At 39.9% G+C, this 143,445-nt stretch overlaps 3 protein-coding genes across 4 annotated transcripts; all 3 read right to left on the bottom strand.

Moving 5' to 3' along the window:
• Positions 1-9,808: 9,808 nt before the first annotated feature.
• camsap1b (calmodulin regulated spectrin-associated protein 1b) lies at positions 9,809-42,969 on the bottom strand. Its single transcript, XM_062418365.1, has 18 exons — positions 42,604-42,969; positions 40,495-40,661; positions 29,949-30,211; positions 23,668-23,829; positions 21,904-21,984; positions 18,748-18,889; positions 18,324-18,463; positions 18,076-18,172; positions 16,653-16,809; positions 16,016-16,101; positions 15,816-15,900; positions 12,721-14,986; positions 12,175-12,311; positions 11,857-12,083; positions 11,478-11,580; positions 11,238-11,347; positions 10,909-11,027; positions 9,809-10,342 (listed from the first exon to the last, which is right to left on the bottom strand). The coding sequence occupies exons 2-18, from the start codon at positions 40,658-40,660 to the stop codon at positions 10,046-10,048; spliced, it is 4,638 nt and encodes a 1,545-aa protein (XP_062274349.1). The 5' UTR covers position 40,661; positions 42,604-42,969; the 3' UTR covers positions 9,809-10,045.
• Positions 42,970-46,742: 3,773 nt separating this feature from the next.
• ubac1 (UBA domain containing 1) lies at positions 46,743-54,332 on the bottom strand. Its single transcript, XM_062418242.1, has 10 exons — positions 53,871-54,332; positions 52,115-52,235; positions 51,959-52,032; positions 51,725-51,832; positions 51,494-51,596; positions 50,671-50,779; positions 50,165-50,459; positions 49,222-49,308; positions 48,845-48,983; positions 46,743-47,830 (listed from the first exon to the last, which is right to left on the bottom strand). Exons 1-10 carry the CDS (start codon positions 54,006-54,008, stop codon positions 47,715-47,717), a joined length of 1,290 nt encoding a protein of 429 aa, XP_062274226.1. The 5' UTR covers positions 54,009-54,332; the 3' UTR covers positions 46,743-47,714.
• Positions 54,333-55,866: 1,534 nt separating this feature from the next.
• Positions 55,867-104,200, bottom strand: LOC133979760 (neurogenic locus notch homolog protein 1-like). Of its 2 annotated transcripts, none has more exons than XM_062418364.1 (34): positions 103,987-104,200; positions 103,093-103,174; positions 89,169-89,431; positions 88,092-88,430; positions 85,373-85,495; positions 85,000-85,233; positions 83,793-83,948; positions 83,153-83,338; positions 82,303-82,416; positions 78,825-78,938; positions 78,367-78,600; positions 78,171-78,281; positions 76,468-76,660; positions 75,545-75,690; positions 75,282-75,395; positions 74,411-74,530; positions 73,583-73,735; positions 73,236-73,464; positions 72,270-72,471; positions 71,676-71,829; positions 71,337-71,521; positions 70,575-70,707; positions 69,308-69,565; positions 68,518-68,630; positions 67,189-67,760; positions 66,236-66,670; positions 65,951-66,099; positions 62,270-62,483; positions 61,851-61,941; positions 61,417-61,579; positions 59,586-59,884; positions 59,130-59,277; positions 58,912-59,009; positions 55,867-58,782 (listed from the first exon to the last, which is right to left on the bottom strand). In XM_062418364.1, the coding sequence occupies exons 1-34, from the start codon at positions 104,042-104,044 to the stop codon at positions 57,403-57,405; spliced, it is 7,563 nt and encodes a 2,520-aa protein (XP_062274348.1). In that variant the 5' UTR covers positions 104,045-104,200; the 3' UTR covers positions 55,867-57,402. The 2 variants fall into 2 exon arrangements, with proteins under 2 accessions (XP_062274348.1, XP_062274347.1); XM_062418363.1 differs by having other exon boundaries at positions 61,417-61,582.
• Positions 104,201-143,445: the final 39,245 nt, after the last annotated feature.

Raw genomic sequence — 143,445 nt, forward strand, 5'->3', positions numbered from 1 at the left:
AGTCCTGGATCCTCTCCTCTTTCAGCTGCTCCTCTTGTCTTGCATCACTCGGGTTATGAGCATCACTCAAATGGGAGCAGCAGTCAGTTACATGATCTGTCGTGGATTCTGAAGTCTTGTCGTTTAATTTTGAGATCTTGGAGACTTTTGAGAGACCTGGATCTTGCGTGAGAGTAGCTACTTCTTCTTTGACTCCTTTGTCAAAAAATGAGAGATCTTCCACTTCATTTTGCACTTTCGGAAACTTCACACCTTCATTAGATCCTTCCTCTTCTTGTTCCTTCGCCTTACATCTTTCCTGCCACTGAGCTGCGGTCGGAGGCCAGGTGGAGATCCTCACCATGACTTTGCCTCTCTGTGAACTTTGACCCTGACTATCAGCAGACTGCTTGTTGAGATCATCGGGGCTCTGTTTCTTCTGGTTGGTACCGATGCTCAGATAAGGCACAGTGTCAGTGTTGACTGAAATTGAAACAGAGCGGGCGTCTTCATCTAGAGCTTCTTTCTTGTTCTTATTCATCACATCAGTCATATTTTCTGCCTCGATGCTTCCTGCTGCTTCACTTTCATTCCCCGGTGTCTCCTTTCTTTCAGATGGGTTTTCTGTGTCTGATGACGAAGCCTCTTTCTCAGTTTGTAAAGTAGTCTGATCTTTCCCAGACACACAAAAAGGAGACGTGAAGAGCAAAGCGTTTGCCGACTTAGCTCTGACTCCAGTGGCGGGTCTCCTCCATCCTATCTCTGAGTCCCAGTGTGTGTTTCTCCTCTCAGAGAGTCCTGGAGATCCATGACTCAACCTGTCGTCTTCTTTCACCTCCATCTTTTCCTCTTTTTGAGATCCGGGCGTCACCGCTTTGCCTCTGCGTTTCCTCCTGTAGAGCACGGCCAGGACACAGACCACAGACAGCAGCACACAGAGGAACACTGCAGAGGGGCAGAGAGGTTATATTGATGATGTATTTTAGGACAAACAGAAACCTGCAAGAGAAAAATGAAACAAACCTATCACAGCGATGAGTGTGCACACAATATTTGGATCGGACAGAGGTCGTAGTGCAAATGTCACAGATGTTTCTGGAAGGAAAAGATGAAACAAATTATAAATGCAAGAGGCAAAATTCAGATTTAGATATTTTCAGTTTTTTTAATGAAACGTACCAGTGATTCCAGCAGGTGTGGAGTCTGTTATGGGCCGGTCAGAGGATTGAGGGTGGACGGAGGTTTCTGTGTCTGATGGTGGAGGAGATGAAGGTGAAGTCAGGGATGTTACTAAAGGAAATAACACAATAACATTTTTATTTTTTTATTTTTTTACAGTCCCTCAATTCTATATTAAGTTGCAGGTGTGTAACTGTTTTTGCAACAACAACAAAAACTTTGAATCTGAATTAATTTGTTGTTTTTGCTTTTTATTAGTAAATTCGAATCTTAACAATTATTTAACAGATTGAAGAAAAAAAAAAACTTGACCAGTGTGTAATTTTGTGTGTCAAACAACATGTTGGCATATTAGGGTTATAATGAGTCAGCATCTATGAACAATTTATTTTACAGATCTTTCACTTTCCTGCTCATTTCCATTAAATATTTTCTTAAAAGTAGCGTCTGTGTCACTGCTCACTGTTAATTTTTAGGCAATTTTACTGTTTGTTTTTTTTTTATTTTATTTTATTTTTTTACAATTCGTTACAAATTATAAGAAAAGCGTTGAATTGGTTTATATATAAATGACAGTGTTTCTGAAAGGAAAAGATGAAGCAAAAATACTGATATTTTAGTTTTTCAAATATCAAAAGAGACACAAAAATTAAACGTACTAGTGATTCCAGCAGGTGTGGAGTCTGTTATGGGCCAGTCAGAGGATTTAAGGTGGACGGAGGTTTCTGTGTCTGATGGTGGTAGAGACTGAGGTGAAGTCATGGATGTTACTAAAGGAAATAACATATGAATTTATTTTACAGTCCCCTTCATTTATTATTAGCTTTATGTTAATAAGTTGCAGGTGTGTAGTTTCACTGCTCAAAGTTTATTTAATTTGGTTTAATTAGGAGAAATGTGCTCATTACAGTTTTAAACAGATAATCTAATATGCTAAACATCTAGTTTGATACAAAACTACTCAATGGAAACTGGATTTCTGGATAAATAATTCACATTTGTCTCATTTATTAAGACAATTACTGTACATATGAATCTAGATATAAACCAATTTAACTATTTTCTTATCATTTGTAACAAATTGCAAACCCCTCTCTGTAAAATTGCCTGAAAATGAACAGTTGTCACTCATAGAGCTCAAACCCAAACAGTCTTCTGAAGGTTTTATTTTAATGACAAACACTGAATTGTTGTGTCCTTTTTGCCATTTACTAAAATAACTAACTAACTAAAATAAAAATATAAGTAATGTATCAATATTCTGATTTAATTGATGAAGAAATTGAACGCAGCAGTAATTCATTCTGTCCACTTGAGGGCAGCATAACAAGCTGTAAACAAAACACTGAGGGTTTATTTAAATAATTAGCAACATTAGCATTCATTCATTTGGAGTTGTGTTTCTGCCCTCCTGGTGAATTAAAGTTTAACATATTAACTGGTTCAGCTTTAAATATAAAATAAAACTGGGATGAGAAGAACTAAATGTACCGGTCATTGAGGAGGGTGCAGGGATGTCAGTGGGTGAGGTTTGTGTTCCTGAAGGTTGTGATGGAGGTTTCGTCACAGCTGTTGATGGAGGAGAAAACAGAGACACTGATCACACACTGCAGACAGTTTGACTCTAAGTCATAGCTTGAAAATAAGCTCATATATCTCAGTAAACTGTGACAGCGGCTGAATCCAAATGTCTGCCCTTCAGTTTTCAGTGAAACTCCTGAACCTGTAACTACACAATAGCTACAATAAATCTGACCAGAATATTTTGAAAAATCTTCCCTTTCCAAGTAAACTATTAATCACTGATATTATTATTATATTCATATTAAATCCTCAACTCAGGACTTTCACATTGTAAGTGGTTTGCTCGTCAACTTTAGCAGATTATAATAAATCTGTTATTAAGCCTATAAGCCTGTAGGTATTATGAATGACCCTCAATACATCAATACAAATAAAAAATAATCTTCAGAAATGTGGTTCATATCATCGCGATGTTCATGATTGTTTTTTAAATTATTGATAAAACATCATGACTTCCATATTGCTTATTGCTGAGGATTATGGGAAGTCTGCTGGAGCCCCCTTGTGGATTGGATGAATAGTGGATTTGGAAAACCCTCGGCACTCGCAGGCTTCCCGGGATTTGTCTGATGGTTCAGTGAGCTGACCGACACAATACCAGGACACTGAAACCACAGCAGCTAAACTATTATCAATTATTTAAACATGCTTTTCCTGCTGTGACACGTCAAACACATCACCATTTATGTCCAGTTTATATAACAACTGGAATGAATATTAAATATGATTCTTATAATACTAAAAAATAGAAAATTGATACAAGAACTAAATGTACCGGTGGATGCTGGATGAGTTCTGGGTGCATCAGTGATTTTAGGGTGGACAGTTTGTGTCGGTGACGATGGTCCTGATGGAGGCGACGTCACACACACTGAGACGTTCCACACAGGTTGACCTCTCAGGGACGGAGGACTCGCACAGGTCACCTTCATCTCCTCCTGCAGCAGAGATCTGTTCTGTAGATCTGAGAAGAGAAGCAACTTTATCAGTAAGGAGTCCAACTGAGAACTGTCAAAGGTTTTGTTGCTTTAATCATTCCTCCTGTTCATACTGACCATTAGAAGATCCCTTCATAATGTATTTATGATGTAAGTGATGGAGGACAAAATCCACAGTCCTCTTCTGTGCTAAAATGTATTTAAAAGTTTATTTGAATCTAATATGAAGTTTCAGCCATCCAAATGAGTCAAATCAAGTTGATATTTTCAACATTAGTCTTTTTTGGTGTCAAAGTTCCTCTTTTTGTTACTATACTTCCACCGCAGCTCAACAGGGAAACACAAAGACATAATTTGATGCTAAAAAGACTGTAAATGTGGCAGATATCCACTTGATATGACTAACTCAGACTGCTGAAACCCCATGTAAACTTCACATCAACTTTTAAATATAGTTTTGAACAAAATGACTGTGTGGACAAACTGGATTTTGGCCTCCATCACTTATATTGAAAGCACATTTAACAGCCAGTATGAACAGGAGGAATGATTACAGCGAGGAAAACCTCTCTTACTGTTCATGTGGACACCTGACTGCTGTTTAATATGCTGCTGAAACATTGTTCTGGTTTCATGATATATTTATAGATTACAGACAAAAACAAAAATCCAAAAGTATAACAGTTTAAAGTGAAAATACTTACTTCCAACAATCAATATGTTAAAGGATAAAGAAACATTATGGAGACATTCAGCATTAAAAAAAAAAAAAAATCCTGAAATCCCAAATAAAAGTTTTTAATTGTGCTTTAAAAACACTTAAATCATCATCTGTCGAACATTTCACAAACCTTTCAGGAAGTCAACAAAGTGTTCAGCTCCACATGAACAGTCCCAGGGGTTCCCATCCAGTCTGATCCGGGTGGCATTAAGAGACCTGAAGACTTGAAGTGAGACCCGCGTCATCTTGTTATCAGACAAGTCCAACTCAGCCAAGTTGGTCAGGGAGCTGAAACTGTTTGAATCAATAGTCCTGATCCTGTTCTTTCTCAGATTGAGGTTTGAGAGGTTATTGAACCCACTTAGCATGGACTCATTCAGGACTTCAATCTGGTTTCCTGAGAGGTTGAGGTCAGTGAGGACGGTGGGCCGACTGAACCAGCTCGGGCTGATCTCTGTCAGGAGGTTCTGCTCTACATTGAGGTCGACAAGGTTTTGAAAGGAGCTGAGGGCTCCTTCGGCGACTCCTGTGACTCCGGCGTTGGTGATCCTGAGCCTGGTGACAGAGACGAGGTTGTCGCTGTGTAACACGGTGGAGTTGATTTCTCCGACGTCGCTCAGAATCATCACCAGAGTCGAAAAACCAGGACTGAAAGCTAAAAGCAGAGTGTCACGATTCAAAGTTTCTGCAGGGTCCAACAAACTAAACTCATGACCTTTAAACACATTGAGAGCAAATTTAATAACTTTTTAACAATCGTAACGCTCAAAATATGACAGAAAACCAGGCGAGACAAAAAGCCAGATAAATATTTACAGGGTACATGAATTTATTGAATACATGAATATGATTTAAATCAGATTTTCTTGTAAGTACTTCCCAGCTATCATTCAGAGCTGTAACCATTAGTTGATTAACAGCTCTACAGAAAATTAATCAGCAACAGTTTTGATAACCAAGCAATTTTTATTTATTTATTTAAAAGCAAAAATTCACTGGTTCCAACTTCCCAAATGTGAATAATTTCGGTTTTCATGCTTGTCTGGGACCATAAAATCGATTCTCTTAGGGTTTTGGTTTGTGGTCGCACAAAACAAGACTGAGTTGTCTGAAGAGCAAACATGAGCTCTGGAAACTTGTTATGAAGATTTTCAGAGTTTTTAAGACATTTTAAAGATGACACAAATAATTGTAATCTGTTCAACGGCAGCTAGATTAAACCTATTATTTAGTAATCTATTAATGTGACCTCGACCCAGATAAGTGGCAGAAAGTTGATGAGTGGATTAACCAGTTACATATTAATACTGACAGTAGTGAGTGTTTGTTACAGATCTGATGCTGCTGACTGGAACTACACAACAAAGGATTTAACAGCTTCCTGTAGCACATTTATATTATTAACAAAAACATTTTATATCTAACATTACTGCCTACAGCAAAAAGGAAGAAATGTTTCAGTTTTGTAAATGAAATTTAAAACTTCTGACACCTTTTAATGTCTTTTTAAGGAAACTCTCAGACTTTAAGAGCAAACAAATTGACAAATTATCTCTTTTAAAATTCAGCTTTTATTGTGTTTAAAACTTGAAACTGAAGAATTAAAATATCTTTTCTTTTTTCCATTGCACATAATTTATTATATTGTATTATAAAAATAAAGCTTGGAGGAATGAAGATTAAGATGAGTGAATTAAAGGGAACCTCAGTGACTTACTGTAACTTTAGTGACCTATATTAAAGAGATAAATTAAATAGTAAAGAAATAAAAAGAACTTCTGACAATTTCTAATGTAACTAACACACTGAAGATGATGTCTTTGACTACCCACTGATGTTTTTTTTTCCTTTTTATTGTTTTTTAATTTTGTGCCAACATTGCAAACAGATTCCCTTCTGTGATAATTAAGTTAATCAAACTATACGAACAGGTTTCTGAAAGCAAACATATTCTAAAGTCCTGCTTCTGATGCCATCTAGTGGTAATGTTGTGCAAATAACCTCATCGACTGAACTCTTTCTGACCACATTCAAGACCTTTGACTCCATGCACATGAATGTGACGAAGTTTCTCTGAAACAACAGATTTTGTATCCGATTGCCCTTTAACAGAAGTTTTATTTGATCATCAGCTGACCGTTAAACTCTCCACTCATTAATCAAATGGGTGAAAATGTTCTTGAAGGAGCACAACAAAAGATGTTATTTCATCACCTGGTTTAAGTTAATGACGTAAAACATGGATTTTATAATAGAAAAAAATACTAAAATACATCAAGATATTTATAATTAATTCCAGTAAGAGAGATTTTGTTGATATTATGTAAGATCTAAGAATATAAATCAGAAGAAAACACTTACTGTACTGATGAATATCTAACATTTGATTAAAGACTTATATCTTATATCTCTCTATACATGAAGTCGACTTAAAAGTTAATAAATTAACATTTTGGAGTCGTCACCTTGTGGTATCTGCAGGCAGAATAAAACCGGAACCTCTCCAGTACAAGAACTCGAAGGACTTAAATGCACATTTACCACCAACAAAGCGAGAACAGCAACAACTGCGGAGATAACAGAGGAATCACGTTATAGATTTGACTTCATTTCTTTAAACATATAAAATAAAATGAAATAAAATACCAGTATCAGCAGGGAATAACTGCACTCACCCTTCATGATGGACTTCTGGTCTACAATCTGAACCCAAGTCTTGTGATCACCTGAACCATCAGGTGTGAAGAAGAGACACGGTTGCCATGACAGTGCAGAGTTTGTCGTGGTTATGAGCGCTGGCGTTCAGGCATTGAAGCCGCTGTTCCAGCTGATCGGTGGACTGTGAGGCACCACGGGAGACCTGAAGATGTTTTGACTACTTGGATTGCTTAAATTAGAAACCCTGTGTGTCATGCTGGATGATACATTGTTTATTTTTTGCTATGAGAAGATAAAAACCTTGTGAGGTTAGTTTTAATTTAATAAATGGTGAAAAAAAGTGAGTGTTGGAGTGAAAAGATGCAACAGAAATCCTACATTTGTGGTGTTAGTGAGCTTAAGATTAACAATCAGTGAGGTGTCTAAAGCTAGAAACAGAAAAAGAATGAGTCTCACAAAATGGACAAAATCAAGTCATGAGAAAATAATTTTAAAAAATGAAAAAGTGACTTTTTTTGTTTTTTATTCAATTGAAAATTTATTCCGTTTGTTTCAGTGCTTCCATTTTAAAATAAATAGATGGCATGGGATCAAAGATAAAATCAACAAGGATGAAAAGTACACTAGTGTAACAAAAATGGTGACAAATGCCAATACAATCTTTTTTAGTTGACATAAAAAAAATACACACACACACATTTATATAATTAATGATCTACCACCCCACCGCCCCCCAACCCAAAGCCCCCCCACCAAAAAAAAAAATGCAGCAAATGAGAAATCAAGTATTCTGTTGTGTTTCTTTCTTTTTGGAGACAGCAGTAGTATCATTATCAGTGGAGGCCATCAGCTTTTACTTCTCAGTAATAAATCTTAGTGTTTGGTTTTAGTTTTCACTGTTAGGAGGCGAAAAACAGCAGAATTATCCATTAGTCCTCATTTAGAGTTTTTCTTTTTCTTTTATGCCCATTCAAAAAAAAAAAAAACAACCCCCCCCCCCCCCCCCCCCCAAAACGAACAGAAAGTAAAGTGCTCGTGCAACACTTCTGGTTGTTCTTGAGGCCAACAAACGGTTTCTTTAAAAAAAGCAAAAAAGCACTTTGATGTTTGAAAAGACAGAAGAGAGAGACGAAGTGGCAGTGTTTGTCAACACCTTTGGAGGAATGTTCTTTAATGATGGTACATAACTTAACCACAGCCCCCCCCCCCAGCCCATACCCACCCACCTGCACACACACACACACACACACAGACTCACACACACAGACACACACATAAACCCCCCCCCCTTACCCATGTGAATATATCAAATACTGTCATTCGAAAGCGGTTATGGAGCAGCACGAGAACACTCTTTCATAATAAGAGCATGTGTATGTATGTGTGTGTGTGTGTGTGTGCTGCTCTCGTGGGGTTTAAAGATGACAGACAAAAACACTCAGAGAAGGAGTTGTAGGGAGGGGGGCAGGCTGGGTGAGGGGGTGAGGGTTTACATTGCATGAAAGAAGCCGTCGACAAGTGTTCATGAGTGCACCTTTATACGGGACAATTCAAGAGTGCCCAGTGGAGAGAAAACACAACCTAAGCTCTAAACATCAGAGAATCCCCGTTATGATGAAAACACATAACATCATCAGCTCAAACTCTATACCACATTGCTTTAATTATAATAATTATAATTTAATAAAAGCTAAAATAAAACAAAAAAAAAGCATCATTTCTGTACCAAAGCCTATCATTCCCCCTCTTTTGACACCCTTTATTTAAAAAAAGGATGTTTCGACAAATTAAAAGTATTTAAAATGACCGTTTTTTTGCTTTTTTTGTGTTTGTTTCTTCTTTTCTTGCTATACACATATCCAGTGCTACACACGATCAGCGTCTAAAGTTTTAAAAAGCGGTTGAATAAACAGACGATAGTACCCACGATGCGTGAAAGGCCAAACGGATGTCCGAGGGAGGCGGAGGAGAGCTTCCCGCGGGACGAAAAAGAAGACAAGTTCAGAGCAGCAGGTTTGTATTTTTTTGGGTTTTTTAGTGTTTTTTTAAACGGAGATTCCTGGTGAGGCAAAAATCGGCAATGCCAGCCTGATTGGACAGTCCACGCGGGAAGAAGAGATTGTTGTGTTTGTTTGTTGGACAGCAGAAAAGTCCCCGACAGTCCTAAAGGGTTGTACAAAGGTCCCGTGCTTCAGAAATCCCTCTCCGATAATCCCTGCCACTCTCCTTTCTTTTTTTTGTCCAAACGTGTCCAAAAGGAGAGAGGAGAGGTGAGGGGTTGTTTTTCTTCCCCCCCACGGAGAGAGAAGGAAGGATTTTTAGTGCTGCGGCTGAGCTCTCGACCATGACAGTGCTGAACTAATAAATACTTGATGTAAAAATGAACATCCACCACATATGAAAGAGACAGGAAGAAAGGAAGGAGGGAAAAAAAAAAGAAGGAACCACATACTTGAGTTGTGGTCATTGTAGAAAAAAAACAAGAAAAGAACCTGAACAGATCGCAGAGGAGAAGAAGCAAATTCAGCCAGCTTTTCAGTTTTTTCTTTATATTGCAAGCACTGATCCCTTTAGGCCACCTGGGACACACACACACACACACACACACACACACACACACACACACACACACACACACACACACACACACACACACACACACACACACACACACACACACACACACACACACACACACACACACACACACACACACACACACACACACACACACACACACACACACACATTCTCTCTCTCACACACACACACACACCTTTTCCCTTGTTCCTGCCTTGGTCAACCTACAGACGACCACATGTCCGTGTAAATGTGGCCTCTCCTGAGTAGGTTACCAAACCCGAGCGTGGCGGCGAGCTTTGAGCTGTGGGCGTCAATGCAGTCTATTCAGGAAAGAAGCGAGATGGGGGGAAAAGAGATGATTTTTCGGGTGACGGAGGGTTTTTGAAAAAAATCCAGCCTGGCACTATTTCCCGCTCTTCTTTGGCACAGTACCTCTCTTGGCCTGCCACAGTTGGTTGTGGATGGTCAGGGCGTCCACGCTGACTGACACAGTCTTGGCGGGGATGACGGTGAACTGCTTTCGGTCCGAGCTGTACTTGTAGAGCTTGTCGATCATCTTCTTGCTGATGCTCTTGGGTCCCGTGCCCGTCAGCTTCGTGATCTCTTCGGTGTCGGGGAAGTATGTGTAGATCGCCCGGAACTGGCAGCCGCCGTCACGAAACAGGATCATCATGTGGTTGGACTCGCACTTCTCCAGCTCCTGGTGAGAAAAGAGGGTGAAAGAAAAATGTTGCATTAACATGACATTAGATACAATATGGTCACATTAACCAGCATGGATGATAGTTTATTCCTAAAGAAGCAAAAATGAATCTTTGTGGACAATAAGAATGATAAATACCTGTTTTTGACTAAAATACAAGACTTTTAAAAATATATATATTATTACATTTGAAAGATTAGAGGTCATATTAATGTACTAACAAAGCATATGTGTTTCTAGTAGCACATCCTGTGTTTTTTGGACCTTTAAATGATGCTAGGCTGGCTAGTTTCTCCCTGCAGTGTCTACAGTGTGTTTGCCATTTATACCACCTGGTTCAACGGAGGAAATACATTCTCAATAAGAGGAAAAGTGTTTCCACCTCATTACCAAAGAAATGGAGAATAAAGGGTAATCTGTCAGAGGATGACTCATAGCCCGCCAAAAAGGAAAATTAACATAGATTCTTGACCACAGAGATTTTACATAAACAATTAAACCAAACATCTTGATTAACTTTATAAAACAGACATTATTTGGTCCGCGTGAAGCAGAAAACTGACCTCTAGGATCTGGTTCTTCTGGGGCTCATTGACTTTGCCAGCCAGGCAGCAGTGGGCAATTGCATTGTGGATGATTGGCTTGTTGGATTTGGCACTTGGCTCCTTGAAGAGTTTGGGGCCTGGAGAAGGAAAGCCATGTATTATGTGACATGTAAAGGGAGACAAAAAAAACTAACAACAAGCAATAAAGTGAGTCATTAAAAATGATTATGATATTAAAATGATTGCTAAAAAGTACAGAAGGAAAGAAAAACAAAAGGTCCTATTTGCTATACTTGTTTTGATGTTTACATATTTAATTAAAGCTGAAATTAAATGTGTACACTCACCAGTATATTCAGCCATGGAAGTGATGGAGGAAGCAGTTGAGCCGTTGTCCCAGTCTCTTTCTGTAGTTCGACTGTTACGACTTCCAGGAAACGACTCCACCGAGTCGCAGCTGAAACACACAACGAGAGAGAGGAACACGTTCAACAAAAAGGGGCGGAGAAAAAAAAAAAAAAAACACAGAACTTATTGCAACTCATGAACATGAACAGATGCACAAATTCTCTTGGTGAGTAACTTACCGCTGGGAGCCGGCCCCTCCAGAGTTAACACTGTCGGCCTCGTTGGTGGCAGCGGAGCCCAGAGACAGACTGGATCCTGACTGGGCGTTGCTCAGGTTGTCAGCTATGAGAGGTAGATAAGACACAAAGTATTTTATAATGTCACTAATGAAGTAACTGCTAAATAAGAAAAAGCACCAATCTTTGTCTCAGTACTGTTAGAGTTAGTGGGTTTAACAACTGCAGGACATGATTTTTGTAGTGAAACAAAAAATATCTGGCAGTCATTCGATGTGCCTCGCAGCCCAGTTGGAAAACTAAATGAAGCGCATCATGTTGAGACACGTTGTAAAATGTGAGGCTTTATCTACATGCTCAACTAGTGATGTAATCATCTTACGTGTGGAAGAAGAGAACTTATCGCTGGAGGACTCATCTCTTAAGACAGATTTGGGTCTGTGTTTCTGCTTGGGTTTGGGGGTTTTGGGGGTTTTGGGCATTTTGGGCTTCACAAGGCCTTGCTCCTCTAACATCTCCTGCTGTTTCCTCCGCAGATACTCCTGCTTTATCAGCTCCCGTCGCGTCTTCTCGTCTTCTTTACGCAAGCGATCCTCCTCAGCCTTCCGTCTAGTATTAAAATCAAACACGTAAATATCAGCATTGACTGATACGTTTGTGGAAACAAATTACACAAATCAAGATGAGTAAAGTTAGTGACCTGGCTTCATCTCGTTTCAGCTCAGATTCTGCTTCTAGCTGCTGTTTGCGAACCCGAGCTTCTTCCGCTTTCTTCTGCTGCTTCAGTAAGAACGCTGCTCTCTTCTTAGCAAGCTCATCCTCTGCCTTCTGCTCATCCTACAACAGAGTGATCATGTAAGTATTCAGTCAATCTTTAATTTAATAATAAAGGAATAATAAATTAAAGCCACAGAAAATGAAACTGATGAAAGTTGTGTCACACAACTTAATTAATTTAATGATTAATCAATTATTTCTTCTGTTTTCAAAAAAGCCATTTTAATTAGCTTAAATTTAGGATACTGATTAAAGGAATTTGTAACCAAGTTTGACAATTGAATTTTATCAAAACAAAAATAAATAACTATCACAAAAATAATCATTAGCTGCATCCATACAAGTTAAACACAAAATAAAATATCCATCAAAACATAAACATTGGTCATTTATTTTAGTTAGTTTTATTAACTTATTTATTTCAATTACATTTAATGAAGGACTTTATTTCTCCTTTCATCCAGATTACCTTGAAGAAGAAGCCCATGACTGACTTCTCTCCTTCACCTCCCTCAGCAGCCTCGTCGTCAGGACCCCTCAGGTCTGACAGATCCACCTCGATCAGGTGAGATTTGCAGCGCTGGATCTCCTCTGAGGGTATATTCTCTTTTCCTGAACTGTCTGATGAATTGAGCTCAGACTCTTTCAGGGAGCTGGACAGGAACTCATCAAAGGACACTTCTGGGGCAACCGCCGCCGCCAGGTCCACTCGGGTCGGTAGACGCATGTTCGCCTCATCGTGGAGCCTGAAAGTGGCATTCCGAATGTGGCCAGAGCCTGGCTTATCGATTGTCTCTCCGGCAGTAGTGTTTCTGGGGCTGCTGGGCTGCTCGGACCTGGGGGACCTGCCCCCAGCTAATTGCCTCGGGGATGGTAATGTCTCTGACCCACTCTGGGTCGGGGTGAGGGTCCTGGAGACCTGCCGGCTCTGCTCCTTGGCTATCTTTAGCTCTGATGGTTTGGATCTGGAGCTGCGGCCTGAGCTCAGTTTGGGGGGCTTCCTGGTGGGGGCGGTGGCGGTGCTGGAGAGGTGCTCCGCATAGTGAAAGGTTGCTCCAGCCTTAGAGTTTTTGTCGCTGGTGGGAGGAGGAGCTGCTGCACCAGGGGGGGACTGTACATTCTGTTTCATCAACTTCTCCTGCTGGAGCGACAGCTGCATCATCTGTTGCTGGATGCTGCCGATGGCATCATTCAGCAGCTCGATGGAGCGGTTGCACTCATTAAGGTCCAACTCTTCTTCAAGATAGAAGCTTCCGCTGCTCCCTTTCTTGTCTGCTTCTAAGGCACCTGTCAGGGTGGTTCCCTCCACCTCGCTGTCCCCTCTCAGGGCATCAACAAACATATCATCTTTACTTGATGTTCCTTTCTCCCCATTGAGCTCATCTTTGGACAGGTCAGCTTTAAGTGGGTTGGGTAATGTGTCACTCTTGCCTCCACCTTTCTTCACGATGTGCAGGAAGGCCGCCTTACCGAGCTTCTGCCTCTGCCGGGCCGACAGCAATTCCATCTTCTTCTTTTGGTGCTCGATGGCACGCCTCTTTTCCTCCAGCTGCATACGGAGCTGGATGATTTCAGAAGCTAAAACATTAGCACCACCACTACCGTCGCCTGTACGAGTGCATCCTCCCATTGGGGAGGTGGGGCTCTGTTCTCTTTTAAGCCTCCAGGACGAGGGCAGGGGCCCACTGCTCTCCGATCCATCTGGAGTGGTTCTTTGCGAGCTGGAGGCACTGGAGCGTAGGTCATGGTTGCTGCCGAAGCGTTGCTGCTGAGCTTTGCGCTCAGCGAAGGAGGTCATGCGCACACTTCCGCTGGCCATGCTGCTGGCCTGGGAGTGAGCGCTGAGACACGGACTGGAGCGACCGCTGCAGCCGTTCATGTCTTTGTCCTCGTGCTCTTTCACATTCATGTCCTCTTGGAGTTTGGCTGATTCTTCTTCTTCGTCCTCATTAAAGGCTTTCCTGGGCCAGGTGGGGTCTTTAGTTGTAACAGCTTCATCCAAATCTTCTTCCTCCTCATCCAGGTCCTCCAGATCAGCTTCCAGGCCAGGCTTTGGTTCTTCAGAATCTGAATGCAGGTAGAAACCCCCAGCTGGCTCTCTGGATGAGGGGTCCACACTGCTAGTGACGCTGGGTCTGAATCCTTCCGGACCCTGAGGAGGCTCCTCTGATATATCTGCCTCCTCACCTGGAGGACTAAAGGTTTGCTGCAAGGTGCAGGGAGCTTTCCTGCGAACGGCTGCTGTAGATCCATCTCCTCGGCGTAGGGAGCCCCTTCCTGAAGACCGGGGCACCTCGCCACTCTCCTCCTCTTTGTTTATGCATACAGACTTTTCTTTAGCCGTTTTGAGCACGGCAGGCATCAGTGGTTCTAAGTAAAAGCTATCTGGTTCAGGTTTGGACTCAGTGGAGGGTTTGGGTCCCACCCTGGCAGTCGCTTGCATCCCCTCAACTTGTTTTGAGATGGCGGGAGCGTCAGTCCAGGCGACTGCCACCGGAGTTTCTTCGTCCTCAATGTTGACATTTCCCAGCAGACTGTGTCCGTTGACTCTGCGCAATCCAGCCTGTGTGGGTTGGTGGACAGAAGTCTGATGTTTGGGCGTGATATTGATGACGTTGGACGCCAGGCTGTCCTTACTTATAGAGCGGGCAAGACTCACACTGTCACCAGAGGCCATGTCAGCGTCACTGTCTGTGGCTGAATGAAACATGTAGGGGCTCAGTGTGGACATCGGCCTGCAGAGAGAGAACAAAAATTAATTTATTAATTAACTGGAAACTCATATGAAGAGTTTATTTTACAGCTTACAATATACAAAGTTTGAATGCATTTCCCATTTAGGCCCTATTTACTTTTTAACTTCTGATTGTATTAAATCACAACACACGTTTTCTTCATGTTTTTTGGTCTTGTGCAAAGTCAGCATACTTCCAGTGTAAAAAGGGTAACGAGAGGTAACCCACTCAATAAACTCAATGAACTCTAGATTCACATAAATATCTGCAGCTAAGTTACGAAGGTTCAACATCTGTTTTTCACCCAAATAGTTTTCTTTAAAGTAATAATAACTTTATTTCAGCCTTCAAGATATCCTAAGATATCACTGTGAAGGTAAAAAAAACAAGCGAATTAAAAAAATTACAGCTCCACCTACAACTAGAGCTTTTTTAAGTATGTATATATATATATGACCTGTTTTTTTGTAGACTAAAAACATTATTTTTGGGAGCTTACAATATTCAATATTAGGATTATTTACCATAACAATGCAGTTTATAGGAACAGCCCGACTTGTAAGCAAACAATAATTCAATATTTGCATCTGCTGTGAAAGCAAATTGTATTCCAAAAATCAAGATATGAACAAACAATAATTTCTTTTAGATTAGAGCAGGAACTTAGTGTAGTTATTGTACAATGTTCAGGTACCTAACATTCCTTTTCAGTGATCTTTCCATCATCTTATGGTGATTTATTTAGTTTCTTTTGCGTTTTATATATATCATGTTTTTATTTTAAGGCACTTTGTAACTGTGTTTTGAAAAGTGCAAAGTTCATTATTACCTCTGCCTCTTGTCAGGCCATGCAACGACAGAGCCTCGAAGTTGTCCGTCCATCTGAGACAGCGAGTTGGAGCGGTTTCTCAGACCTTACCACAAACAAGCACACACACATGGTTAATTAGGAAGTATGGAAACGGCAGCATAATTTGAACATGGACCCAAATCTTTTCTTCATATGCATAAAATAGAATAAAGACTCACCTGCGCCATCCTCTCCTTGCTGCTTCTGCTGCCTCTGTCGGAGGGGCAAGAGTGGGTGGGAGGGACTGAAGGTGGGACCCCCTTTACTAGAAGCCAAAAAATAAAAAGAAATCAGTACCACTTTTTACCTCATCAAAGTGATATTCCACTGCGTTTCAGGATTTCATAGCAGCAATGCAAAGCAGACGTCATCAAATCAGAGTCAGTTAAAACAGAGCGAGTCAGTACACACAGGTGGTTACACTCAAGAGACATTTGCCAACCAAATGCATTCCTTTATCTTTCAACACAGACAGTAAAACACAAATATTCAAACAGACATCAGACAAGCAAGTAGCGGCATGAAAAAATTCCAACAGTTTCATGTAATCCTTTATAAGAGCAAAGCTAAACCTTCAGTCTCCTTTACAAGTATCAACACCGCACACGCAGAACAACAAAAGGCAATGCAGGAATCTTCTTGGCTGTTTGCATATCATTAATATATTTGTTGAGATTTGGGAGAAGCCGGTGTGAGAATAAAAAACAGGCACTGCTCGATATATACCCCATCCTTTGAGTCTGAGGGCTACTGTAACTACTTAGGAAACAGGAGCATGAAGAGGTGGAATGAGGAGGAAAGTGAGGGAAGACTTACAGGGGGTCAGAGTCTTCGGGGTGCAGGAAGTACCTGTTACAGACTTCAGGGCTGCTCTGGTTATCGGCCATGCCAGGGCTGGCCAGGAAGCTGCGTTTGGTGGCATTGGAGATGGGCACTGATGGGCGGGCACTCTTGGGCTGAGCGATGGCTCGAGCTAACAAAGAGATATTAATCATTGAAGTGCAGGTAAAGACTGAGGTCTTACATAAAGACTTATAGGTCTTATTATCAGCTAATATATCTGTTTCACATATCTACTGTGCATATTGGATACCCGTTATGGTCAGTGGATCATGTTCTGGTGTCGGACTTTCTAAGCTTACTGGAGAATGACGACACATTGGGTAAAAATACTTGGCAGGGCATCAGATGCCTGGATCATGTTCTGTTTAGGTTACCTATTGGGAAATACTTGACATGCCAGCACTACTATATAGGCCGGTCTCTCGGCCACTCTGTATCATCATCAACTGTATTCTTGAATGCTGTTTGCTGTAGCTGATGATCCGGGTATTACAAACGTGCAATAACGAATAACTCCTGATTTACCTTATCTTGCATCTTCAAGATTATCACAGAAACATACACTCTCAGTTATTATTCCTTATAGAAATTAAAATACATGAATTTGGTCTACCTAAATTGCCCAACAACACATTTCCTTACACATCAGTTGTCATCACAGGTATTATATTATCCTCACCCACCCAAATATATACACACACGCTTATTCATACCCCTAAACCCTCAGATACAGACAAATAGCCACACACATCTGGGACATACACACTCACACACAAATAGAAAACTGTAAAAATGTAAAACTAGACAAAAATCATAACAAAACTTTCTTGCTTATTAAGAAAATGAATAAATAGATGGTAAAAACCTACCAGTTTCTAGATCAACAAGATACTAAATAAGTACAGTAAGTCATCAATTCATGCTACTTAAAGGACTGGTCCAGATGGGCACAAAATAATTATACTTCATTATCTGCTACTCTTCCATTATGTAAAAAATAAAAAAAAGAAGTTAAATCTAAAAATGTAATGTTAGAATTAAAATGGCGACTCAATGTTTTGAGCAACTTACACCAAACTAGAGCCGCAGATGTGGTTTAATTATGTCATGGCTGACCGCACACTGGCTTGTATTTACTTGTTGTGTCTGAACTGCTGTTTGTGTTGTATTTTCATCTGATTTTCTGACTTATTTGTGACTGTGCTTTTGTCTTTGATCCTGTGGTTTTGTTTGACTGTAACCCTCAATCAAATTTAAATCTGTCTGTAAAACACTTTGGTCACCGTCTGCTGTTTTTAAATGTGCTGCATATATAAACTGACTTGTCTTAACTTCATTATATTACACAAATTGGTCATTTTCATGCGCTATGTGTTTGTATGAGGAGGATAATTACCATCTTTAAACTCCTGTAGATCTCTGGGCTGAACAAACTCTGGCTTGACAGTCTCAAACCACCAGAAGAGTTCAGCGATGAACACCATCACATTGTGCTGGCGAGAGGGAACACATTAGAAACACTTGAATGCTGATGAATAATGGCATTTAAGAGCACTGATGCATAATGAACCATCAGATATCTTTGCTGCATGGGTCATTTTGGAATAATTATTCAAGAAAACAAAAGGGTGTCAGTCTTTCTACCTTGAGCACAAGAGGCGAGTAGAGCATGTCCTCCGTTGTAAGATAGAAACTCTTATTCAGATACTCGTTAGCAAACTCTCTGAGCAGCTGGATGTTGTACAGGCTATCAGCGATGGAGGGCACTTCCTTCAGGCAAATATCTGATTAGACGGGCACAGCAAAGGGTAAGATCAGGACACAACTCGATGACCTGATGGCTATAAATGTCACACTGCCTGCACTATGACAGGAAGCCATGTGCAACAGACAAAAATAGCATCACACATGGATATTGAATTCAATGTGTTAGCAAAGAAAGCTTGATGATCGTTAGAGGAAACATTCTTTGAGGGGAACTGATCATTATCGTGAGGCAGCCAACTCCCTGAGCAAGGGTGTGTCCGTGTGAGTGTGTGAAAACTGTATGCAAATAAGCACAGCATACCCTCCAGCTTCATGAGGTCGGAGCAGTAGTAGTGCACCACGGTGAGCAGCGCCGCGCCGTCACAAATATCCCTCATCAGGTCTTCCAGCAGTGGAAAGAAGGGCAGCTGGCGGCCTGACGTGTGCTCCCGACGATACCGCACCTATCCACCAGAGGGAGAGGATGAGGGTCTAATGAGAAAAAAAGCTACAACTACAACAACAACACACACACACACACCACTGCCACAGTACCACCACCAATAAGTGACACATTTTAAAACATCCTAAATGCAGTGACTAGCGCCACAAGTACAAATCTCTTTAGTTTTGAGATTCACATCTGAACTAGTCAAAGCATATATATTGATCAGGGATGTTTCGACCTCGGCTGTCAATTTAATAATCCGAACAAGGTTCTCCCCGAGAGTTTCAAAGCAAGAAGTGTTTGATTTTATTAATAAAAGCAGAAACTCCTCTTCAACTGATCAACAGCAACAGGTTTGGTGTAATTTTGCAACTGTTTAAAAAAAGATTCTGTTGATCACCCAGTTTAGGGAGAACCCTGAAGACCTGGTTTTATGGTGAGGAGGTGGAGGTGGAGGTGGAGGTGTTAGAGCAGTGATATGAACAACTGAGTGGATGGTCAACCTTCCTCAGGCCTAAAGGAGGAAGGCAGCCAGCAGCTGAACCCAGTTAAACCAGGCAACAAGAACCAGCTGACCAAGAGAGAAACTGGGGTAATCACTGGCCTACTTCTGAGAAATGACTGTGTGGTAAAAGGAGAAACTCACTCACTCTCTCACTGTAACTTATATAACTAGCTAGGATGAATATTTTCAGTATTTATTTCAGATTGGTTTAAAGATTGACCAAACACAAATTAATCAAATACAATAAACGATATCAGCTAATCATTGTTACACACACACATTATGGAAACTAAAAAGGGAGATCACTCACAGCGCTAAGATTAGAAGCAACATAAATGTACACAGCACATGGTGCCAAATCAAAACTGCACCGACTGGTACTGCAGCATGTTAATGCTTCTGCATGTATGCCTTTATTCTGGGAACGCCTCTCGTTATGTAAACACTAATCAACACGACATTATTTGTGGCAAAAGCAAAACATGAAGAATAATCAAAGCTATTCAGAAATGCAGATCGAATTAGCCTTGAACCGGTATATATCTGCATCACATGACGCAGAAAAAGAAGTGACTGCAACAAGCAAACTTAACAGGAGTCCAAAGCTTGATTTTAAACACCTACTTTGAGTCCTCAAAAGACTAATTAAGCATGCCAACATTTAACACAGGTGACTAGAGCTGCAACTAATTATTATCTTTAATTATGGATTATTCTGTCAAATTATTTTCTTGCTTAGTTGTGGGGGGGGAAGTCTACCACTGTTTCCTAAAGCCCAAGGCAATGTCTTTGAATTTCTAGTTTTGTCCACAACCCAAAAGATTTTGTTTACTATCATAGAAGCACTTAAAAAAACCATAAAATATTCACATTTGAGAAGCTGGAATCACAGACTCTGGACTTTCTAAAAATCTTAAACCCTCCTGTTGTCCTCGGGTAAATTTTGACTCAAAAATGAGGTGTAGTTCCATTTAAATGAGGCCTGTTGACCATAATTTCCAAAAACTATGTGTAAAACCTTTAGAGGCCAAAAGTCCTATCATCAACAGGATGACAACAGTGGGTTTAAAAAAAAAAATCACAATAGCAAATTAATAAAAAAATCAACTAATTGTTACAGCTCTAGAGACAACTAGGCACTATTTAAACAGATCTAGTACAGCACAACACAACCAGGCAGCAAAAACGGTATTTTACTAAATACATTTACATGTACAACATTTTGCTGAACATTAACTTTGATTTATTTATTATTTATATATTCCATGACACGCTACTATACCGACTGTACTGACTAACAGGTGAACTAACCAACTACCAAACCAAACTTCCCAAGAGGAGTTTTACATAAAGGGGGCGTCTTCTCCGGACTAAAGGAGGAACACTGTACCGGTTCGGGGAGCTCCTCTGGCTCCAGCATGCATTGGGCCAGCTCGTGCATTACATCAGGCTGACACACACACACACACACACATATAAAGAGAGAGCAGAGATACTGTCAAAGAAGTCCGTGGGCACAGAGGAAACAGTGTGTGAGAGCAGAAGAGAGAGATCAAGAGAGAGGAGGGGTGATGACAAAGCAGATCAGTGAGGAGAGGAAGAGGAGGAGGAGGTGGTGGCCGGGGATGGGACTGCAAAGCGAAGAAGAGTAGGCATGGATTTGCTCTTATTCTCACCGGGCAAGCAAATACCTCACACACACAAATGCACACACGCACTCATACTCTTTCACACACACACACATACATTGAATCCACATGGCCTACTTGAGCTTGAAATGAGATAGCACATACTGCATAGCTCAAAGAATATCTCTGAACAGTTTTACTCTAACCTTACACCTATGTGACATATTTGCCACAAGGAGAGAAAAAAAAAAAGAAAAGAAAAAAGAAACAAAAAAGTTACTGTCAGCTTTCTCCCCCTTGCTGACACACTGGCTACAAGCAGCACAGAATGAGCTTGAATGAGCCGCGGTGGAGAGTGTGTGCGCGCACATCAACACAGAACTATGCGTGCAAGGGGGAGCAAGGGAGGGGGGACAAAATGAGGTATGGGGAGCGAACGAGGGGGGGCGAGGGCTGGCATCCAACTTACAGGGACTAGCTTCCAATACCATTTGGAGGGAGACTATCCAGTTTGCAAGGACAAGAGAGGAGGGGGGAGAAGAGAAGGAGGGACAGATGAGGAACAGGAGAAGAAAGATTAAATAGGTCAGAGGTCACAGACAAAAGGATCGGATCTGCTTCCGGTTTAAACAGAGAAAAAGAGAGAAGAGGGTCAACAACAACTCCAAAATGCCTTCAGGAAGAAACATTCCTCATTAAAAGTTTCTTCTTGACACCCACCTGGATACAGACTCAAAAGAGGAAAAATATTTGTAATGAAAAGAGAGTTATTTCTAAAATTCCCTAGAGGTCAGAAATGTTACGCTACTGGCAGAAACTTGTTGGTCATTCTGGCTCTGGTACTTTTATTTATTTTTATTTTCTTTCTCTCTCTCTTAACACTTTCAGATACTTTACCTTCTGGTGGCTCGGGGACTCAAGCGGGTGGTGCTTGACTTTGTTCTCCCTGTCTGTGATTTCTCTCATCTTCGTGTTCACCTGCAGAGGAAATAATGAATGATGTTTATATGCACTGAAAAAAACAGGTTACACAGGTAATCGTACTGCAATGACCTGGTTACTGTAAATTTGCATATACATTTCTCCCCTCACCCCCAACCTTATTTGGAAGCATGGCGCTTATTTTAACTGTTTTATTCCTTTAAAAGTGTAATAAAAGGGCAGACAGACTTCCTTGAAATGGCTTTACCACCCTCAAACTTATTTATTATGAACCTTTATTTTACCTCGAAAGACCATTGAGGAGGAATCTTTATTTACAATGGTGTCGAGAAACATTAGCAGCAACATAACACCACACAGAACAATATTAGGTAAAGGAAAAGAAAAAGGAAATAAAAATATTAGGAAAAATATAATGATGAATATAATGAAAAAAAAACAATGAATAAATACAGTTAAACAGTTAAGATACGATGAAGTAAAACTAAAAACTAAAAAAGCAGCTCTTAAAAAAATTAATTAATTAAAAAAAAGGAAAGTTTTTGGTCTGGCTTAAAAGGGATTTATTCAGTAAATATTTTTACATGTATCACAATGCTGACTAGAAACCCAAGTATGCTTCTAAGTAGCCAAGAAATCAGTGTCCTCCAGGTGAAATCTAGCTGAGGAAATACTGCCTATCTCAAATGGACACATTCCTTTTCCCTGACAGTGATGGTGTGGGGCATCGTGATGATTAATGGACACACTGAGTCATGGCTTTCGCTACCTCCAGGACTCCATTGACAGATGAGTGTAACATGAGCCGGAGCCTCTTGTGTGTGAGCACCAGATCCACAGTCCTGTCTGTTGGCCCGTCTCTGAGCACCAGCGACAAACAAGCCACAAGATAACAAGTGGACCACTGTCACTTGATTATGACAGTGTGAAACACGTTATTCACCCCGCATAGTCCCGAGTGAGTGTCATACCATGATGGTAATCGGCTGGATTTTAGAGAAGCTGCATAGACTTATGAAACATGTATGAAAAGTGTTTCGTAACGCACTGTGAAAAGTCTTCAAATCAATATGTTCAGCTGTGTCTCTCATATTAAATCTGCATTGCTCATGTGCTCATGTCTGTGTGTTTACACCTGGCATTGACACGCCTCTCAGGTGATCTGATCACAACTGGACTGCACTAAATACAAGTGTAAATGACCTTTGAGACGCACCATGATCCGATTACTCAAACCACTTGCTGAGGTGGTCTGAGATGCATTTGACCACGTATCTTTTGTAGTGTTAACACTAATGCATCCTGATGCTTCTGTGGACAGGATGTGAATGGAAAATACGTCATCAGGATGTGGCGGTTGTTTCGGCAAATGATTGCAAAAAAATCAAGAGGTGCACAGATGTACGTGGTTGGAGTAACCTGAACATCTGGAATAACCTGTACATGTTAATTAGTACTTGAAACATTTTATAAGCTCTTAAGTCTTCAGCCCGCACTAAAAAGAAACCTGGTGCTTGTCTGACTGATGTAATAATTGTGCGAAATGTGCGAGCAAAGACATCTGGAAAGTGGCCAGCTCGAACCGCACAATAGTGACAGGAGTAAACAGCAATGTTATTGTCAGGTCTAAACAGGGCCTGTGTGTGTGTGTGTGTGTGTGTGTGTGTGTGTGTGTGTGTCTGTGTGTGTCTGTGTCTTTGTCTGTGTGTGTGTGTGTACCTTGTTGATCCAGAAGACCATTGCGTCCTCCATGTCAAACGGAAGCTCCTTGGAGGCACTGAAGGTAGAGAAGCGCTTGACAGAAGCCACCACTTTCTCAATGCTGATCATCTCCACTGTGTAGGCCATCATCAGGGCGTCGATCATGGGCATGTGAGCGCTCTGGAGGAGAAGAGAAAGAGAAACAAGAGGACAATTCAGTTTCAGTGCAATGCAATTCAGATCAAAGCTGGAGGCAAAGGCGCTGAGATCCACAGTCTAACGCAGGTTTAACCAAACATAATAAAACATTAAGGTGCTCAAAGAGTGGAGCATCATCTAACCATCTGTGTTTTCTTTGTAATTAAACAAAGCAGTCAACCATTGAACAACTTTAAAAACAGTTACATCCACTCATCACAGAGATAGAAATCAGCAGCTCAGTTAAGTTGTTCCTTCTCTCTATCTGTTTATTTGGTGGCTAGTTAACCATCATTTAAAAGGTCACAGTGATGGAAATCTAGTTAGCTTGTTTATCCAAAGTGGATGAATAAGTACGATTAATGGAGAAGCTTTATGTCTAATTCAGACCTCCAACGGGACAAACTGGGAGTTTTAAATAATCACAATGCTTTAATCTAGGACTGAAACTAACAATTATATTGGGAATATTATGGTTTAGTTGATGTCTGTGTTTTTGAACAAGGACTAAAACTTGTCACATGTGTGGTCATGAATGACAAAGTCTACACTGAACTTCTGTTGGATCTATTAATCATTTAGTCAAAGAAAATTCAGAGAAATGTCAAATCACATTTTTCCAGAGTGCAAGATTATGTATTCAAATGTTTTGTACAACCAACGGTTCAAAACCCCAAAGTATTATATTATATTCATTTACAACAGAGAAAAACATGAAATCCTCACAAAGGAGAAGTTGGAACCGGAGCTTTTTTGCTAGGAGTATGACTGCAGTGATTATTTGATTACATAAAGATGCTAATTAATGTCCTGTCAACCGACTGGAAAAGAAAGTGAAACCTTTCATTTGGCACAACCAACCTCACACCGTCTTCATCCTAAAACAACAGAGGACTAGCGAGGGTATCCCTGCTCCAAGTGGCACAACACCTGGTGCAGCCCTGCCAAAATATTCCTCTTTACAACCAGAGTGGAACCATTTATTTCTACGTCTGATTTTATGTATACAGTGATTAATATCCTCACTGCACTGGCTTCCTGTTTATTTTAGACCTTTTGCACCCTCACACCATGAGCCAAGCCCTTAATTCCTCTACTCAGGGTTTTTAAGTGTACCTCGGACACATTTTAAGACTCGAGGAGACTGTGCTTTCCAGTCAGCAGCCCCAAAGCTTTGGAATAGTCTCCCAATAAGTTTCAGGTCCTTGGTTAGCGTGGATTCAATAAAAAAGCACCTAAAATCCATCTGTTCAGACAGGCTTTTAGGTAGTTTGTGGTATTTCATGTTTAAACTTGACACCTATGTCTGTATAGGTCATTTTATCTGGTGTGTAAGTTTTTATTTATCTCTATTTTGTATGATTGTATTTGATTTTGTTTAATTTGAAAGTGAAGCACTTTGTGACTGTTGTCTGTGAAAGCTGATTTATAAATAAACTTTGCCTACTTGCTTGCTAATACGGTTTTCTAGTCAACACCATTAAACCTAATAAATGCAGCACCTGAATCCACTATAAAACAAATAATACACACGTCATTATTTCAGTCGGTGCTTTTTGTAACATTCGGCCCGACTAATCCAATTGGTGATGGAGGTGCACAGAGATTAGCCTCGTTAACATAACGAATGAGAGCTATTCAGAGCTTTCTCCACAGCACGACCTACATGGAAACTGACGACAACAGTGAATATCTACTCCCTGATAAACCCAGACTGTGATGTACAAGACAACAGTAAAGCTTAGATATGAAGAAAGGATAAAAACCGTGTATACAGGAAGCTTCTGCCGAGTCACTGGATTCACTCACACAGTAGTCACTTTTTTTACTGAGCTTCAAAAAGGAGTTTCAGTAGAGAGAGGGAGTTTCTTTTAGCCTGCAGATCTCTGTTCACAGCTGCTCCTGCTCTACTTTCATTTAAAGGAATAATTCTTGTTCATTACAACGTGGACATTTCATAAATCTGACCATTATTTCCATTGTTATTGCACTGCTGAGATCTGCGAAACACGACAACATTGCCAAAACCAGATGGGGCAAAAAACTTGATCATTTTAAAACAACGCTAAAGTTTAGCCATAATATCAGAAATAGCTTTATTGGGGAGGTTAAACTGAATGTGAGTGAAGTGGAAATATTTGCAATAATCCGCCCGCTGCTGCACTGTGTTTACAACCAACACAGCAAGATGTCAGTCAATAAACTGTGACAGACGTTTACAAATGATGGTTTCAGTAATTACTTCACCATTTCTTTTCATTTTCTCTTCTAAATACTGTAAGCTTGATTGAAACCTGGATGGATGTCTGAATATGTGTGTTTCTTGTTCTGTCAGAAGTCTCTGTAGTTTGTCTGACAGTTTTTTGGCTTGATTTGATTATTAGAGCTTTAAAAAAGAAAAAGGAAAAAGGGGGAGAAAAAAAAGACTAGAAAAATTGCTTACTTCATCCAAAACCCTTTCAAACATTGAATGTGTTTTTGTTGTTGTTGTTGTTTATCTAAAACAATAAGCTGTTTATTGTTATTTAACATGTTTAAATAAATAAATTAACTAAAAAGAAACTAACTAATCTGTACTGACAAGTGATAATTACAATGTTTATCATAATCAACAGAAAAGATCCAGGTGATAGGAAACCAAAATTATACCAAAAATGATTATTTTACTTCCACTGCTTCTCTCATGAAGGGTTAAGTAAAAACTGATTACAATTTAGGAGATGAAATGTTTTTTATGTACAGATATAGGAAACATTTTCTGTCAGCAACATGCATAATCTTAAAAAGGTGCACTTAACTGAGCACCTACATGTCGATAAGTAGAACTCAATAAATAGACAACATGGCAAATATAACAGCATGATGTGCTGTTCAATCTTTTGTTCTCCTCCAACACTCTCACTCTGCCCTTCAGCAGCACAGTGGGGAACCCCATGGGGAATAGGGGCTGCTGTGTGCCCTGAGCTATGTGCGTACACACACACACTAACACACACACACACACGCACACACACACACAAAGGTTTAAGTGGTCCTAGAGGACGGCTAGATTCTTGAGGTTTTACAAGCCCCAGCTGTTGCCTCAACAAAAGTCAGACGAGGTGCGGAGGAACTGTCTGCAGGTATAAGATCCGTTTCATTCACACAAACACAGACACACATACAGACACGGGAGGTAGGAAACCGCCGGTTTCTATGGAAACGCCTTGTGAAGTTAGCAAACTGGGATGTAGGGATGGGGGGTTCCAGCAGTCTATCAGAGATAAGCGCTGTCCTGCCCAGGATTTTCCATCCCTTCACCAGGCTTTGTGTCTGGATGCTTACACGCAGGCCTGTGTGGATTATTTTGTCAGGCCACTACCAGGAAACGCAGACGCACATCCCTACAGCCCTCAGAGAGGGGAGGCCTGCTCCTTCACCATCGCTGGTTTCCATGGCAACAAAAGGGTAGGAAGATGGCTGACAGCACAGCCAGCCGGTTTGGTGTTCACTCTATCCTGGGTGAAGTGCACTCTGTGAACATGTGAAACGTCAGAGCTCGTAGCGACAGAGGAAGGAGGGACTCTGTGCTTAATTCACTGATCCCTGAGATGACCTGCAGCATGTGAGTTACACACTGAGGATGTTCAGCCTGTTTAAGATCTGATGTGTACAAACATGGTCAGCATAACACTCATATAACGACTACAGAAGAGATCCACAGAGTGACGCCATCAGTTTCTGGCATAAACAGATATGTTTTATACTAACATTTTTTATCTAGGATCAACATTTATCTTAGAAACTAATGAGTCCACTGGGGCAGCTCGGTTGAATAAGAGGAATTTCAACTGGGCTATGAGGACAAAAGGGGAACATTTTTCAAGTGCCAACATTCAGCAAATGCTCTTAACGGCTCAAAAATGTAGGTGAGAAAAATAACACACACAATAAAATCCATTATTAGAAGTATTAACGCAAGAATAACCCTCTTAACCGATGCCCCTGATTAAACAGCGTGCTCTGAGTCAGCTTTTTTGTCATTAAATAGATAAATGATATTTATCAAAATAAAAGTAATAAACAGAGTTAGTTTCCCAGCTGGAAACTACAGCAGAGTGGATGCTTATTGCCAGCAGAGTTGAAAGCAACGTCCTCTGATTTAAGGACTTACAGGCACATAAGATAATCCTGCTAATACAGCTTTTCCTTTTTTTCTCTCTTTTTTTTTTAAAGACTTGAGGGTTTCCTTTTTCTCATTCATTTTTTTTTTTTTTACTATTTCATCATAATGCAATCCTGCTGTAGCTCAGTAAATCAGTAATTGTGTTGCAGCCATAATGTAAAAAAAACCCAAAAAAACACAGATTCATCACCAATGAGCTGTGACCCTTAAACTTATGTTACTCTTAACAAATGTCAGAGATATCGTCATAAACGCCAACTTTTAAAAGGAGAAAGAAAAACTAAAGTCTGGCCAAAAACATACTAAAAAACAGACTAAAAACACTGTTGCCATAGCGAGATAACAAACACAGCACAAACAGTCCTCTCTCCTGCACGGCATGACTAGCATGAGTAACAGTCAAATCCAAGCTCTGTATTTGAATAAAAAATTATAAAAAGGGTGCAGCCAAATCATCCGAGGGACTGTACCGCTCAGTTCAGCAGCAAATCATATCTGACGAATCTCACTCACTCACACACACAATGAATAATCTCAAAAAAATGCAAATAACTGAAATTGCACATCGATTCACAATATTTTTAAGGTTACTCTAAACTGGATTTAAGCTTTGTCAGCGTCTTTTAACGCCTGTGGCTGAGGCTGATTGCACTGCTGGATAAGCATTAAAACAATAATCTCTTCCTCTGATTTCACTGTGGTATGATAATACATCAGGAGCAGGAAGAGCTGAGGATGTTACAGGTAACGTGCAAAGTTTTTATAGCTTCTGGCCTGGTTTCCTTCTTCTCGGACCGGCAATCTGTGCTACAAACTGTATTTTAAAGCCTGACCGATATTGGCCTATCAAAGACATATCAGCATCAGTGTGTATGTTGCCTGATATGTGTGTTTATTTTAAGTCATATAAAGGCAACATTTTATGTATATTTGATCCTTTTTCTTAATTCAAGTTTATGTTCATGTGTTCTTTTCTGTTCTGTGTTGTTTGGTCTTTTTTCTTTTTTAAATGTTATTTATAATTATTATTAGGGCTGGGTATCGTTTAAAATATTACAATACCAGTACCAATCCAAGTACCCTCAAAGTTATACCGATACCAGTTGAGTACTTCATTTGATACCACTCCTCCACATCTAAATGATTAAAATGATTTCTACACAATGAAGTCTTCAAATTATTAATATTTATTAAATACAAAATGCTCAAAATCAGCATACATCAGTCATATATTCTAGCTCTAAGTGCGAAAAAGGATTGATTGCAGGTATCGCTTGACAGGAGAAGTTTCAATAGTACTTGGTATCGATTTATTTAAGTCGATACCTTAAAAAGTATCCAGTACAGATAACCAACCCTTGTTATCATTATTAAATTGCCTGTGAAGTTTACTGTTCATATTGGGTACCCGGTATGGTCAGTGGATCATGTTGTGGTGTCAGACATGTTCCGGTGTCGGATTTTCTAAGCTTACTGGAGAATGACGACACATTGGGTAAAAATACTTGGCAGGGCATCAGATGCCTGGATCATATATTGTTCAGGTTACCTCTTGGGAAATACCTGAAATGCCAGCACTACTATATAAGCTTTTCACTTTGATCCAAGCTTATATTAAATATGGATTGAAGAAAGGACTCGCCTCATCTTTGCATCTTCAAGATCATCACAGAAATATCTACTCTCAATGTTAGTATCAGCCTCAAAAATCCAGCATCGGTCAGGGCCTACTATATTTTGTAAAACCTGCTGCCACACCGTGGGCTGCCTGGTGCTGAATGTATAAACTAATCAGTATTAGTGACTTTTAATTTCACTATGAGCAACAGCTTAAATTGAAAAGTGTTTATTAGTGCATATAAGATGCCAAAAAAAAGGATAACTTCATCTACATAATAATAATAATTATAACATCTTATCCTAATCATCTACTCACCATCTTGATGGGCACGCAGGCCAGGTCTCCCTCTGTGACAGGCGTGTCGTCACTCTCCAGGACGTAGATGCCCTTCCTGGACAGAGCCTGGATGACGGACAGGTGAGACTGAAGAGATGCTGCCTGCTCAGTCTTTAGGATGAGGGTGCAGACACGGCAGTAGAGCTCGCAGGACAGCAGCAGGTGGATGACAGGTGGCTTGATGTGTTCCTGGTCGTACTGGTCTGTGTAAAACGGATCCCTTAGGTCCTCTGGGATGTGGTCTGCAATGGAGAGAGAGAGAGGGGTTAGGTGAGCTGTAGGGGTTTAACGATATATTGATTTAATGAGCAACGAGCCAATAGCATCGATGCAAAATTAAACATTGATCAGACATCGATCATTAAAACCGCACTTTTACTTCAAAATTCCCCCTGGCACGTCTGTCTCTACGCTTGAGCGCACACACCTCCAAACAAAAAGGCCAGCAGCGCCATGGCAACGGCCAGAAAAAAAGTCAGTGAAGTTATCCTGAGCAGCTTTTTCCCACAAAAACTAAAAACCACAACTCTAAAAGAGCGACCAGTTTTACTGCTGCTGCTATAGCAACATATCATATCACATTACTAGAAACTCAGCCACACAGAAACGCCTGAAATGTGCTGCTGCTCGTCTTTTGTCGTGTCGTTTTTTCCTCCGCAGCACGGTAGACACCGCAGTTTTAAAAGAGAAGCAAAAATCCTGCTTCAATGTATAAAAACTGTGTGACTTAATGTACTATCCGTTTTCTTTTAAAGGGTGTGAAAAAATTGTGTGGTAGACGCGCACATCCGCAGCTCCCAATGCAGGTGGATCCCAGTCTACCTGCATTCGGAGCTGCAGCGTGAAGACTTTTTTCTTGCTTTTACAGATTTTGTTATTTGGTCCAGCTCCTGCTTTCTTACTGTGGATGTGTGTGTCTACCACACATTTTTTTCTTTTATAGTATTGCGAACATTTTAAAGCTCTATATCAAGATGTGGTACTTTATAGTGAACAGGAAGTCTATTTTTTATTTAAAATAGATTGTTTTCCATTTAAATGTCTGGTTGAGTTCAGAAATAAAAATGTCTAATATTATTTAAGTAGCTTTTTGTGATTTGATATAAATGGAAGTGATTGCGTTAACCCAAATCCGAATTAAAATCGTATCGTGCCAGACTATGAGATATCGTCAAACATCGAATCATTGTCCATTTAATCAATATAATATCGTATCGTGAAGAAACTTGTGATTTACACCCCTAGTGAGCTGTGTGGTATTTTCATGTGTTTGTAAAGAAATCTGTATGCTTTAAACTTGTGACCAGGCTAGAATATAGGTATGAGTTTATGGTAAGACAATGCAGCGCTGTATGAAGCAGGAGAATGACGCTACCTCAGTGGGGTAAAAGTCAGCACCTTTGACCTATGACATCTCCCGCATCTGACCCATACCTGTGTCAGCCTGCATCTATTGAACTGCTGCCGTGGTATGCTACAAAGCACTGCACTGTCTGCATAATATTTGCTCTATAGCAGCTTCAGTTTACTCGGAGCAAACATTTGCAATTACAAGTCGCAGCTTATTGCCTCAGGACGTCGCACGTTAGGAAACAGATCCGTGCTAAGCAGAGCGATCAGTGAGAACAGGCTTCTCACAGGAAGGATGAGGAGTAGTCAGCCAGTGGGAAAAAGTAGTCATTTAGAGGGAGTCTGGGGGGGTTGGGTCTGGTCTATCTTCATTTTCATCTAACTGTCATCCTGAGTGTGAGGCTAAGACACAGCCTACATTTTCCTCATATGGACACATTTTACAGTTTTACAGATGGCTCTGCTGTTAAAAAAAAAAGTTCATAAAATATAATTAATCCATTTGTTCATTCTTTAAGCCATAAACGTCTGCATGGCGTATAAGGAAAATGCAGGGCTTTCAGTGGGCTTTTTACTACTTGCTACACAATCTGTCAAGTTGCTGCCATCCGTGTCTTGTTTTAATGAGAATTTCTGTGCAATCAATGCCATTCTTAATGTGATTTCTCATCAATTATTTTTTCTAATATTTGTCAAACCCTGGAGTCGACCTCCCACTCTCTAATAGGCAGGACACGACCTCTCAGCTGAACACGTGCACACATACACACACACACACACACACACATCGATAGAGCATGTGAGGGGGCAGGACTGGTACAGACAGAAGGGCACGTTTCTCATCTCTCATCATGCTCACATTGTTTTGAAGCTCGTGTTTGTAAATGCAGATGAAGAGCAAAACTATTTTATCAGAATCAAAAGTAACCGGCTGCACTTAGATGAGTAGTTCAAGTGCAGTAGGAAAGCTCTGTTCTCAGCGGGTGAGACAGTTAAACATTACTGGAGCTACAAAAAACTAAAAGAAAACAAAAGATTCTGTTGCTCTGGATGTGAAGTCACTCTCTAAAAAAAAAAAAAAAATCAAAGCCATATAAGGGCACGGGAGAAAGCTCTTGATTTGAGGCATGCTCTATATTCAAGGTAAACCACACACACTGAAGCTTCAAGTAGGTCTAGAACAATGCACAAAACCTGTCTGAAATCCTCCATTTTTCTACAGAAATGTGCAGGCAGAGAAATAACCTTGTTCCATTAAATCTATTTTGTACTATGCCTGAGCTCCAGCAACACAGCGTAAGCCTTCTCTCTCTCTGTGTGTGTGTGTGTGTGTGTGTGTGTGTGTGTGTGTGTGTGTGTGTGTGTGTGTGTGTGTGTGTGTGTGTGTGTGTGTGTGTGTGTGTGTGTGTGTGTGTGTGTGTGTGTGTGTTCTTAATGTCTGCTCTCTGCTCTGACTGATGGGATAAAGGGAGTCGCTCGTCAGCAATCTCCTGCTCACGAAAACAGAAAGGCAGGCAGCTTCTTCCATCGAACACACCACTATAAAGACCACCACTGAAATATCTAATATATCGGATGCTGAAGAATAATCGAGAATACAGCCTGAGACAAATCACAATGTGAATTTATGTTGCATTATTCTGGACAAGAGTGTATGATTTTCTGTCACATTAATTACGGAAGACATTAAATAAAAAATAGAGCCTCTTTAAGTCTCCTATTGTGTCATTCAGTGTCAGTTTTCTGGACATATTTGTGGCCGTCATTCATCATATCACATTTTGGTAGTGAAGTTGTGATTAGAGCTGGAACAACTCGACAATTCACATAAAATTAAATGGTGATTAATCATTTAAATATTTTTTAAAAGCATGAATACCACAAATTATCTGGTTCCAGCCTCTAAAAATGTGAATATTTGCTGCTTACTGGTAGATTAAACCATCTTTTGGTTTGAAGATGTCAAATTAGACGAAAAATGTGTCCAAAGTTTATTTTTCGGACTAGCTGATTATTTGTTGTTAATTATTAATCCAAATTAATTAGTTTTAGTCAGGATTAGAAGCTGATAGGTTTACCTACTAAAAAACACTGGTGGGATTTTCTAGTTCTAACAAATCTTTTCCTGTTTTTTGTGCGCGTTTCCTCCTAATATAAAGTGTTGCTTCTCTCTCTCTCTCTCCTGACGTTGGCTTTGTTTTTGTGTCTGCTCCCCCGTCTGTGCACAGTTCACGTGGCGTATCACACTGTTGTCATTAGCTGATGCAATGTGGGAAACAATAAGGAGCCTTAGTTTAATCCATCAAATCTCCCTGCTATTATAAATATGAAGATATATGAGTATACGATTACATAAAAGGTATTAATTGGAAAAGGGATAAACCTCACATCCTGTATACTTTATTATTCAACATGGATTATAACAACAACACAGACCTGACGCTAATGTGCTGTCTGCCGCCGTACACATGATGCTAATAAGACGGTCATTGTACTGAAGCGTAAATCTTTTATGCATAACATCCAGTAGTGTGGGTCATTCCTGGAGAGCGAGGACTGAGTATATAAACACGCTGGAACAGTGGGAGTCATTGTGTAGGAAAACAAAAAGGGGGTCTAGCCAGGGCAAGTCTTCACGTTTGACTTCATTCCACAGACACTGATGTCGTGTGGCAGCTGCCCCCCCCAACACCACCAGCCCCCACCAACACCACCCTCCTGCCACCAGGACATTTTCACTAACTGGGATGGGGGGGGGAGCATGAGAATGAAGATGAGCTACAGAGCAGAGTCAGCTGACCATGATCAACACGAGCAAGTGAGTGAGGACTCTCGTTGCAATAACCCTGCAAACCGTGGCAGGTGCTCGCTCTCACCAGTGTTGTGTCTGGCTGTATGTCGCTCGGGCTGTGAGCAGCTGTGGCCTACGCAGAGGGCGGAGAGACAGGAAGTGCATGTACACAAACACAGACGGTACACGCATGATTAAAAGACTCAACATGGAAACGAGGGTGATGAGTACACACCAGATGCACCTGAAACCGTCACAACCCCCACATAATGGGGTGGCAGCGATTATATATACATTAGCCTGTCACAGATATATCAGTATCAGTGTATATGTTGTCTGATATGCTCCTATACATATATATGTTTGGAGTTATAAAGGCAGCCCTTTATGTATATTTGATCTTTTCTTAATTCAAGTTTAACATAAACATTTTTTTACTGATGTCATTTCATACAAACAAGTTTATTGTTAAACTGTAAGATATCATGGCCTCTATCACATATCTTTGTCGTAAATGTTTGATAACCACATTTGAGGAATCGTGTTTATGTATATAAGCAATACATCAGCTGATATATCAATATCTGAATTTTTTACTCCCTAATATCAGTGTCAACCCCAAAAAACCTGTATTAGTCGAACTCTAGTTTCTATATGTTGAACTACGTCACTGAGACTGTTTGCGTGACTCTGCTTGCGTCTGTCGCTCATTACAAGCGAGCAACTGTGCAGCATTAGCAACATAGCAGACACCGTATGAGCCATAGGGTGAAAAGCAAAATGGGCCAAATACATTCAGCTCTCATGGGAGGAACATAATTGCATGTGCACCTGAGATCCTCTGGGCTGCCGAAGCTTTAAGGGGGGGGATACTGTGTGCTTTCTGAACAGCATCTCCACCCGAGTTCATCTGTGGTGCATCGTTTCGGTTTGTACAGAAAGAAAACGTTCTTATGCTCCATCTTTCAGTCTGCTTCATTAGCTGGGGCCTGTGATGACAGTGAACTGAGCAAGCCAATATCATTATGCCAGTCAGCCTCAATGTGAACTCTGAGACTGTATGTGAGCCTAAGTCATGAACCACAGAGGCAGGTTTTATAATGAAACACTGGAGAAAAAAAACAAAAACAGACAATTGCTATTGTCAGCCATAACCTGGATTATCATTAAAACTCAGATTTTACTGCCATTTGTTAAATCCTTCAGTGACATTAGGAAATCTGTGTAATGACCACAGACATGTAAAGGGGACCGGAGAACACAAAGGACAGCTTGAACTGAACTCTGAGTGTAATGAAAGATGATATGGTCAGAGACACTGATGCAACTGACATGCAAAACAGTGACTGACTGGATGTGTGCATCAGATAGCAGAAGTGAACACTGACTAAGCTTTACCGCCACGATAAGGAGACACCCTGTCGCACATTTTAAAAAAAGGTAAACAGCCGCCTTGCAGTAAAAACAATGGCGGTATGTGGTCTTGTTAATCCTGCTACATTTATTTTTTTGACGACACCTGCCAACCACTCAGGGATGTTCTCTGTTGCCATGTAGGAGTTTAGAGGTTAAAAATTTATAATGTGAGAGAATGCTCTTAGAGGAAAATTAGGCCAGCATACTCACTCGTGACAGCAATGGGGTTTTTTTCTTTCATGACCAATAGAAAGAAAAGCTGAACTGTATATTCCAAAATAGTGGTGAACATGTTAACCCTTACATACTGTTCAGGGACATATTAGGCTGTAAAAAACCCCTGTTCACACATATTTATTTTAGCTGGATTTTCCACTAATGTGAACCATGGTTATATATATGGAAATAAAATGTTTGGTTTTTTTTGTTGTTGTTTTTTAAACATTTTTATATATGCAAATGTATAAGTTATACGTATTAAAAATATTTTATTCATCATATTCTATAAAATGTTCTCCTGGACAATAAAATAGTGATTGATCAGAAGAATGAATCAAAACATTTATTAATGACTGATGGCCATGTCAACCACTAACCTGACCCATGTTTGACATATAAATTACAATTTCAGCAGGAATTTAGGTCAGTTTATCGTATTTTTCTGCAATCTGCTGTCAGAATTAACGAGCTGCTTGAATTGCAGAAACAGTTGGATGAACCCCGAGTTGAAATTCACCCAGCCCAATGCAGCGAGGGGTGGCTGTCAATTCACAATGCTGTGTCAGTGGGGTGTAGATCACTGAAAGCCCTGAGAGATGTCCTGGAGCACATGGCTGCCTCCGACTCTCTGGACCCTCTGCTGAGAGCTGTCAGACAGTTCAGCTCTGTGGCCTTCTGTCACACAATGAAGGACGCATTTATGCATGTGCTACTTCTTTTAAAACACTTTAAAAAGAGAAGATCTGGACTCCTCATCAGCCCCACAGATAGTTGAAGGTACCAAAGAGGCTCTGAGAGAGATAATAGTCCATCCAGGCCCTGCATAAGAGATATTCTTCAGCTCTCTTCATGGTTACAAGATTCAATGAGATTTTTGACTTCAACCCTAAAATCAGCCTCTGATGACATAAAGAACAGGTGCGTAGGATCCATTGGAGCCAATAAGAGACATCACGTTTTCAGTCCTCTGAGAAGAAGAAGCTCGGTAAGCGTTCACAATGCTGAAGCAATTCATGGTTTCCAATGACTCGTATATGCTTCATGTTCTTCTCAACAGTTTACAGAGCCTGTCTTACATGAACACAGTGTTGTATTCACTGAAACTGATAAAACTCCAAGTGTGACATGTTAAATGTGGATTCAGGATTAAAACTAAATTCACTGAGTAATACAAACCTCACCAATCTGATGCTCATTGCAGAGTTTGACCCTGACAGCTGTTTGATTTTAACAGAGCTGGTATCAACTGGAAAAAGATGAAGTGAATGGGACAGAGGACAGAGAAAGAACATGGAGATTAGAGAGAGAGAGAGAGAGAGAAGAGGGAACCAACAAAAGAAAGATATAAGGATGCAGCTCAAATAGAGAAGGAGTAACTATTAGCAACTATTATTTCTGTGTTCACATTACTGCTTGCACCCACATTACTGTGCAAGATTTCTGATGTTTTATTGTATTGTATTCTTCTTTTTCCTTTTTTCAACATTTCTGTGTTGTTTTTTTTATTGGTTTGGCAACACTGTATTCAAACAGTCAGGCTAATAAAGCTTTTTGAAATTGAAGTTGACAAAGAAACAACCAACTAGCACCAACTACAGGTAGATTTTCCATTTGGAGAGTAAATCTTGGAAAGCTATCTGCCACACTGGCCGGTAAATGAATGTACCAAAATTGTCATGTAATAAAATATCTGGCTCAGAGGAAATTACTCAAATTACTCCATGTACAGTGTGGACACGCTGTATAGGGAAAAAACCCCGCCACTGATTCATAGTATATCTAATCTTAAAAACATGCCAGCACTGTGCTGGCTGATGACGATATGAAGGACAGGAGTCTCAGTTACTACAAGACACATGACTGTTTTAACTGGAGTCACTATTTGACCATTTTAATTCAACTGGAGCTCCAAATTATGGTTATCATGCTGGTAGAGGAGAAACAAGAAAACGCACCCACATTTGACAGTTAACTGCCGTTAATGTCCCACCTCTGATAAGAGCTGTGAGGTTTTCAGCAAACTCCAGTCCAATCACCACTTGTTCCAGCACTGTTATGAACCCAAATAAGCCGCTTCCCCCCCCCCCCCACATGGTACGGCTCAACTCGATTCTATTCGCCGTTTTTTGGTATTTCATCAGGTGAAAGTTGCGGATATTACCGGCTACTTTTTTGTAGCACCTCTGTCAGGGTTCAAAGTGAGCTGAGCTGATGCTAAAGGTAACATGAAAACACAGCAGACCACTGATTGGTCAGTCATTTCTCTCGTTCACTGTTTTCCGAGGCTCCTTCTCCTAACTAGACCACCACCATGCCATCTCTCTTGTACACTCCTCAGCTAAAAAATTTAAAGTACACAGCTTTCACACAAACAAGGAAAAAAACAACACAGACTTGACCTGTTATTTCTATTTACTTGTGCATTCGTTGGATTAAATGAATGAATGAAAAGAAGAAACGCAGCAGTGTTAAGGTCCTAAACTGCCACACAGGTGCAGATTTAACTAAAATCTGAGCCGCATGCTTTCAAGAATAACAACAATGTCATCTGTGTGACAGTCGAATCATAAACATGGATGACATGAATGTGCTAGCATACATGTCTACGATTATTTGTTGATTATTTGTCCAACAAACACTGTTGCTCTCCTCCCTGTTTGTTTTTACTGCGCTGTGAGGTGCCGACACTGAATGATGACAACAAAAATACAACAGGCGCATACAGAAGTGAGATGTAAAAAAAAAAAATAAAAATCATTAATTCCCATCTGACTGTTGTGACAGAGGTCACATAGAGAGAGATCAGATCTAGGACAACATGTGCAAGCTGCCCATAATCAGATTTGGCTTGTTTACACCTCCATGACAAAAACAAACATCAGATTTGAACCGCGTCAGCCTGTATTGTGAATGTAGTCACAGATAGGACGAGCTACACTGTGCATTTACAGCAGTTTGACAAATCTCAGTTAGAGACACAATCATGATAAAACACTGGAGCATTAAACTTAAACAGGTTTCTAGTATTTTGCCCTTCCTGTTTAGATCACTCAGGTCAGCTGCACTAGTTTTGGCTGCGTACCTTACAAGTAGGGCTGGGTGTTGGTACTCCATACCTTTAAGGTATCAACCAAAATAAATCGATACCTCGTAGCATCAAAACGTCTCCTGTCAAACAATACCTGCAATCGCTCCTTTTTGCACCCCGAGCTTGAAAATATGACTATTTGTATGAACTTGCTCACAGCCAATCAAACACAAGCGTTCTTCAATTTAATGCAACATGTGATTGGCCCACTGCCACAGCAGCTAAAACCCGTCTGTGGTGGTGAAGTCGTGGTGAATTTGAGTTAGCACACTTAGCAGTTCAGCAGCCAAGATGCCACCTAAACGCTCTAAAGCAGTGGTGTCCAACCCTGCTCCTGGAGAGCTACTGCCCTGCATGTTTTAGGTATATCCTCACTCTAACACACCTGATTCTAAGTATTGAGCTCGTTATCAAGCATCTGAAGCTCGTCAAGGGGTTTGATAACGAGTTAATTATTAGAATCAGGTGTGTTAGAGTGGGGAGATACCTAAAACATGCAGGGTAGTAGCTTTCCAGGAGCAGGGTTGGAGACCACTGCTCTAAAGTATGGCTACACTACACGCATGTTACACCAGATAAAAGCAAGCACACAAAATGTGTAATGGGTATCAAATGAAATACTCAATTGGTATCAGTCATCACTTTAAAAAGTACTTGGATTGGTACTGGTATCGTAGTTTTTTAAACAATACCCAGCCCTACTTACAAGTTTAGTTTTTTGATAGGTATACCTCTACCAAACCACACATAACAAAACTCCACAAACCAAATAATTGTTTGTTATTTTTAATGGTAGTATCTGTCATTATCTCAACACTGACCTGCTAAATTGCTGATGCTACTGGTGAAGAATGTCCTGCATCACAGGCACAACAAGTACAGACACAAAGGCTCTGTGTAAAGAAAGTGGACTCAGCATATCAACTACTCAATAAAAAATTAGCAGTGATGGTGCTGGGATTTTGCAGTTTTTTTAAGGTTTATGGTTTTATAGTCACAACAGAACAAATCCTTCAGGGCAATCCTAAAATTTATACAAACTCCTCTCAGTGCTGAAATCCATTCAACTCTTCTACTGTATCAACCACAGACAAGAAATCCATCCTTGAGGCCAACTTACTAATGCTGATACCATCTTAACAGGGAGTGTGAGTGACTTGCAGCACAGATCAGTATTTTCCATGCTCTGAGCACAGTCTAGCAAATAAAGCCTAATCCTTCGTGCTCGTCGCTCTGCCTGATTTGGGTTCAATCTCACTGGCCACCCTACAAGAATGGGAGGTGGTTAGTCACTGAGGGAAGCCTCCAGTTGCCAAGTGTCAAGGAGGAATTAGTGTTGGCTCAAGAGCACACATACACAAATATTTCTTTCTCCTCAGGCTCTCGCTGTCAATGTGTCACCACTGAAGCTCTACAAATTCAGCTGAATTTTGAGAAGAGTAAACACATTGTTCCAACAACAACATCTGAAATACTTATGACAAAAACAGGAAAATATGCCGCAGATTGGAGGTTCATTCGACTCTATTGTTGTAGTGAATGTGCCACCTTAAATCTGTAGGTGTTTAGATATTATTTACAGTGAAGTTATGCAGTTCACTGGCGATTTAAAAAAACAAACTTCACATCTGAGGAGCAGATATGCAAATTAAATCACTTACCGATGCCATAGGCTTTGGCAAACAGCCACCGCAGGTTTGCAGCTATTTTTGCTCTGGCGGAGTCGTACATCTCCAACGGTACGACGTCCATTGTACCTTCAGCAACCCCGGACATATCCACTTTCCTCCTGGTACTGTCCCCGCCAGCACACAAATCAACATCCATCCTTTAAAATAAAATAAAATACAAAAAAAATATTACAGTCACAGTTATACTGGACATACTGCTGAGCAAGGAGGAAACAGCCAAATAACAGGACATTATCATGCACAATCTGCCAAGTTGCATTTCCGAACCTTGGCATGGCTTGTGAGTGGCTTTGAGTGATTTTTTTCCCAATACATATTTTATTAAAATCCTCATCTGGTGTTTGTTGATTATTGAGGAAAATACTGTTTTGGGTGCTGCTCCTATAATGCTCATCTTAGTGGTCAATTATGCTTACATCGGGCGGTTGAGACATGAGCACCAAAGTGGCATCCCTGCAGGCATGATCACATTCATTATGTCAAACGCTTGATGACACAGTGGAGTCAGAGTCTGTGTTTTATCTGGTATTGAAATTATGTACTAGTCTAGCACTGCAGAGTAAAAGATATCTCGTGCTGATCAGCGTAACTTTTTCCTACTTCCCATTAATCATTACGTTAGCTGCTCGAGCCAAAATCACGGGCAGACATTTTAACACCCGAGGAATCTTACTGATAGTTGATAAACACTGATATACAGACTCAGATCCTGCAGAAATGTGCTTGCAGTTACAACTACAGGCGGTTGTTCATTTGGTGTCAGGGACCAAAACTCTTGAACAGCTTCTCTGTTGAAATCTGTTTTGCTACCTCAGTAACTTCCAAAAACGAACTTGTATTCATTTATTTTGATTAACATGTTCTATGTACTGCCTTGATCATTTATATTATGTTATTTAGATATGTTTTTTTAATCAATTCTCACGTGAAGCTTTGTAACTTTGCTTTTTAAAAGTGCTTAACAAATAAAGGTTTTTAGGATTTCTTTCCAATAAAGGATTGTATGCTCCAGACTGTACCAACATCAAACTCAGGACACTTTCACTTTCAACCCTAAGCAGCTTTATTGCTGTCTCATTTCCATCCCAGTGTAAAGACACTTTCATCTTCACTGGATCTGCTGTCTTCCTGAACATCTTTAACACCTAAACAGTGTGCAACATGTCTTGCGGAGCATTTTACTGACACAAATTTTCAACCAGATTCAGAGGTCCTTTCTGTTGGCACTGATAACCAGTTCATATTAGAAACTCCACCAGTCAAAAAAAAACATTAGCCATACTCTTTTTTCTGGATCCATGAACCAATGCAGCATCATAACTACTGTCACTATCATGTTCTATGTGTAGATACATTGTCACCTTTCTTGTAACACTTGTAACACCTTAGTTTTTTATGCTTTAGTTTAACTTTTGTATGCATTTGTCTGTATTTCTTTACTGTTTCAGTTTTTATGTTGCATGTCTCACCATAGGAGGGCCACCCGACAAGCCCTTTAAAGGGTTGTATTGTCTCCTTCTGCACATTTCTCCTTTGTTAGTTATTGTTCTGTTTTCTTAATCTCAAAACAATTCGACATGTTAATTTTTTGTATTTTTTTAAGTGCAATAAATAAAACAAAATTATATGATGGCGATTTAACGTTAAAGGACAAACAAGTGCATGCACCTGTTTACACACATTATAATTGTAGTTAAAGTAAGAGCGTATCACCTGTATATAACCAGAAAAAGACACTTATCCTTTTTAATGTTAATGATAAATTACCTGTAGCATTAACTCAACATTACCACCTCACCATTATGTTACAATGAACGGCCCCTAACGCTGCTACTGTAATTTGCTAATTCACTACATTAGCTATAATTACACAGTCTGTATGCTGCTGATGTTGTGTGATAATCTCATCCAACAAGGCAATTACCTTCTAGTTAACAGGATGCAACATTTGCCTAGCACTGGTTTAGCTAAGCGGCCATTCATGCAAATGTGCAGCGGCTAGCGGTTAGCTGCTAGTATGTGTTTGTACTGCATTCATCGGCCCCATGAATGACGTTAGCTAGCTTAGCAAGACATTACCTTGAAAGGTGTGGTGTATTTCCAAGTCACCGTCAGTGGTGTGGGGTGGGGGGTAGACAGTTTAACCAAGGACCTGCCTCGCTTTACAGTGGCTTGCTGTGTGGTGGGAAATAACGTTACAGCAGCAGCAGCGACACATCATAGCCCCAGCTAATAGATGCTAGCAGGGGAGTCGGCGGGGTCTCTGAACGGTCTCCTCCCAGCAACAAGAGCCGATCCGCGGCCTGCGTGGCAACAGCTCCACGGTAGAGACTTCCAGTTGAGACAAAAAAAACCCAAACAAAAAACAACAAATAGAAAAAAAGAAAGAGGGCTTTCCAAAGAAGAAACGAAACGTAGAGAGGCTCTTCTGATCAATAATCTCGCCTCATGTTAGACACACAGCTCATATTCACAGCGGTGTGTTCGCGCTCTGCCCAAAGAAACGTAATTACCGTCCCAGTCTGCCAGGAGGAAGCCACTGCGCATGCGTGATTACTTTCCAGACTGTTATTGGTAATGCGTGTGATAATGATCAGATTCACTCTCACTGGTGGAGAGTGACCAAGTACATTTACACCAGTACTGTACTTGTATTTTGAGTATTTCAATTTTTTTATGCTAGTTTATACTTCCACTGCACTACATTTCAAAGGGAATTATTGTACTTTCTACTGTATTTACAGTACCAGTCAAAAGTTTGGACACACTTTCCCATTTACATCAATGAGAAAGTGTGTCCAAACTTTTGACTGGTACTGTATATTCCTTAAGCAGCTCCTTCAGCGACATACTAATACACCCCAAGTGTATTCCCACTGCAGCCAGACTGTACAAAGCTGCACTATAATTGCACTTTAAGGTCCTTTTTTTAGTTTTTGATTTTATTGTTGTATACATTTGTTTTTTCTCATATCACTATCTTTTTGAGCTGCTGTAGCAATGAATTTTCCCCACTGTGGGATCAATAAAGTTGTATCTTTCTATCTATCAATACATTTGTTTGACAGCTTGACATCATTACAAATACAAAATACAACAACACACTGTTAAAGATGAAACCAGTGTTTTACAACCTTTTTGGCTTTTGATATCTTACAAAAAGCAGTGTGTAGCCATGGTCACATTTCAGATGTCTATGAGTTGTTAAAAGCTCCACCAAATACTTATTTTTCCCTCTAAACTTCTCACATGGTTTAATTTCATCAAATTTTCAAATGATCCAAAATTTCACCAAATATCAAAGATTAGAGAAAAAGTCAAAAAACGGAAAACATATTTGTGTATCAGAACTTTGTTTTTCATTCTTTCCTCTCCCATTAATCATCTAACAATCAGATTTACTTATAATTTCAATGTTGCTGTACATGTATAATGACAACCGGCTCAGATTTATCTGCTGACCCTTTGGAGGGGCCCGACCCTTAGGTTGGGAACCACTGGGCTAAACTACCTAACTGTATATAAAGTAGTTCAAATTAGCTCCACCTCCAGCAGCTACAACAGTAACATGCTGCTGTAACACTAATGCTTCAGTATTAATAATCTAATGATGTCATATATAATAATATATCAGTCAGAGGGACCAAACCACTACTTTTACTGTAATACTTAAACTACATTTTATTAGTATAACTAATACTACTCATGCAGGACTTTTACTTGTAATAGAGTATTTTTACATTGCTGTATTGGTACTTTTACTTAAGTAAAGGATGTGAATATTTCTTTTACCTCGGAAATTGTGAAACAGAAACAATTCTAGCCTGCTTATTTCTGAATGTGGCCAACATCTCTCTGCAAAGAAAAAGAAAACTGAACAAGCATCTCAAAGAAGAATTTCTGATGTTTTTAAGCTAAAAATCCCAAAGCAAGATGTGCTGTCTTTTAACAAAAGTAACTTTGAACTGGTGTTGGGAAAATACTTATTACTTTTCAATGAAGCTTTGTTATGTTGTTGAGTCGTCAATATTGACCAATGGTGACATCTAGTGGCGAACTGTGGTATCAGACATGTGAGTGGTTTTGTGCAGCAGTTGGGTCACCAACACTAATTTTTACAGTGGAGGAAGAAATACTGAGATCTTTTACTTAAGTACGAGTAAATAAGTATTGACATCAAAATGAACTTAAAGTATCAAAGGTACTTATTATGCAAAATAGCCTAATGTTATATTGATCATAAATATATAAGATTCGAAGATTAAAACTGATTCATTGATGTGTACATCAGTACATGTAAGCATTTTTATGTTGTCAAGGTAGTTTTAACACCATATAAAGTTGAATAAACTAAGTATACCAATGAATATATAACAAACTAATGGCGTTTCACATATAACATATTGATCAGGAAAGTAACTAGTGACTACAGCTGTGAAATAAATGTGGATTTTTTTAAAAGTACAGTTGAAGCTTAAATCAGATTATGATGAATTGAAATGTAAGCCTATTAATGTTTTAGCTGGTTTATGTGAAGATAATTTTAATTGCTTTATATACTTAAGGGTGGTTTCATCTGTAGTGAGTAAAAAGTACAGTATTTCCTTCTAAAATGTAGTGCAGTTGAAGTATAAAGTGGCAGAAATTGTAATGAACTAAATTGAATACCTCACAGATCTGTAATACATTATTTGTTCCATGACAGTAAATATTCAGTTCAATCTGCTTCCCTCATTATGAATTCATCCTACCACCAGTTTTCTGACCAATAATTCATTAAAAAACACAGAATACTTAAGATTACAGCCACAAAAAATAACTTTAATGCAATAGTGATTTTAGATGCCAGTAGCCATGAGGCTGTGTGAATGAACAGAGTGAGAGTATATTGCATAGGTTGTTGATCTGAGACAGTCCTGCATGAAAGCTGAGTGAAAACAATAACCTGCAACTCCCAACTAGTCTTCAGAGTCCCTTCGCAATACAGTCCAGTTTGTTCCTTTCTGTTCCTGTTGACCATTCTTTCAACATTTCAGCATTTTCTGTGGCCCTGTTTCTTTTTAACGTACAATCTCCCAATGTTTGCTTCAGGATATTACAAGAGAGAGATGCTTTTGGATTCATTGCCGATGCAAAGCATGGAGGTGGTGAGACAGTCGCTCACTGTGGCCGTGATAAAGGTCCATGTCACTGCAGTGCAGAAAAAATGTGCAGAGAGGCTTCCAGAGACGTGCGTACATCCTGTGTAGAAATCCTCCTTCATTCAAAACTGTTGCATTTCTTTAAATCACACTGTGACCTACAGTACCAGTCCATAAGCACATTTTTTATAATGGTTTGTAAAAACAACATTTGAATCATTTAATTTTTTTTTCTTCACATTTGTAGATTAGCTTCGAGGTTTGCTAAAAATTTTATAAATAAGAACAAGTCTCTAGTTTGGCTTTGATATAAATAATGTAATAATACATAGTTCAAACAAACACTTCTCTCTAAAAACATTTAAATATTTTCAAATATTGCATTTACGAAACCATGTCCTGCAGTGCTCTTAATCATAAGCAAAGTTCTAGACAAATTAGTTAAAGCCATTTTCAAATGCCAAACTAGAAGGGGGTAAGCAGAGGTTTGCTAGAACGACAGGTTTAGAAAAACAATCTCAGCCTCCCTGAGCAGAAAGTCACATCAATACCACATTTTAAATATTGAATAAAAACACTCAAAAGCTTGGCAAAACACACCACCCTCCATATGGTTTTTAACTCTCGGTACAACGCAGAGAGGCGAAGCTCACCGCCTTGTATCTGGAGATTTTAAGTACTCAATGCAAAGGCTAATATCGTGTATCACACTACCCATTGAGGTTCACACATCTCTAACACTCAAATCAAATATATTTCTTTACAGGTCAACAGAGTTTCATGTCCTTGCTATTGCACAGAAATAAATGGTATTTTCAATGGGTACATCTACTGACAAGGCAGGTTATATACTGACATTTTGGTTTGGTTTGACAGCATAAATGTTCATTGCTCTAAAGTAAACCAAAAGACCAACATTGGTTGTGTCTCAAATTCTATGTTGTAATTTTTTGTGTGTAAGAAGATGCAGCATGAAGTGAGCATGCATCTTCATTCATTCAATTTTTTTCATTCCAAGGCAACACCCCCCCCCCCCCGCCATTTTTGATTCAATCTTCAATTTAAAAATCCCATACAGCCTTTTTGAGACACAAGATGAACCCTTCTTTTAACTTCCTCAGTGCTGCAGTGAGCGATATTCATAGAGGTGAACAAGTGCTAAATGAGCGCGACATGATAATATGACATTCAAGAGCACGTTGACAATAAACACACAGGCATAATATATATCATTTTCTTGTAAAAACATGACTAGACAGAAACAGTTTAGTGTACAGCTTTCCTCTAAAAAGGCAAGAAAGTCAAATAAATATTCTTGAAGAAACTCAAGGACAAATGTTCTCCTTTATAAACTGAGAGGCGCTTGACTTACAGTGACCTCGCAGGCGGGCTCTCACAGCTGAATGGAGAGAGAGGTAACGTGTCTGAAGGCCCATTTTAAATGAGCTCCACTAACACTTGACTTCAACCACCAGCCTCTCAATTATAAAGAGTTATTTTGATGAAGAACGAGACAAAAGGAGAAGTAGGAGGGGGGGGGGGCAGACAAAACAAGACATGATACTGACAGAAGTCATACACACATTCACAACGGATGAAATGTAACAATTTAAAGAGACAGACAAATCTGTAATTGATATTTAAATATTGCAAAACATACAAAAACAGTTTTCTTTGAAGTGTAAACATTAAATTGATGTCTGATGTCATTTTTGCACATGGAGAAATTATATAAAATAAATCATGTCTGTCATAACTATAAATTGTTCTCATTAAAATGTAAAAACAACATACTATATATATCATTTTTTTATTATTACTGTAATAATAATAATAATAATAATGTTTATGTTAACATTTGTTTTGTATAAGTGTTTTTACTGTACTGTTATAAATAGTTATATGTGTAACACCTTATTTCAAACTCCTCCAGCTTTGTCTTTACAAGGCAAAAACAATACTTGTGTCTCTGTCACAACCAGATACACACACACATCCACACACACACACGCAAGCTGCCACAGTCACACAGGGGGTCACCAGGAGGCTCTATGTGCGATTGAGGGTCTGGAAGATTCTAGATATTTGGAGCATGACGGGGCCAGTCTCGGGGTCGTTCATCCACTGGGTGCTGTTCAGAGGATTTTCCAGCATGTCTTCAAACGCTGCACACAAACACAAGTCGCACTGTTAAAGAAATATATCAGGCAGCACCTAAAGCTTTTAGAAATGAACATGAAAAACATTCTTTCCTATTCTGTCAAGAAAACTTTCATTTCATTGGATTATGTGTTTGCAGTACGCAGGTCATGGCATTTATTAGATTTGTGATGGATCCCATCAAGAGCCTTGTTTCCCAAAAGCATCTTAAGACGAAGATGACCGTAAAATCCATTTTATGGGTTCTCTTAAACTTAAGAGTGGTTTCCAAAAAGCATTGTAACTGAAGACACTCTCAGAAATTAAACTAAATGTACCCACTCATCAAGTGGCTGAGAGCATCGTAAGAAGTAAGAAGGATCGCAACTAGCAGGAGGAACCTAAAAATACATGTTTAATCAAAGTTCTCATTGTATTTATACATTTTTAAGTCTGAACATCTTTAATGAACACTGATGTTCTTTGTTAAATTACATTTAAATGTATGAGTGATATTTTTTTAGATTAGAAAGTCAAACTAAACCAAAATGAACAAAAATTAATTTGACAAGAACAACATCCTCCTCGAGCAGAAGTTAAATCAATCAAAGTTTACTTTTTTTTTTAAACTGGCTTCCTCTCAGGAACATGAATTATAAAGACTGCAGACTGTTAACTTTGCATGAAGCTTTGTTTTCATACCGAAAACTGAATTTCAAGTAGGCCTATAAAACATTTTGGCTATTTGTGTAGTTTACAACATTTAGTGCCGCTTTGGAAAAAGCATGTAGTTCGTAGAAACGCTCTTTGGAAACACTCTAAACTTATAAGGTTGATCGTTATCAGGAAACGAGGCCCAAGTCTGCTTCAGTGAGAATGAGAGAAAGAGACTGTAGCTGCAATGAAGCTAAGTTTTCAAAAACAACAGTAAACAAGTTTTACTATTACTTGCAGGAAAAAAGTTCTTTCACAGTATGATTTTAATATTTACGAAACCCTTCACAATTCTGGCTTTTTCACTGAATTTGATTAGACCGTACCAAGCAGAGTCTTGGGATTGGTTAAACCTAGCTGGACCACTGGATTCTCCAGAATGGCTTGAAATAGCGGGCTGTTGGTGTCGATGCCTTTGTCCAGGTCTTCTGGAGAAGGTTTTCTGTCTCCCAGCAGCCACTCGCACTGCAAACCAGAAAAGCACTGTGAGAAGACAAATTCCCTTTCTTTTTATGAAAACACAATTATCTCAAAGTTCTCTAGAGTTCAGGGCAGATGCCTTCTGTCACTGGAGGCTGATGCCAGACTTCCCAGCTGAAAAAAAGTTTACAGTATCAAAAACAGTTGAGGTATAATGAACTGGTTCTGGAAAACTTTTACTCAAATCTAGGTACTGGTGTATGTTGTGAATGTGTTAACTTACTGCAGCGTCCTGTTGGTTGTTATTCACTCTCAGAGCATCAATCACCTCCTTTTCATCAAAGCCCATCTCCATCAATGCTATTACAGCCTGCAGAGGAAAAACAGGAAAAGACAGCGCCTTCAGTTTCTCAGTTTAATAACAAAAACACACAGTCTCTGACAGTTATATGGAGCCCAGCCCCCTGTTTTGGAGAAGAAAAGAAAAAGGCCTGCAAACTGGAAGAACTCTGTTTTTAAAAAATGTACTGTGATGTAATTTTTTTTAAATCACCTTATCACTATGGCATGATACTAGGGAACAGTGTGACTGGGGAAACCAAGGTAGATAAAGCTCTACAGGTAGTTCGGTGACAACACTTAACTGTCACACGTACAATCACACTGACAGCAACTAAAGCTATTTACACTTTACATCCATGAAGGCACATTTTATTTCTTATGTATATTGTAGACTGCCTCTATTCATCACTCCCACTCCAAGATGTATCTATCTAGATAACACAGACACAGGCTGAGCAGTAACAAGAAAAAGTGACTTTCCTTTTTTTAAGTCCAACTTTAGTTTTCCTGGTTTTAAATTAACACAGTTGTATCTAGTAAAGAGAACAATTAGAGATCTTGGAGCTGAAATTAGATGGTCTTGCATCTGCCTTGCATCATCAGCTGTTAGATTTGGGGAGTTAAATAACACAAAAGAGACGCTGAGTATTGACAAAAGGAACAGTGTGTGTAGGCACATCATAAACTGTTGAAAACTGTCAACTGTCTAATAAAGACGTGCAGTACCAGCAGCCCAATGTTTGGACATCGCTTTCCAATTCATTGAATATGAAGGTGTGTCCAAACTGCCCTCAACCGAGCAGGTGCTCTGAGATGAGTGTAAATAATGAGAGGGGTCAATAATAATCAAAGTATGAAAACTCCTATAAGACAAAGCCACCCACTCTTGAGTCAGGTCTGAACTCCCGTTTCCTCCGGATCCTCTTGAAGATCTCTGTGAGCTCGTCCTGCCTGCTGCTCTCCTCTGTGCTGGACTGGCTTGAAAGGCTGCGAAGAAGGTTAGGACCAGACGCCGACGCAGACGCCGACGCTGACGCCGTCGCCGAGGCCGAGGGACCTGGTGTGGCAGCGGCTGCGGCTGCTGCTGCTCCAGAAGTGTCCTGACTAGGTATCGGCGTGTCTACAGAGGGGTCGTCTACATGCTCGATCAGCCACTCCATCGCCTGGGTCACTGACATGCTGCAGGGAGAAAAGATAGGAGAAAAAAAAAAGGTTTCTGCAAAGGCTTCTAGGATAAATGAAGCTTCAGTCAGTCTAAATAAGACCAACAAAAACATCAAAAAAGCATCTGAGCCCCTTCTCAACTTACTGCTGACTTAATAGTAACTACATGCTGCAGATGACTCCAAAGATACACTGTGAAGTTGTTTTCAAACTAATGCAGACTTACTGGTTCAGTCTAAGAGCTTTGATAGCTCTGCTCTCAGGGAAACCCATCTCAGTGAGCTGCTGAAGGGCTGTTTCATCCACTCGATCCTCTTCATCTTCATCCAACATTGCTACAAGACACAGAAACACAAAGTGATATGAAAGAAAAGCTTGGGCAACGTGGATGAAATAACTATTAAAAAAAAAGTTCATCTTTAGGATCTGTTTTCCCAGCAACGATATATATTACATATACTTATATATGTAAAACATACTGTATGTCAAATACTTTAATTGAGATCACCTGCATTGAACTCTATGGTAATGTCAATATTGATGTCAAACAAAACTGTAAAATATAAGCACTATGTTACAGTTTGTTTACAGTTCACAAAGTGGCAAAGTTAGCACTTCTGAGTAAAAAGGGTCCTGGGATTGACCTTGACACAGCCAGCTGCAGCCGTTCTGTGTGGAGTTTACATGTTCTCCTCGTGTCTGTGTTAGCAAACTCGGAGTGCTCCAGTTTCCACCCACAGGTCAACTGGAAACCCTTTACTGCACCCTTAGAAGTGAATGTGTTTGTCTGTTATACGCTGGCACCTTGTACAAGGTGTACCTCGCCTCTTACCCAATGTGTGCTGAGGTTACACGATCCCTAACTAAAGTATTAATTAATTACTGCTTATATCAAACAAAAACTGTCTGCTGAAGGTTTAAACACTTTGCTGTAACTGTGTCTTGGACATTGCCAAATGAAATGTCTTCATATGCCAACAATGCTGACTGAAGCTTTATTAACATTGCCTACACACTGGTAAGTAGTTGTAAGGCATTGCAAGTTTTACCATTGGCCTTTTTGAAGAGCTCAACAGCATCAGGATTCAAGGCAAGAAGCTTCTGGGCAACTTCTATGAGAGAAACCAGGATTTTCCTAAGCTCCGTCTGAAACTAGAGGAACAAAAACACACCAAATATTAATACACACCGTCAAATTCTGAATAGTTTGATTATTTTCATAGAATCTGCGTGTTACGTTTAACTTTTTTTTAATACACCATGCAGACAAAGAAACACACATCTCTGATGTTGTGCTGGGTAACAGTGCGGTCAGTGTGGCGTGTGGAGAGGTTGGCAGTGGCTTTCAGGATAGCATCTTTGTCTGGAGCCTTGTAATCTTGTTTTTTCTGTGACAGCCAGAACACACAACAAATACAGAAAATAAAAAGCAGGTGGAATAAGACATTTGCTTTTCTGATGCAGGTGCATGATTTAAAGGATAAAAATGACAAAGAAACACTTTCTGTTCTTACCTTTTCATCTGCACTTACATCTGCCATCTTTGGAAGGGTCGGCGGTGGTCTTTTCTTTATGAGCAGCAATACATCTACAACATATATGAAAAAACCTCAGTTCACACAAAATCAGTGAGGCTCTTTTTTTGTCAATACGCCATAACTGCTTCATACCTTTATCTTTGAGGTTTTCATCAGCGACAGTTTTCGTGTCGGTGAGGACTCTCTCTGTAGCAGCATGTATAAGTTTATGGTGGGTAAGCGTTTTGGGGTCTTCTAGACTTCCATGTACGTACTGTAAAACAAGCACAATATAGTCAGGATATACAGGGAATAGGTCGGACACAACCATTCATATTTTCATTGTGAATTACTCTGGGCAACGTGAGGTTTTCAAATAGGTTATTGTGTCCGATCATTGGTCCAAAACGTTAATATATCCCATTTATAATGATATGAAAAAAATAAAGCAAAGAAAGCAGAGAAATTTCGCTTCATATATGATTTAAATAACGTTGAATAAATGGGTTATCTGACTGTCAGAAACAATTAATTGTCAATAATTTTCATCTAGGCCAATTATTAATCAAAAAAACTGGTTTCAGCTTCTCTAATGTGAGGATGTACTGCTTTTCTCTGTGTTTTAACTTTATATAAATCAAATATCTGAGAGATTTTTATTACACAGGAAGACATTACCATCAGCTCTTGGAAATTGTGACAGCAGCTTTTTGCTATTTTCTGTTATTTATAGATGAAACTTGAAACATTTTTCAAGTCTGTCTTAAAACAACAGTCAAGAGCTCAAACTGACATTGAAACAGGTTTGTTTTTCTTGCTGTAATCATTCCTCCTGTTCATACTTGTGCTTTTTACAAGTAAATCCACAGACACCTCCTTTTGTGCAAACATTTATTTAAACATTTATCTGAAGCCCATATGAAGCTTCAGCTGTCCAAATGAGTCAAATGAAGCAGATATCTTCCAACATCCTTCTTTTTTGTTACTATACTTGCACTGTGACTCAACGGGGAAACACTGTCTGAGGAAACACAAAGAGGGAATTTGATGCTAAACAGACTTTAAATGTGGCAGATATCCACTTCATGTGACTAACTAAGACTCTAGCTGAAGCCTCACATAAGCTTAAGATAAACTTTTAAATGCATTATTGCACAACATAACTGTGTGGACACACTTTGGATTTTGACTTGCATCACTTCTATTCAAGGCACATTTAAAGAAGCTCTTCAAATAGCCAATAGGAACAGGGGGATTGATTACATCGAGGAAAACTGAGGAAAAAACGGAGGCAAATTGAGCTAATCCTTTAATATATATGTATAGTTGCATGTTTTTAATATTATAGCTTAGTGTTTTGTCTCTTAATAGAAAAAATATTTAAAAATTCTACAATCAACAAGTCAATTAACTGACTAATACTCATAACTCTGAGGAATATTAAAACAAACATGTATGCAGAATATAATGGAGGCTGATGAACAATAAAATTAATCTTTCATCATGATACCTGTGCTCATTTATTGCTGATATAAAGAATATGTGCATTCCCCTCCCCACATTGTTGTCATAAACATACAGCAGACTGCCACTTTAGGGTTAGACTATAGGCCATAGAAGGAGATGAGAAGAGCTGTGTAATAATAGTCTGGAAAAACACCATGGCTCTCTGGAAAAAAAAGGGGGACCAAGTCGGACTAGCTAGCCTGAGAGAGGTGCAGCCAACCTGCTAAATTATAAATAGCAAAGTCTACCCAGTTACTATAAATACAAAAGACACTGACACTGACAGTTTACACAGAGGGCATGATAGCCTACAAACACTCCAGGCAGGAAGAGTGACAGGACAAAAAAAAAGCAGCTAGGAAGATACCACCCCCTACACAAACACACACATAATAAAACCTACATGTTTCAAGCACTTCTCCTTCAGTTTCTCTACAGTGGTGTCTTCCGTGACCTCCTCCAACCACTCCGTGCCGTCCATGGTGCAGATGTGTATTTTCAACACTTTCCCAGCGAATATTTTCTCCTCCTGCACGAACATAGCTGCAGCACTTTAACACTTAAAAACAAAAAAAGAGTACCACTTCACTGACGTTAGCTTAGCAGCAGTTGCTATGTGCTCCTAGCAAACTAGCCTTTTGCTAACGTTTTAGCACCCTAGCTAAAAAAAAATGCACCGACAACAGAGCAAAAAGCGGGCGGCGATTAGCTGAGGGCCATTTTCGGTTTCCTCTATCGGTCTGCGGTGTGGTGGCAACCGATCAGCGTGCTCCGTGCTCGCCCGGTTGTTTATTTTGCCCAGTTAACAAACAGGCAGCCAGCCAGCGACTACCCTATTTTTACTGTGATGATTTGAACTTTGAACTTCAACGGGGCTGCCACCGGTGCATCATGGGACTCGTAGTTCGTTTGAGTGACAATCTAGTCCACGGTTCAAAAAAACAAAACAAAAACGAAAAAACAAAAAACAGTCCAAACCTTTTCAAAAAGCTTTACAAACAGTGGTGGAAGAAGTACGCATGATCCTTTAAATAATAGTACTGATAAAACAATGTAAACATACTCCATTACAAGTATAAATCCTGCATGAAATAAGTATTAGCAAGTAAAAAATAAATTGAAAAAGGTATAAAGACAACATAACAATTCCAATAGAAAGAAAGAAAAATAAAATAGATAAATAAAAAGTAAAGGCATAACTGACAAACTTCTTCAATTAAAAAATCGGCTTTTCTTATGTGTATACAATATAAGGATTCAACATTTTATTTCAACTAAAAATAATTTAAATGATGGGGTTGTTTTGGATATTTTTGCTTTGTGGATATGAAATGTACCTTACTAAATAAAAAGGTTTACAATGCTACACCCATTTTATCCCTCTGACTGATATATTATTATATATGACATCATTAGATTATTAATACTGAAGCATCAGTGTTAGTGCAGCATGTTACTGTTGTAGCTGCTGGAGGTGGAGCTAGTTTCAACTAATTTATATACAGTTAGGTAGTTTAGTCCAGTGGTTTCCAACCTAGGGGTCGGGCCCCTCCAAAGGGTCACCAAATAAATGTGAGGGTTTGTGAGATTATTAATGGGAGAGGAAAGAAGAAAAAATAAAGTTCTGATACACAAATCTATAAATCTATGTCCAGTTTTTGGACTTTTTCTTCTAAATCTTCATCTAAAAAGTAACTAAAGCTGTCAAATAAAAGTAGTGTCTAGTCTAGTGGAGTGGAAGTATCAAGTAGCATAAATATAAATACTCAAGTAAAGTACAGCCTAGTAGGCCTACTTGAGTAAATGTACATTACTTTACTTTAAGAAAGTTTTCTCAAACCATAAAAAAGCATTTTAATTTTTCAATAGAATAAGAAAGTGCAACTGTCACCAGATAGATAGATAGATAGATAGATAGATAGATAGATAGATAGATAGATAGATAGATAGATAGATAGATAGATAGATAGATAGATAGATAGATAGATAGATAGATAGATATTATCTGCCTCCACTGCTTACTACTCATGTTGAAAAATGGTGCAACTGGACCTTTGTTTAGAGTAAATTAACATTGATATTAACATAATATATTTGTACCACTAGAGGGAGACATACTAAGTAAAATAATCATTCTCTGCCTCTTCATAAAATGTTTAACGATGAAATGAAATACAGTTTATGAGGGGAGAGGTCACATTTATAACAAATTTTAAAATCTATTGACATACTCATTGTTGCCCAGACCTACCAAAGGCATTGGCTTATACTGCAGTTATTTAACTGGATCTATAATTACTTTGATAATCTCTTGTTTCTCCAAAAATACTGTGTAGAAGATATTGATATTTAGACATCTTGTTGAGTCATTTAAAGAAAAAAGACAGATCTCATAAGTTTAAGACACACAAGTGCCGTTTATTATATCAAGAAACATTTTTACAGATTGAAAATGAAAGGGAAAATACATCTCTTGCAAATCATAACTTTATAAGTGGAAGAAACATATTGTAGATATTACAAGTTCACTACAACCTAATATTCTTTTAAATTATAACAGTTTGCAAACTATAACAGGGAGTGTCTCACAAACCATTTAAGTAGACACAACTGAGAACTTAGCCGTTTTAACAGGCTAAGTAACACTTAACAGTTTTTTCAATTTTTTACCAAAGTGTAGCAAAAACATTTCTTAACATACACAAATGGTTGCCTCAGTGGAATTTGATGTTACAGAACAGTAAATAAATATGAATTTATAAAACCTCAATATTTATGTATTTTTCTTTTTTATGAGAAAAAATGTCTCCTAACAAACAATATATCGTATCTATTTTTATATAGTTCAAATTTATTTATGCATAAGGGACAGTACAATATAAAATATATATTCTGTTCTGTTTGACATTTTAGAGGCTGTTGACTGGTGCGAGACCTATCAAAATTACATGCTTAAGACATCAGATTTCTTAAACAAAATCTTGCTTACAAGAGAAATGCTTAACATATTTACAAAGGGAAGAACACAGCCATAGGCTCAAACTAATAGGAGGGAGAGGGGAAATTAAGCTTCCTGTTCCCTCTGGACAACAACATACATGGTGGCCGACGGGCCAGTTCTCCAACACCACAGGACTAACAGATACTCAAGCCTGTCTTAACTGCCAATCTCCAAGATGGCATTAAACTGTACAACGTATCACATCGTCACCACATCTCTACACATGAATGCAATCAAATCTAGAGGCACAACATAATGTTGCTTCATTGATTGAAGAAATGTACACGACTATGGGTGTAACTAAGAATCACATGACTTTTAAACTCGGAGAATTATGGGGAAACAGCTCCTAATGTACATCATTCAGGAACTGTGAATGAAATACAGGACACGTGCTCTGGTAACATTAACAACCTGTTTATCTGCAGCTGACTGCGATATTTCCCGCACTTACAAAATGAAATAACACTGGAACTTAAAATGTGCTCTATAAAATGCCCCTTAATCATGATTCTCTTTATAAACAAGATTATACAAAAAATAACAAAATATAAACAAAGATTGAGAAGTATGAAAAGAGGCAAAGACTAAAAGTCCTTCAGGAAATAAATACCCAGTGTGTATGCCGCAACTTCACTGCAGAAAATAAGTACTACAAGAAAAGAGTCTCTCTAAAGGACTTTCTCTGTCCTGCATATGACCCAACACCATGGATTCCCGAAATTTCTGTAAGCAGGCAATGCGTATAAATAAGACATTAATAAATAAAAAGATTGGATGAAACACAGGTGTTGATGTTAGTATAAAAGCATACAAAAAAGTCCTATTAACTCTTGTTTACAGCTTTGCCCTTTTTCTTAATTTTTTTTCACAGAGTGCCTTTTTTATAAAAAATATATTCAGCAGCTCATCTGGGCGTAAAGATACAAGCTTTTTATTTGAACTGTTCAGGTATATGTCCAATTTGAGACTGCATGCTAGTCGGTGGACTTGAAATGCCCTCTGACCAGTCGGACATGTTAGAATGAGGAGATGAACTTGACCACTGATCCGGGGAGCCCGGGGAGGGGGTCAGAAAGGGGTGATCTGGGACCTGGACCTGATGGTTTGGGGTGTTGTCCATGGGCCCTGAATAACTGTGCTGGGAGGGAGGAGTGAGGAACTGGGTGCTGGGCATTGACTGGTTGATGGAGGAGGTCATTATCTGGGTCTCCTGCGGCAGGATGGTGTGAATGGGCATGCTGGTGTTGCCTGTGCCCTGCTGGAGCTCCGGGGAACCGAGCTCACCACTGATGAAGTTCTGGCTGTTGGCTGTGTTTGAGTTCTGGTGCTGCAGCTGGATGGTTTGTTGTTGTTGCTGCTGCTGCTGTTGCAACTGCTGGAGGTTCTGCATCTGCTGTATCTGTTGAGCCTGCTGCTGCATGATGTGGGGCTGCGGACCCAGTCGGGTGCTCTGGATCCCCTGGTAGGTCATCATTTGAGACAGGCTGGCGGTGGGGTGGCCGTTGTGGAGGGAGGTCATCAGCCCGTGCTGTCCGCCCTGGTGCAAACCTCCCTGACCACCGGGTGCTCCTCTCATCGGGTTGAACTGGCTCGGCTGGCTCATGTTGCTGTGCATCCTGGAGAGCCAATCACACTGCCCGTTCATAGCGCCCTGCCCACCGGAGCCAGACACGGGCAGATGGGTGAGACGGGGAGGAAGTGGGTCAAACTGCATCCGGGCCAGCTCCTGCTTATTAGGCATCACCATGTGGTTTACAGCCAGGTGTGGGTCAGACATGCCCTGCAGATGATTGAGAGATACCGATGGCGATGGCTGAAAGGGTGAGGTCATCATGGGCGGTGAGGCCACATCAGAGACATAGCCGTGGGGGGACTCCAATGAGTCAACCGGAGACAGAACAGCTGAGCTGTCCAGGAGGTTTCCAGGTTTCCCATCCTGCGAATTCTTCTTCTTCACCTTCATGTCTTTGCCATCCTTGCACCCAATGCCCTTAGTGCTGGGCTTACGTGCTTTTTTGCCCTGACCTTGACCCTGAAGCTGAGGCTGCTTCATGCTGCCCAGGTAGCCGTTGGGCGAGCAAAGAGGAGGTGACAAGGTGGTGCTTAGAGACCCTCCATGCATGGGAGGACTTCGTACCAGATTGTACTCGTCCATCAGCCGCACAATATCATGATGCATCCTCTCCTGTGCAATGTCTCTGGGTAGCCGGTCCATGTGGTCAGTTATTTCTCTGTTGGCAAAATGATCCAGTAAGACCTTGGCAGTCTCGTAGCTTCCTTCCCTGGCAGCCAAGAATAGAGGTGTTTCCTCCTGAGGTGGACAGACAGGGAACAATACATGATGAGATTCAAGGATACAAAAGGAATGTTGTTTCGGAAAGATGTTTCACCATTGTTTCGCAGCGCTAAGTAGATGACGAGGGAGAGCGTATTGTTTTACCTTGTTGTTTTGCATGTCTTTGTTGGCTCCGTTCTTGAGTAGCACGATAGCAGCCTCCACATTATTTACTGCTGCGGCCCAATGTAGTGCTGATTTACCTGCAAAAGCAAAAACAGGCTTTTCAGATCTAAAGCAGTCTTTTGATTTACATGAGGAACTTTTTTGTAATGATTTCTGTGATGATTTCATATAAGTGGCATCAAACAGAAGAAAATTACCAAAATCATCGATTGCATTGACGTCAGCATGACAGTTAATGAGCTCCTCCACCATGCCCTCTACTGCCAGCCTGGCTGCTAAGATCAGGGGTGTGGTGCCATCATGCATGCGAGCATCCAAGTCCGTGGCACGGTTCCTTATCAGAATCTATAAAGACAAAATAGCAAGTCACTCCTAGAGCTCAACAAATTCTACATTTCAAAAATATTTTCAACAGCTATACTTATATAAATATAAACCTTATCCCAATAGTAATTCTCACTTCTAGAAATTCTATAATTAGCTATTTATATATTTATTTGTTGTTTAATCAACAAAATGACAGAAAAAAGTCATAACTGGTATTTTTATTTCACTTACGATTAAACAATTATCAGAATTGTTGGAGACACATTTTCTGTCAGTTGACCAATTGATTGATCGCTTAGTAAATAAAATTGTAATTTGAAACCCACCTGAAACACGCCCTGGGCATCAGCGGCCACAGCAGCATGCAGAGGCGTCCTGCCCATGTTGTCCTGGATGTTTGCGTCAGCACTGGCCTCCAGCAGGCGTTTAGCAGCATCAGAACGAGCATAACGAGCAGCCAGGTGAAGAGCGGTTTCACCTGTCCGGTCAGTCTGGTTGTGAAGATTAGCACCCTGGTAGATGAAGTCATTGATCACGTTGGCAGAGGCATCCTCCTCTTCCTCGCTGTTGCCTGTCTCTAGCCCTCCCCCGCTGCAGGACGCAATCATCAGGGGCGTGAATCCATCTGGACAGAGAGGAGAAGGAAGCACATGAAAGGGTTAGGGTTAGTAGGTAAAAGACTGCATGGTCAGCACAGGCCCAGTAACTGCAACAAAAACACATGAGCCTGCACTTCAAAGCATTAGACCGATCAAAACAAAGCAACAAACAAATCGAATGTGGATTTGACACTTTTGCCTGAGTTGAATCATCACAGCTCTCTCTTTTCGATAATGGATTCTGATCAAGGCCCCGGCACAGGAGAAGCTTCAGAAGAAAAGCGAAGCTAGGGGGATAGAGGCCGGGGCTTGCTAAAGCTGGGCTGCTGCAAAAACGAAGCATTAATATCTAACTGTGAGAGGCAGCTCAGTCAGTTGACTTCGAAAGGTTTTCTCCTCTTCAAAAGGATAGCAAGCCCCAGATCTCGCAGATTTGGTCGATTCAAGTGCATCGATCCACGACGGGGGGAAAAAAAGTGCTCTCAAGTTGTTAACCCTGTTACTTTGATTTTTCATAGCTTTTCTTCAGGGAATTTAGCGCTCGTGACAAAATTGGGTTTTTGCATTTGATGCCTTCATTGGTTTTCGTAATGTGGCACAGAAAAAACAGAGGCCCATTACTGGTCAAATGATTAATCTGATCAGGAATCAGTGTTTTCCCCCAGGCGCCTGGCTTCCAGCCAGCTGCTTTGAAGAAGATCCTTTACCCTGAGGACATGGGGCTTTAGCAACTCCTACATTAGCGAACAGACGCACACACATACACACACTGACAAAAAACACACGTACTAGAAATGTGAAATGTTCACTCAGTAAAGACAAAAATCGATCCAGACAGTGAAATGTGAAATGCTCAAAAAATGTGTGAATCTACTCACACACGTAAAGACACTACTGGATATGTCCATTCAAAAGTGTACAAGTCAATCTGCCAGATAAGTTGTTCCCAACCTTTTAAGCTTGTGACCGCTTAAAACAACAAATTCATAATTACTGCCTCCCTTTGTCGCCACCTAATAGCCTTACACTGCACAAGTTGTATGCAGTTCAACAAAAGCATGATTTTTTCCTGTCTAGGTTGGTTCATTTAAAGTATTTTTATAGGTCTTTAAAATAGTATTAATAGTGTTAAGTACATCACAAGAAAATTTGAACAATTTGAGGAAAGGCTGAAAAATTAAACCTTTTGTTTTTACATTAAAATAAAAAAATCTCATATCTTAAATCCCTAGTGGCCTTGTCAGATTCACTGGCTTAGGAATCACAGAGGAACATTTTTCAAGATTTGAAAATTATTCAGATTAATTTTGATAAGAAGAAACATTTAAAGATTTCTACCACCACTGATACCATAGATATTTCCCCCACAATTAGATCTCTGTTGACAGATAAAATATTTTTTATTTGATTATTTTATAAAACATTGTAAAATGTACTTTTGTTCATAAAAAAACAATCAGGTCACAAGAATAAAAACGGACCAATATTTGGTCCACAGGCAGTCCTGATCCCCTTAAATTGCCTTGATAGATAAGTAAGTAAGTCTGCAGTCACCCACCTGGTCCCCGGACATTGACATCCATGCAGTCATTCTCAATCTCGCCCTGGGGGGGTGTGGGAGCGATGGAGGGGATGCGCAGGTCAGCAGCATCCAAGTGCTGCTGGGTCCATTGTCGGTGGTCTGTCTGGTCGTCCGCCTCAAGTATAGCCTGCTCGTCAAACTGCTATAACAAGGACAGAAAGAGGTGAGAAAACTAATATTTAGCATGAGGGGCTAAGTTAAAATCTAATTATTAAATAACAGAAAAAAAGCATTTTAATTGGATGATAAAAAGACAAGAAAAATGAAAATGCACAATAAAATAATAATAAATCCCAATATTGGCAATGTTATGTTTAATTTTCCAGATTTACTGATATTCCTCAGAAAATTGTTGCAAAAGTTGCAAAAAAAATCTAAAAAGCTCGGCTGTCATATCTGTGTGTCCTTACCCTGAAGCGTTTAGCGTCCGAAGGCTCATCTTCTCCCCAATCATTCTGGGTGTCATCCATCAGTGATATGTCTGAGGTGTTTTTCAGTGGCCTGTGATCGAGCAGAAAACCCAGTGAAAATCCTCATACTCAAATGCTTCCATCCCATCTGAGCAACTCACCATTAATGGTGCAGCAATGCCGAAAAACAAAAGCATTGATTAAGTCCATACCCCACCCCTCTGCTCCAACAAGTCAATTAATGCACACCTAAACCTGCTATATCATTATCATTAATGATCCAGACAAACCCCCCTTTCCCAAATTTCACTGATCACCAGTTACCCATTTTGTCCTTCAGAACTAGCCCTTCACTTGACCCGCAAAGAAACAGGTACCTGATGACACTGAGCGCCAATGGTGAATAAACGGAAACTTACTTTAATCCCACAGAATCCTCTCCGACAGGTTCACGTCTCTTCTTCTTGCTAGTCTCTGTGGTCTTGAAGCCCTCGGGGAGCCAGAGGCGCCCGTGCTCATGGCGGCGCTTTCGGGCAGCCACCATCCCCACTCCGATGAAGGCCAGTATCCCTATGCCGGCCAGGACCAGGTAGATTGGGTATAGGGGTCGGCTTGGCTCGGGGTCCACACCGCCTGGTAGGAAAAGGGATGACATGGTCACGGCGGGAACAGACGTAGACCGACAAAAAGATCAGCCTGAGCGTACGAGCAGAGCGAGTCCGGCTCTTCTTCGCCCCACGGTTCCCACTCCAAAACACACCAGTTTGTCCACAACCAGCAGCGAGCGCCAGAAACTGACTGACGATCCTCACCGTTTGTAAAGCTAGCTTCTACTATCTATTCAGTAATAATCAGAATTGCTAACCACTTTTCATCAAAAAAGAAAAAAAAGGATGGGGCGTGATAAAAAAAAAAAAAAGAAAAAGGGGGGGGAAAGACCACTACCACCTCCTCTCTCCCTTTTCAACCCAGGGTACCAAGAGACAACTTTACCATTTTTTCTTTAAGAGAAAAAAAGGAGGGGGATTAATGAACTTCAAATTACTGCACGCGCTTTAAGCTGTAAAGACGGAGGATTTATTAGGATTCTCGAGATAACAAAGACTCCCAACTTCTAGCACACTCCCGATCAATTTTTCCCCTTCTCTTTTTTTCTACTAACGATTTTGAAATGATAAACTCCCCCAACCTAAACCCTTAGAGATGCATTAAGTCCTGGTATTACATTCAGCGAGGTGAAGGTTGCAGCAGCCCCTCACACTGTGGGATGAAGTGTGTGTGCGTGCATATGTGTGTATGTGTGAGTGTGTTATTCGTGGATGTATATGTGTACATGTCTGAGAAAGAAACGAGAGAGAATGAGAGAGACGGAGATAGAGTGTTATATTGTGTGAGCAGGGGGTTGGATGAGCTGATTTGCGGCAATTAACCATTTTGGAGCCTGAAGCCAGTGGATTTACACACTGAGGAAAGGATTGATTGTTTAGGCCATGAGATTCACAATTGCATTTGTTCACCGCTGCATAACAAATACACAATCAAAGAGCGTTAGGGTTAGGACCCGACCAGAGGGTGCAATGGATATTCCCAGTTAGAGTGCGGACGAGCACGTGTCTGATCCACTTGTGTAGAGTATGTATGTAAAGACACGATAACAAGGCCCTAAAGGATCATACCAGTTGAGCATTCACTGCAAATCACGTTTATTTAACATCACAGCTCATTATTATACCAACCATTTTGATGTGTTTTATATTTTTGGCTCCATTTATTCCAGGCAGCATTTTGGTTTCCATTCATTTAAAAATCAATAACCAGACCTGTAGTACTTACTTAACCATCACAGAATATCAAATCTGCATCAAAGTTACACATAATAATTAATAATTTCCTTTCCTAGCTTTTAGCCAACTTTACATAAACAGAGTAAATTGTGTTTGACTCAAAATAAACTACAGTGTGGCTCATTGATGTGTTTTGAAGTAGGCTATATCACGCTTAGACTACACAGACGAGTGGTTTTGATCTTTTCGTGGGAGTTGAATAGAATGAATAGAAACTAATGCAGACCTGGAATGATTTGTAGTTATGGAGCTAAAACCCACAAAAACACTGTCATTGCTCCTTTAAAGGTGCAGCATGCAAATTTGCCCCATTGACTCCCATATTTTTCATATACTATAATCCGGACATATTATAATGCTTTTTCCATTGATAGATCTAGGCCTCTACCTTAAAAATATAGGGAAAATATGTTTTAGGTGTAATGACCCCCTTTAACAACCAGAGACCATCACATAAAGTTTCAGGGAAATTTCAGTGAAGGCCTGGATTTCTTACCTCGCAAAATGCATAGCTATAACAAAGCTGAACACCATAAAATGGTCTTGGTATATTAGCACTGATATAAAATAGTGGCGTGAATATGGTTGAAAAAAAAAAAACATCAGCAGAGCCCCTTTGACCTGGGATTCTTCGAAACACAAAAGCACACACAGACAGACATGCCTCTGAAGGGTCCTTCTGCGTCTGGAGGGAATTCCTTCCCTAATCGGTCTTGACTCTCAGATGAATCCTCACTGCTGGTAAAATTCACCTCAGAAACATGCTCCTCATTCTCCTCAGAGGACTGCAAGACTGCAGCAAGACACACACACACACTGTCTGTGTTTACACACCTGCGAAAACATGCTATTCCACACATCCAATAGGTGAGCGGAGGCTTCCTTCTGATCAAGAAAAAATTGGACTTCAAACACAACTTGGCTGGTCATTTCTCCAAAGGACAACCATGAAGCGGAGCAGGCAGTTGCTGCATGTGTGCAGTCGCCTGAGGAGAGTGAGGCACATGTTTCTGAGGAGGATATGAGAAGTGAAGATTCACCTTGGAGCCAGGAGGATTCAGTGGAGGAATACCTGCCAGACAGAGAGGGACCCTGCACCTTGATGGGGGAAAACGAAGAGGAGGAGGAGGAAGAGGAAGAGGAGTATGACACCTCTCAATGGAGGTCACGAAATGAAGAAATCTTGTGGTCTCCCTCACATGAAGTGACTCTGCAATTTTTTCCGCCTGCCATTTTGACCCCAGGGCCAACTCAATACGGAGCTCACAGATGAGCTTGAGGGCCACACTATAACTACAGACAACTGTTTCACATCTTTAATTTATATCTAAGGATTGTTCTGAAGTTGTTGAAAAGATTGGATGCAGTAAAAGTTAAAAAAAATATGATGCATTACATTTTATTGCACTTTTATGGGATGGACCGTTTGTGTACATGAGGTTAAAGAAACTGAGGTTAAACTCTCCTTGTGCCAAAAATAATAATGCATTAAAATCAATATTGTTATCAACTATTGACATGGTCAAGACTGTAATATCTTCATTACAAATATTTCACTTTGCACCTCATTTTTGGAAATATTGCATATTTTGTGTTTTTCCATTGAAAAAATCAGGGGTTCTCATGACAATAAGTCCATACAAACATAAAAAATATTTAAAAATTATAATAAACGTTATATCTATGGATTGGTCTGAAGTTGTTGGAAAGATCTGATGCATTGAACGTTTAAAAAAAAAAGTATTACATTTTCATTCCACTTTTATGAGATGGACCGTTTGTGTACACAAGGTTAAAGAGTGTATGTAAATTTTAAGGTATGCACGAGGGTTAATGGCATCTAACTGGATACCACCTTCCCTTTCAGGAAGGAGAACCTACTGCAGCCACGAAAGTCACAAAAATTAAAAAGGCTCAGTCTGGAGCCAATGTTTGGTTTGTCCGTTCTAAGCTACAGTAGAAACATGGCGGTCCAACATGGCAGCATTCATGAAAGAGGACCCACTTCCTATATCAATATAAAGGGCTATTTCTAAGGTAATGAAAACACAAAAATTATTGTATTATTTTTATCAGATTTTACTCTAATTTAAACATACTTATGAATATTATATTCCATTTCTGCCAAGTCCATTCCACTAGATGCAACTAAATTTTACCCACTGCACCTTAAACTGGATATTTCTAATTTGAAATACTGAGCAGTTTGGAATTTGACTCTCTTGATTCATGCAGATTCCTTTAAGATATACTCACTGAATACGGCTTCAATGGTGTAGGGAACGTCCAGTTTGCCACTGGAGGCCAGAGCCCCAAGGAAGGCTGCGGCATCGTTGGTACTCTGGAAACACTCGGAGGACTGCTGGAAGCACTGACGGTTGTCCACCTCCAAGTGGACGACTGAACTACAGAGAGAAGAAGCAGCGCATTTAGAGGTAATGTTGAGTCAGAATTGAGTAAATTCCGATTTCCACACAGAATACTTAAAAACGGTGCCAGATATTCAGTGAAGGAAATCTTTTTTACATATTTTTTGCTCACCCTTTGATCTGCAAGTGATCCAACTCCCTTTTCACTCGCCTGCTCCCGCCTGCTACATCATAAAGGCTCCTCTTCACCACATTCAGCACCTTGCCAGAAACCTCTGGCCAAGTGTCCACTGAGCGTTTCACATTGTACTTCTTCAGCTCCTGTTCGTTCCCGTAGTAAGGGTACACCATCATCTCGCCCTTAAGGTCTTTCCTGAATATCACATTGGTACGAAGGACCCTGCTAAGCTCGCGCAGGAAGCCAAACGAATTGTTGAGTAGCAGCTCAGGCGTGATGTGGACCACCAGGACCAACTGGCCCATGGCGAGTTTCTCTGGCATGTTATTGGCACAGTCCAAACCGTCCCACTCACATTCTGCATTGTTGCAGCCCTGGTCACAGTGGCCATCAGCGTAGTGGTCCTTGCAGTACTGGTCATACAGTGGGCTGAAGAAAAAAAGTTGGATGGTCATTTGGAAGTAAAGTTCATCATAATGTGGCCTATAGATATTCAGTTTATTACCATAAATCAATTGGCAAAATTAATTTTAAGATACATTTTCTGTTGGTCAGCTTATTAATTAATCGACTAATTGCTGCATCTCTAATTGCAACAACGCAGGAGTCACAAATAAATATCATTTCAGTGGTGTCCAACTTCCGTAATGTAGTGTGCTAGTTAAAGTATTGAAATTTGTGATTCTTTAAATTATGTAAAATCCTAGACTTATACAACCATGGTGATTTGGAAAAAAAAGAAACTGGATTTTCAGGAGGTAATTTTTTGATCTATTTAAAAAATGGGAATCATTTTAAGGTCTGTTTTTATTCATGGTACAAAATGTTCTTTCAGTGACATTTAATCAGCATGTCAACCAACATGAAAAACATCCAGAAATGTCACCAAATGTGTCTTAAATTCTAATTTGAATCTTGTCTAATTTAAAGATACAAACACTACTCACTTGCACTGTCCTTCCAGGTTCTGACAGTCGAACCCATCGTAGAGGCATCCAGCATTGTCACACTGTGCATCGCACTTTCCATCGTTGAAATAGCGCCAACACTGCAGTGAGGCCGAGCAGTTCTTCCATGGATCGTTGAAGTTGAGCGAGCAGTCGCCATTGTCCCAGCCGCATGCATGGTTGTTGCAGATCACATCACAGAACTTGTTGTGCTTACGCTCTTCGCACTGCGGGATCTCACAGACGTCCTCCACCACCGACGGCGGCGTGGTTTCGTGGCCAAACCCTCCCTGGAAATCGTGATCCAGGATGTGACATCGGAGGCCGTTGAAGAAGGTGGGGCAGACGCAGTGGTAGAACGGAGCCTCAGAGGTGTATTCACATGTGCCACCGTTGTAGCACGGGTTGGAATTACAGGGGCTGTCGGTGGGATACTGGCATTCAGGTCCAGTGAACGATGGCGTGCACAGACACTTGGGACTCTTTTGGCCGGAGATGCAGGTCCCTCCGTTGCGGCAGTGGAGGCTGCCACAAGTCTGGGCGTCATATTCACATGTGGAGCCAGAAAAACCCTACAAGAAGAGTGAGAGAGTTGATTATGAATAGCTAATATTCAATTGAAAATAATATGGGAATATATCTGTCTTCCTTTTGCATATTAAAAATCTATTGAAATTCTCATTTTAAAAAGGTATTGATACAAATATCAATGTGAAAATCCTTAATTTTACTGGACTTTAGAGACGTTTAATGGTGGGATGGCATGGGGCTTAGTGGTTAGCAGGGTCACCTCACAGCTCTTGCTGGGTTTTAACCAAAAATGAGACTGGCTACATGTTCATTAAAGTCCCTGTAGATGTGCATTAGAGTGTTAGTGGATGTTTTTGTCTGTCTGTACGTATGTTTTCATTTATCAGTCAATTCCCCCTTGTATATTTTAAACTATCCATGTGATAAGGGCTCTTTTTAATGGAAGATGTTATGAACAATGAGTGAAAATCACAGACAAAAACTGGTGTGTGTGTGTGTGTTCATGTAAATGTAAAAGATTACCATAAAGTCAACCATAAAGAGAAGCAATACAGAAAAGAAAACATGAAAGTAATCTGCAGTGACTTGTTATGTGTTTTCATCCTGTACAAGTGTGTGTATATGTGTGTGTCTGCACATATTGCCCCCACAACCTCAATATTTTATTTTAGGATATGGTTAAGGTGAGAATTGGGGTTAGGTATGTGGCAGTTACAGATAAGGTTAATGGAATAAATGTAATATATAATATATCCTTACAGATGACAAAGGTGTGTGTGGGAGTGTGTATGTACTCACAGGAGGACATTTGCAGATGAAGCCATGTGGGGTGTTACTGGTGACAGCACACGTCCCTCCATGATGACACGGTTTTCCTTTACAGCCATCAAACACTGTGTCACAGCGCTGACCTGTAGAGAGGTCACACACGTAAAAAAAAAAAGTTAATTATATAATCTAATCAAGTCAAAAGCTTCTTCACATAGCCCAATATCACATGATCTTTACATGATCTTTATTTAATGCAAAAAAGTATAAAAAAGACACGTTGAACCAATCCTGGGACATAAATGGGGAAAAGGAAGAAAACTCAGAAGATTCAACCCTCCTTGGACAGATTTTATCAAAATAGCAATTTAAACAAAATTACTAAAACTAAATAGCTTTTAAGCTTAAAAATGGACTGACCCATATCCAAACCTTAATCCTAGATGCAACCCAGAACAACCTACTGACCCAACCCTACCCTGTGACCTGACCCAAAATAGTTGATTGTCTTCCCCCCTGATCTGCTGTTTCAAATCAAATAAGAATTTCACTAAAAGAGGACACTCATGTGGCCAGATTTGCATAAAGGAGTGAAAAGTGATCAAAAATATGACTTTTATCCCCAATTAACTGGTCTCAAATGTGTCCCCCAAAAGTAGCCTATGACAGACCACACACACAGGCACACACACACACACTAATAAAAAGATAAAAATATATACATATGTACAAATTGTATATAATGTACACCTTTAAAACTGAGGATAAAATTAGACATTTACAAACAGTGCAGCCTGTGTTTCAGCTCTTTAATGTTTACCTGTGTATCCGGTGCGACACTCGCAGCGGTAGTTGTTGGTGAGCTGGATGCAGCTGTGTGTGCCCCGCGGGTCACAGGGGTTGGAAAGACACTCGTTGATGTCTCCCTCGCAGCGCTCCCCTACGTATCCTGCAGAACAGATGCAGTGGTAGCCTCCGACTCGATCCACACACTTCCCTTTGTTGAAACACTTGGGCTCCTTGGTGACCGGGTCCGTGAACGGGTTGCAGTCGTCGATGTTGATCTCACAGTGAACACCTGAGGGAGGGAAGAGTAATGTCAGTTTAGAAGAAAAGTAACACTTAGAGGGGAAATTCAGCGCTTAAACGCTTTGGCAACATTTAATCAGTATCATGAATTACAGGAGCTCCTTCGTGCTTCTCCATTAATTTTCCAGAGAAACATTCAACAATCCTCTCATGAGAACATTTCAGATTCAGCCATGGGTTCTATACATAAAATATAAGGAGTGATCGATAGCTATAGAAAAAACAGTAATGTCAGAAACCCTCTCACAATCATTTAAAAACTATATATAAAAATATTTATTGTCAGAATCAGAATCAGAGAAAGGTTTATTGCCAAGTATGATCGCATATACAAGCAATTCTCCCTGGTGTTGTAGTGCATACAATCAAAAAATGGAAAGTAAGAGAAAATGCAAGTACCACCTAAGACATAATATGATTTAAATATATATTAAAATCTAAATAACAAAAAAGAAATTGTATAAGATATTGACTCGACTAGAAATAGACTTAATGGTCTATTAAGGGTGAAGTCAATAGATAAATTAGAGGATATAAACTGCAACTTTTGGATGGATAGAGACATACATTTTGGGTGAAATTGGGTTTAAACTAATCTGCTCCTTTTAAAAATGAAAATAGGTCTTAAAAATTCCCAAAAATCCAACAGAAAAACTATTTAATGATCAATTTTCCCTTAAACTTGATTTATTTAAGCCTTAACCTCTGGCATTTTTCAATTTCTTGATCAAAAATAACCAATAACATGTCAGCTTTTTTGGGGTACACCCAGCTCGACTGTCACTTTTGGCTGACCTACAACACACACACCTTCATGTCCAAGAGGAAAAATCGATAGTGTATTTGACAAGTAGAGGAAAGGATGGAGGCAAGACGGGAGGAGGAGTTTTCAGACATGCCCTGGGTGCTGTTAAGCCCTAATTAATGAAGTGTGGAGACAAGGAGTAGAGGATGGAGAGGGAGAGTGGTGTGGAGGAGTGTGCGTGGGGTCTGCTGACCTTGGGTTCCTCGGGGACAGGAGCATTTGTAGGTATTGATCAGGTCAATGCAGGTGCCCCCGTTCTGGCACGGCTGGGAGAAACATTCATTGATCTCATCGGAGCAGTTGGTCCCCACGTAGCCTGGTAGGCACTGAGAGGGAGAAAACACGAGCAAGAGGAGGCCAAGAAGGAGGAGGAGGAGGAGAAGAAGAAGGAGAAGAAGCAGAAAAAAGAGAGGGGAGACTTTAATCAATGTCTGACGTGAAACAAAGATGTTTTTTTGTTTACCTGGCTGTTTTCTGGCCTCTATCCTGCCAAGGCCAGCAGATCCTTTATTCCAGGGGAGATTAACATAACCAAGCTGTTTGCCTTCTATTTATAAACAGGCCTCTTTATTAAGGATGCCCAGTCTAAATGATTCCTGCTGCACACCCAGTCATTTGAACAAATTAATGATACCAAGTTTGATTTACACTAATTTTGTGTAAAATGAGCCATGCATGTTTGATTAAGTTAGATAATGAAATGTCAAATAGAGAGGCCTGTAAGATCCATCTGAATTTCACAACACAAAATCATGTTTATTAAGACCTCTATAAGTTATTTTAATACCTAACTGTATTTAAACCTTTCAAATCTTAAGTTTAGACATGTTAAGACACAACATAGATTTGATACAAACTACTACTGAGTACAACGTGCAGGTACATTATTACTACATTTGCATTTAAAAAGTATTTTACACTAAAACTCAAACAGCTGGATGTTTAGGTTTCTTACCTTGCAGGTGTATCCGCCTAGAAAGTCAGTACAGGTGGCTCCATTTTGGCAGGGGTTCGGGGTGCATTCATCCACCTGCTCCTCACAATAACTTCCAGTGTATCCAACCTGGCAGTGGCAGTAGTGAACGTTTCCAGCGTCCAGACACTGACCCGAGTTACGGCACAGATCGGTGACAGCAACACCTACCGAGACAGGATGAGACAGTCGGCATTAGAGTTGTTTTTTTATCCAGGATGAGCGTGCGCTTTTACAAACACTGTTGTTGTGATATCAATGGGTAAAATGACACTAGTGCAATTGTTTTTAAAGCAGATTAACCACACAACACCAGTTTACCTCTCTGTTTGGCTGCCACCTCACAGGAGACACTTGGTACGTCACAATAAAGGCCCGTCCAGCCGGTCTGACATTCGCAGCTGTAGGTGGTGCCCCGCTGCCAGCAAGTTCCCCCATTCTTACAGGGTGAGGAGTCGCACCAACGCACCAAGTTCTGAGGGGTTAACGCACATATTAGATCTTATATCCGCTGATTGTATGGTGTTTCATATGAGTGGAAATCACAGGGTAGGTAAGTTATTTTATGTCCCAGTAAGCACTGATTTAGTGACTCACAGTTATATAACAGGATTAAACATATTTAAAAGTAAGTTGTTAGACCTCCAGGTTACATATAACCATATTTAAATGACAATATTTTAATGGTCCTAGCCTGCATAGTGGAAAAAAGTAATTAAAATGCTGTTGAAATAATATCTGTATGTATCTTCAACATGTAATCAACTGTCACTTTTGAACCAAATAAGATCCAGTTTTTAATCTTACCAAATCTTTTGGCTTGCCAATCACTAACCCAGCTTCTTTATTATACTTGATAAGGTAATTGACTTCCAACAGGCTAACTCAACTGGAAGCCTCTCTTTGTCCTCATACCTGACAGTTGAGTCCAGTGTACCCATGTGGGCAGGTACACTTGTAGGTGCCGTAGCTGTCCTGGCAGGTGCCACCGTTCTGGCAGGGTTTGGAGTCACACTCATTGATATCGTGCTGACAGTAGCTCCCAGTGAAGCCCGGTGGACATAAGCATGTGAAGGTGTTGATGCCGTCCATGCATGAGCCACCATTGAAGCAGGAACTGCAGGGGGGGAAAAAAGAGAAAAATGTGAATGAAAAATAGCAAAACAGGCTGGAAAATATTCTGCAGCTTATTAGAAAGAAGCAAGCAGGAGAGAGAAAAGAACAATTACTATTACTTAGCAACTCTTTAATTCATATTCACAGTGTTTCTCTGGGTTTTTTGCCACATCGCATAGGGACACTGAGATATTAGATCAATTAGAGATAAAGGGAAACGAGGATTTTTACAAACAACTATACAGTTAAAAGGTAATTTAGGGAGTAGGGTACAGCCTAAATATTCAAAAAGCACAACATTTAATTGCAATCTGACCTGGACTGCCTTTGAGTGTCATTCAAAGGCAGACCAGGTCCATCACTATCACATCACCTGAGCTGTCATCATTCAGCCACTCACTAGTCATCACAGTTAGAGAATATAGGAGCTCTGGAACTGGTTGCTTGAAAGTTCATTAAGTGAGTGATTAAGTGAGTGTATTTGAGTACTCCTGAGCTTCTGTATATAACTTACTGCTTATGGGTAAAGAGCAGTATGAGTCAGCTGTTGTAAATTAATATTGAACCAGAGGGGGCAGTAGTGGACAAGAAAAATGGGGTCCACATTAACGTGAGAGAAAGTGAACCTGTTGATCTCAAAGGATTCATGTCCTCACTCATCTGTAAATACACTCACCACTGTCTTATCTCTTGAAACAGGGTTTAAATATAACAATCTGATTCTCTGTGACACTTATATGACATTGTGCTCTGTGAGCTGCATACCTCTCAGTGCAGTCAGGTGTGTTATTTTCACAGTGGATTCCACTAAAGCCGGCAGGGCAGGTGCAGGTGTAGCTGTTGACGCAGTCGGTGCAGTTGGCCCCGTTCTTACACGGGTTGCTCTCACACTCGTTGATGTCCTCTTCGCACTTTGTGCCCCGAAAGCCGGGCAGGCAGGTGCACAGGAAGCCATTCACCTCGTCTTTGCAGAGGCCTCCGTTGCTGCAGGGGTCTGCAAGAGGATAGATAATGGAAAGTAACTATTCTGTAGCTTGTGTTTAGAGGTATTTGCCTCCTTTACTTGATGAGCATGAGCAGAAAGATAAAGAGAGAGAGATGAGGGGTCTTACTGGGCTTGCAGTCATCAACGTTTGTTTCACAGTTGCGTCCGGTGAAGCCTGGTTTGCAGCCGCAGCGGTAACTGCCCATGGTGTTCTGGCAGGTTGCGCCATTGAGACAAGGATTCTTCACACACTCTTTGATGTCCACCTCACACGTTTGGCCTTAGAGAGAAGAAGAAGCAGTACTTTCACCCTTTCTTTAAACTGTACCACAACACAGGTATACACAGGAAGTAAGACACCACTTCATTGATCACAAGAAGGTAACAACATAAGTTTTTCTTCTTGTTCTTTCAGTTCAATGTTTGAGCTCCACTGTGGCAACTTTAATACTAAAAGGTTGTTTTCACATTCACAGGGGGAAAGTTTATCTGTGCTCATCTTAGGTTTAACATGTGGACGTATGAGCATGATTTGTGGTACTGTAACTTGTTTGAAGCTTGTTGTGGTCCAAACTAGCTGTGCAGTTTATTACATTTATCACATTTTGTGTCCAGCAGTTAAACATTTCAAATTAACAATATTTACATATTCATAGATCCTGGGTTTTTCAATGAGGAAGAAGGAGCAGGTGTCATTTTAAGATTTTTTAACTAGGTAACCGAACCTTTCCGTGGAAAAATTAGACAGTAAATATTATATGTGTCTTTATGTGATGATTACATGTCTTAAAAGTACGTCTGGAGGGGAACTTTGAGTAAATAAATGCTTTTGGCTGTTTCTAAGCCACTAATGAAAACTTGCCCGTACAACCTGCAACCTCTACAATCATTCCACTCACCACAAGCAATAACCAATCCCTATAAAACGCACAGGTATGCTGACATAAATGTTTACCTTGCCATCCTTCTGGACATTCGCAGGAGAAGCTCTGATAGTCCTCTGACTCCTGACACACTCCTCCATGTTTGCAGGGTTTGGAGTTGCAGGGTGCCATCAAGATTTCACAGTTCTCTCCTGTCACACACAAACACAATACCACTCATGTCAGAACACAACTTTAATTACAATTAATTATAAATTATGCTTAATATCAACCCTTCACTGTGTGCTATCACACTGGAGTCATGAACTTGGAGATAACCCAACCCAAATGGACACAGAATCATCTTTCAATCAGTGCTATCAGAAGATTTTAGCCAGGTTCTGTCACTATTAGAGGCCTGCGGAGACATTTCCCTATCTGGTTCCACAACACACGGCTCGTACAGGAAGCCAGCTCCAGTTTCCGGCCATTGTGAAGACATTTGCTGTTCTGTGAGACAGGAAGCAGGCAAACAGGAAATGTGTCAAGCACCCCGTTCCCACCCCGGTACAAGCAAAAGCCTTTTATTATCCAAAGTCCTGTGGATTTTTCCGAAAAGACGACTCAACAAATACAAGAAAATTTGGCCTTAGGCTTTCCATCATTATCTGTTTTGTCAAATAATAAGTGAGATGACATGAAAATATTTTCCAGCTGCCTTATCAAGGATGCTTTTGTATCACTGAGGCCAAGAGTGACTCCTCTGTGGCTTGGCGTCTTTGAACTCTGAGGAAGTCTTGCTGTTGAACTTTACTCGACAGCTATTTCACCCGCGGCATATTTTTCCTCTTCGCCCAGTAACTTGAAGCACACAGGCTGTGGAAACTGCTTCCCGGTAAGGAAATGCCAGAACACCAGACTAACACATGGGCGTATCACATATTTTCAATAATATTTTCATACCAGTGTAAGGCAGGATGCAAATGCACTTGTAGCCTGCGACGTCGTCAATGCACGTCCCCTGATTGAGGCAAGGGTTGGAGGCACATTCATTGATGTTGGTCTGACAGTTTGGCCCTGAAGTTAGAAAGGACGACATATTACACATACTTCAAGTGGGAGGTCAACAGTCAAGTGGATATATGGAGAGGTTTGGAAGATGAAATATGCAATCCAAAACACATCTACACACACACACACACACACACACACACACAAATACTGACCGGTGAAGCCCATGCGACAGGTGCAAACATATCCGCTGGTCATGTCCTTGCAGGTGCCTCCGTTCATACACGGGTTGGATTCACACTCATTGTTGTTGATGTCGCAGTTTTTACCGCTCCAGCCAGAGTCACACAGGCAGTTATAGCTGAAAAAGAGAAAAATATTTATAAATCTCAGTCTGACTGACATTTGTTACATAATTTAGTTCCACAATAAATTCTTGGTATTGAACCTCAACACTTTGACCTTGTCTGCTGAAAGAATAATATGATTATTATTGCTTTCCTGCCAAGAGTTAGATGAAAAGTTTAAAACCATTCTCATATCTGTCTGTTAAATATGAAACTACTATCCATTATAAAAGTGTACACTATATCAAGGTTTTTGCATTCCTGCTGGAATTTTAAGAAACAGTGTAGATATATCTACTAGAAAGAGTCAAAAGTTTTATGTAATTTTGTGGTATTTTCTTTAGTCTTTAAAGGATCGGTTCACAATTTTTCCAAATCTTGCCTAAAACTGTAAACTGTTATCATTCCTCCTGTTCATATTGGCCACTAAGAGATCCCTTTAAAATGCACTTCCAATGTAACATAATTGATGAGGGACAATTTTTTTTAAACTTCCTCAAAAGTGTATTTGAAGCTAATATGAAGCTTTAGCCACCCAAATTAGTCAAATCAAGTCAATATATGTCTTTTTATCGCCAAGTTGCCCCTTTTTGTTACTGTAACTATTTGACTAACTCAGACAGTTACTCAGACACATCTTCAAAATGAATACACCAACAACACATCTGTCTCATAAATGCAAGGTGCTGCTTGAAAGTACATTTTATAGTTAGTCTTTCTTTTAAAACTATACCAGTATTTAGGTAATCTAACGCTACTCAGATACCATAAAATGTACTCGGCTGCCTCACCCGTTGATCTTGTCCTCACAGTGACCGTGGATGCAGGGGTTGCTGAGGCACTCGTTGACCTGAGAGAAGCAGGTGGCGTCGTGGTAACCGTCTGGACACACGCAGGTGAAGCTGTTGATGCCGTCGATGCAGGTGCCGCCATTGTGGCAGGGGTTGATGGCGCACTCGTCGATGTTGATGTTACACATGGTGCCTAAAAGAAAATAGCGGATGCCTTGTTTTACTTTCCGAAGAGTCCTAAACTTTGTAATTCCGTCACATAAATGTATTTTTTTTATTGGTGTGTAGACATTAAAGTGATTGGTTGTAGAACTACTTCATTTTTGCAACGCCTTTCAACCTGATAATCTTGCACTCTATTTGAAGTATTATTTTAAAATACACAACACCGACCCACACAGTAGCACACAAAGCCACCACACAATGAAGTCTATATCTCAGTGCATGGATCGATTTTCTGAAACATGAGGGGTTTTAAGTCCCGCTTTGTCGGCCACTTGAAGCATTGACGCCATTCAGGCCGGTGCCACGCATAACATAAAGGAAGCCCATTTAGCTTTAAAGCACGAACCGGCTTCCAAGCTTTTAAAAGCTCAACTTTCAGGAATCTTTCAGGGAATCTTTTCTCCTGCTCGAATCCCCCGATGACTGTGTGTGCCAAAGTGTGTCTGTGTGTCCTGGCTTTGTATGGGAGGGCATCTTGCGTGTCCTAACAGCAGCAGGTTGGGGACAGGGTGGAGCTGGAAAGTGACACCGGTCGAGCCTCAGAGGAGCGTGCTTACTCGCCCGCCATCTGTCACCCTCCTCCTCCTCCTCCTCCTCTTCCATACCTTTCAATCCTCCAATCCTGCACCTTAAACACTCATTTTGTGAACTGGTCACCTGAGAGAGGAGCCACGATCAACCTGTTTAAAATCAGCTCTACAGTCACAGAGACTTCCTGCAGATTACAAATCTGTTACAGCAGGTCTGAGGGAGATGTGACCTCCACCACACTATTGAGGATAAACTCTCTAAATCTTAGCAGAAGAAGATATTAGAAGAAGATATTATGCACTCAAACCTCCTAATTTTGTCTATGATTTTATGTTTGTGTATAAAAATTGTTAGGATTGTAATGTTTGAATGATTCGCTATCTTGTAATCATTTCACTGTTTCCTTTTCTCTTCTTGCTAAAATCTAATACTCAATAACATGTAATTCAGTTTTGGTGATTATGTAACATCAACATTAATGCCAATAAAGCTTTTTTTGTTGGATTTGAGAGAAGACAGCACATTTTTCTTGTCATTCAGAGCCAAATTTTGATGCACTGAATTTGTTGTATTTCGACTTGTATTCACTGTCTTGTTTTTGGACCTTTTTAAATATGTCTGATTGCCTCTGATGCTGTTTGTATGTATGCACTATGTAGTCAGGTGGTCTCTCTTGCAAAATACATCTTGATCTCAATGAGATTACCTGATTAAATAAAGGCTTATAAAGACCTTGGTCTTTAACATATTTCTTGAAATTTGGTGTACTTTACAACCTTATGTTTAACTCATTTCCACTACCTCTTTGGAAGGGTGTAAAAGTTTCATGTGAGCGTTCATAGAGAGAAGATGTCAAAGTCTTCCAACTTTCAGAGGTTGAGCTGAATCTTCTGCTATGTAACAGCTTCATCTTTAAGAGCGAATGATAACATGTACAAGTTGCTTACCGGTGTAGCCAGGCTCGCAGGCACACTCGTAGCCGTTGATCTTGTCGATGCAGGTGCCATAGTCACAGGGGTTGCTCTTGCAGTCATCAATGTTGATTTCACAGTTGATTCCTGGCAAGAAAAATATTTTACCATGACTTAAAAAATACAGGAAAAGTTATACTTGTATCTGTATTTGTGTTTGTTCTGTCTCTACCTGCGGTGCCTTTAGGGCAGCTGCAGATGTACGAGTTCTCTCGGTCTTGGCAGGTGCCGCCGTTCCTGCACGGCTGACTCAGACACTCGTTGATGTTGGTCTCACACAGCCGGCCGGTGTAACCAGGGTTGCACTGGCAGCTGAAGGAGGCCAGGCCATCAATGCAGGTGCCGTAGTGGCACGGGGCAGAGTAACACTCATTGATGTCTTTCTCACAGTGCTTCCCGGAGTAGCCTGGAAAAATAGTTGTATTCTTTTGAACGGATTTTCTCACTTTTATCACCTTAGTTGTATTTTTTTTCTTTTCTTAATATGTGGTTTATTTCACAGGTTTAAGTGTTTTTCTTTTTACTTCAACTCTCAAGTTTCCAGTAGAATTCCGGTAGAATTGCCTTTAAGTTTCTACTGTACAGTTTCAGCTTTTGTTAAAATCAGTTACTTTTGTTAAATGTGTATACCTTCAGTGCACTCGCAGGTGTACTTGTTGGGCCCGTCTGTGCATTTGGCGCCATTTTTGCATGGCGTGCTGGCACACTCGTCAATGTCTATCTGGCAAAGGTTCCCAGTGAAGCCTGAAAAAACAACAAGAGGGTGTTATTGTGTGCATGTGTGCGTGAAGGAGTGTGTGTGTGTGTGTGTGTGTGTGTGTGTGTGTGTGTGTGTGTGTGTGTGTGTGTACAGACATGGCTACTGTGTTCTCACCATTTCAAACCAGTCCCAATCATAATCCCGGGCTCATACTATGAGGGCTCTCAACGAATCAGAAATCTGCATGTTAATTAACAACTGCGCAACACTACAAGCTCTCTATTTTCCCTTTCACGTCTTTTCAGCACGACTCCAAAAGGAGATGGGAGAGTGGGGGAACCAATTCGTTTAAAACGGAGGGGGTGGTGGGGGCTGTGGGTGGGAGGGAGAAATGAGGGAAGAATGAAAGTTGCGAGGCCTCCTGACCAAGGGGTGAGAGACAAAGGAGAGCCTGTCTGCTCAACACAACGCCAAACTGAGGCTGTTGCCTCCTTTGTCCCCCAAAACTTTTCCATCACAATGCACATTCTCCTGTCTTGCTTTCACTCCTTCTCCTCTGACCCCCCCAACTCCCTTCCCGCCTCCAAGAAGAGCCAGCTTGACCTTTGACCCTCCACTATTCAAACTGCTTGTCATTCAAAATCAACCAGCAGGCTCTCCCTTTTTTCCCGAAATTATTCTCATCACAGGTTTACTTTCTTCCGCCTCTGCTTGTCTCCCCTTTAATCACACGATGGTACAGTCCGAGGACGGCTAGGATGTTGTCTGATGAAGAGATAAAGTGCTACTTCCCCTCCCCACCCACCCCACAGGAACACACAGGTGTTTCTTTAAGACTGACTCAGTTGCTACTAATCTGGTGAGGAAGTATTTGTGTGGCTGGCGGTAAGCTGATGTGTCCCGGTGGACTTTGTTAAAACCATTGACTGTTTTCTGACTTGGCCTCACGCATACACATGACGTGAGGACTCCAGCGTAGACATAGTTTAGACACACATACACATTCACTCACGTGTATACAAACAAGACTATTAAGGGCTCAGAGGAAGAGGAAGATAAAAAAACGTTCCATTATTAAGCCACATTTTATATAAGGACATCATAACTAATGCTTTATTAATGGTTAATAAGTAATTTACTAATGCTTTATAGATCAGTTTTCACCCATTCATAAAAACAACTTTTAGGCTGCCAGGTTGTGAAAAATCCTTTGACTGTTTGGACTGTATGATCACTTACTGTCAGATTTAGGACCAAAATCCATTTATTAATACCTGTCAAGCACTTATTAATGGTTACCGACTAATGATTTATAACTGAATTATTACCAAAAAGGGAAAATAAACACCTGCCAAAAGGATTTTTTGAAAACCAGTCATTAACTTTCTGTGGAACTGTTTATAAATGATTTATAAGTTATGATTAATGTCTTATTGATGGTAAATACATACTTAATACATACTTATGATGTTTTATAGATCAAATATTAATGAGAACAAAAAAAGCCCATTGGCTGGCATTAATCTTTTCTCTTTGGTAATAATAAACTTATAAATGTTGATCATCATTAATAAATCTGCAGCCCTTTTCCAGACAGGATGTGGTCCCACGCTCCAATCAATCAAAGTGATTTTTGACAACCTTATAAATAGTACAGCAGTAGAATAAAAAAAAAACTAACCTCTCACAAATTATAGCATCAATAATGAACAAAACAGACAAGATCATAAAACACTTAAATAACTGAAATATGGAAAATTAGCTGTTTGCAGACCAAGAAGGGAAAAAACAACATCAGTCTCCCCTATAAGCAGCGCCAGTTTCCAGCGGTGGGAAATAAGTTGGAACCAACCTCAGTGGTAGAAATTGAGTGTTTATTTGGCAGAATGTGATGCAAATGTACGTTTCTCCACCGTTCAGTTACAGGCACTACTAAGAGAAATTTTAAAAAATCGCTCTGAAAAGGTTTCTCACCCAGATGCACACATATGCATAGGCACACAAATGAACGTTGAAGCAGAAATGCAAGCATGCACAGACAGACGTGCACCTCAGCAGCCAAAAAGGGATTTATCCTCAGACTGCTGGAATCAGACATTTCAATGGCTCTCAGTGGGGTTTCCATGGCTATTCCATGTACAGAAATGAAAAGAGGGGACCCTCGCCTCGGGCCTGGCTCGCAACAGGGACAAATTTACATCTCAAGCAGGGCGGTTAAGACCCCTCCCCCCTTCTCTCCACCCCTCCCTTCCTGCTTCAGCATAACGGTCTGTGCATCTCAACCCCCCCCCCCCCCCCCCCCCCCCTCCACCATCCCTCCATCCTCCCTCCCGAAAAAACCACTCACCACTGCCACTTTGTGCTGCTTCCTCACATAACCCTTTCTCACTGTCACACACTGAGTTTTCTTAGACGTTAAGCTCTTGTGTTCACTCTTGTACACCCTCTCTATTAATTCTAAAGCTTTCTTGTTGGGGTGTCTTTCTTTCTTTCCTTCCTCCTTTCTTTTTCTCTCAACAGGAGGAATCCTGCCTCTCTCCACCCAGGCCGCCTTTGATCCGCCCGACTCGGAGCTTCGCTATTTGCCTCCCCAAAAATAAAGAAAGGAGGGAAAAAAATCACTTCCACCTCAATGATCTCACTGAAAGAATGCAAAACAAAAAAACACATTTGGGGAGTTTGAAGAGCCTTCCTTTCCCTTCTTCCTTTTTCTCTTTTTCTCTCTCTCTCTCTCTCTCTCCATGATTCAATAGTTGCATTCCTTCACCCCTGAACAAAACATCAATACCTCTTGTCCAAATAGTGTAACAGCATTGGCATTTCTGGAAAGAAAAGGCTGCCGTTAAACAACTGGCTGCCCTCAAACTAGACCAAACGACTACCTCGTTCGCCACCACAACACAGAAAATGCATTTTATCGAGCATAATCGTGGCCTGCTATTATTAGCTCTACCACATTCCCAGTCACAATCAAAAGTCTTGCTTGGATCTACAAGTTTCTGCTCACTCATCAGACTTTGTTAAAAGGGATAAGAAACTTGTTTAAAAAGTTCAAACTTCCTCAAGCCTTTCCCTATAGATTTTTTTCCCCTTCTCCTCCTCGATTGCAGCGCTCATTCTGGGCTACCCGGGCCTGTGTAAGCCTGCCTCAGGGCTGGGATTAGTGCCCGTCCAGAGAGGTGTTTGTGTGTGTGTGTGTGTGTGTGTGTGTGTGTCTGTGTGTGTGTGTGTGTGTGTGTGTGTGTGTGTGTGTGTGTGTGTGTGTGTGTGTGTGTGTGCGTGAGTGTGTTTGTGTTTCAGAGGGAGAAAAGGCGAGGCAGAGGAGAGAGATCGACCTCAGTGCCCCCTGGCCCCCACGCCCCCTCCCTGCATCCCTTCTCCCCCTCTGCAGCGGTACGGCAGCCTCACCTGTGGGGCACTGGCAGTGGAAGGCGTTGATCTTGTCGATACACTTGCCGTTGTTCAGGCAGGGGCTGTTGGCGCACTCGTCCGTATCGATCTCGCAGAACTCCCCCTCGTAGCCTGGCCAATTAGCAAGGGAGGACCAGGAGGAAGATGTATTGGTTAGACAGAGACACACACTGAGAAGCAATTTCACACTGCTATTATCTACCGCTGTGGTGGCTTGAAATAATAAACCGTGGATCAGATGATTCAGATGATTTATTGGGTAATGGCTAAAATGTCAGAAAATAGTGTCCACTGTCTTCAAATTGTTTACTTTGCTCAACCAAGAGTCCAAAAAAGATATTTAATCTGCAAATTTTCACAACTGAGAAGCAAGAATTAGTGAATGTCTGGCATTTTTGGTTAAGAGGTGACTTTTAAATATTTAACCATTCATAAATAATGGTGCTGATTCTTTTTTGAGTTGATCAAGCAACTAATTAATTGATTTATTGCCAACAATGGCAGAGAATGGGGGCAGGGACACACTATGCATTTTTGTAGCCAATAAATCAGCTTTTGAAGATTTTACTATTTTCATTTTATCTTTTTTTTTCATTTGATCTTAACTCACATCAAGTAAATTACAGGGAAAAGTACAGATACCTTACTGATGGTTTGCTTAAGCTGCAGGAATTTAAACTGTACTGATAAACGAACAACTTGTGAGAGTGTGTGACTTGTGTATGAGCACTGACTTGCTGTAATCGGGCCATTTGAGGTGAGATTTCCACTTTATTTCAGGGTAACAGCAGCGTTAGGCATGTTAAAGTAATTTTCTGGTCAAACTGTGACTAACCAGATGTCTTACCTGGCATGCAGATACAGTGGAAGTCTCCTATTTGGTCCAGGCAGGTGGCTTCATTCCTGCACGGGTTCGACATGCACTCGTTAATGTCGAGCTCGCAGCGTGGTCCCACGTAACCCCGCTGGCACTTACACTGGAACGAGCCTTTGGTGTTTATACACTTCCCTGCATGCTCACACGGGTTGGAACCTGTTTTAAAACACATTAATACTTTGATTTTACTTTGTACTAACGGTCCGTCATGCTGGCGTACTATAACAAGAAAATATTTGAATGTAAAGACATGACAACGAGATGATTTGGGTAGTTTAGTGTTGTTTGATGAAGCCAAAACCAAAGCCATGACTGTGTATGATTGCCGCAATAATACCCCTAAGTGGGTTGTTTACTGTGATTATGGGCATAATTATGGGTACCAAAGTACCCATAATAGCAGGAAAGAATGAGGTTGTATTTTGGCTTGTATAAAAGAGTTACAAATGGATGTTTATTGATTGAAAGGCTCTTGTCAGCAGTAGAGTTAACTTAATGAAAATCTATGTTTTATGGAAGTCATCAGAAAAGTTTAAATGTTTCCTCAGGCTGAAGCTGATTATTATGAGACACAGACGGAGAACTGGCAGGTCAGGTAGTGGAGTTTTACCCAGAGAGCACTCGTCAACATCCTGATCACAGGAAGTACCGACGTAGCCCGGAGGGCAGGTACAGAAGTGATTTCCACTGACGGGGTTGGTGTCACAGTTGGAGCCCTTCTGACACGGGTTGCTGATGCAGGCGTCGTCCAGCTGGCACAGAAGACCTGGTGCACAACATAGGAGGCAGACTTCACTATACTGAACTAAACACCCTCCAATCATTTCTATCTGCTTCTCAAGTCAGTTTAAACTTTTCTGTGGGGATTTTATGAGCTGCAACACTCACAAAACTGTAAAATAAACCAACAAAATAGAGTAAAGTCCCTCTTATACTTGCACTCTTTTGTTTACTTTCCATTTGTAATTGTCAGTGGTGATTGTTTAACTCACTAGAAGTGTGCTGTTTGTATGAGTCAGAGTGAAACAGGAGTGACAAGTTGAGGTGAAGTGAATTACAATCAAAGGGAAGTTAATGAAGTATAACATATAGTGTTCAACAGACATACATGAAAACAGGCATTTGCTCTGAAAAACAGATTTAATTCTATTTCAGGAAAAAATAGCAGGTGAAATAAAACTAAAATAATGAAAGTCATCACTTTAACGTCATCAATTGGCAGTAAGAAGTTGACTAAATATCAAAATGTAAAGATTATGTGACACGTCATGTCACAACCTGCAAAAAAAGATGTTGCAACTGTAATCTATAGTTACTTGTATAGTATTGTATAGTTACTTTCCGTTTTCATGTAATGTTACTTATGACTCATTACAATCTGTTGTTAAACCTTCTGTATTGTCTTTGTCTTTAATTGTTTTTATTTTGGTTAGTTTTTTTCCAGCCTGTGGTTCAGTTTAAAACACCAAAACCACAGGACGAACCAAAGACCAGCATTTGTGAATGTAACTTTCTCACTTGTGTTGAATTTACAGCCTTTAATTTTAATTTTAACTCCACAACCCACAATAAAATGTCATTTACCCAAAGCAATCTAAACTTGTAAAAAAACAGCATTAAAGCCTCTGGAAATTTGGCTTGAAATAGAAAGAATGCATGTATGATATTAAAGTCGAGTGTCTCATTAAGCATCCACAAAAATCTGAGGGACAATAAACATTCATAACTATTGGAAAACCTAGCAGGCTATTGTGGATTTGGGTTTCCGATGTTTTTAATAGCTAAATTCCTGTAAGTTATAATAAAGAACCACATACCTGTGCGGCCATGAGGACATTCACAGAAGAAAGAAGCTACGCGGTCATGACAGGTGGATCCATGGTGGCAGGCGGCACTGGCACAGTCGTCGATGTTCTCGCTGCAGTCATCCCCCGTCCACCCGTTCACACACACACACTGGTAGCTGCCATACGTGTTGTGGCACGTGCCACCATTTTGGCAGGCATTGGGCATAAGTTGGCACTCGTCAACATCTTCTGTGCAGAGCTGACCTGTGAGAGAAGAGGATTAAAGTTTAACTGGATTATATCATAAAATAATTATGTCTTATGGGTTTACTGGCTTACTACAATCTAGTTTATCTAAGTATGTGTGTACGAGTTGACAGATTTACAACACATCAACACAAACCTGTAAATTCCGGTCTACACTGGCAGTTGTACGTGTTGACTCCATCGACACAGGTCCCTCCGTTATGGCACTCATGTCCAGGACAGTCATCTATGTTGTGGTTACAGTTTTTTCCTGTAAAACCTGAAACAGAGAGAGGGCAAATAGTTGCGACAGTCATGCCATGAATGTGTTTCCTTTGCAATTTCACTGAGTCATTTCTGCTGCCGGAGGCCTCAGATTTTCAGTTACTCATTCGTCCTGGTTTGAAAACGACATTCTCCCATTTACAACAAAGGGAGTGAAACCTCTCTACGGTTAAATGTGGTCAACTGCCTTCTTCCTCCTTGGAAAGAAGGCAGCTGTACCCTCTTGAGGTCTGTGGCAACCTCACCATGTATTAACATCCACTCTGCTATACAGTTACACAGCAGGCGACCGCTGGACTGTATAAATGGCATGTTGGGTAATGCGACATGAACTGAACCAGTGCAAGTCACGGCTGGAGTGTTGTCTGATTTTTTTTAAAGACAAACTTAAAAATCCAATAACGTACAATTATGTTTGACCTATGAGTGGATTACGCTGACTGTTACTGGTTTTTGTTAAAATGTTTAACAGGTTTTGAGCAAATACCTTAAATTTCAGCAAAAGATAACAAGAATGGGTGTTTCAATCACTTGGTTACTTTTATAACTTTGTTCAGTCTTCAGTACACGATTGTGTGTTTTTATCAACCACTATGGTGACAGAGAAAGGTGTAACATGCAACTTGGCCGCCTGTCTGGACTGTTTTTAATTCAACATTTTATTGTTCTTTTTTTGGGCGCTCTGGTGCATTGGAGGCATGTGATGGTGAGTGGTAGCTTGACATCAATGTTTGTATCTACAGCAGTAGATTGAATTAGAGAAGTGTCTTCAATATATATATTTACTCTTTTTAAAAATGCCAACTAGGGCTGCAACTAACAATTATCTTCATAAATTAATTAATTTGCCTATTATTTCTCAATTTATCGTTTTGTCTTCATTCTGTCATCCTTTTGTCTCCCTTTTGTCTTGTTTTGTTGGAGAAACAGTCCAAAACCCAAAGAAAATCAAATACCATCATGTTTGACAAAGACATCATCACATTTGAGAGGCTGAAATCAGTAGTTACTTGGCACTTTTGTTTAAAAAGATTATTCAATTATCAAAATAGCTGCAGTTTAATTATCTGTCTATCGATAAATTAATTGTTGCAGCTATAATACCACCTTTTCCACCTCAGCCAAGCATTAGACTATATAAAATATTTTAAAATATAAAAACAAGTGAATGGAAATATCCCTGCTGACACTAGTTTACTACTGCGTAATAGTAGGAAAGCTTAAATAACTTTTAGAGAAATTGAGAGATAAACCTACAATAACAGATTTTTTGGCCATATCCGTGCAGCGGAAAGAAGCTGTGTACACAATACTGACATATTATACCCAATATTATATGTTAGTATAAAGAAATTGATTAAAGCGACCTAATTATCGGAAATGTTGGGTACATATTCTTCCTTTAACCTTTTCGAGGAAAAGCCTGTTATAACGAGCAGAAGAGGGAGGATGTGAAAGAGATGAGGTGGAAAGCTGCCACATAGATTCATTACAAAGATTTCTGTACTCGGTGGAAAGAGACAAAAACAAGCCAAACTAAGTCTGCGTGGAGGTGATGAGGTGGTGGGCGGGACTTTTGTCCCACCGAGCTTTGCTTCACTTGGCTTTGTGAAAAGGATGTTGTCCTTTGACCATTTCCTTATGATAAGCCCCGATGCCTTCCTGCTCTCCCTTGTTCACACACTGTATACACCCAAGCAGAAACACTCATGTACACATAACACACACACACACACACACACACACACACACACACATACACACACACACACACACACACACAGAGGACACAACATAAGCAGGAACAGCCCTGCCTTAAATGACATCATGGCTTAACTAGCCGGCATTGACATTTAAATTCGACTTGGGAATTCAGGAACAGTGTGCATTTAAAAATGAATAACGTGACCTTGAGTTAAAAGGATCAAATGATTCATGTTAGCTTACTTATGATTGTTACTCATGTGTGATAACTCGTTAATCAAATTGTTTTAGTCATTCTTTTAAGCAGAAATTGCAATTACAGATGATCAAATTTGATGATTTATTGCTTTTCTTAATCATACATAGTAGTAAAATTTATATTTGGGGTTTTAAACTGTCAGTCAGACAAAACAGGCCATAATGAAGACAACACCTTTGACTCTATTATCTGACATTTTATAGACAAAACAATTGCTTGATTAATGGAGAAAATCATCAGCAGGTTCATCGATGCAGCCCTCATTTGATTCAAGCACTTTTTCAAAATCCAAAGTATTTTCTTCTTAATATCAAGAAAATGTGTAAAATCATGTGATGAAATATTTGGCTGTACTGGCTGCTGACATAGTGACTGCTCACAGGGGAGAGTAGCAGTAGCTCTCAAAGGGAACTTGCTATCAGTCAACGGAGCAAGTTTGTGTGTCAAAGTTCACCAGAGTTGAAAAGATTCACTTTCTCTGCGGGAGTGAATCCACTGATGCTGTAATTTCATTGGAATAAATTCGATTTTGCTGCAGCAATTTTTCCAGCTAGGCCTTAAAGCAACTTCACTACACCTCATTATTTAAAGTAGCTCCCTAACCATGGATGTAGTGTAATATCCTTACCTGGCACACAGGAACATTCATAGTTTGTCTCTCCTTTCTGGATGCAGGTGCCTCCATTGTGACAGGGCGACGGGTTGCAGGGCAGGTAACGGCTCTCGCAGAACCTGCCCGTGTACTCTGGGGGGCACTGGCACCGGTAGCCGCCGACCTCGTTGATGCACACCCCGCCGTTCTTGCAGGGTGACGGGCTTGTGTCACACTCATTGACGTCCTGTTTGCAGGTCTCTCCGGAGAAGAAGGGTGTGCAGGTACAGATGTATTGGAACCCAATGGCGGAGCACTGGCCGCCGTTGGCACATGGATTTGAGGCACAGGGGTCGGCTTGTTGGCACTGTTTACCTGAGGGAGACGAGAAACAGTGTTCAAATGTCTAATATTGGCCCGACTAGCATTTTTCCTCAGGGTTAGAGGTTTCTTCTGATTTTTTTTATTACTTTTTTGCATTTGAGACAAGTATCACAAAAGCATCCATAGTTTTGCTTAGGTTATAGGTTATAGGTCAGTCTGTCGGCTCATTTTATGCAACACATTTTAGTCATCTTTCTGTGACAAAATGTTTTACATTTACTTTAGTAAATAGATTCTGAAAAAACAAAAAGACATTGTCACTATGACAATTCAGCGTTTTGAAACGTCCTGATTTATGGAACTATTAAAAACCTAAAACGACTTTCTTACAGAGAGTTAGATGTAAAGATTGATACCACTCTCACATCTGTCCACTCAACATGAAGCTTGAGTCAGGAGACAGTTAAATTAGCTTAGCATAAAGACTGTAAACAGGGACACATCTATCATGGCTCTGACCAATAAAAAAGACATGTCAATTAATTAATTAAACAAAAGAGATATAACACGTTAATGAGAGAGCTTCAGAGGTGCTAGTAGCTATAGATTATACTAAGCTTAGTTAACTGTCTTTTTTCTGTAGTTTCGTATTTTGCAGATATGAACGTATTGAGCCTCATTACTATTCCCAATCATCTGAAAAGGCCTCACATACATCTTAAGAACCCTTGTTCGAGTCCCATGCATCTCACAGTTTAACACAACTGCTGTAACACTGTTGTGTGTTACCTGACCATCCAGGCAGGCAGCGGCACTTGTATGTCTGGAGGGTCTCAGGCTCGCAGGTGCCCCCGTTGCGACACGGTGAGGTGTAACAGACATTGCTAACGGGTGTCATGCAGCGGCGGTCGGTGAAGCCCGGTCTGCAGGTGCAGGTGAAGTCCACCTTGTCCCCCTTGGACACGGTCAGACACAAGCCACCATTCATGCATGACGAGGGGACGCACGGGTCGGGGAACTGGCACCTGTCTCCTGCATATCCGTTCCGGCACCTGAGGAAAGACAAGTGGAAAAGTCAGAAGCAGTTCCAGAAAGTTTTTCCTCTTGAACTCGTGATAAAAATTCAATGAGAAACTTTTGGATGTTACTTCCTTTAAAGTTAATCAAATGCATTGATTTGTAGTGGGATTTTGCAGTTCTTTCTACTTGCACAGACTAATGCCCTTTGGATAGATGGATGCCTTTTGTTATGTCTCTGATATTTGAACATTGAATGATAAAGTTATGGTTGCATGAGAGATTCTTTGGCTCCTCCCACTAGCAGTGATTTACAATGTTTAACTTCTTACCTTTAACTTATCTACATGCTGTTAATTGTTTATTTAAAGTATAAAGTCACTTATTTACAGTCATCAAAGAAGGGAAAGTTTAGTCTTTTTCACTGTGTTCTCATGACTGAGCTGACATTATGTGCATTGCAGAAAAGCTGTGACATGGACGTTGTTCATGCTATGCTGTCTTGCTATATTTCCTGTTTCCTTCCTTCCTTTTTTTTTTTTTTTTTTTTTAAAAAGGACAATATTTCAAAGAAAATGCTTGAAAAGAAAAAACAAATGAAATTATATCAAACTTTTGATCCACTTCCTTAACAGAAAATATAATTACGCATATTTTGTGGCGGGAAAAAGGACACTTTGTAAACTCTTGGCTCATTTCTTTACTTTTGAGTCTCTTATCATCAGTCAGTAGAAAGAAAAAACATCAAACCACAAAAATCTAACTACCCCTTTAAATAACTACCAGTAATAAACTATCAAACTAAATGAAATATCTAAAATACCACAAAGAACCATGACATCATTAGTAGGAACAATTTACAATTCAATAAAAACCCACTATCCACAAGATATATTGATCCACTAATAAATGTCCATTCTTTATTTATTGTCTTTGTTTTATAACCGGCATCACAAAGAGTCGGACCAGTCAAAGGGAATCCCAAACAGTATTTCTACCAATCCAATCTTTTTCAAGTCAGTAAGACAACACCCAGGCCTTGTGAGGGTCATCCCTTTGTCTGCTACTATAAATCAGCTGCTTGGGGGAATAGCTTTACCCCATACTACAAACTACTATCCATGTCTTTTAAAAGAGGGTCCTGCAATGCTGGGGTTTTTTTTTTTTTTTTTTTTACAACACAGCAACACAGCTATGAGAAACCATGCTTTAAACGGGACATTCGTCTTTCTACTGTCACTCCACTCGAACAATGTCTTTCAGGCTATAAAACACACTGTTCTGAACTAAGGGAGGAGATGTGATGTTTCTCACAGGTTGTGTCTGAGTCATAAATGCTGCTTGGACCCAAGCAAACAAGTTCCCATAGACAGAGAGAGAGAGAGAGAGAGAGAGAGAGAGAGAGAGAGAGAGAGAGAGAGAGAGAGAGAGAGAGAGAGAGAGAGAGAGAGAGAGAGAGAGAGGAGGAAGAGAGAGAGAGGGAGTGCTCCTGCAGATCACAGGGACACATTCACACATTTACAATTACAATGAGAGGACTTGAAGGGTGTCCCCTGAGGATATGCACGGCTCAACAAAGAGGCCACACACACATACCTACACAGTGTGCAGTCTTTTACACACACACACACACACACACACACACACACACACACAGGAAGATTACGCATGAACACTGTGCATGGGACTTTGTAAGTTTATGTTCACTTTTGCACGCATATTCACACACAAGGTGATGGTCAAATAAACAATCCCACAGCTCAATCTAGTCACACTGGAAAATTACTACATTTTACATCACAATTTATGTATTTGGAAGACACTTTTGTCCAAATCTTTTTGTACAATTGAGGTACAGTGCCTAACAGGTGACTAACAGGGGACATTCATTTGGGAGACAGATAGATAGAGAAGGGTGGAGAAAGTATGATCAAAAGAGAGAAAGAGGATATTAAACAATTACAGTATTATTTTAACAACCATTTAATAAACTACTCATTTAAGTAATTTATCAACTATAAAATGATAAATACTTAGTGGTTCTAACTTCTTTAACTTGTGAGAATTTGCAGATTTTTTCAAGTAATTTGAAGACATCACTTTAGGTTCTGAAACACTGTGATGGGCAAATTTCTGAAATTTTTCAACCGAATGATCAAATGATCGACTAAACAACAGTAGAAAGATTAATTGATTAAATAAATGAATCATAAGTCTCACAGCTTGGGCTTTTCAATACAATACTACATTTTCAACACTGTGCTGGTACGAAACCTAAGTCTCAGTATAGTGAAAAGATGCTTTTTCACAGAATGTTTTTCTACTAAACTTTTAACAAAAGAAGCCAAACCTCTGAAACATGACTTAACACAAGCAGTCACAGAAGGATTTTGCCTAAATATACAATACAATCTAAAACTGACAAATGTTTTAGATCAATTAATATCTGATTCAGATACAGATTCAGAACAGTTTTTACGCTGTACTACAGACACCATCAGTGTCAAAAAAGTATAAAAGTCTGAGAACAAAACCAACCACCTCAGATGTGCTTCATTAGACCCTGCCTACTGCCACATTCCCATATTCATCACCTTCAGAGATTCAATACTGTTGTCAACAACAGTGGGTGGCCAGGGAGGCCTGGTCAGTACAAAAACAAAGCATCTACTCAATAGAATCAGGGGAAGAGAGCGAAAAAATCTACGGTATTTGGAATTCCTGTTCCTAATCTGTATTTTCCAAAAGTTGAGACACAAGAAAAAGCAGCCGTAGTGGCAGCCTTCAGCAGCTCTCAGAGCTGAAATGTGCTCACTTCGACCCTTTTGTCAGCACTCATTCATCCTGAGGACAAGGCGGCATCTATACCACGGTTTTTGAGCTGCAAGCCAACATTATGGAAACTTCAAAGCACCGTGCCACCACCTCAATGCTTGTTATTCTTCCCTCCCCAGAGCGGATTTGCTCCAGTATCAGACAAGGGATGGGAAGAGGATGAAACGGAAGAGACTGTGGCGCAACCTCAGTCAAGAAACATGATAGATTTCTGAAAAGGGAATTCCTGCAAAGAGGAAAATTACACAGGAAAAGTCTAGAAAATCAAACTTCTTAGGTTTTGTTGCTTTTTTTGCACAAGTTTGACAAACAAAAGTTGACTTTGACTGCTTTTGTGTTTCACTCTCACGCAAAAACAATATTGTGCATAAAAACATCCTGCCGACATCAAAGCGGCCTTCCCACGACATAAAAACCCGCTGTCACACTCAAATACCTGACCAAAGCCAGCGAGTCTATTAGCCCTGAGGGGCTGGCAGGACCATGTCCCCAAACATTCCCAGGGGGTCCAATGTGTGTATGTGTGTGTGTAGGTGGGGGCTGAGCTGTGGCCCCTCTGTAGGGACAGGCGTGTGTTTAGACAGGGTCTCCCTCTCAGGGGATTAGGCAGCCTTAGGACTGTGGCAAGGAAAAGAAAACATCACATGCTAGGCTGCCCGCTGCATAAACAGTAGTAGCGAGTGGTGGCATGTCACCATGTCGGCAACAGAGAAACGTACCTTGGCTGAGTGTCATTTAGCTCGAGATCATTGTTGCGTTTATGGTCAAACAAGGAGTCGTGGCAAAAGGCAGAAAGCAAATCGGTTCCATGCCAGAAAATCTCAGGGGTCAAACAGCGTTCTTCCACAGTAACACATAATAAACACAGTAGGCGTTCTCTCAAAGGAGACATCGAGCCAAAGTCCTGATGGAAAAGTTTGGAGTCTTAGTATGCTGGTGTATCATTTTAAAATGAATATATTTAGTTTTTGGAGTTTTGATTGGATGAAAACAGAAATTTATGGAAGTCATCTCAGTGTGAGTCTAGCTTGTTCTGGATGAAGCACTCAGTACTCTTTAGGAAACAATATTTCACTATTGAAGGGGAAATCCACCAATTTTATACATCAGAGTCAGTTTAAAGGTGTTGGAGAGTATGAATGCAAATGACTACAAGTTTGAAAATGAAAAATATCTGCAGTTAAAAACAAGTGAGGGTGCCAAACCTCTGCAGCCAGCTCCTCATCTCTGCCTGAGGCTGGCAGCTCCAGGCTACATGAGCCACAACTAGCCACAACACCTGAATCTCAGACCAAACTGTCTGCAGATAAGCTGCATTGTGGGTAATGTAGGTGCCAGGTTTTGACAAGGAAGAATGTGTGTAATATAAAAAAGTACTGCTGCATCTATTCTTATCATTTTTAAGGAAGTGGTTATTGATACAAATTCAAAGTGGAGGAACGTTTCTGCTTGCAGGTGATTCACCAATCCTTTCAGTGGCTTAGGTTAAAAAGGCAGTGAAAATGTCCCATTTAATGGCACCAAGATGCCCGACGTGATGGTAAAAAATATCTTATTTGTGGTCTACAAGAGGTCCCCGCAACAGTACAAACTACTATCGGCAGGGAAAAACATTCCTGGGGACTACTGGCATGGAATCCCGCTCCATGTCAATAGTCGGGGGTAAAAAAGGCATAATTTATGGAGTTTAGTGCCGCAACTAACAATAATTTTCATTATTGGTTAATGATGAGGCTGATTTTCTTGATTAATTTATTGTTTGGTCTTTAAAAGTAATAAAATAAAATAAAGTGATAAAATGTCTTCACAGAGTGCAACACGTCTTGGTCCACTTTCAGATTTTAACTGGTAAAACAGTTTTATCAGCATCACATCAGCACTTCATGTGGTGTAGCTGGAAATTCTTCTACATCCATAGCCAGCCCCATCGGCAGACAGTTGAATGTGTGTGTGTGTGTGTGTGTGTGTGTGGTAAAGGGAATGGGGTTCAGTGGAGAGAAACAGCAGATCTGGCTGCTAGAAGGCCAGTCCTGTTAAGCCTCAGTGGTGGCGGGTGCTGAGGTCGTGAGGCGCCACATGAGCTCGCTGGAAAAAGGCCGCAGGGAGCAGGTGCGCATGTTAATGAGGAGACAGCAGCTGCTGGCCCGGCACATTCACCCCCTCCTCCCCCGTATCCACTAACCCTCCACTCTACCTCCTTCCTCTCCATGGCACCCCATCCTACTACTGTCCTCAAGCCCAGACAGAGGCAAGGGCCACACACTGCAAAAAATGAGCTTCTTACCTCATGAATTAGTCATTTTGAGGGTTATTTTTTAATCTGAATACAATTGAATAAATCTGTGGTGGAGAGAGCTGGAGAAAAGTTTTTAAAGTTTTCCTCTAACAAAGAAGAAGGGAGAAATATCTGCAAAGAAACATTAAATAAAATCACATATAAAAGTCAATAAAAGTGATTAAAATGATGAATATATTTCAAGAATCAAGTTGACTGGTCATTTTTCATTCTCAACACTACATGAAAGGGCATCTTGAGAGCCCCAAACCCCCTCCCCCTCCTCCTCTCACTACTTAGCAGTGAAATGAAGAGTGAGAGAGGAAGAAAAAAAAAAGAGACGGCGAGAGAGAGAGCGAAGGATGAGTGGGCCCATTGTTTTTCCTCCCCATTCAGAGTTGACCACAGGCTGGGCGTATTCAGCTGTTATACCTCCTCTTTCCTCTCCTTCCCCTCCTCTTTCGCTCCCTCCGTCACCCCAAAAATATATATTCTTCTGAATCTTATTTTCATTACATAATGCTCTTCCCTGAGATCTCTCCTTTTTTTCTCATTATTGGCTTTTCTTCCTCTGTTCAAAGCTGTATGGTTGCTGGCATCCGCTCGCTCCCCTCTGTGCACCTTCTTTCCCTCCAAACCCCCTCACCCCCTCGCCCCCTTCTCCTGAACCCCCATTTCTTTTCATAAGGCCTGGCTAGATTTGTAAGACACCACATTAGGATTTATAAGTCTCAAATGACGTCTGCTTACTCCCCCCAAAACTTTCTTCCAAGTTACTTACAAGCTGCTTTTAAGTGGTCTGCAATGTTTGAGGCAAAAGAAAAGCTTCAAAAAATATCCAAAACACACACACACACACACAGACACACACACACACAAGCAGCGGGACAAACAAAAGAGTCTGAAAGAAAAGAAACTGGAACTGGTTTGGTTGGGTTTTTTAGTGGGGAGAAACAGATAGAAAGGGGTCGCCAGTTCAGAAGGAATTTTGGTGTTTACTTCTAAGAGCCTCCTGTCCTGATTCTTAACCCGAGAAACCTTACAAAAAAATAAAAAAAGGCTCGCTGGCAGCCTCACTTTATGGTTCCATGAAAAAACTCGCACCAGCTTTGAAAACCGGCATCTGGCCTTCCTCGCCCTCGCAAAAAAACAGCCCAGCGTCTCGCACCAAGGCCTAATAAACAAACAGAAAGCGCTCCTGCACCCTCACCTCAGTGCACGTGGACACACTATCCAAACACACTCCGGCTGAGGTGCTAGCAGTAAGTCAACTGTAGCACACGCTAGGCAAAGAATGCTAACAGTTTGCTCTTTAACTTGGCGAGAGCCCGTCAAATACAGGCTCAGCACAAAGTAGCTTTTACAGGCATCAAGCTTAACTGCCTCAATGAGAGCTTGCACGTATAAAATAGGGGGGTAAGACAAAAGATAGTCAACGACTCTTTTATGGAGTCTTGGCTGTGTTCTGAACAAACATTGCAAAGCAGCTGCTTCAACAAGTGAAATCTGCTGGCCTGGCGAGTGGGATAATCTCAACAGCAGCAGGTAAACTGGGCTGCTGGAAAGGTAAATAAAGAAGACATGAAAAGAGGGACACAAATCAGAAGCTGAGCAAATATCAGGTGTTTGGAGGGAGGTATCGTATAACTCCAGGACAGCAGTGGAATTATCTCTTTGGTAAGGCCGATACTGTTATTATCTTTTCTGTCATCCCTGCCCGGTAGCCCATATTGTTCTCCTCTGCGCTCACTTCTGCGCCGTCTCTTCTTCAATTGCCGGCGCAGTAGCCCGTGGCAACAGGTCTGCAACACTGATGGGATGCATAACAGGGCCGGGCGGCGGCTCGAGCCTATAGCAGATGTTGTGGTGACATCCGACCCTTGGCCAGGCGTCACTTTAAAGGGGCTTTCCTCAGTGTCGGGCCAATCTGCCATCTGCCATCTTTCTGAGGTCACACACAGATGGGGACAGAGGCTTTGAGCGAGATATTTAGGCTGCACATGTGCACTGTATACAAATAAAAATCTGGAGAAAATACACAGATTTTTTGACGCTGTGCTGCCCCCTCTCTGTATCCCTTTTAAGAAGCTTAGTGAATTAGGTTGTGCACTTATTCAATTATTATGCCGTGTAAAGCTCTGTGGGAGACAGAATCGGTGTCTGGTTCCATTTCTGTAAATGGCATAATTAGACAAATATTCTTTTTTTTTTGTAGATTTCAACAGAAAACAATAGGTAACCCATGTGTTGGCTGTTAGTTAAATGTAAAAATCCAGTTTAACAATAACTTGGATGATATTTTTGTAGTTTTGATTATGATTTCTATTTTTTATGACATGTAATGACATGTCCTCGTTAAAGTTTTCACTGGGATCTGGAAACACATCAACATTACTCCATCAAAGTGTTGCCCCATCAAAACAAGACAGATTAACCAATTAATTCGGAGGCAAAACAGAATGCACCCTAGATATCTTAATAATCACTCATTGCACAGGAAAACTGAGCACACACAACTACAGTAGGTACAGTGGGTCAAAACTGTAAAAAAGAGTTGGTTTGTAAACTGATTTATAACCATTCGCCTTCATTTTCTTTTCCAAAGAAGTCTAACTATAATAAGTGTTTGTGTTTCTTGCCCTGTTACACTTGAGCAATGTTTTTCTCTCAGGAATAAACTTGGTGAGTAAAATGTTATCATTACTGACAGGGATGAAGACCAACAGCTGTAATGAACTGGAATTATCCTTTTAAGAGTAATCTATGTGTCATGAGTCTCCTCCTCTGACAAAGGACTGCTATCCAGAAGTCAAACTGTGTTAGTGGAGCATGTTTGTACCTCTGGCCTACCCCCCACCCCCTTTCCTCTCTTATCCCTCCTGCCTCCCCACCAGCATTCTCATTTCCTGGCTGTTTGGTTCTGTGCCTGTGCTAAGTCTCCTTTAGTCTTGTCTGATCTGTTTTAAAAGCATTGCCCAAATGGAGCTTCTCTCTTCTACTCTCCTCTTCCTTTTCACTTCCCTCCCTTTTTTTTTTTTTTGCACTCTCTTGTATTTTTCCCATCAGCATACAGTGGGTTACCACAGTGACAACTCTGCTACCACTGGCGGAGAAAACCAACACTAAAATGCACACTTCAATCAAGCTTCAATCCACACAAAATTTAGTCAATTCAAATAAAAATAGCTCTTTTACAAACACCAAACTTGGCACGAAAAAAAAAAAGGGTTGTTGTTTGTTGTGGAACTGAAACCAAAGTTACCATCAAATCCCCGCTAGCTACACAAATTACAGGGGAAACGCTGCCCCTTCTTTCCCTCCTCCTTACATCCATCCCTCTTTTCCTTCCTCTCTAATCGTACAGGAGAGCTGACCTGGCCAGCCCACATCTGGCAGCCTTCATTAGAGACCCTGTTTATTTGGGGAGCATTATGGACACAGCCCATGGGAAAGAGCCTGCTCCCTCTGGGACCAGTACAACATTCAATGTGTGTGTGTGTGTGTGTGTGTGTGTGTGTGTGTGTGTGTGTGTGTGTGTGTGTGTGTGTGTGTGTGTGTGTGTGTGTGTGTGTGTGTGTGTGTGTGTGTGTGTGTGTGTCTTGAGAGTCATAGCAGCTCTAATGACTGTTGCCACTGCCTACTTTACAAGGCTGGGAACCACTTAAAGGCTTTACGGTTGTCTGAAGGTGTAGCCGACAGTGCAACTGGACCCTCAGGTTGTTACTGTACACGATGACATGCCATGCGTGGACTCTGGATAAGTGTTGGAGCTCTTAACCCTTGAGGAAACTGTCATTTTTTCCCATCTTGTGTAACATATACCGTGATTGGTATCAGTTTTACAATCTGCTTTGCTCTTTAACTGCACTAACCGCTCTGTTTCACTACAAAAGCAAAACACTCTATTCTGCCAGATATCCTGTGAGCGAAGGCAGTGAGAGTGACTGAAAGGCAAAAGCACACCTGGCAGACAAAGTCAATCTGTTTCTGTGTGCAGCTGAATGGGCAAAACCACAAGTAATCATGGGTATTATGGAGCATGCTGCTGTGTGGGTGAGTGCACGTCCTTCTTAGTTGTTATACTATCACCCACAGACAGGTGGTCTGGCTAAAAGAAAAAAAAAAGAAATGAGGAAGTGTGGTTTGGAGTATGCCCAGTGTCTTTGTCTCACACACACATACACATACACACACATACACACACATACACACACACACACTGATTGTCAGTCCTCTCAGAGCCTGCGATCAAAGTTTGTGTGATTTGTCTTGGCATATGCCAACCAGGCAGGCTCAAATATCACTAATCCTCCACACTGAGGTTCCCCACCACCAAGTCGCTTCAATCAGCCAGAACACCCTGCTGATCAGCCCTCTCACCAGCCAGACTCTTGCCAAAGGGAACCCAACACCGGCGGCAGCGGCCATATAAAAGCCTCGCGCTGTGTGTTTCTCGTTGTGCGATGATATGATCAGATACGGCACCTTTTCTTCCCTCTGGCTACTCTGAGGCTGTTTCCTGAGTCTGAATGGAGGTGTAGAGGAGGGATGAGGGGAGGAGCGGGGAGTTGGGGGGGTGTAGTGTGTGTGGGGAAGGTTAAGATAGACTCATCTGACCGGAGCAAACAGAGGTGCCATTGAAGAATCCCCAGAAACGGAGAGACAAGGGCTCACTTTCATTGATGTGGACGTATACTGTAGCAGTCGCTGCACATACCAGCAAAGAAGTAATGGCTGTGCTTTTTATCCGAGGCCACGTTCACACAAATGCAGAAAAAAATGTTAAAATTCTGATTATCTATTGAAAGTTGTCACATTTTTACACCTGAAATGTCTGCTCTCCACTCTGAAATCCATTTACAGACTGAAATATTTCAACACCTCATATCAATAATCTATATTCAACCAATACATGAAGGCGAAGTATTGACACTCAATACTTTGTGTCAACATATTGAAAGGTGGCACTGAATGTTCGATCAGGTTCTTTGCAACTACCTAAAATCTCAATCAATCTTTTTTTTTCCTATGAAAGGCCAGAAAATAGTGAAATTTAAAACTGCAACGATTACACGATTAATCGATTAGTCAACTGACAGGAAATTAATCAGCCACTATTTTGATAATTGATCGCTGTTTTAAGTTTTTTCCATCAAACCAGCAGCATTTGCTTAAAAACAAACTAAGACAATTGGTATTTTATCAAAATAGGTGCCTATTAATTTCCTGTTGAGAAGCCAATGATTAATCAACAAATTGTTGCAGCTTGATTCTTTTATCGAATTGATTTCCTGATTAAATTGATTGATTGATTGATTTTAACAAATCAGGATTTATTTCTCTTTTTCACTGTGTACTTTTGTCAGAAAAGGTCTCTTATAGCTGTTATATAGAAGTTTTAATAACTCAAAAAAGTGTTTTTGGAATCTGTATTGAAACTTGGAGATTGAAACAATCCTTGGCGATTGGCGCAGGTATCCAACCAAACTTCAAATGATATCCAGCCCTGTCATGTGTCATACATCAGTAATTGCAAAAAGGTTCACAGACAACAAACTCACAACTTATAATTTACCAATCTGGAGAGCATTTTATTCATGGAAAATTCCAACTTAGCATGCATACAAAAACAAAAGGGAGTTTATCAAAACCTCAGCGCAGCAGAACCAGAACCAGATCATTTATTAGTTCTGGGTTGCAGTCCGGCCTTATCCGTACAAACCTCATACTGCCAGGACCTAAATCCTAAAAACTCCTCTTCACACGACTTCCCCGCCATCAACAGGTTGTCAAAAAACTGTTGCATTTATTCATCACACCGACCAACTGACAATGAAGGTATGTGATCTCTCAGCGGCTTCCTTCCTCACTCGAGAGTCCGCCTGACATCTCTCATCTCTCTGGTCAGAGAGGAGCTCTGCTGTGAGCTACTTTGATTCTGGCCATTGTGCCACTGGAATCTGGGAGTTATTTTTCCTGGTCAGGATTGGCTCGGCCCTGTCACTGCTCTCTGTAACTGCCAAGCCTCTAAAGTAAATGAGAGGCCTCCTAGAAGCTCTTTGGAGATAAACTTAAGTCAGAATCTCACTGGGCCAGGCCAGATATGAGAAGAGATGGTATTTATGGTATGGCATGTCAAGTAGGCATCTCTGTCAGCCTATATAAATCTGAAGCATCCAGTGACACTTACTTATCCTCGACATAACACTTGAGTTCAAGAGCGGCTTCTTTTTGATTGAGGCAAACTCGTCATTCTGTAAAGAATCAAGTGAGGCTCAGGAAGAAAAAACACCTCTCTGCATGCTTTCATTAGGAAACACTAAAATACTGTCACACTTTACCCTTCAACAAGAGCCTTTTCATGATGAAAAATCTACATATTAACTATTTCCTACATTAGTCAAATAATGCACTTGCACTGTCAGACCTTTCTGCCACCTGCTTGCAATTATGTATTGCTGTTTATGTCCTGATGCTGCCGGCTATTCTGCTTTACGAGAGTTGCAGCACCGACTGCGTCAGTGCACTTGCTGTGGAAGTCATCGATCTTGGAGGATGTTTGCAGGAAGTCTGTGTAAAAGCATTGACGCTAGTAAACCTGGCTCAGGGTTTAGGGGCTGGAAAAAGAAACTAGAGTGGTTTGTTAACCTATTCATTTGGTAAACTGTGAGGATCAGTTTACTGGTAGATGCCTACTATACTAAATCTTGTAGAGTACTTAGGCTGTAAAAATAGTTGTGTAATGTCTTCTTCTATGTTTTTTTTAAGTCTGAGAATATAATCCTTGTCACGTCATCAGGGTTATCTTGGCTTGGTTTTAAGACTTCAATAGTTTACGAGAAACTTTGTGTTACAAACTGAGGGCATGGAGCTTAACGGACAAGGCAGGGTCTAAGGTCTAAGGGTCTAAGATCCTATTTTGCCTGTGTAGGATTCAGCCTTTTTTTAACCTGACTCATACTATGAACTGAAATTCAGGATTCTCAGTTCTCAGTTCTTCCTGCATTTGACTTTAACCATTCATATTAAACTCTGTGTTTCTCCCAAAGTGTCTAAACTTTAAGGAACTGTTACTTAATAGTTAAACCTTCAGTCATATAAGCCTATTTCTAACTTTTGAAACGTGCTCTATAAATAAAGTTATTATTATTATGTTATATTAAGTATAGCTCTTATATAACTATAGATTCACATGCTCAACTCACAACAACACTTATTAGTCCCACAAAGGTTTTCTTCCATATGGCTGAAAAAAGTTTTGCTCATAAAATTGGACCCGAATTAGAAAAACAAGAATAATTTCCACACATTATTCACCTTAAAGTTAACTTTAAGTTAGCTGCAGCACTGTAACATACACATACAGTATGGGCTACTAGGCCACTGTAGAAGGAACATTTGTGAAGATTTTGGAGAACTTATAATCACAAGTTCCCGAGCCCTCTGGTGGCACAGTGCTGACACACATTGACACACACACACACACTAATCCGTTTTTGCCCGCTTAAATCTTTCAAACTACGAGGATGGAGTGAGCGAGCCCCTCATGCCCATCTCCATGTTTAATTGGAGAAGTCTGAGAAGGGGGACAGTGAAGAGGGGCACAATGATGGCTTTGTGGCCCAGTGAGTAGGTAGAGAAGGTGGAGGGGGGTTGTGTGTGTGGAGAGGTTTTGAGGGGTGAATAACACAACGAGACCAAATTAAGATGTGGCAGGGGGCCAAGAGGACTGCCTGAGTCTTGCAGTCTCAAAGCAGTGACCCGGCCAGCCCAATCATCCGGCGGTCAGCGAGCTCTGCGACTGCTCCAGTAAGATGACACTGGCTGCCGCTGCTCATGCCAAGTTGGGGAAAAGAGCCAAGCGCAAAGTAGACTATTGTTATATTTTTTTAAAAGAGCTGCAGCTTATTGGTTTACATGTGAAGAGTAAAAAAAAACATCAAAATACAAAACTCCGAAACACTTAAAAGACAAAATGCTGAGATACATTTTTTAGCAGGTTAGAAAACATCTACCCTCTGCCATCTGTCCAAGGGAATGAGAGGGAGAGAGAGCACTGAGGGCCATTGAGGAGGGGACAAAATCCCAGGAGAGAGGAGGAGGAGGAGGAGGTGGGGGGGTTGGGGTGTTAGGGTAGTAGGAGGACAGGGTCTGAGGGTCTCTCTGGGAAGCCTCACCCAGATTAGTCACACAGAATTAATCGCAGCGGAGAACAATGGTTGCCGAGCTTCTGGCAACCCCAGCTGTCGCTCCGTGGAAGAAAAGAAAAACAAGATTTAGGCCTGCGAGAGTTTGGCTGCAGAGGGGAGAGTGTGGTGGCGCGCACACACACACACACACACACACATTTACACACACACACACACTCTCTCTCGCACAGTGACCCCTGTCCTCATCAATGTCCACTCACTTCTGTCTCCTCTCTGACCATTTGTCTCCCCAGAAATAGCAACACCAGAGTGAGTGCTTCACATGTCAACTAAAAAATCTGACTCAACTCAAACTCCACAATCACACTTTTTTTTCCCCCGAATCTACTCTGGAGGTATTCCTCACAATTTGTCAGTTAACAAGATTTCAACTTACTTGCACTCTCCATTCCCATCTGAAGTTGCTTCACACCTCCCCTGGTTCAAACACGACTCCGCTGGCGTGAAGCATCTTTGGCCTGTGAATGGATAGTTTTAATACACCTGCACTTTGCTAAAACAAAAACCTCAAAAAAACAAGAAAACTTTAAGAACCTTAAAGCAAGTCTATAATTATGTGGGTGGCAGTTATTACAATATGATTGATTGAGTGATTTCAGGTGATGACGCAAAACCACTTTCCAAATATTTGTGTTCTTCAGGGGCTTTATAAATGGCACAGGTATCACTCCAAAAATGTGAAATCTAGGTGTGACTCTTGCCACCTTGAAGTGCAGTTTGTGGGACTTCTACACTGGTTTGGCAGAGGCATGCTGCTCTGTGCAGCTGTCCCAAAAAATATGCCATTTGGAGAGTAACACAGCTTTGCAATAATATTTTTTAAAAAACCCACTACTCGCTATCCAAACTGAAAAGGCATGCGTTTACATACTAGTGAGAGAAAAAGTTGACTGTTTGTTGGACAAGTGCGCAACAGCTGCCTGAGCAAAGTTAAAAAAGCATGGACTGATACAGCTTGCAGCACAGGAGAGGAGTGATGTTTAGGATGTCAACAGGTGTATGAGTTCATATAAGTTAATGTAATTAATGTTAATTAGCAGTGAACTTCGGTAACCTGCAGGATGAGTGCAAAAAAAGGTGGGAAAATTGCTACACTTCAGTTGCGGTCCATCAGCTTACACACCAAACTGAATGCAACAAGTTCAAATTAAACTCTAACGCGCCTCTATGGAGGACATCAGTACATTTTATTACATTAAAAAAAAGACAATATAAAAAGCCCCCCGCCCCCCAAAAAAAGTGAAACCCCCCCTCAGCACCACTCACTCACCTCGTGTTAGTCCTATCAGCGACAATAAGAAAGTTAGTTTCGCAAAGAAAATATGCATTCCTTCTGGTTTAAAATGATTGTACAAATCCACGTGGGTTTTTCATAGATCCGATATGTGTCTTCCTTTTCGTCAGATAAAAAAAAACCCCAATTGAGTTCAGTTCATCATAGAGTAGATCCACAGAGAAAGTTAAGCAGCGTCTGTCTGTAAGAGCATGAGATGTTGTCACTTCAGTTCCCGAGTTGGAAATGACTTGGAGGACGCTTCTCTCCACATTGGCCGCTCCGCATGTAGGGGCGTTACTCACTCCTCCACAGACACAATCACACACCAGTTGGTCCCCAGACAGACACAAGCTGCACACAATTTGATGGAGAGATAGTATAGAAGTTTGTTTTTCTTTCTATTTCCTCAAATAGTAATTTGTTAATTAAACAAATCCCTAAAATTAGTCCAGGTTTGGGTATATGCCAATGTTTTTTTTTTAATTCTCCCAAGAGTCAGCTTCTTTATGTTTATTTTTTCTCCCAGACAGACACAAACAGCACACAATTTGATGGAGAGATAGTATCGAAGTTTGTTTTTCTTTCTATTTCCTCAGCTTAACAACTTTAAATTAGTCCAATTAATGCCAATGTCTCCACTATACACCCAAAAGTCCGTGTTAGCTTTTGTAAATGAGTAAATAAGACATTTTTGCTGCCAGACAGACACAAACAGCACACAATTTGATGGAGAGATAGTATAGAAGTTTTTTATATTTTCTATTTCCTCAACTTAACAAGTTAGTCCAATTAATGCAAATGTCTTCACTTATGCACCCAAAAGTCCGTTAGCTTCTTTAAGTTAGTAAATAAGATATTTCTGCTCCCCAGACACAAGCAGCACACAATTTGATGGAGATAGTATAGACGTTTGTTTTTGTTTCTATTTCCTCGAGTAGTAATTTGTTAATTAAACAAGTTTAAAATTAGTCCAGCTATGAGAATGTGCCAATGTTTTCATATGCACCAAAAAGTCAGTGTTAGCTTCTTTAAGTTCATAAATAAGACATGAGAAGTTAGTACATGAGACTTAAATGCTTCCCAGACAGACATAAGCAGCACACAGTTTGATGAAGAGATAGTAATAGAGATGTCCTCAAGTGGTAGCCTAAAGAGATAAGAGATAAGATAAGATATTCCTTTATTAGTCCCACAATGGGGAAATTTGCATCGTCACAGCAGCAAGTGGACAGTAAATAATTGAACAACTCTAAATGAGTCCAATTAATCCAAGTGTTTTCACTATACATCCATAAATCAGTGTAAGCTTATTTAAGTTAGTAAATAAGACATGAGAAGTTAGTAAATTAGATGTTGTTTTGGTTTTTTAAGCATTATTTACTTAATATAAAAGTTTGCTGGTTTAGGCCAGCTAGTAAAAATCTGACATTATGCTACTTGTATGGTACTTTTAGTTAAGGTTAGCAATGCTACAGTTAAAAAGGCTTAACTTCACGCTGAAAATGTTCGCCAATAAACGTCCCAACAAGTAACAAAACAACACATTTTTAAGTTTGAAGGTGTAAAAAGTTAGAGGAAATGATTTAGTAAGTATACCTTAAGTTAATTACATTTTTGAAGTGTCTATTAGAATATAACTGGATATATTGTTTTGCTATTTTAACCTAGTATTCATTAACCACTAATCAGTACTGATAACAGAACTATTAATTTTAAACAGTACTTCAATGTAATTACCTCAAGGAGACGTGAAAAAATGTTACATTATTCCCAAATGCCTACAGTTACTTAGTACCCAAACACAAATGTAGAAACCTTAAAAACCTTTGGCAACATCTGTAATCTTAAACAATAATTCACCAACAATCTAAATGTTGCTGTGTAACTGAATCCTTGTAATTTATTGGATGTTTTATCATGAAAAGAGTCACACTTCATACAGTATATTAGACAATAGAGATAAAGTATTAGCCAGATTCAGCTTTAGCCCTTTTCCTGCGCTCCTGCATGAGGGCATCACACCCTCATAAAGCCTGGGAACCAGCCTGTTAGCAGTTCAAATCTTCCACACTGATAAATAAATGCTGACAGCGACTCGTGCAAGTTTTCACTCAGCTGGTCTGCAGAGTCAGCATGAAGCAGGAGCAGATTCCCATCAGGTGGTTTGTGAACAGAGTCTGAGGGGCCTCACACAGGTAACTGCAGTCAAGATGCACAGATGAGATCGACTGATAACGTGTGTTTATGTGTAGTTTGATATTGTCACAGTGGAGGACATGAGGAATCTACACTCCTTTTTTTCCTGGGATTTACAGCAGTGTCCTAAATCAGATGTCCTATCCAACTTTATATGTTTGTGGTATGAGCATGAATGCAGCCATTATTATTTGTATGTCAGCTTTCACACAGGAAATGCTGCACAAAGTAACATGTGGGACATTGTTTACATTTCAGTTGATAATGAATGGATATTTGACATTGTGGAAAATTCAACCCAATGCACAACCTTTCCCTTTAATAGAGAAAACAGTTTAGTTTGACAGTTGTTGAACATGAAAACAGCAGCTGACAAAACAATATACACTTAAGGTTCACTTACATGCTCGTTCTGGAGCTTTCAGCAGGAACCGTTAGTGTCCAAATGTTATTTTGGGCATTTTTTTAAAGCAATGTAAATGAGAAGACATAAAAGTTTCAACAGCTACTTAACACATCAAACTTAACTGACTGATGATGACCAGGTGATGCTGTCAAAACGCTTTGAAGAACAACAAGTAAGTAGACCTTGAGTGGAAATTGTTTTGGCAACAACAGAGTTAATTGTCATTGCCTGGAGCAGCAAACAGTCCATCAATATTTTTTTTACATAACATCTGGAGCTGCAGTCTTTACAATGTCTACATAAGGTTTTCACTCCAACCTCTGACGTTTTTGGGGTTTTTTTGTGTCTTAAACTGTTTTAATTTGATGTGTTTTTCACTCTTGACAGAGTTGCTTAGAGTGTTTATTTGTCTTTGTGTTGTAAGTTTTGTCTCACCTAAAGTTAAACCTTCCAGTTTTTGTACAATCAGTTTCTTTTTGTTCTTGATTAATTGTTTTGTCGATACAATGTCTGAAATTAGTGAAAAAATTATGATTATAATTTCTACAGTCAAAGATAGCCTCTCTTTTTGTCAAACAAACAGTCCAAAACCCAAAGTTACTATAATGTTCACATCATAAAAAGAGCATCAAATCCTCATTTTTGAGGAGCTGAAACCAGTAAATAATTGACATTTTTTCTTAAAAAATTTCTAAAATGATTATTTGATTATCAAAATAGTGTCCTTTTAAGTTTCTGTTGATCGGCTAATAGATTAATTGAATAATTGTTGCACCTCTAAAGCCCATGACTACACACAGGTGTTCTCTGTTTAACTCACGAATAACTAATAAATGTAACTTTGAAAATCTATTGTCTGCAGCAGTGATAACAGTGTGTCCTATTAAAAGGATGCAAACCTGGATTTTGCATTGTACATCATTTTGTAGAGAACTGTTTTTACTTTGAGATTAAATAGTCTTAAAACAAAGGGGCTGAATAGTTTACAGAAACTGTATTTATAGGAGGTACAGTAGATATTAGAAAGACATGACAGACTGCTTTAGTGCTGACACGGAAACCACATCTTCAAAAAATACTGGCACACAAATGAAAGGTTTCTGATGCAGACACTCAGGACTGTTAATCATGCATACTGCATGTTGTAACTGTCTCTTTCAACACTGTCAGCCCCTCATTTGTTTAAGAAACCACAAAGTGACACATGAGAGTCTCTGCCAAGAGATTCCAGGTAAAACAGCTGCAAGGAAGCAAAAACACATGAAGCAGACGTTGAATCCCTGAGGGCAGACAGAGCGTAGGATTGCTGGAAGAGGCAACGATGGAGAAAAACTGTTAAACAAGGAGGAGAAGATGGTGCAACCTGCATGTGAATGAGTCAGTCAGCATGCTCACTAATAACATGATTATAACCAGATCAAAGTAATCCTATGTGGGTATTGTCATGGAAATGTCTCATATTAACCATAATAGGCTCATAATCAGCTTTGGATGTCAACCCGCCTAGATTTGATCCCAATCAGTCAATTAATTTGAGCATTTTAATACAAAGCCTCATTTAGAATTGTCACACATTCACATGTGAACGCAGACTTTCTATATAACAATAAACTAATGGTGAGGGATCATGTGACGGGGTCAAAAGCTCCAGAACAGAAGCTACTAAATGGATTTGGATGAGATTGTGTTTCCATGACAACAGCACAAACTCCATATGCTGATAAAGATCATGTGATATGATGAGAAGCTCCAGCTTGAAATTAATTTTTTTTTAAGTAATTAGTCCATAAACATCAGTGATGTCCCTTAATTCCTAATTCTCTTATAGTAATACGAAGTTTTTTCAATGAAACAAACAAATCATAAGTTAAACAGCATGAAGTTCACTGTGAGCCAAGCAAACATTTAAATATGAGGCTGTTACATTTTGTGATACTTACAGAGAGATGTTCTTTTTACCTGCAGACTCACGTCCATATCTCAGTTACAGCAGTGGTTACAAACATAGGGTCTGGACCCCTATTAGGGGGTCATAAGATAAACCTGATGGGTTGTGAGATGATGTACATCACATGAAATAATACCCCCTAATTTTAGTTTTCAGGTCTCTAAGAAGCATGCTTGAAACGCTGGTCCAAAAGACATGTTGTTGAGATTTGAAGGTATCGACCTATGGTTACCCATAACACTTTTACGTGTATCTTTGGAGAAGTATAATTTCAGCTTTAGTTGATAGTTGTGTACAGCCGGGCTGATGAAGAAGAGAAGTGGGACTTATCTGAATACAGGACATCATTACGTGTGTGTTGAGACAGCAATATGGATATTTAGGGTATTCTTGGTTCGTTGAAAAGTAATAAATCTTCACACTTTGTGTTTAAAGTGGCTGGCTGATGATAAAACGTTCCCAACATCTGTCCTTTATCTTGATTTTGTATTTTGCTGCTGATTCTTCACTCATGTGTGCTTACTTTCTGTCTCTTACTGGACAAATGAACAGATGGTGTGTGGCCCCACTTGACGGGTTAAACACTGAACTTTCACACCAACTGGGTCAAACATTGACCCAGGTCTCAACCCTGATCTTTATCAAGGTCATTCTGTGGTTTTGATTTACCCCCTATTGACTATTTAACACTGACAGTCACCTCCCAGGTGACCAGCGCTCCTCACGACAAGATCATAGCACTCACACTTTAGTCTGAATTGGTTGAGACAAAAAAACCTGCAAGTCTGCAAGTGTTAAAATATTTTCAACCATACGGCAATAAAAGCTGTGTTTCATGATATATATCTCCCTATTGTGCTGCTGTTCATTGTGATGAGGGGAAATGTCTTTATTGTATCACATTTTGAGGTGGAGAGTAAACAGGATTTGTGTTGATTTCCTTCTCATTGTGTTGACCTGGGGGTTGGGGTCTGCCCCCAGGACTGGTACAGCACAGATGGAGCGACCTGTTCTACTTTATCAGCCTAAAAAAAAAACAGAGACAGCTGCTCATCAAATCAGAAAACCATGATACAATCTGTACAATCAGTACCTACACAGTGGGCAGTCTGCATATGGTATGCTGTAATGCTTTGTGCCACCCACCTCTTGATCCCCGCTCTGGAAACTGATTTTAATACTGGCACACTCAACATTTATGGTGTTTCATTGTAGATATTACAATACATCGGACTTTAAAAAACAGTATATATGGTTTGGCAGAGGTATTTTTTGAGCTTTGGTACTGGGCTTGGTTTTTGGACTGGTTTTGATTGGCCATTGTGCTGATTTTCTCACACAGAACTGGCAATAATATAGTGGCCATCATTGTTTAAGTGATGCATGGATAAGTATAAATATTACAGTCTGACCTGGTGGTTTAGGGTTAGGCTATCTGATGAGGTATTACATTATACTTTTAATGTTAACTTTCTGAAGAACAGTTTTCTGTGGTTCTGTTGCTTCTTACAGTCCTTTTGTGATCACTTCAATGGATGTTTGTACTGTGGATTTAGTTCTTATGGCAGCAACCTTCAAAGAGAGGACTGACGTTATGTTCTCTTTAATTTTTTATCACGTTAAATCCCTCAAAGAGACAGAATCAACAATGAATTTAACCCACTACAACCCCCGTCTCCTGGAAATCACCTTCATATATCACTTAAGTGTTTCCCAATTACGTTGCCTTGGCAAACATAATCACTGCTTGGATTATGTTCACAAACCTCAGTTCTCAGTAGCTCCTTTTTTCCAAATGATTATCCCTGAATTGGTTCTCATAAACATCACATGGTGAGAGGAATATTTAATCATGATGTATCTGTTGTTTTGACCATTCAACCCCTTACTGTTGGCTGCCTGTCGCTGGTGACATAATATTAACTGACTCAACTGCTGGACTCATTGTACGTCATAAATCCGCATGATGGCAAGAATGTGAAATGTTACTATCACTTTGCATAAAATATCTGTTTGCACCTTCAAGGAAGAGTGTGGGTGGGCGCCTAGCAGCCGGCAGCAGCAGCAGATGTGGTGTGTGAGGGACAAGTCAGGACATGTTTATGTAACTCACCGTCATGTAAAGTACAAGTCAATTTGGCTTGTATCCGCACATCTATTGTAATAGATGTTAAACGGTAATTTCAGACATGTTTTTTTAGATGCTTTGTCACCACCGTATAACCGCTCAGGTTGTTGCCAACTTGTGATGTTCTGTGTATTATTTGTATTTATGAGTATTTATTCTTTTGCATAACCTCTTTCAGTCAGTATGCTTCACTTTAATTTGCCTTAATGTCCATTAAAATCCAACAAAGATGGACACAAACCTACTTCATTCAGATGTTTCACATATAAGAGAGGGTGACAGCAGCATTAGGAGCCAGAGGTAAAGTTATCCCCTTAAAAAAAGAAAGAAACCCCTTTAATTTGAAAAAATTGAAAATTAATGCAACCTGGTCCTCTACTGTATGTTAATGATATTAAAGGTTCAATGATTTGAATGTTGGTTTTCCACATTGACATACCTGATATATCTCATTTCTGTGTGCCGTAGACCTCTTTTGTTGTCAAAAAACTATTAAAAACAGTGCTGCACTGGGTGAGACGTTCCTTCAGTATGAAGATTAATGTCACTTTTTTTTCTTTTTTTTTAAACGGCTCCAAAGACTGATAACAACAATCACATATTCAGTCTTCAGAGAGTAGTTCTGTGTGGGCAGACACCACTGTGCATGCGTGGGAACGATTTCCATTTGCAGAGCTTTGCTAGCTTGTTGTGCTGCAACCTCTTGACTTTATCCTACATTACTCATTGTCATAGTCATAGCCAATATCAGGCTTTGGATAGATACACAATACTTTCAAATGTATTGTTAGTTGGTTCTGCATGTGAAATTTGTTGATAACATTTTTTTAGAAAATGTGATCAGCAGTATCCTTTAAGTTTTCTGTTCTTCCCTTAAAGTTGAGATGAACAGAAAAAATGCCCGTGGTAACATTTCTATTGATCACATCACTGATCAAACCGTGCACCTATTTAACAATATATGCAAAAAATGTTCAGAATTTGGTGACTGAAAATGTTTGACATGACATTATATCCATTTGATGTGGTCAGAAAGTTATGAAAATAACTCAACATCAGCCCTAAAAAGTCTCTTTAAGCGTTTTTTTAAATAGTCTTTAATAGTTCTTTTGACTTTTTCTGGAGACATTGCCAATAGAAATGATCTAGACACATTTCTGTCAAACACAAGCAGATAATATAACCATTAGCAGAAGTGACAACAGCCGACAGCTTTTTTGTGTGTGTCTTCTTCACAGTCACGCTTGACATCAGCTCTTCATGATCACACACTCACAGAGACTAAGACGTGTTTATTGTCTTAACACTTAAGTTGAAAGGGCGTGACTGTTTTCCTGCTGTCACTTCAATGACCCCTGAAATCTGAACTGCTTTAATCCTCTGACCCATCAACTGACTGGCTTCCTCAATTTGGCTCTGAGTCGTGATTCCGCATCTGTTGATCGGTTTATTGTTTCGTTACTCTCATTTGAAGGTAATCACTTCGTGATTTGATCCTATGCCCTGGATCTTAGAGGTGAGGATGTCCAAGATGACTTCCAAATGTCTAAAACTTAAACAAACACACTCTCCCACACTCAACTTTTCCACTAGTCTTCACTGAGCTTCCTGAAACCCTCAGAGGATCAACGCAGTCCCAAACATGTCGTTAAGAGCTTCTTCAGAGCCTCGAGGTCTTCTTTCTTTTCCAGAGAATTACTACAACTAAGTTTTCCTAATTATACTTGGCTTGTTTACTACATACAAATTCACAAGCCTTTAACAAGCTTTAGGGAAGGGGAAAGAATTGACCTCCGTACCTTCACCTCCCTGTGGGACTCTCATTAGTTGGAGAAGATTGTTCGGATCAGTTTAGATAAAGATCTATAACGAACAAGAAATAGTGTGATAAAATGGTCATGTTTATTTTATTTAGTTTATGCTCCTTTTTATGTTCTGTTTTTTCTACTTTTATCATCATCTCATCTGGGCTGCGAGACTCCTTTTCTTCTTTTCTCTGCTGCAAATATTCATGTGTGTTGTAAGATGTTTTAATTGTGCAACCAATGCTTTATTTTAAAAGGTCTGTAACTTCTGAATCATTTCCAAGAAGTTTTCTGGGGGTAAAGAATGACCTTTGGTAATAATTATGGGTAAAATGTCTGTAGAGAGTCTTTGAGTGAGTGCACAGCTGATCAGTTGAACTTTCAAAAACGCAGTTCGACATATATGGAGTATAAACTTTCTAATGATAAATGTGTGAGGAATTTGTATTTTATTGGGTATAAACCAAATTTGATCAATATGGTTTTTCCCTAAAACTTCCTAGTTGGGCTGCAACTAATGATTCTTTTTTAGTAATCTGTCAAATATTTTCATCATCTGGATTTTTTCTACAAATTGTTGCACAATACTAAACATTCCCATTATAATTTCCCAGACTTCACTTGTGTAATGTCTTCAAATTGCTTGTTTTATCCAAATGAATATCCAAAACCCAAAAATATTTAGAATAAAAGCTTAATCAGCTCCTTTGTCTGTGTTTCCTTTTTTCCAGTAAGCATAGCTTGTGTGACAGGGCCTTACCTTCAGCACTTTAAGGTTTGCTTTATTGTTAAAATCTAGATAATATCCACCGCAGAGAAAATTCTTACAAGTGTGGCGTCTAACTGAGATACAAAGCATACCTGAGGGAAGGAAAATAGGCCATTGTATTGCAGTCTTATTATTTCCTTAGTGTTTCAAACACAGATTAATGTATCCTGGTGTTGCTGTATTGTTCTTATCAGGGAGGAGGGTTTGCTTACTTTATTGTTGGATTGTAGATTAAGTTGCCCAATGTGAGGAAATGCAGGCGAGGGTCTTTGGCTCCTGCTTTCCTGCAGTAGCAAGGTTAAGGGAAGGAGGTGGCTGCTCAGAGGTGTCGCAGGTATTGTTGGGATATTTTGGAAGACTTTTTGTGCTCATTTGTGTGTGAAAGTCAAGCAGCAACTACCAAAGCTTTAATCTGAAGCCAATGCTGAAGTATCTTGAAGTGTAATGACACCAACAGCCGCTAGACGCTCCAATTGACTCCCATTCAAAAGTACCAACTTCTCTCTTGATATACCATGTCGGTGCTTTTATCAATGAGTTATGATTGACCTAAATTCTAAATTCTGGCTGTCTAATAAATGTGCTGGTGGAAATTTGATTCCTGTTTCTGGTGATTTCACAAAATCTGACTGACTTGGCAGCTTTTTCCAGTTGTTTCATTTGCATCATCAGCAGATACAGTAGTTTGCTCAGTTATGGTGGAGATGGTTGGTGTTACTTTGGCTGCATCTGTTTCATATTAAAATGATGAGTATACATGAGTTTATGAGTACATATATATATATATATATATATATATGGTCTTATAAGTCATAACATGGGAATCATTTCCATTTCTACCATCTATCCATATGATATGAACAGGACATTTAATGATAACTGATCCATTTCAATGAAAAGTGAGCAGACTCCATCCACAAGAAAAGTTGACTGAGAGATACTTTAAGTTCATTATGTCAAACATTTTTTTTTACTGCTTGCCTCTCTGACTCTCAGGATAGACATGCATTAAACTCCAGCCACAACATTAACATTCACATACAGACAGCAGTCATTTTTCTCCATAATGAGTGCTTTTACTTTTGATATTTAGCTTATACTACTTTCTATCACTTAAGTTTTGCATCCAGAATTTCAGCCTGCAATGTTTTTAATAATGTGGTGTTGCTAAATTTAGTTACAGTAAGTGAAGGATTAACAGACACTTAAATAAATGTGGAAGGGAAAATGTAATAGTTAATGAGAAGGGAGTGTTAGCAGACACAGGATTTTTTTAAATGTCTGCTTCCCATGACCTAAAGCTGGACAGATCTTATTTTTGGGCAAGGAACAGTTCTAATTCAATAAAAACCTGTTCACCAAGTGGCAATACTGTTAACCTGACCCACCAAGCTAAAATGCCATTAGGACTATTTCCTGTGCTACTACCCATTACGGTAATTACAGTAATGATAGCTGGTGTGTTGCATGTCATTAACGACGTACATTTGTCACTTTTATGTCAACTGCAGCTGCTTCCCAGTATTGTGGCGCCCTGGCTACGTAAGCACAATGTGCGGACAGCCAGACGCAGCGGGTCAGTGGTTCTCCTGCCTGGAGTGAAACAGAGTCGTGGGAGGTCCAGAGACCCTGGTTCTGTTTTTGGACACATAATCACAAACAGGAAGTCCCTGCAAGCCAGTCACACAGAGCCACTTCCTCCTTTTGTTTACAGGAGGGGTTGAATTAAACTACACTTACAAAGTTGTACCCATGTTTGCTGCTCCATCGTCCATTTTGCTCCCATTTCTCTGCAGCTTTCTGCCTCTCTCACTATTCCACTGTGAACTCTTTCAGTGTAGTGGAAATAAACTCTTAAGCTAATATTTACTATGATGAATATCAGTGTTTATTCATTTACAATGCCCCCATTTAAATAAACAAACAAAGACAAGAGGGAATACATTTGAAACTCATATTCGTTTATGATAATTAAACTATTTATATAATGAAAACCTAAAACTCTTAACTTTCTCAACTTTATTTTTCTACCCTGTTCACGGTAAAACAATATTTATGTTTGTTTAAGTTGTGAATGAAAGTTTTTTTGGAACAGAAGTTTGACAAAACAGAAGCGATGATAGTCGTTGTGGACAAGATCATGTCAACACATCCATTTCCATGACGATGTAGCAAACTTCACCAGCTGATGAAGACTGTTAAGGAGACTTGAGTTGGGATAGATTTGTTACATACTTATTAAATAAAAAATATCTGTGTAATCAAATTACACATCATTCAACGATTAAATTGCAATCCTAAAAGTCCAGTTCCTAAATGGGTTAAACATTTAACCCATAAAATCAGAACTACTGAGTGCAAGATTTCATGTCTTAGTTCAGCATATTTGGAGTCAAAGTTTATTATAGTTGAAAATTTGGCTGCAGTGGCTCATTCAGCTGCCTGGTAAAGTGCAGTTCCATTTTTTGTTGGAAATAAGTGTCCTGTTCTGGGCAGTGACGCAGCATATATGTCTTTCCAAGAAACATGTTCCTGTGAAAGCAGGGTCAATTTTCTTTTGCATCAGGCTGCAATCAAAGGGAGATGTGAGTGTGATATCAGTTGCACCTGCAGTTTCAGAGGCCAAAATGGACTAAATACTTTTACTAATACAATAATGTTTGCATTCATTACTAATTTTCGTTTCCTTGTCCTTTGTTTACGATGAAAGAAAGCTCATTCACCGCAGAAATACAGGCTCACACAATGCATGTCACCTTTACTCACATGAGAAGCTTCCACCTCTGCAGATTTCTCTTTTGAAGGAATGCATTTCGCTTGTTGTGACTTAAGACGTACTGTGACACACCTCCCAGCCACAGTTCCCACGCGGAGAACACCATTCCTTTGTTCCTTAAATATTTGATAATTACCACAGAGAGAGAGAGAGAGAGAGAGAGAGAGAGAGAGAGAGAGAGAGAGAGAGAGAGAGAGAGAGAGAGAGAGAGAGAGAGGGCTCACTCACTCTGCATACCACCCCACATGTTACCTCTATGTGCTCTATCTGCTCTCTCTGCATCGTGTGAAGTCTCTGCCATTATGCTTTTTTTTTGTAAGAACAAGTATAATGGAAAAACTAATATCAGAGGCAATGTTTAGAGGATGCAAAGGCTTCTCAAAGGGATTATGTGTTACTTTAAATGTTAGCTTCCCAACATTACACTGAGGCTACTTGCCTGAGGTGCAGCCAGGAAAAAAGGGCTGCATTTAAGTGAGTTTGGGAACTATGTGGCCTTTCCCTTATTGGGATTTCCCAAGGGATACAGTTATTCCACTTCTCCTATGTTGTCTGTCCATCGCTCGTTCCATCTTTCATACTGGATTTCTCCTTCCCACTTAAAATCTGTCCTAACTCTCCTTTCACTCTGGTTTCTGTCTCTACCATTTTGATGTCATTCGCCCTCCGCTGCCACACTCTTTGAGGCTTTCATTCTCTGTTTTCTCTTTTTACATTTCAGCTGCCAGTCAGGAGAGTTTCACTCCCACACGCCCAGTGGCTGTGCCATGAGTCAGAGGTCCATGGCTTGTTTAATTCCCAAAGGCGATTTTAACAACCATAATCCACTTTTTCCTGCAGTTTTAGACTGAAACACAAAACGTCCAGTGAAATATAAAGATTTAATTTGCATTCCATAAAAACACTGCCACTTAAAAAAATCCCTCTCAAAAGCAGTGTCAAATATAAACTAACTCATGCATAAATCCTCAAAAAGATCATCTTGATTAATGTTGTTGTAATTTTGATTATTTTACCGAAGCAAAGAGCCTAGAGGTCAGCTAAATCTGCTGCACAAAAACACATTCAGTGATGCCAAATTTTACACCATGATGTCATGAAAGCTGGGCACCATATTCTCCAACACTGAATCACTTCCTGCAGAATAAGGGCCACCACCTAACATTATATAGTGAGGTGCGTCACCTTTTCCCAGCAACACCCCATTTTGCTCCAGTTTTGGCATTTCTGCTTTCTTTTTTTATGTAGTTCGGAGCATTCATTTCTGAGACATTACACTGTGGACAGAGACGGGAAATGAAGCAAAGAGAGGTAAAAGAACGAGCTGCTATTGAAACCTGTCTGCCCGTAAGTAAGGGTGTGGTTCATCACTGTAATTTAAGGACAAATCTCTTCTGACAGTAAGAACCTGCACATTCATTTGTTGTATTTTTAGATATTCTTTATGTTGCACTGATATGAAAACAAAAAAACAAATACAGCTGCTATTTTGTACAAATGTGGAACGACTTCAGTATAATTTGACTTTGAACGGAAAGTGCGCATTGTTACTTTCAACCCTGTCAGTGGGGACAAAATTAAGACACGGGTGGGTCAAAAGTAATTCTTTCTTTCATGTTGCTTTGATTTGTTGAGCTTTTTTAAAAAATAAAAATAAACTACTGCCAATGAAGATTCATATGTAATCATTTCCTTGAATAAAAACATAAAACTGTATTTTTCCATTGCTAATGTTATTATTTATATCTAGTTTTTGAACATATGAACCATGGGCTCAAAGGTATTGAAAAAAGAAAATACCATATTGCACCATTTACAAGTCTTTCCGCTTGTGGTCTACCACACCGTTACAAGGAGGGCAAAACAGTTTCACTCCAACGTTGTGCAAAACGTCTGAGAATGATTTTTTCACGGTCTGTGGTAGTAATTTTTGTTGGCAGGTGAGAATTTCTTCATCTTCCACCTGGATGCGTATCTCAGTCCTGGCTTAATACACTGTGATGACGCAAGTTACCATGACACGAAATGTTGAAAAATGTGTCCAAATCACAAGCCTGTTCATTCAGCCATTTTATACAGGAAAGTAAAGCAAAATTGCAAACTCTCACTATTATTGTGGGGATTTATTGAATTTGAGTCGATTATTGCGATTACATAATTGCAATTTCTTGGAGGGATTGATTAATTGAAGGCAGTAATTAAGATCAATAATGTTTGAAGCATGTGGAAACATCACATGAAGTCTCTGTAGCATGTTATTAATCATTTAATTTCATTATTTTAACATTTTGTGATATTGACTGTATTTATTGTATTGTTAAAAGTAACTTTTTGGTTTTGTTGCTAAAGACTTTGTAAAGCTTAGATGCTCTTTGCACGAATATGTCTAAAAAAACACTTTCACTTTGTTTCAAAACTGGAAAACTATCCACCGTAGCTGCAGTTTCATAGTTTGTACTTCCTTACACAACAAGTAGGGAGAATTAAAATGTTTCAAAATACAAATTTCTTCATGCCATCTTTTCTCGACTGTCAGGACTGTCAGCACCTGATGTCGCAGTGATAAGGGAGACGTGATGTGAAAAGGCCGACAATTTCACTGTGCAGCTGGGACAGACTGGCTCCACGACCCTGTGGGATTGTGGGTAAATATCTGCAACTCAGTCATGGGAATGAAATAGCTCCATGTCAAGTCTGTGAGCAGGGGTTAGCAATATGGACTTAAACCGGTGCAAGGTCACCGCTCGGACTGAGAGGGACTTTCTGTCTCATTAGGGACTCTCTGTTTCTGTCTCTGCAAAACACACACAAATACTCCCTTTCTCTCTGTTTCCCACTGTATAAGAAAAATATCTGCTGGAAAATAACTGTTTACCCGAGACTTTGATGCTCTCAAGTTTATTATTCTAACATTTAATATCTCCTCAAGTCCTTTAAGTTTGGACAAAATAAGGGCAAACCCAAATTATGTTTGTGTGAGTGTGTGTGTGCTGGTTGTTTGTGAGGGTAATCTCATAATTGTAGTTTGGGAAGAGGGAAGGAAGGGTGAAGATTAGCGCTCTTCTGTGTTGCTGTGTAATGTCTACATGAGAACAGTGTGGGAGCTCGTGACACAGCGCCACACAAAGAGCGAGGAAACCGGGAGCTTTGCGGGACAATGAATCACCTGAAGGGCTTAGGTCGATGCTCGACCCTGCAGAGGATGTGACGGAAAGAGAAAAATCCTCACACACCTCTCATATATTTATAATGGGGGATATTTCATTTTTTAGCTAAGTGGGGGGCCTTTCTGCTTGTTTTTAATCTGTAAAGAACATGTTATGAGCTGTAATTAGATTTGATGTCATGCAATGTGAATGCACGTGTAAGCTTATTTCAATCCTAGACTTTTCCCTCCATATTCATTCATCTGTTGCTATGAAAATGATCCAAAATACTTATTTACATATTTTACTTGATAGCAGGTAAATTGCTTTGCACACACAGGAAAGGGGCTGTTTGCATTTATTTTAAAGATGTTGTTGACTAAGTTGTCACAATTACATATAGATTTTGTGTTTTCTTTGTCAGTAAAAAGTGCCAAAATTTTGCATCATTGTCCTGCGATTGATCAAAATACAGAAATTATTTTTTACTAGGGATGAGTTGGGGGAGTTCCCTCAGGAAAACAATACCCTTCCCACAATATATTCCCTGAGTATAATATACTAATGGCATAAATGAAATAGTGAGAATGCTACCACTCTATTTTGGAGCTGCTAACAGGAACAGTCATCTTTCCTGTTGAGCATTAGCTGCTTTGTTTAGCTTTGTATACCATTGAATTGACTTTATTGTCCACCTTAGTGGTAATTTGTCTTTGGCTTCCTCCAGTACATTAAAAATGCAAACAATGCACACCATATCACAAGGACATTATAAACAAACATACACATTGATAATAGGGGGAGCAGCTAGCATGCCTCTGTCCAAAGGTAACAAAGCACCTCTAAAGCTCAAAACCATTTATATCTTATTTTTTAATTCATGCAAATGTGTAAAAAGGACAGATTGTGATTTGTTGTGTGGCCTATATTCGTTGGCCGAGTGCAGTGACTTCCCGGAGTCTTGTTGTTGCCACGAGGTTGCCAAGCAACTAGCGGAGACAATGGTTATCGAAGTTAAGCCCCCTGCTGGATGTTTTAAGACTCCTTTTTTTAGGGCTTCACCATCCCTTCAAATGCTGTGAAAATTACATATGTACCACTTTATAAGTTTTTACTTTGCATTTCAAGTGGCAACAACGTCTTTATATTTTAAATAAATAAATAGAAGGAAAAAAAAACTACACGCATATTAATGAACCACACTGTATCAAAGATTTTCTGCAATATTTCTGAAAACGGAAAATATCACATACACAACACACATCATGTCCTGAGTGCTGCTGACTGATGGAAACCTGGACACAGCATGAGAGCCTCAAATCATAACAATGGCTCCTGTGACAACAAGGAACGATAAGCGGCAGCATGCACAAACATAGAGTGCATACTTCCTCCTCAGTGGTACCAAGTCAACACAGTCACCTACTGTGCCGCTTTTCCCAGCAGCACGTACGCAGCAACAGAGGAAGTAGATGTTTTGTTTTCTGCAATTAAGCTCCTTAGCTTCTTGTTTTAAGAAGCGCTCACCTATAGGTCCGCTGGATCAAGGATATCTGACTCAAAATTCCCCTTTCACTTCCAGAAATTTAGAGGAACGTACAAGAATTATAGACCCGGTAACTGTTTGCTTATGTACTTAATCCTGTTCTTAAAAGAAAACAGCTATTTGAGGCTCCAGTTCCCATGCTGTTCACAGGGTACTTGAATATCCCCCTCTGTCTAAACAGAGACAAATACAGTACACTGCATATATAGACCTATTTGTCTCTGGCTGGCTCTCATGACAAGACAATCTTAAAATGGTGGGAAATGTATAATGCAGCTGGGCTACATGAGTGCATAAGTGAGTATCATTCATCCCTGAACTGCAGCGGTGAGAAAATGCTGCAGAATTAAAAGTTTTTTTACACCTTTTGAAAGCTAATAGGTGCAAATTGCTTCTCACTTTTAGCCAAAACAAAGCTTCATTGAAAAGTAGTGAGTGAGATTTTCCCAACACCAGTTCAAAGGTACTTTTGTTAAAGGACAGGTGTTTGGATTGAACTTTCTCATCATGCACATCTTGCTTGTTGTATTTTCCTTTGTCATTCAGGGATTTGAGCTTAAACACACAAAATCACAAATCTTTTTCTTCTTGCAGGACCGCAAAAATCAAATGAAAACATAAAAATTGCAGCCTCCTGATTTTGTTTGCAACAATGCACCTCAACTTGATTTGAGCAACTTCTTCTTTGAATGAATTGAATGAATGATTTCTCTTTAGCTTTTAAAACATACGGTTACTTTTTAGGGAACTAAGGCACACTTTTAATGCAGAGTTTATTTAGGAAATGTTTTGTTTTGCTTTATTCATCTTTTTTTCTGTGAGTGGTTAAAAAAATCTTAAATAAAAGTAGCAATACCTCAGTGTAAAATACTCGTTAGTTACTAGTGTTGCAATAGTCTGATTGAACCAATCTGAGAGTACATTGACTGTGCCTTAAATAATCATGGTATACATCCTGCTTTGCTGTGTAGTATTTCCCTCCTGTCACAGCTACTCTACTTGTGGTCTTCATTAAAGAGCTCCCATCATGATGGCATACATAAACACAGACTGTATCGACTCTGGTCCCTGGTTGATTCAGTTCACATTGTTCTCTAACATCTGCAGAAGGCTGGACTTGTCTTGAGTGGGCTGCACGACAGGAAGCGAGCCAGTATTCCCGTCACTGAGCAGCTGGGGATATTCGGTCCAGATGATATTGAGAAATATTCTTAACCGCACTGATAAAAGCCTTGGAGGCCATTAAATAAAAAAATCATGATAAGACACAAACATACAAAACCAGCCCTGTTTCCAAGAAATCACATTTATTTACTATTAAACTGCTTTCCTAATTACACGGTGTTGTGAAATGAAGGTTAAAAGTTGTTGAAAGATTGTGGTTTTGGTTAAATGTTAATGAACAAGTGAAGTCTTGTGTTTCAAGCGTGGGTTGTATAAAAAGATGGATGTAGTGAGGTGTGATGTCATCCACTTGTTTGCTCGGGAGCTGTTTGTTATGTGTGGAGTCAGGACCTTCCAAATAAGGAGTGTACTGTGTTGCCTTTCACGCTCTGGAAACACGCCTCGCTACGTCAGACTGAAGCGAACGCTAGCTTACTGGGAACACCAAGCCTTGCACACTTGGGCTAACATTAACTACTACTAATTGTGCAAACTTACAGAAATATTGCAACAACAGTCTGACTCTGTGCAAGTCCTGGGGCCGACTGTCAATCACAGCTGTCAATCAACACCCAAATCGCAGACATCAAAGCTCCTGTATGGCTTTAAATATTATTACCAACCACCAACACACTTATTGGAGGGCCAAAATGTAGTGATTAAGACCATAATGACTCGTTGAAAAACATGATTGACTTAGTATTTCTGGAGAGAAGTTGATGCTTTTTGAATGGGAGTCATTTAGGGACAGGAATTTTTGGAGCCAGTATCTAGTGGTCCTGTTGGATTTTAAGATACTTTCATGTTTGCTTCAGCTTCAATTAACATTTGCTCATTATGTTGTGTTATTTTTCCCTCAAAACATAAATGCTGTTGCAGTTTAGTAGTCAGATACTGAGTGATGAAATATAGGATTACGTTTTTAAGAATGTTAATGTTGGTTGTTGATTATCAGTATTTTTAATATTCATGGCTGATGGTGAGAAGACTAACCGCTGCCAAACCTCCAACTTCCAGGTCTTTTTCCAGAAAAAAGACAATCGTGAGATACACACCTACAGCCGCCTCACAAACTCTTATCATGCCTTTCATCAGTTTCCCACAGTGTGTCTGCTGCTCATGACGCTCCCTCTCTGTTTGTCATTGTTTTGTAAGTGCTGATGTTGCAAGATGCAGTTTTGAGACGGTCGTTCTCGTTACTCTCTCCTGGCCCAGGTACACAGCTACGATCAAGTATCTCTGAGACCATCAGACTCCTGTTTCGTTCATAGGACACCTGTCATCCTGTTTCATCTCAGTCGATGGCTTGTTTCCCTTCTCTATTCCTGCAGGACAAAGGAAAAAACCTGAGGGTTGAATGCCATTGTTTACCATCCAAACCCCATATCACATATTTCCATTTTTTTAAGCAGGAACAAAATTCCTTTGGAGCCTGGGAAAAACTCTTAAATGAGGAAATAATATTGATGTCTGTGCCCACGGTTTCACACAGTGGTTTCCATGCAGCCTAATATAGGTTGGGTTACATAATACTTTGAGTCAAACTTATTGTCCTCCAGAAATACATTTGCATTTCTTTCTATTGTGCACGACAGCAGACAGATATTGGCTCCCTGCAGGGGAAGTAAAAAATATCCTAACAAGTCTTTGAAACAGTTCACTTCTGTTTGCATTCAATGGCTGGAAAGAAACGAGACAGTTGAATCTCATTGAGCAGCTGGTATCATTTTACACCAACATGTTTACCCTCTAAACTGCTAACTGAGTGATCTCAAAGATTTTTGCATAACAGTATTTTATAAAACTGTTCTGTTGTGTAAATATTTCAATTGTTATGTGTTCCAGTCAGTCCCACTTCTACAGTATACAGAGTATCTCTACATATCTGTACTAATTCACAGTCAGTCAGCTGAAACTGAAGGCAAACAAACTCATAAACAAAGAGGTCTATTTTTACCCATAATGAGCCCAATGGTGACCTTTCTTGCAGCCTTTCTGGGGCCTCCGTCTGTCCATTAGTGAGCTGGAGCGGGAATGTCCAACAGACACAGACCATCCAGCCAACTCCTACAGTTCAACTGATATGGTGTACTGAGGGCTGATACAAGTACTGATATTTATAGATTTCAACTGCCAATGGCCAATATTTAGTGCCAAATGTCTGAGTTTGTATAAAGGTATGACTTTAAAACCAAGATATGGCTGATTAAAATGTATTAAAGTATATTAATCACACATATTTCACATCAGAGCTAAACTTTGCCTTTCAAGACAGCCAAGGACACTTTACAGAGTGAATAAAAACAATCCAAGAAACCAAGCAAAATTAGGAAAAGTTAATATCATCTGCAGGACTGCGGTAGGTCACAAACTTTGGTTTCCTGCATAAAAAATTTAAAAAAACATCCTCCCACCATCCATAACCTCCATGCCCTCACTTTCATCCTCACACTGTAAAGGGAACATTACTTCCTGTATTGGTGCTAAATGTTGGCATCGGATGTAAATTATGAGGTGAGGGATACTGGCCTGGGTCCTTTAACAAGTTGGATTCCATTTGAAGCAAGCAAAGAAAATTAAATTTTCCAAGGGAGATGAAACACTTTTCAAAAACAAATCATGCCAAATCATAAAAGTTGGGAAGTTGTGGAGGTTTTGTGTGTTCTTTCCACTGCTGTCGACCAAGTGTCAATCACTTTCCAAAGGGCACAAAGATTTTACTTTCACTTCTTTGTGTTTCAGTGATTTCAGCTCATGCTATTATCAATATGTAGAAATTTAAAAGTTGCTAGAAATAAGTAATCAAAGTCGAGTTACATGTTAAAGTTTCACCAGCATTCACCAATCCAAACAAATGCAATACTCCTGCATGTGCATGAAACGGGGACTTGCAAATTCATCTGCAATTTTCAGAGTGACAGTCATTCGTGGAAAAAAAAAGATGGTGCAACTGTTGGCAATCTGCATGTAATCGGTGCTCACAAATCACTTTTGTGCCTTTGGTTTGCGACATTCAAGGAACATCAGATGTTAAATATGTGCGAGTCTACTGCAGGAAAGCAATGGCAGAAAACCGAACATACTGTAATAAGAGGGACAACTTAGATTGGCAGGTTGTTGAGTCTGTAACAGCTCAAATCTCAGGTGTTGTGTTTTTTTAGGTGAACTCAGGTGAACAAACATGAGAGAGCAGCTGCATCTCTAACAGTACATATTGCATCACATAATCAGTCCTTGTGGCCTTATGGAGGTCATGTTTTTTATAGTTCCTGCAAAGTTGTGTAACAATGCTTCGTTCAAACTATCACCCCTGAAATACAGACCCAGATTTTTGCCAGATATTCTGCCTGGTCGGCCTCTTTTAACATTGAGCCATTTGGTCTGGACTCTCTGGTCATCGCCTCAGGGGGAACAAAGGCTCTTACTGTGCGCGGATGGACAAGATTCAGAACAACGAGGCGTCTGGCCCTGACACAGTCAAGCCGAAGACGACGTGGGCCACACAGGCTCTCGTCCTTTCATCGCAAATTATGCCCGGTCCTTCAACTAATTGCGGAGAGCTGGCTGGAGTGAGGCTGGAGGTTTGGACTGAGGGTTTTATTGAACGGAGGGATGGAGGGAGGAAGAGAGGGACAAGGCAGGGTCAGGGAGATGGTCGCTCATTAAGGGCTGAACAGCTGCCAATCTCCCAGCTGCCTCCGCTCAACACGAGGATTACTGAGGAAACAGGAACAGAGATCTCTGTCGTTTTCTCTGTCCACTACCAGCTTTTCTTTACCTTCTTATCTCTTTCTTGTCCTTGATACTGTTATCTACTCATTTGTTTTACTTTCTATCCTTGTGTCCAATCTCTCTTTCTTTCTATAAGTCTTGGCTTTCCAACCTTTGATGCCCCCCTGTTGTGTATTTCATCCCTTTATCAGTTAGCATCAGTCTTCCTCCCGTGTGGGCCCGAGAGCATGTGACTTAAATCAACTGTACCAGTCATTGATGATATGTCAGGTTTGAGGCCCATCTGCCGCCCGCTGCTAATTAAACAGGCTGCATCATTAAAGGGACAGTCAGTCAATTTTCATTTCCCAGTGGTCATCATGGATTCCCGGCAGGTTTGAAAGAGCAGCATGGGATATGTTATTCAGCTGCTGTGACTCCCAGGAAAGTACCAGACTTTAACAAGGTGTTTGATACACATCCTGACAAATGAGAGGTTTATTACCGTTTATGTGGTGAGTTAATGAAAGCCACAGATCCCCAGAGGACAAGCAGTGACAGATGGAGAGAAGGAGCGATTACGAAGGTTTTTTTTTTGAGGTTTCATTCAGAACAGCATAGGCCCTCTCCATGCTATACTGTATTAGCCACTTGGAGATCGTCTCAAGTTTATTTTATATGAATTTTTCTGGCTTCCTGCTGAGTATCATATTCTATTTATTGTACTTCATACAGAAAAGCCTGATTTACATTTGAATCTTTGTGATTTCAGTGTACTTAGATTTAAATTAAAGATATACTCAGTCAGAGCATCAACAAATATCGTACTAAACAATATAAGTGACATGCAACTAGTTTTTTTTTTTTTTATAAGACATTTCTCACTTTAAAAGAGCTCCATTCAGAACAGCATAGGCCTTCTCAATGCTATACTGTATTAACCAATAACATTTATTTTTTAAATTTGTAATACCTTGGCATGTATATACTTGTGTACACATATAACCATTCCTTTTTTTTATTTAGACACTTCCCTGCATTTATATATCTATACCACCCAGTATTTTGTACACAATATTTGTGTGCAGTTCAGCATTTTGGTGTCTTAGTACTTTGTGCAATGACAATAAAGCTCTATCTAATCTAATCAAATGTAACATTAACCATTTATTTTATGGACAACACACAATTATAGGGTTAAGATCGTGGTTAGTGATGAAATAACGATTCAGGTTAGAGAAATCCTCCAAGATATTAATGTTACTCTATTCAGTGTCCTCACCAGTATAGTGGTGACAGATCTCTCTCTCTCTCTGTGTGTGTGTATTTGTGTGTGTGTGTGTGTGTGTGTGTGTGTGTGTGTGTGTGTGTGTGTGTGTGTGTGTGTGTGTGTGTGTGTGTGTGTGTGTGTGTGTGTGTGTGTGTGTGTGTGTGTGTGTGTGTAGCTGCTTGTTGTTGCTGGACCAGTTCCTTGTATGTCGGGGACCTGAATGAGGACATTGTTCCTGTAGTGATAAGGTGTAATTCAGGCTTGATTGTGTATGAGAGTAAGAATCTGCGGAAAGTGTTTAGTTTGTTCCCGCCATTCAGTTCCCGCCTGTCAGGAAGAAGCCAAAGTTGATTTTTATTGCAGCAACAAAGAAAAAACACTGCGAGCTAACAGCTAGATTAGTCTGCACAAGGTAACTTTTACTGTTATTTCTGAGACGTGATTTACTGTAGAAGAATGGGAATAAAATGCTTTACATAATATTTACACACAGCCATAGCCAGGATTAAAAATAAGTCACTAATTCAAATTTCTGCACATTTTATTTTAAGAATATTTACATAAACGAATGAAACTAAACTCAAACAAAAGTCTGATTTGTTTCTTTTTCCCCCCTCACCAGTACCAAAGATTGAGCTGAAGCTAAAATGCAGTAAAAAGCTGCAAAAATAATTGTGGAGGCCTAATTGCTTCTTCAAAGCCCTCTGCACACTGCCTTGTATAACAATAACTTATATTTATCCATGCAGCTTTTGTCCAAAATGACCCACAAATGCAGCACAATCAAAGTTGCAGTAGATCAGGGAGAAGCTTTCGATAACCTAAAATGTGACCTGACACAAGTGAAACAAGGACTGCAGGTGCATGAAGGAACATATACTCAATATTGTAAGTGCCATATGCTTTTTCTTAGTTTTTTGAGAAAGAGCCAGAGGGATCTAGGGACAGAGAAAGAAGATATTAAGGTACTGTAGGTCTTCAAGTGTTTTTTTAAGACAACCTGAATCAAGTTCTGTAACTCGTCAACCTCCGAGGAACAGAAGAGGAGAAGAGCTTGGATTAAGATCTCCTGCCTCACAGTGAGGGTAGGACAAGTCATCATTTATTTGTAGATCGTAGCGAACAAGAAGACTCATGAACCTGAATAAGGGGGTGTTCAGGTACAGTAGGTGCTGTGCTTGTGGCCACTCTGTAGACAAACATGAGTAACTTGAACGCACTAAATGTTTTTTTTTATTTTATGCTGTACAGATAGTCATATAGGCTTATCTTGGGATATATTGTTAATACAGCGTTTTTCTGCTCAAAACGATCTTATTTCTGTCTGCTTGGGTTTGAAATTTCACTTCAGCTGAATGCTCCGGCCCCTCCCCTCTCTTAACATGGTATAGGCAAGACTCCAAGGTATATTTTATACATCAGCTGCCACACCAAATATAAATACCAGAACACAGGCTAACAGTACACTCAGTTTGTGCCTCTCAAACATAACTGGCAGTGTTAACAATCTTGATAAGTGATGGCAGAGAGACGATGTCATACATGAACAGGAGATTTACTCCATCTCTTGCGGCTGGAAACACATCACATGGGTCTGCTAATGACTTTGCTATATTCATAGTAACGAGCAGCAAACAGGGAGCCAGTGCAGATTAATGAAAGGTGGGGTGACACAAGCTGTATTTGGTTGATGAAGAACAGATGTCCTGCTGCATTTTGGACCATTTTACTGTGCGTATACAGTATGTAGCGGCGTTTCAGTAGTCAAGGTGAGAGATGACCATGCCTGTTCAAGGAGTTGAGCGGCAAACTCAGACAAATAACTCCTGATCTTTCTGATGTTATGCTCAGTCTAAAAATACACACAAAAAAATTCAAATAAACTTTAGCGGCAACTCTTACTGATGTCAGTCAGACGTGGCTTAATATCTCTCTCAACACATCAACTGTCCGTCTCAGACTTAATGCCACAAATGGTCCCTGTGACAGACATTTCTCCAATGACAGAGTGAGCGGCTGAGCTGTATATATATACACAGATGCCCATAAAGTTGGAATAATTTAGTTTTCAGACAATCCTCTTTTTATTTTCTATTTATTCACACCAGTAATCACCTTTGACCAGGTGCAATGAGATTGATCAATACAATTTTGAGAATATTTACACTTTATCTATCAAGAATACATCACATTGTCACAATCATTTCATGAGAAGAGGTAAAAAATATTTTATTCCAACTTTATGGGCGACCGTGTATAAAGGTTTAAATGTGAACTTAACAACGTATGTGATAGCAGATTTAGTTACACACAGAGAGAAAATATACTACTGTATGGTTATATTTTTATACACCATCTCATTGTTGTGACTGAAAGCTCCAGAAATGGACATTGTGGTTAAATCGTTTTGTCATATAAAGTCAATAATGATGTTAAGCTTGATGCTTAAGTTTTATGCAAATTTATGGATGAGAAATGCTTAGAAATATGGAAACATGAACATCTACAAGTTCATCTGCTGAACTTGTAGATTCACTTTTAGTGGCAATTTTTGCACACCAAGTATTTTATTACTATTTATTACATACAGTATATACATATATTTGTTTCATTTCATTTCATTTGTTTCAGTACAACTTTTGGGTATTATTAGTCTTGAGTTTTTAGTTTTTTCCATCGGATAGTTAGAGATGTGTGTCTATATGATGTTACGTGTGGCTTTCATGTGTGGATGTAGCTGTGAAGGATCAAAAAAGTATCTATCTATCTATCTATCTATCTATCTATCTATCTATGTATCTATCTATCTATCTATCTATCTATCTATCTATCTATCTATCTATCTATCTATCTATCTATCTATCTATCTATCTATCTATCTATCTATCTATCTATCTATCTATCTATCTATCTATCTATCTATCTAACTAAAGGCTCCAAAACAGATTCTAATGGACCATGTGGTGATATTGGCTAAAGATCCATCTCATCTCACAAATTTATTTTTCCTAAACTTTAAAGTTTTCTTGTGTTTAAAAAATACATATTCTACATTTGATAACTTAATCTTAAATGATTATGTGTCTTGTTCTTGGTTTATTGAGTCTGAATAACTTTGCTCAAGTAAAACACTGAAACCTTCTCAAATCTTGCGTGGACTGATGTGAAACTTTGCGGTTGGTGAAACCTGCTTTGTGAGAAGGGCCCCCTAGTTTTGTTTTTATCTGATATATCTACCAGATGGGTGGGACTGCTTTATATGTGCCAATATTTCCAGAAAAAACTGAAAAGTATTTGTCAGTTAGTCTGAAGTCAGTTTGGCCCACTTCACTGTGATCACCTGCATGAATCATCTTAGCGTTGAAAACTCTGTGAATCTGAGACTGTAAATCAAAACAAACACCAACCGTTGATTTGAGTTTAACAACATGAGTCACAGGAGACTGCGGCGCTCTCAGACATGTGTCAACTGACCGGGCGAGAGCTGTGACAAACCGCGTTTCGGCATGTGAAGCACTGCGTTGTGAAACCTGAGCAGACACAAGTATGTGTCGTCTGTTTGATGTTAATTTGTTGTGGGTCCATGAAGTAACCTTATACTTTTATGAAATATCAGCTGTTGTTGCCTTGCTAGCAATGTTAGCAGGAGGGGGGCAAGACAAGTGACAAGTCCTGTTAACTTTGTGCTTTTCTTTTTTTAGGTTTTATTGTTACATCAATCAAGCTTTTAGCAGTTCTAGCAGGACTGTGGGTGGCAGTGTTTGTCTTTCAGTCAGTCAGTTCACCACTTTTATTCAGACTGAAATATCTTAACAACTACTGGATGGATTATCATTTACTTATTTGTTTATTTAACAGGGACAGCGCTAATGAATAAACATTACTGTAAATGCAGCAGAATTAGGAAGGCTGTATTAGAACCTCTAGGGGCCCCTAGGCACTGGGTTACCACTGGCGCTGTCCACTTTGCGCTAGTTGATCATTTTCCGACACATTCGCCGATACGACCTAACCACAGCGCAATGCCTGCCGGTAGCCAATAATCACTTGCCCAGCTGTCAAATTGACAAATAAAACTGTCAATCATGAGACCTCATTTTCTTGAAAATAACTTTTATTTTAATCCAGTTGGATAATGTTGCTGTTGGGTGGAAACCTTGTAACTCCACATTTCATTTTGGACATAATATGTTTCCAACAGCTATAATAGTTATCAACATCAAAAGAACGGGTCAATCTTTGTGTCGTATTTCTATGGAGCCTGACAAAAAAAAGAAAAAGAAAAGCACACATTTTTTTTTCTCCCATCATGGAGGGTCCCTTTTTGTTCAAGGGCCCCTGAGCACTTGGCCAGATTGCCCATATGATAAATCCTGTGATAAGTAGCCAAGAGCCTATTTTTCATCGCTAATAGGCTAAACTAAGATGATGAACATGGTAAACAGTATACCTGCTGAACATCAGCATGTGAGCAGGATGCAGGGCAGCCTCTGTCATCAGTGTGTGAATGGCTGAGTGATGGCATGTTGTGTAAAGCTCTTTGAAGACTAGAAAGATGCTATATATACAAATGCAGTTCATTTACCATTCCAGGAGTATATGTTTCGCCCTCTGGGAGCTGTCGCTGTCGGGTTTACAGCATGTGCACGGGGATAAACCCAACAGTGACAGATCTTAGCGTGAACACAACTGAATTGAACTGAACACAAATGCACAGACACACTCAGCTTACAGCTAGTGGGTAATTGGCTGTTTGGGGTGAATAAACATAAATACCCCAGAGGTCAAATATTCACGAATGAAGTGAGGCGAAAATTCACTTCACATTCTGTCTTAACACCTTTGGTGTAGTTTCAATGGTTTCCGCTCATGGTTTTCTGTGTTGTATTTATAAACTCAAACTGTGTAAAAGAACTGATTATGTCTTCTGATAACTTAAACTTGGCCTCCTTCTGTGTCTTTTCTATGATACAATCAGTCTAAAAGATCAAAGACAGATTAAAAATACTTAGCAAGCCCAGCCCATGTGATAATCAGATATATTTTTAACCTAAGTGTGAAGTTTGGAACGTGTATTGTCGTAATAATATTGACACAGTCTAAAGGAATGGCAGCAGTTCGCCGTAAAAGTGTGAAGGCGGCCGTGCTGCTTTGAGCTTTGGGAGCAGCCGGCCGCTGTGTTTGTGGCCACTGGCTGGAGGACCTACACGCTGCCGACAGCTGCTGAACATGCATGTGCGCCCACACTCACACACAGCCTTCACAGACGTCTTTACACACACAGCATGCCATTGTTAACAGCTGGCAGGGGTTTAACTGCTGCGTTACTGTAGACACGCAATGGGAGAAGAGCTAATGTGGCATGGTAACCTTGACTGTCAAAACTGGGATGTAAATGCAACAATGAGACACAAATACCCATTTTGTTTGCAACTACTATATATGTATATATAAATGTATATATATACATCTTGTGTAACTGTGAAGAAGTATTAGTATTATTCACACCAGGCACAATTGGAGTAGTTCATATAAAGTTCAGAGCAGTTATTCGTTTGTTTGGTTCATTTGGGAATAAGCCAGTTTTGAAGCTTTGAAGACACCAACGACAGATGAAAATGTGAGTCAGATTTGTTATCAGTGTATCAGAACGTAATACAACAAGCAGCAGTGGAAGAGCAATGCAAGTATAGTCCTGTATGAAAAATCCTTCATAAGTGAAAGTTCATAATCTTTAGCAGCAAAATGTAGTATGCAGTATTACAGTAAAAGTAGTGGTTTGGTCCTCTGACTGATATATTATTATATATGACATCATTAGATTATTAATAGTGAATCAGTGTTAGAGCAGCATGTTACTGTTGTAGCTGCTGGAGGTGGAGCTAGTTTACACTACTTTATATACAGTTAGCTAGTTTACACTACTTTATATACAGTTAGCTAGTTTAGTCCAGTGGTTCCCAACCTAGGGGTGGGGCCCCTCCAAAGGGTCAGTAGATAAATCTGAGGTGTCAAGAGATGATTAATGAGAGAGGAAAGAAGCAACATTTTCAGTTTTTGGACTTTTTTTCTAATCTTTGATTTTGGGGGAAATATTGGATTATTTGAACATTTATTGAAATGAAACCATGTGAGAAGTTTAGAGGGAAAAATCACTATTCGGTGGAGCTGTTAACAACTCATAGACATCTGAAATGTGAGTCCGACTACACACTGCTTTTTGTAAGACGTTAAAAGACAAAAAGGTTGGAAATCACTGGTTTCATCTTTAACAATGTGTTGTATTTTAAAAGCTTGTTATATTATCCATTGTGTCAAATCTTCATCTGAAAAGTAACTAAAGCTGTCAGCTGTATGTAGTGTCAAGTGTAGACTGTATGCATAAAAAGTACTTGTGTAAGTGTTTTTTTTTTTCATTTAAAATCCAAACAGCTCACGAGTGTTTGGATCTGAAATAAAACATAAAGGTAAAAGTATGCAAAAAATACATAAATGCTGTACACATGACTGTACATAAATCATTAAAAACACACCTGGAACCAGACATTTATGAAGAGTCAGGATATCATCAGGGGGGTGGAGATTGGCTGTAGGACATGGAAGTACAAAGACAAAAAAAGAAAGAAAGAAAAGAGAAAGATTAAAACAACAGTAACACTTACCATACAGCTGAGGATTTAGTCAATTAATCAGATACCAATTAAATACTTACTTTACTTATGTAAATACTGTGTACCTTTGTACCTGTTGGTTGCAGTTCTGGGAAACTAATCTGAGATTTAGGAAATATTAAACCTGTGAAGTCCCCTATAAGTAGTTATTGATTAACATGTCCCTCATTATATCAAGTTTCTAATAGTCAAACTATTTAACTGTACTCTGGCATTGGTAAGTACCACTGCTGTCATTCTGGGAAGGTAATTTAATTATTTCATAATAGATTCTTCAATAACCATAATCACCTGAGTGCTGTGAGATTTTCCGATAGCACCCTTTCATAACCTCACTCCCTGCAGATTTGGTGGCTTATTGTAACTCTAAAATGTGTTAAATGATCAGGATTTCAGCGTTGTTAACTCCATTTTCCATTTGAAAAATAAAATCTGATTAATACTACATATAATAGCTGTTACTGTATTGTTTTTTTTTTTTATTATTATTTTTATTTTCTTTCTACATTTTTGGTTTGTGATTTTTAAGTGTTGTTTTATTGACACTGTTTTCTGTGTGAGGAAGATTAGTGACCTCTTTATGGAAGTTAATACAATACAAACATAGATTAAAGTTTGAAGATTTTCCCCCAAACTTCAGCTTTTTCTCCCAGTAGTAAACCAGTATGTACCTGATATTTACTTAGAGTTAAATGTATGTCTCCACTCCATGACTCTGTAAATCATGGGGTGAATTATAAAGTGTTACCAAAACAACAACATCAGTGTGACAGAGTGAGGGAAACGAGTGGGAGATCTGGGGTCTCAGGCCGGTGAAGGAACCGGTTGGAACATGGAGAGGAGAGAAAAGGGAGAGGTGGGGGGTGGGGGTTTGGGTGGAGACGAGTGAGGTTCCCATGCCCTGAAGGCCCCTGGGGAGTAGTGGTGGCAGATGTGACGTCTGGGGCCTGGTCTCCCTCCCTTCATCTTCACTTCCCTTCCTCCCCGGTCTGGTCGGCTGTATGTCCTCTTCTGTGTCCTGGCTTGTCTGCTGTGAGAGAGGAATCCTCCGATCCATCACTCTGCTTTCCTCACACTATAAATACACAACTGTCACAACACTGACTCTTATTGGACCTCATGAGCTATCAAATCAGACGAGATTTTCTGCCCTCGTCTCTGAAGAATTGATCCTTTTTTACTCTTCTCTTCTGTCTCACCTAATCCCTTCATTTTTACCTTAAAATACTATTGATTAACCCATAAATAAGTTCTTAAGTTGGTATCCTAATTAAGGAGGACACCCCTTAAATTCTACTTAATTTGTTGATCAAGAGGTTTTGAAAGGTTAAGGTATTTCTCAAATATGCAAATAACTTTAAGAAATGTGTAAATTGAGATTTATTTGCTTAATTAATAATTGATAGTTTTTAAGAGTTTTGTTTTGCTTTTTTTTCAAATATATACTAACTAAATAAGAGACCTCTGGTTACAATGTGAAATAGCTTAATTTAGATTTAGTATGTTTTAAGGGTGTTTTAAGGGATTCTGTTTGGTAATTCATGTGTCTGAGAAAAAGTGCAAGTGAAGTGCACAGAGTTACGAACCAGCACCATGAGAAGACCATGTTACAGCAATGATAAAGGAAGAAATAAGGCTGAGCTCAAGGGTCTGAGAGAGTGTGAGGCTGTGAAGAAAGAGGCCTGTAGAGGAGATACAGCAGCAGAGAAGGAAAGGATCCTCCCAGATCCACCCAGAGACAGTTTTTCCAAGAGGCTGTCAGCATGAGACAGCTGTGAGGAGAGGCCTTTATCTCACTAATGCACTGTATTACAACAGGCCCCTTGGAAAAAGCCCTGCCTCTGTGCGGCGGGATGAAAAAGATCCGGATTGGATCCCCCTCCTCTGAGCAGATTAGGACCCTGTGAGCAGTCACACATCTGCAGCAGCCACAATACTCTTTGATGCCTTGCGAGTGGATGTCGACACCCATCACACATGACCACGGGAGCAAGGCCCCCCGACGCCGCACCAAGGGACCAAATCTACGAGTTTGAAGAGCAGCAGGCAGCCGTCTTTGAGGCCTCTTCCCAAGCTCCCCAATGATCTGTAAATAAACATGTTTAAAGTCTGTGACTGATAAGCGCCTGTGCCGGATTTACTTTTGGGAATGAGAAAAAAGGAGAGGAGGTGATGGAGGCATAACAAATTAAGAAAGGACTTCCTGGATGGATGGAAAACAAGTGCTGGACAATTCAGGATAACAGCATTGGGAATAACAAACAGGAAGTGACCTCAGATCCTCTGTGAGGAGTTACAGTAAAACAGATACTTTCATGCCCTGACAGACAGCCTCCTTCTAGGATATGGATGTATTTTTAGGGCATTTTTTTCTCTATTTTCAACCACATTCTTTGTTCTTTGATTCATCATTAAATCTGCACTGTTCATTTTTTGGTTTCTTAACATAATGAGTCATCAGATTGGATTTTGATGGTGATATCTATCAGCGATTTCTAGAGATTTGATTCAAAATAAGAAGGTGATCATAGCTTTGGCTGTAAGAACAACTTGTAGAGCTGAGGGGGTATCTTGTCACTGGCTATTCAGGTTCATGTGTTTCAGTAACTGAGGCATCAACCAGCAGGCCTCTGTTATTATCTGGACAGTGCATATACAGTATGTGTAAAACTTTATCAAAAGTTGCTACAGAGCTGTTAAAGCTGACTGAGGGGAAGCTGCACCCCTCTTATCAGAAATGGATTTCTCATTTCTTTGAAATCCTGTTTCCATGTTTCCTCTTTCTGTGTGCAAGTATTCTGTGGGAGGGACTAAGATACAAAGAAAAAACACAAGTGAAGGAAATGTAGATGCAATTAAAGGAACTGGCATGAAACCTTTGACTGGTTAGCAGGTTTTAAAGTATCAACTTATAGCCTACTAATATCTCTATCTATCTATCTATCTATCTATCTATCTATCTATCTATCTATCTATCTATCTATCTATCTATCTATCTATCTATCTATCTATCTATCTATCTATCTATCTATCTATCTATCTATCTATCTATCTATCTATCTATCTATCTATCTATCTATCTATGTATCTATCTATCTATCTATCGATCTATAATGTATACTGTTAGGATAATCTGTGTAGAACTGAAATGATCATGTGACTGAGAAAAGAGCGTATATGTTTTTTTCTTTGACACATCAAACTGAGACGTTCATCAAGAGCTGGCCCATCAATAGGTGATACCTCTCATCCAACAAACAGGTCACAACCCTGATGTATTGATTTTAAAATGCTTTTTTAAACAGAAAAAATGACAAATTCAATCATTTGAGCAGCTGTAACCAGAAATGTTTGTCATTTTTACTTGATAATTGAAGAATTTAAGAATCCTTGGCAATGTCGGTCACTTGTACTCATTTTATTGACAACATTTTGGTCACGTGAAAGTTTTTGAAATATTAAATATTTCCTTATAATAAATAATAATAAAAATATTGTCTTAAAAGTGAACATAATTAGTGTTATAAGTAAATTATCAATAGGATGCAGGATTCTTTGTTTCCTTCACAGGCAATACTTTCTGATCCTTCTTACTGACAATAAGACTTGTGCATGTGCAAGAACTTTGTCAAATGATGAAATGATGATCAAAATGGTTGACTATAAATTGTCTGTAGAATTTGTTTCAGCACTATTTTGTTACATTAAACAGAAAGATTGGACATCTATGCACATTTTTGAAAAGTGTCTGCTACTTTGCACTCAACACACACTAGATGACTCTGTGCATGTCTATTTACAGCACAACAGGGATCTTTGAACAGACAATTAACTATTTTTTACCACCTTAGTGCATGCACTGTATTGTTATAATGCATCCTCTCAGATTTTCCATTCACAGGGATGTAAACTGTGCACCATACAGGGAGAGCTCTTCCCTATTGATCCTTGGGGAAGCTTCGTCCCTGCAGCACCTGTTGCTGTTTGCGAAGAGGATGTCCTCCCTCCCATCAACCCCCAACCTACACACAACAATAAAGACAACTTATACTGCTCTGAAACACAGTAGAGGATATATATAAAGTGTTAAATATAGATCTCTACACTTGTCTCCGTGGAGCGCCCATCTGATACCATTGTCCCTCAGTACATTAACACCCACTCTCACACAAAGCTGAATCTCTGAGCATGGCTTGAGGACAAGGTAAAGAGCTAGACAAAGGGTGGATCCTCTCCCTATGTGCCTAAAGGGCAGGCCTATCCTGTCACTGAAACTGTGACACCAGATCACAGAGAAAGATCCCAGAGGCATCTCAGAACTGGGATCAGATCCGCTGTCGACAAAGGGTCAGAGTTTGGGCTTCCTTGTCAGGTTTTGTTTCAGATCTTTGGCTTTGTGAGAGGGATCTGATGAGTGGGCTCTGTAGAGTTTTTAGATCAACCTCGACAAAGATTGGAGTGAGAGTAATAGCACCACTGCCCCCTTCTGGCGGAGGTAGGTCTTGAATTGACTGAGGAGAGCCATGCTGTTTTCTCTCGCCTTATCAGAGGTTATCAATTGCATCTGCCTGTAAAACATACATAGTGATTCATCAATTTAGTAAAAACTTGTTTTTCACATCAAACAAAATGTCCTTTTTACTCATCATAAAATCTCTGACATTTTCCCTTTAAGGTCAAAGAAAGTTTCCCAGACTGGCTTCACACATTTGGGTGGGAAAGAATCTTTCCAGTCTTTGTATTTTCGTGAAGCTGCTTGGCTGGCAGGCAGGAGCGAGGTGCATCCTGAGCACTTTCGTTTACACCCAGACTGCAGCTGTGTCAACAACTCGCTCCACGCCACGCTGCTCAACAGATAATGATAATCTGTCAGTTTGTTACTGAGGGCAGAGATAAAGTGGATAACAAGTTTTTTAATGTGCACAGATTTCGAGGTGAAGTTTTGGTCTATGGCTGGCTGAACTGTATCTGTTGTCAGTTCAGTGAGGTCATAAATGTTATAGCATCAATTTAAACTTTCCTGTTATAACGCAAAAAGAAAGTGACTTTGCAACCTCAACCAAGCTTCAAAGAAGATTGTATTGCCACATTAAACATGAACTTTGTAATTTACAGTAACATTAATAACTCCTTTGATCATCACCATCCTCATAACTTCTGGTATGTTCCACTGATCCAGACGTAGGGGGAGTTATAATTAAATTACTCTCTGCCTCTGCCAGACTTTACTCTCCAAATCACCATATGGAACTGATCTGCTGAGGCTATATTAAAGGGTCTGGGCTCAGGACAGAGGTCAGAGGTCACCGCGGGTCACTAGAGCTCCATCAGTGTCTTCTCACCACAGCGGCCTGAGGTCAAATCGGCAGCCTCTGACACAAACCTTGGCTGTAGATTTATTGTTTAAGGCGGATCTTTTCACACAGTAATTAATAGCCCGGCCAAAGTTTGAGGGCTAAATAAAATATCTAACTGTGTAACTGCACACTCATTTGTTATTGGTATTCCACACAGGGTAAAAAGCTTGTAAAACACATTTCAGTTTTTATTTATACTCACAAATTGTGGAAAATGTGCAGTGTTACTAGAATATAAAGAAAACAGTTTGTTCCACTGTGGTTAAATGTATTTAAAGTAGTGATACTTTATCAGTGAAGGGACTAAGCTACTAGTGTTTACCTTCTCAGACTATTAAGTGCTGTTAAGTGTGACAAAGGCTAGAGGTTAATCCACTGTAGCAGACTTTGAGGTCATAAAGAGTTCCTCCAATTACTTAGTGATTCACTTCCTGTTCCAGGTCCAAAGCAAGAACGCCGAGTACTGATGAGTTCAAGACAAAAAGCTATAATGTTGAAAAAAGACAAAAAATGAACAGTGAAAAGTTCAAAATTGTCCAAAAAAGTCAGAAATAGTTGATATACAAATCTTTAACTCACCTTTTCTGGTGCTGTGCTATCCAGCCGGACCAGTAGATAAAGACTTTAATATTTAAAGCTCTTATAATAAGTTTTTGATATCAACAATGGATAAAATGACAACATGTAATGTAAGAGTTTTCACTCCTAGTGTTTTATATTGCACAAATGTACTCTTTTGAATCACTCACTGCTTTCATCATCCTCATTTCCAGACGCAATAAGTGTAAAAGTTATTTATATACTTTTAATGTCAGATGTCTATGTTAAATATGGTCAAGGGTCTAAAACTTGATATGAGTGTATATATATGTATATGTAAACTGATTGAAAGTCAAAAAGGAAACTAGCTAATCTGAATAGAGTGGACTCATCTGGAGGGGGGCTTTAACAGACAGGGGCTAATACGGCAGAACTGAGGAGCTGCAAAAGAACCAGTATAAGACAAATAAGTATTTTTTTATATATAAAACTGTATATCATGGAAAGATATTCCAGTAAAGTCCCAGAAAAATTATTTAGACCTGGAAAGTTGCAGATGTCTCCTCCTTTAAACCTCACTGTACTATCTGCCCACCACCAAATAAGCTGCTACAATCAGTATTTTTAGTCACAGAATTGTTCACAGATAAATATCACATCACCCTGCAGAGCATTTCAGCTTCTTTCAGATGTTAAGTTGTGGGTCGTAAAACCAAAACAAACATATAAGATTTGCTTAACTCTCAACGCTCTCATTCGCTGCATTTCTGCTGAGCACCAAACAGCACAAAGACATAGTTAGCAACTAATATTTAGCAGCTAAGGAGCCTAATTTTTCCCTCAGGAGCTGGTGGAGACTAACACTGAGCTAAAAGGAGAGTGAATGTTGGTATATTGATTCATCAGGTGGACAGAAACACAACTCCAAATAGCTGCTAATATTGCTCCATATCGGCTGGATGTGTAAATAACTATATTGTCAGCTTTTAAGTTGATATGCTGAACTTTAGCAAGCAAACTAATTAGTTTGTTGTATCAACTTAAAAAGTGCAAACATGCCAGTGTTGTGTTTACAGTTTATTTCCTTTGCTGTTGCCAAAAAATCAGTTTAAATGAGGTTTAATGTCCAAAATAATAGTAAATATACCCTTTAAAAAAGAGAAAAGTCAGACAACAGTTCATGGATGTTATACCGTCACTAGAAGACCTTTTAAATGCCATATTATCATCGGTCAGGCCAGTGAATAAACACACCAAGTGACAATTAATTATTAAAAAAAATTAAAAATTAAACCAACTTAATTATTTGATGAAATAACTTGTCTGTAATCCTGCTGAATAAACTTAAGGGATTTCAGAGATTAAAATTATGTTGTGTTTACAAGGCAAAACCTGTGTAACCATACCTTAGTCCAAGATCAAAATAAAACCTTATTAAATACAAGCAGTCCATAGTGAGGGTGTTCACAGGACAAGAGAATTCAATCGAAAGCACAAATGATTAAATCGAATATAATCATGAAATCGAGAATTAGTAGAATTAAGTATTTTATCAGATATGTGTTACCGATATCAAGAATGAACCTGCATGCTCAACATAGTTAAATAAAAAACAAAATATTTTTCAGAAGTTACCAGTGTAAAATAGTCACAAAAAAAGTTAAAAGAAAGAAAAGCTACCTGTAAGACACCTAAACAAAGAACCCAACTCATTGATGTTAAATTCCTCCTCATAAAGACTGAATATTTTGTGTGACAGGAGCTCAACTTTCTTTTGAAATGTTTCGCTTATTGTTTGAGAGCAGAGTTATCCGTTTGTGCTGATAGTTGACCCACCACCCCATTACAAGGTCAGAGGCTAGAGGTCAATGTCTGACCCCACTACCGCTGACCAGTGCAGAGTGTGTGTGTGTTGAGGGAGAGTGTACACAATGGGACACAATAGACACGGCTCTCTCCCATTACGGCCACATCCACTCTCCATTCACCACTTCCCGGGTATCTGGTGTTACAGGCAGACTGGATTCCAGTGTTTGTTTCTTTCCCAAGGCTTCCAACTGCAACAAACAAAGGGGAGAAGCAGGCGGGGACAAAAACACCGAGAGAAACACCGTGCCAAAGCCACATTCCTCCTACAGGTTTGGGTTATTATCAGTGATGGCTGGAAACAGAGGAGGAGATAGTACAGCAGGCACAGGAAACCGCACAGCAGCACAAAAGTATGTGAATAGGGGGTGTCCATATACTTTTGTCTCTATGGTGAATATGATCTTTACGTCTCATTACATTTTCAAGAACAAAGAACACTCACACACTGAATAGAAGCTCCAAAAAACGTTATTAATTGAGTACAAATTCAATGTTTCAGCTTCATGTCAGGTAATATTAAGCATGTGATCAAGAAAATTCATTTATAAACTTCACCTACGTCAACCCTGGTGTGGATCCCAGTTTGAGCCAGTCGATTATGTCAGCACTGGCTGGTGTGTGATCGTTCTTTGTTCTTGAGATTGTTTTTGCCTTTTGGTCTATAACATGTTGGTATGAGCAAACACAACTGTGAGGCATCACATTACTACAAATATTAACTTATTGTATTGCTTTATATTGTCACTTTGGACAAAAGCAATGTATGGATCAGTTTAAACATTACATTGTTGTAGTTGAACGCGAAAATTATATATTTTTTGGCTTTTTCAAAAGCATTCCCCCAAATAAAACATGTAAGTGAATCTTGACTTAAATGTGTTGAATTACATTGTTACAGATTAAATTGCTCAAATGTACATGAAATAGTTCAAATGTGCCTCATTTTATTCAGCTACTTAATGTTTCATCAGTTATAATAATCCAAGATATAATCAGTGAGCTCTCTGGGCCGTAAAAAGTACTTGACAGTAACTTTTACTTTAAGAAAACCTTTAAAGCAGGACTTTTACTTGTTGTCAAGTATTTTCAGATTGTAGTGTTGGTACTAGGGAATCAAAGTACTTCCTTATTTCCTGCACTAAACTCATCTATTTGTGTACTTAAGGTGGAGCATATTGTGCGGTCAGTAAATACAAACATGAACTATAATCTCTTCTTTATAACACAGGCAGCCACTTTAATGTAACTTATACTTGTGTGCAAGGGTAAGTGTGTGGGTGGGTGTGAGTCTGTATTGTGTTCATGTCTGATGTGGTCACAATTGGCTGCAGACATTAAAGCCTGCTGCTCCGCTGCCTGCGGCCTGTAACATGTGCCTGCTGTCTGTTGGTTGGAGATACTATCATGTGTGATTAGTACAGTGTGTTTGTCGGCACATGCTCTCTGTCTCTGATAGCGGTTACACTCGTCACAGCTGTGAGCGCCCCGAGGAGAAAACCCCTGCACCTGCCCCTGCTTCAACCTAATGTAAACAGGTTTTCAAAATAAATGAGCAGCTGTGTATGAAAGGAGGAGGGAAATGTGGTATGTAAATGGATCATTTGCACACATGAGATCATGTTGTTAGGGCGGGCCGAGGCCGTCATACCTGAGGAGAAAAATTCCCCTGTTTATTAGAAACATAAGATCAGTGGGGGTCAGGGAAATGAGACCCAGAGGATCGCTGATGCAAATGTGTGTGAAATGAGGCAGGAGATTGGTGTGGATTACATCCAGCATGTTGTAGCAAATCATCACCTCTGGGGAGGATTCAGCCTCAGCTTTCAAACTGATTTAGTGTTGGTCAGTTTAATGATTTGACCAATTGTTCAATATATGAACATTTGTCAAGGATAAGTTTGTGTTACAAGTATTTTTAAGTAAGCAGCTAACAGAAACAGACCCTCATAAACAAGATTATTCTCAAAACAACATTTCAAGTTTCATAATCAGGCTTTGATTTGGTTGAATTATAGTAGCTGAGTTTTTGTTGAAATAAAATGATAAATGAGGCAGTAAGACATGGAGGAAATATGAGTCTACATGAGGGATGGGATGACGGTAAAGATTCCCTTGTTTTTGACTTGCAAGCATTACCGTCATCAAACCGCT

Source organism: Scomber scombrus, chromosome 4 (genome assembly GCF_963691925.1).
Source record: "Scomber scombrus chromosome 4, fScoSco1.1, whole genome shotgun sequence".
Lineage (NCBI taxonomy): Eukaryota > Metazoa > Chordata > Actinopteri > Scombriformes > Scombridae > Scomber > Scomber scombrus.

Bases quoted from the DNA above. Each gene is read 5' to 3' on its own strand.
- camsap1b (XM_062418365.1), bottom strand. From the start codon at position 40,660: ATGGATGTTGATTTGTGTGCTGGCGGGGACAGTACCAGGAGGAAAGTG. The intron at 14,987-15,815 runs GTAATAATGAAC...CTCTCTCTGCAG, and splicing joins TGGCCTGACAAGAGGCAGAG to GCCGATGTCCACACTGAGCC. The intron at 11,581-11,856 runs GTAAGATGATTA...TACCTCTCATAG, and splicing joins TAAGTTCTCTTCTTCCACAC to CTGACAACCTGAGCAACGCC.
- ubac1 (XM_062418242.1), bottom strand. From the start codon at position 54,008: ATGTTCGTGCAGGAGGAGAAAATATTCGCTGGGAAAGTGTTGAAAATA. The intron at 50,780-51,493 runs GTAAAACTTGCA...TGTGTCTTGTAG, and splicing joins GCTCTTCAAAAAGGCCAATG to CAATGTTGGATGAAGATGAA. The intron at 47,831-48,844 runs GTACGGTCTAAT...GTTTGTGTGCAG, and splicing joins CAATCCCAAGACTCTGCTTG to CGTTTGAAGACATGCTGGAA.
- LOC133979760 (XM_062418363.1), bottom strand. From the start codon at position 104,044: ATGCATATTTTCTTTGCGAAACTAACTTTCTTATTGTCGCTGATAGGA. The intron at 89,432-103,092 runs GTAAGTTGAAAT...GTCTTTCCTCAG, and splicing joins GATGGGAATGGAGAGTGCAA to GTGCCGGAACGGATATGCAG. The intron at 71,522-71,675 runs GTAAACTGGTGT...CTGTCTCGGTAG, and splicing joins GGTGGCAGCCAAACAGAGAG to GTGTTGCTGTCACCGATCTG.